The 121,896-nt window shown below is 37.4% G+C and overlaps 1 protein-coding gene across 1 annotated transcript; it reads right to left on the bottom strand.

Annotated features, from left to right (window-relative positions):
- Positions 1–6,846: 6,846 nt before the first annotated feature.
- LOC105392990 (protein O-mannosyl-transferase TMTC1) lies at positions 6,847–108,852 on the bottom strand. Its single transcript, XM_038112032.2, has 15 exons — positions 108,546–108,852; positions 76,971–77,338; positions 26,230–26,407; positions 24,642–24,715; positions 24,210–24,347; positions 22,780–22,956; positions 21,717–21,906; positions 21,263–21,384; positions 19,594–19,758; positions 13,068–13,181; positions 11,355–11,498; positions 10,723–10,922; positions 9,719–9,884; positions 8,508–8,634; positions 6,847–8,248 (listed from the first exon to the last, which is right to left on the bottom strand). Exons 2-15 carry the CDS (start codon positions 77,306–77,308, stop codon positions 7,862–7,864), a joined length of 2,520 nt encoding a protein of 839 aa, XP_037967960.2. The 5' UTR covers positions 77,309–77,338; positions 108,546–108,852; the 3' UTR covers positions 6,847–7,861.
- Positions 108,853–121,896: the final 13,044 nt, after the last annotated feature.

The raw sequence follows: 121,896 nt of genomic DNA, 5'->3' as shown, positions 1-121,896 counted from the left end.
AAGATGAGAGCGCAATGATTGGTCTCTGCTCATAATTTTTAATTCAATTCGTAACTGTTCAGCTTATTTAGCTAGTATATCTTAACCGCACCAAATATCGTCATAAAAACTGCAAAAATAACCCAGTACGAGTCAACGTACAATCGCATAAAACACAATATCCAGTTGCCATTCATAGAAGACTGGATAAAGGAGAAGCTGGCTACGCTAGACCTGTCTCAGCCGTTCTACACTACAGCCCGTCTCTTAGCATTTGGAAGCGTATTTTTTATTCAACTACTCGCTACGGGAGATCAAAGCACCACGGTGCAACCCCCCCTTTCAGGTATCCCTCTGGTACCCCCCTGCATCCGAAAAATGCACGAGCTTCTTTATTATATATACGAAAAGATGATGCCTTTCTGCCGCATGTAAGGAATTCAAAACAAATGAGGGCAGGTTCTTTGGCATACTAAAATAATGCGGACGGTTCCGAGGCAGCAAAATTTAAATTTAGTGCATCCGTGAGAGTTGCTTTTGAAAAAATATATACTTTTGCTGTGTTGATAAGTTGTTGCCGGACGCGACAAGCGACTAATCTGTGCAACAATAATGAACACAAGGAAAAAATCTTCAAGTGATTTTTCTTAATATTTTTCATTTTATGTACAGTCTTACTAAAAAGTCGTGAAAACGGAAGTGGATCCTAACTACTTAATTGTTTAAGATCGTATTTAATCGATCTGTTATATTTATTAAAGGACAAATCCGTTAAAAATCCATAGTCAATCGGTATTTTATTTTTAAAATGTATGTAAAAGTAAGTAAAAAATTGATGATCATAAAAAGTATTAGCAAAATCGCACTCTTTGATGTCAGGACTTTATAGGTTGACTGTAAGTACTTACATTTTTTTTTAAAGTAATGTCGATATTCCCTAAGGGATTTACACAACAGTTCATATTGACTTAGTTCTTTTTTAGCGTTTATTTTTGGCTATTTCAAGTCTCAAACTAACTTTTATAATTTATGAGTTTTATTTAATTACCATAGCGAAAGAGGATTCCACTAAAAACAATTTGGGTAGGTAAAGGTACTTATCTACCTACTTTCTTCGAATTATTTCCAATCTATTTATTTTTTGTGGCGGTGGGCGTAGCAAAGGTATAAATTTAACTTTTGCATTTGAAAAACATTACTTACTTAGTCAATTTGTCAGTAGGTTTAAAACATTATTTAAGTGATTGTTGGAGTCATAGTGAGGTAACAGGCAAGTCCTTCCTCAGCTATACTTATCCAGCCAGGAGTACTTATGCAGTTAGTGTGCGGATGAGAGAGAGTTAATTAGGTTTAGGTATAATTCAGCACTATAGTTATATATACATTAAGTACAATATATTTCCAAGCAACATTGCAGAAAGACAACCCAGCGGGAATACAGGATCAAGAGCATTCGTACCTGCATTAGCCAAACTGGCCGCGCAATACCATAATTGTGTCAGAACTCAGAAGAAGAGAGTTCAGTAAGTGCATCCAGAGCTCCATTTTCCCGCCTTTTCTTTCAAAGATGGCGGCTAACAGCGTCTGTCTGGAGATGGCCGCTAGTGGCTGCCTCTCGGCTTGCTAATTTACACTGCAACTCTGCAAGTTGATGGAGTATACAGCTATGCTCTTCCTAACAGTTTTATATTGCGTCGTACTTACGCTTTGTATAGCTGAATGAATTGTTTATGAATAGTAAACGATTGACGCTTGCTTGCTTTAACTATTCCAGTATGGTATTTAGTACCGGCTTTAGATCACAAATAAAAAAAACGTCAAGTTATTAGAAGATTCAAGACAGTTTAGCCTACAGGTGCAAGATGAATAATACCATAGTACATAGGTACAAAAACACACATTACTCAACTCAAATTATTAAATACTTACGTGTAGAGTGAATGTAGTTTTTAGTAAGTATACATTACATTTAAAAGAAAGAAATATGTATGTTTTAACAAGCCATAATTCTTAACCAAAGTCAAAATAATAAACTACCGGAAACATCTAATATTCGAAAAAGGCTAGTAATAAACAGCGCAGTAAATTGGTAAAGCAAGGAAAGACGCCTCCACGACGGCACTGGCGGCGCAATCAGCCTTACTTCGCGCCTTTTGTTCCAGGCGCCAAGTCGCTTTCAGACGCTGAAAACTGAAGAATCAAGCGACCGCTGTCGACGATAAAAATTGAGGTTTTTATTGTTATTGGGTATTTTGTTGGTTTGTATCGAAGTCACCGAGTCACATACAAGTTTATTGAGAGAATTAAAGATACGACGCGATGAACGCAATTTGAGATGTTGCAAAGTGATGTTACAACGGCAACACATAATTTTATCTCTGTCTACATAATAAAGTATTGTTTTATATATTAACTGCGATGGAAATAGAAGTACCTATCTTTCTCACAGTCAGTTAGGTAATTTTTAAACTGCAAAAATATGGTCAGATTCTGCAAAAATTACAGTTGTTTATTCTGTTGAAATCACACAGTTGGTATTCGCGTGTTTTTCAGACGAAGTACGCTCAGCGAGTATGAAGTCACAAAACGAATAGGATAACCCAACTTTTTTTTATCAGACATGGCGGAATGGAAACATCGGACAGACGTATTTGATGAATACCATGTGGGTGAATTTCCCGCGGCCAAAATTTGCGTGGCATCAATGAAATCGGTACTAAAAAACAAAGTTATAATTTTCTAATATTTTTTTCCGGTTATGTGGAATAGTAATCTATATGAAGCACTAAATATTTTATCAATAGGATTAATGGATACTTTACAAAAAAATATTAAACCTCCAAATCTTTCATTGCCGTGTTTGTCCCCAGGTCATCTCGTTTTGTATTATTCTTCATAGATGAAAAAATATTGAGTGTTTAGATTTAAACTTAGTTTCATTTTATACATTAATAGTTAAAGTATTGTTACGAAATACATTTATTCAAATAAATAAAGAATATAACGAATGGTAAGTGAAAATTCATGTGTCCCAGAACTACATTTCATCGCCGTGACCTAAACATGATCAAGGATATTGTTTTATCTATGAACTTGAGTCCCCCCCTCGGTGCGCTAATCGTTTTTTACAAGTTTTGCCTAACTACTCGACGTGGAAAGAGGTACACAGGTGCCCACGTTTTCGCGCTATAGTGAAAGTTATATTTGTTTTTGGTCACTGGACATTTTTTCTTTCATCGCCGTGGATAGATATAACTTCTATAAAATTAAGTTTTTCTTCTTGAGTAAGCATTCAAAAGAAAGCATTTTGAAATTATTCGTCTTATAAAGTGTTTGTTTCTCCGAATAGTTAAAACTTTTTTTGTTATTTATATTTAATGGCTTGATTTTCATCGCCATGCTTTCATTTCCGTGGTTTCCGTGGCCAAAATTTGCTATGGAAATGAAAAAAAAGTCACGGCAATGAAAAAAATTTCATCGCCATGTCTTGTAAAATAATGTGTATTCATTGCCGTGGCCTGGTTATTAATTTCCGTGGCCAGGTTATTCATTTCCGTGGCCAGTTTATTCATTTCCGTGACATATGTTTTCATCGCCATGGTGTGTATGATTAGGCAAATAAAAATATATTTACCATCTTTTGTAATACAGGTAATACCGATCATTGAAATTACCTACAGGACTTGATAAATTACCTCTTTTTGCAGTTCGATAAACCAGGCGCGTATCGCGATGTATAAAAACGAAGTAATTTATCAATAAAAATAACAAATTAAGTATTATAATTAATGTAATGTATAAATAAGATCTGTTTTAGCTCATGTGCCCGCTTCTCATACCAGAGATGCGGGTGCAAATCTCGGCGCTGACATGTACCAATGAGTTCTTTGAATTTAAGTACAATGTATACCATCGCTCTTACGGCGAAGGAAAACATCGTGAGGAAATCTGCATACCTAGATTTAGCACATGTAGATATGTGAATCCACCGACCCTCAGTGGACCAGCGTGGTCGGAAATGGTCCAAGATTAAAAAGGCAGTTTAGACCTTGAGTATATGCACAAAGGTTCCATTCGAGAGAGCCAGGTGCAGGTACTTACACCCCCAGCAGATAATAGAATAGCATAGAATATACATCTCAGCAGGAACTCAGTTGGATGCTAAGTGGCCTAAATGCTGCTTGCCAACGTGTAGGCCTCGGTATGAACTTGGGCAAGACGAAAGTCATGTAGAATGTTCACATCAAACGGGAGCCGGTGATCGTTGGTGAGACAATTATATGTCTACCTCAAGCAGACTATTCGGCTAGGCAGAAGCAATTTCGAAGGAGGCTGAAAAGCGCATCTAACTGGGTTGGGCTGCATTCGGGAATCATCGTCACATACATATGCTCCTCGGCCATTCCTCAGAGCCTGAAGACAAAGGTCTTCAACCAGTGCACCCTGCCAGTGATGACGTATGGTGCAGAGACGTAGACACTGAGAGTGGGACTGGTCCACCGATTTAAAGTCACTCAGCGTGCTATGAAGAGAGCTTCGCTTGGGGTTTCTCTAATGGATCGTATCAGAAAAGAGATTATACGTCACAGGACTAAGATTACCGACATAGCTGTCAAAATGTGCAAGCTTAGGCAGGTAGTCGGTAGTAGCTGGATTAGGAAGGCAGAGGTCCGAGTGTTGTGGCGCTCCTTAGGACAGGGCCTATGTCCAGCAGTGGATGATTATAGGCTGATGATGATAAAATACATTCCATATTATTATATCAATTAAAATATACTTTCATTTAGCATGGAGCTCATAAAATATTCCATCATATCACGTAATCTATGTAAAATTACACAACACCATCAAAACCCCTAGCACCAAAACCTTAAGATAGGTGTGATGACGAGGAAAGCGAGAAGGAGCGGTTAAGTGCACATGCTGCGCCCCACTTCGCTGTTGACGAACATGTGCACCTAACTGCACCTATCTTTAGGTTTTGGTGCTTTTGGTGGTTTGTTCGGTGATTTGTAATTCAGCACAGATCATGTCATATCATAATATATTTTATGAACTTTACATAAAATTAACAGTTCGTATACTGTATAATATTATTATCATCATCATCATCATCATCTCAGCCATAGGACGTCCACTACTGAACATAGGCCTCCTCCAATGATTTCCACCTTGTCCGATCGAAGGCGGCCCGCATCCAGTGCTTCCCCGCGGACTTGACTATATCGTCCGTCCATCTCGCGGGGCTTGCCGCTACGTGGTCTCCACTCGAGGACTCTTCTGCTCCACCGACCATCAGTCCTTCGAGCAATGTGTCCGCCCACTGCCATTTCAGCTTACTGACTCGATTGGCTATTCTTCTACGGATCCCTTCATTTCTGATTCGATCACGTAGAGATACGCCGAGCATAGCCCTTTCCATAGCTTGCTGGGTGACTCCGAGCCTATTTAAGAGACCTAAAGACCACGTCTCGGCACCGTAGGTCATCACTGGCATCATTTATAATATTATAATTTATGAATGAAAATATAGATGTTATAATAGATAAGGTTAATTATATGTTGTGAACGGTATTAATGTGAAATTAAACATTTCGTTTTTATAAGTCGCAATACGAACCCAATAATACTACTTAAAGAATTCCATACTACATTCTTTATTATTTTATACATACTGTCGTTCTTTCTTTTGTTCCAATATCCGTATCCAAATATTTCTACCATACATAATCTGTCTAAGTTTGCGTTTCCCTCACAGTTTTTTTTTATTGCAGTGGATTGATTCTTTCATATCCATAGCACAGTTCTTTCATTGCCGTGGACGTTAGTTTCATTGCCGTGGATGTTTTTTTCATTGCCGTGGACGCTTATTTCATTTCCGTGAACGCATGTGTCATCGCCGTGGCACGAAATTTTTGATCATCTGTATCTCGTTAAGTTTTTAACTTATCTGATAGCCATTAAGTAAGAACACTAACATTAACAAAAACTTTAATAAAAGCGCTTTTTCAATATAAAAAACCTAAAGATAAAAAAGTCCACGGAAATGAAGATTTTTTAGGACTTGTTGAAATCCACCCATGTACATGCATAAAATAGTAGGCTTCAGTATCTCGAGATATAAATAAATGTTTATGCCTCAGCCCGTTATGGTAATGTCGTCTAATATTTCATCGCCTGCACATAAATAATATTGTCGTTCCAGCAATACGATGACCGTAAAACACGTGATATCGCCACTGGAATTTCACTACGACTCTTCATTCGGATACTCTTACGAAGATATGTTTTGTTTTACAATACTTTAGAGAAAATGAAAAAAAAACTTACCGAATTCTTGGTTTTATTTCTGTGGTTGAAATATTTCAGTGGTCCATGAGTACGTAATAGTTGTTTTCTCTTCGAAGCCGGTACCCTCCATCCATTCTCCAGCGAGCATCTCTAACTAATACATTGTCGCAGGTTTACGTCATAGATTTAGTATATACTAGCGTATACTAAGTCTATGGTTTACGTAAACTATTCCTCACAATAAAGTCAGTTTTTTAATCTCAGATACTAAATTGTCAGATTCTTCTTCGGACAGTTCAGACTCTGTCAATTTAGTATCTGAGATTAAAAAAACAGACTTTAGTTAGTTATTGGGCTTGTGTACTTTAAATGGGTACTTAAACTTTACATGGAATATCATGAAAGTCGCTGCCTACCCCTACAGAATTTGATGGAATATTTTTCAGTTGATTGTGAGATTGGGTCAAGGATGGTTCATATACCTATTTATAGTATGCATTTTTACATATAATATAAAGAATTCAGTCTAAAAGGTTGGTTGGAAAAATATTACATGGAAAAAACAAACAAGGTAACTAAAGTTATTTCGTTTCACTTTTATTTCTAAAACGCATACATTATAAACAGCCACAAACCTTGGCAAATACTGATCGAGCAATTAAATTTAAAACAATGAAGATGTAAGTTTTGATACAAAATATTTTTGTTAAACACTGAGTTAAGGCGAAGCAATAATTATCGTGTCGCCGTCTTCAAACTCTCGGCATCGACGCTTAACTACAGTTTATACAACTACTTACATCTAGCTCTACAGCAAACATTGTGATTAGGTACATTCAAATTACACAATTGCGCTCTCTGACAAAAATATATACTTCTCATCTTTATTCTACCACAAATGGTTTATTTAAATTAGTTATTTCTATCTAATTCCTGACAGGCTTAGAAAATTATTCAGTAAAATGTACACTTTGATTATTGAAAATGATTATACACACAAGCTATGTTCGTGGATTCAATTTATGTACATAACTTTATTGTCGCTTCATCAATCCCAATCAGATTTTTTACATGATATTTACATAAAACGCGTTAAAATATTGCACCTAAGACGTCAGATTTTAAATGCTCTGCTTTCTTCATAAAAAATAATTCAATGCAAAGTTTCAAAGCATTTGAAAAGCATAATGTACTTATGTTTGCCTAAATATATTTCTAACGATATAATAATATGATTAATTTTCCAAGCCTGGCCTTACATAAGTAATTTAACTTTGACAACGTAAAAGGTAGGTAGGTCATCATGAAATATTGTCATGGTACATAGATTACACACTAAATTCATCAATAACCTAAATAACAATATAGGTATAATGAGAATCATATAAGCAAATTGAATGTTGCCATTCGGATCCAATTATACACATGAAAGGTAAGTTGATGTCAGCTTCATAAACATTGATAAACAAAACAATACAGTGTTAACAAGAATAAAATTAAATATATGGCACAACGACGGTCAAATCCATTACAATAGGCAAAACGAAGGCCGCACTTACCGTTAAATCTAACCTCAAAACTGCATTTAAATTCAGAACGTTTTCAACAAAATGTGTTCGGCCAATGGCGCGGCGATGCTGGGCATGCCGTCTCTGTCCTTCACCGCACTGTCCTTGTCACTACCGCCACTGCACTTCTTATCTTTATGTCTATCTCTACCTATTTCCGATTTGTTATGTGTGGTTTTGATTTGCGTTGGTATCGAAACAGTTCGTTTTTTGGTCCCACACGTTTGCTTACAATTGCTATTCTTATTATCAATGGCGTTTTTAACACTAGTTTCTTCGTTATTTACAAGTATTGAATGTAGGATTGGGATTGTTTTGAGGGTGGCGTCCTTGAGGTCGCCGACGGTCTCGACCTTCAGGTCGGCGGCCTCCACCGCCAGCTGCGAGTGGTCGTAGCATCGCGTCGACTTCTGTAACAACACCTTCTTACTTAACATCGGCATCATCAGGTTCTAGGATCTCTTATGAGGTATATTATGTATAACTAGGGTTTATGGATGCCTAGGAAGACATATTGGTCTCAACTCTAACCAAGACCATCCTAAAGTGGCCTCTAAACCGTATAACAGAGTTCTCAGGCTAGACCCGGGTCTACGGAACCTGGGAGTACAACTGGGTCTCGAAAGACCAACTTAACATGACCTCTAAAACATACAACACAGTACTCACGCTAGGGTTCATGGACGCCTGCGAGTAGAGCTGGGCGCGGTCCCGCAGCTCCATCTTGAGCCTCCACTCGCGCAGGTTGAGGTGCACCGCCGCTGCGCTGGGCCCGCCGCGCCGCCACGTGTGCCATCTGGTGACGAGATACTGGAGCTAATCTTCTTCTTATCGAACCAACTAAGTCGCTAAATAATACATGCCCAGAACTGGGTGACTGATACTGCACCGCTGGTAGCGGTCATGAGCTCTTCCCGTGTACAGGTGTAAGGACACGCGGGGCCTAATATAGAGCATAAGTATAAGGTCAGTTGAATCTACTGAAGTTAATGGCCTTCCAGCAGAGATGGATTAAAGAGGTTAATGTAGAGTGTAGAACGGTGGATGGTGAACTGACGACTTTGAACAGATATGTAGCTGATGGTGACAGCAGAAAGCCGACGGCAAAATGTTGTGGCGCTCTGTGAGAGAGAGAGGTCTATGGAAGTGGATGATTATGATGCAGTGAAAATGTGTGAAATAGTCAAAATGGACCAAAGCCTGCCTGGCAAGGCAACATTGACCATTTATGTTTTTGTTGTGACAAAGACTCTTAGGAATAAGTCCAAAAGTAGCAGTAAATAAAGTGAGACTATGACCAACACAATAACTTTGTATGCAAAGTAGCAATGATTGTCCATAGAAACTTGTTTTAAAAGAATGCTAGCATCTGTCACCATTCCCATCCAACACTTGCTACGGCGTCAAACAGACCGCAGTCTAATTTCCCCCTCTGATTTACACCAACTTCGTTGTTAATTGTTGAGTGTTCTTGTTCCGTCGTGTTGGTGTTGTGCCTATTACTTTGTATTTGCGTTATTAATTGCACTTCGTTAGCATCGATTCCTCCATGTTACTTACTTTACAAATGATATAAGTTTAAAATGTTCTTGCATCCAGGATACATACAGACGTATTATTAATTAAAATATTACTTTACTTACTTAAGTATTTTGATGCAAGAAAAATAAGAGTTACAAAAATTAGTCAGTTAGTAAACACATAAGTACATGTATCTTTAATCAGCCCACCGATAACCCAATCTAGATCGAGGCAATCAATAACAAGCATCCAAACCAAAGAAGAACTAATTCATTACAAAGTCGGCGAAACAGCGAACTTTTTCCCTAATAAGTAAGTACGGCGCTCCTTGGCTCCCGAGCTATAATTAATGGAGTTACCTTGTTAAAAGTTGCAGGGTCCGGGAGCGGTGTCCCAGAGTGCGGTACATGAGGGCCGTGGACCTCAGGGAGATGAGGTCCTCCCGGACCGGGCGGCCGAGGTCCCGGTTGCGCAGGCTGAGCCGGAACGCCTCCAGGAAATATCGGGATGCAGGACCGGGGAAATCTGCGGAACGCGAATGGTTCAATGTTTGTTGGTCGTGTGTGTGAGAGGTTTAGCGATAATAGTCATAGTTTTCGCCAAAATTGGACTACGGCGGCTTAAATCAAGATCTAAAACGAGTTTGAAAAAACTGCACCATAACTATCTAGTGTACCTTCTACACTTTTCGGAAATATAAAAGTTTTCTTGAGGTAAGACCACTTTGTGTTGGGTCTATTTGTTTGGTAATTGTTATTACACAAACCGTATTTAATATAAGTGATTTAAGGCCCATCAAGTTTCTCCATTCTATTGATAATAATTTATTTCTTAACTTAGTACAAAGACGACAAAGGGAATATCATTACGGGTTTACTCGGCATGCGAAGCCCCAAAAAGTTCATAATAAATATTCCATTGGCAATTTATGTTTGTGTTTATCTCAAATGGCTGTGTTTGCAAATTTGTTCGGTAAATTAATTAGCTAATGAAGCAAATTACAGGTACATCAACTTAGGGTTCGTTTGGTTTGGAATCCAATTCCGAGAACTTTTCAAGTAGATTTACATATCCATAAAGAGTTTCCGAGAAATGTAATTATGACAACCTACAAAAGCAGTCTTTTCAGAACTTTTCGATACTTAGGTAGTAATCCAATCCCATTGAGTATATTTTTCCTACGAAAGGAGTGGCAGTGCAGAATTCAACTGCCGTAATATGGCTAGTTATTAAAATAAATGACGTTGACCAATACGATCGCCGTCAAACCAAAAACTATCGTATATTCGTATCCCGAAAATGAAAACAACGCCTGAGGTCCTTGAAGATTATTATTAATGCGACCAAATTAAAAAGCACATACCTTTACTCTTGAGCCAGTTCCCATAGAACAGGTAGTGCTCCCAGTTGCCGGGCTCGAGCTGCAGGATCCTCTTGAGGATGCTCCTCTTCTCCTTGTCGGGGTTAAGGCCCAGCAGCTCCACGTGCGCCTGCACGAAGCGCGGGTGCAGCGACACGCACTTCTCGAACATTCTCCGAGCCTGCTCCGTTTTACCGCTTTTCCTAGATCGAGATACAATGTTGCGGTATTGGGAAATGTGTGAAAATATCAAATATATTTGTGTGGAACGTGGAGTAGGTCAAGTATTTCTGTTGCGCGGATTAAGCCTAATCTCGATTTAGGTTGCGGAGCCATAATTTCATTAAAAAGGAATAATACGGTGCCAGAATTGTAGAAAATAATCCAGACGTGATTTATGCACACACAAGCTCGGGCTGTCTCACAGGCGGACATGCAAAGACTATGGATTCCCGCTTGATTTATACGCAGCCCTCTACGGCTTCGAACAACAACTAAACTTAAACTTTATATGAAAAATCCTGAAGCACACTTCACAGACACGATTAGGAGCAATAAAAGTGTAGAATATCAGGTTAACTTCGCTATTCACAACAGAGTTGAGCGGCTTTGTGCGGGGCTGGTGGAGCACTTACTTGTAAAGTTTCCCCAAGTTGTAGTGTGCGTTGACGTGGTGCCGGTTGAACCGGATGGCCAGGAGGAAGTGGTGTTCTGCGTTCTCCACGCCGGACACCAGCGTGCCGATGTTGTTGTGCGCGCTCGCGTACGTCGGCCATAACCTATGAAAATATAATCGGTTATGATCATTTTGTTGTATGCAAATTTCTGATAGGTACTCATGTGGACCTTTTCAGCGTCACTCATCGTCATCGGTGCTAAAGTTGACTCATATACGAGTAATAGACCTTTAAATTTACCTTTGGCTTTGTTGCCAATGAAGATAAACTACCAGGATATCACAGAGTCTTCGACGTGCCACTTATAGACTCACAATTGGTACGTCGCGTCAGGTTCTATTTACGGTGACGGGAACCGCCACATATAGCCACCAGGGTTACAGGAAAACCAATCAATGATCTCAACTCTTTGAACCACTACAAAGGTCTAACCTCTGATTCTGATGTCAAAAGAAAGTCGGTCAGTGTATAATGAAGATGTGAAGTTGTATTCTCGTGCGCGCGGTTCGGGCGGCGGGTGTAGGTACATGCATTATTTATTCGGTATGTAGTTGACCGACTTTCCTTCCGATCGCGGTGAGCAAACATTTGATAAACAAAACGATACCGATACAGAAGTAAATAAAACATCCTCACTCGCTTCCATTATATTTAAGGACTATTCTTTAATATTAAAAGCAGACATTTTTGCAAAGCTTTTTTATACAATAGGGATTATTAAGTCCCAGAGATATATTTTAAACAAAGGGCTCGAGCGACTGAAAGAAAATATATGTTATGAAATTCACAGAGAGGGTTCTCTCGAACGTCTTAAACCATTTTTTTGTTTTCTTTTTCTTTCAGCTTCCTGAAAACGCTTTTATATTTTGACTCCTAGTCTGGGTGCCTGGTTTATGCCTTCGTCTCCTGAATATGGTTCCCGCGGGATCCTCGCGACAGATAAAAGCCCGAGCTATTACATCTAGTAGAGAAGGGGACTCCTAAAATATTTACGAACCCCGAAAGTAATACGAAGCGGTGTAACGGAAACTTTTATAAATAAATTCTTATTATTTTCATTTATTTACACTATATTACGCCATTTGCGAACACTACTGACGTGAAATGCTTTTAATAAAGTACATGGTGCATTTAATTACAGTACAATATGATATGTGTAGCATTACGGATGCAGCGGCCACGCACCTGACTGCGGGCCTTTGTCTTTCCTGTTCAGTGGCCAACTTGATTGGTTAATTACAGATTATTATATAACAATGGCGATTAATCTCATAATCTGGTACTTAGTTTGACCGACTATGATATTGTAATGCATAAAATAATACCTACAGTTCGGTTGTTGGAATCAATACGCTAGTAAATCTCTACCTAATTAGGTATATCCATAATTTTATACTAACCACATTGACTTGCATGTGAACCCAATCCTTAACGTAACAATCGAACGAGAGCTGGAATGTTTAGGCCTAGTTTCGCCATGTCCATCTTAAATTCTTGACAGACGTGTCAAAAGTCACCAACTAATCCCTTGTTTGATGTAACAGAAAGAAAAGAAAGAAAGAAAGAAAAGAGCTAGAGCGTGCTAAGAGCTCCGAGCCATTTTTCGTAAGTCCTCCCAGCAGTGGACAATTACTCGCCCATGATCCAAAGACCCTCGGCCCTGATCCTCACCTGAGTGCCTCCTTGTAGTGCCTCACAGCAGCTTCAGGCTGGTCGGCCTCGCGCAGGTAGTTGCCATAGTTGTAGTGGAGCTTCGCATTCTGCGGCAACGTCACCAGATCCGCCCTGGAACAAAACACATTTGGGCTGATTTAAGGCGCCACGCGGCAGTAAAGCGAATATTGTGCCGTCCACATAAATATTCGCGGTAAGGTGTAGCGCGCATTGCTCTGCAAATTGAAATTGCCAGTATTTTGTTGTGTTTAATAGTTTTTTTGGTGGATAACGTTTGCGCGTTAGCGCGCTGTCTATTGATAGTGTTTGAATGGAAATATTTGTAGTAACAATTTCGTTTTTGTTTACGGTGTGATGCTAGATATAAACAGGATGAAAATATTGAGCCTAGTAACAGCAATAAATAAAACTATAGATGTAATTTAAAAATTCCGCGAGAATAGCATGATCCTCTTATTTATATTTCCAGCCTGTGCTATGCATCTATTTAGGTGTATTGCGGTCAGGGAAATGAAGTACTTCAAACTTCACCAGTGCGCTAAACAACGAACAGATGATACAGAAAAATAAAGAACTGTAATGATACTAAGTTGAAGTTTTCAAATAAAGCCCTCGTTTTTAAATGTATTTTATAAGCTTTCAATTTAAATTCTCATAAAACTTTCACGTCATAAAAGATCGCCTAAGTAGTAGGTAAGTAACTTAGGATTTAAATTGATAAAACCCATGTTCTAGGAGTTTTTATTCAGTATAACTTTAAAACAGTTCATCAACGTTTTCATATAACTTTGAAAGAATAAATAATAGGGTTAGCGTTTGCTTAACAGAGTGCGACGTAGCGGAAACACTTGAAAATCTTAGCTGCTATAATTACTAAAAATATAACGAAGTTATAAACTTCTGATATTCCATTGTTATTTTTCATACATTTAATAACATTTTGAGCGAAAGTTTTTCACAAGTTATGAGCAAATTTCTCAGTATCGTCGCTTTTATTTGTCTGAGGATCTGTTATATTCCGAATTGAAAAGATAATTCTACTAGATATAAAAAAAATACGTAAAAAGAGAAAAAAAAAAATGTACAGAAACCATATAGGTAGGTAAGAAAATGTACATACTCAATAATGGATCTTATATTTATAATAGGAAAAGAGAATAAACATTTATATGTACGCAGAAAATCAGCAATATTAAAATTATATTCATTACTAAAGTCCATATCAAAGTCCTGGAATAGAAAATAAGTTTTATTTCCAATACCATCTAGCCAGTTAATACAGTCAAGAGATGTATCTATTTATAATGTATGCTCTACGCGTAGATATAAACATTTAAAAAGAAAATCCACACAAAAGACGACCGTATAGTGTAGTGGTTAGTAACCTTGACTGCTACTCTGAACTTTCCGAGTTTGATGTCCGGTCGTGGCCTATATGTGTTTATTACATAAATGTTTGCTGTCACGTATTGGGTGTTCATGTTCAATCTTACGGTCTTATTCATAAAAAGTTACGGGAGACCTATAGGCCTGCTATAAGCAAATGTCAAAAAAACTTTATTCATAAACGATCAATAGCGCTAAAGAAGCTCTCCAACTGATTCGTAAAACCTTGATATGCTAAAGTTGGCTGGACCCTACTAGACACCTTCCGTAAACCTCCTCTTGTACAAAAACATGGCGGCCGGTCAACAGCTGTTCTGCTTTATTTACGATTTGACATTTGTTGTGAGTTAATATTTGCTGAAAATAAGTTGCCATGGTAACGTAAAAATGTAATATTTTTTTTTTGTGGGTTTTGGCTTGGCCAACTGCGCCTTTAAGCCAACGTAAACTTTTTTAAGTGCCGCGCCGTGGCTAACATAGATAATAGAGATTGATAAATGAATGAAAGTTTTCGCTATTTTTGTTTATGGTTTCGTCGGACCGGCAACTTAATAGGGTAAATGTCAAAATGTTTGGTCTGTGAAATCTATTAGCATCACTATAGTTATTGAAGGTCTACGGAACTATTATGAATAGAGATTTTTACGAAACCTCAAATAGGCTTAAGGGTCTGCAAGGGGTAATCGAGGGTTGGCATTGTCATAGAATTATGTAGTAAACGATGCTCTACAACCTTGAAAAAAATCACACAGGTAGCCGAAGAGTCTAGCTAGGTGCTGAATGATTCGAATTCAAGTAAATGATTATGGATAACTGTAAATAAAATTCAGAATATGACGAAAAACCAGAAAATCACACTCCCGTATTGTAACAACTTTGTCGTAATTATTAAGAATTTTCATATGATTTTTATCATATTATAAAGTTAAAGGCTTGGACTAGGCGCTAAATACCTTGTTTTTTAATAAACACACACTTATTTTGTGTAAATTAATCCCAAACTTGAGCAATTTTTTTCCCTCAAATCTTCATACAAATATCTATGGCGGCTTTCTGTGTTATAAAATCATAAACACAAGTGACGTTTGACTCAGTCGGCCGCTGGCCTCCAAAGAAGGGTCACGTCGGTTTAGGCAGCACTGACAGCTCGCGATCTTATCGTGTACAGATACAAAATCACTGCACATTGGTTGTCATTGCACTTTTTCAACTTTTATGACACCAACATAATTTGATTTGAAATTGAGGAAGCATAATTCTTCCAGTATATTCAATACATTAAATTAAATTAGATAGTGTGCAATATTCTCGTGACATTACAGTCTCGTAAAGGTCTGATGGCAGGAATATAGCGAATGGATCTAAGTGATGACAATACGCACGAACATTAGGTTAGGGATCAAAAATACAGTCTCTTGGTGCTGGTTGAGGTATGGTCTCGTGAGGATCTGATGAGGGCAGTAACACGGTGGTGGCTCAATTTTATTTCAAAGATGTTAATAGCTAAAAGCATCGAGTTTAGGCTATTAAGTATGTTTTTCAGAGAGAGAGAAAGAGATTTTATTTTTCCTCTGGATGTGTTAGGTTTACTGGGTTTACTAAGTTCATTCTGTTAATGGCATCAAGTTGTTATGTGTTCATAATTAATTATTATTTATTAACAAAATGATGTTGGTTCTCCACGAAAATGTAAAAATAAAAATAAAATAAATAAAAATAAATTCGTAACGTAAAATTGTCAATGACGGAATTTCTTCTATAGACAGTAGCCTAGACAGTAGATTTGAAGATAAAGATACATTTATTCGACACATAGACAGCAACAACAAAAAAAATACAGATTTAAAGAAAAGAAACACATACTTATACAAAACAACAAAGAAAAAAAAGGAGTCCTTCGTCAAGTCGCGCGCCTTAGAGTCGCGCGCCACGCGAGTTGGCATCTTCTGTTTTTTTATATCGTCAACTCGCGAGCCCATGTAAAGTACGGTCAGATGCAAACGAATTGAAACTAAAAAATATAGTTAAATATTGTCTCCCTGGCTGATTAGCATAAGAAGGTACCGACTAGACAGTCGCCATTAAAGAAGATGCTTTGATTTCGGGATAAAGATACAATAAAGCCTCTGTTGGAAGTGCGGAATAAGGCAAAAGGGGATGTGACCTATGACGCATGATACCCAAGTTTGCTATCTCTCTCATGCCGTGCGCAAATTTTACCTGCCATAGCTATGTCCTTGTTTTTGTTGCAAAAACCGTCATTAAAACTACATTGTTTTAGTGATGTCGTTTTAGTGTTACTCCTAATTCGAAGCAGAGATGTACAGTGCATTACTTACAGCGCAAAAATATTAAAAAGTGGCAGTTTTTACTGTTTTTTATGTATTGTGGGGGTAAGCCTATAATAAATTAACTTTACTATATTACCAAGTCTACTTTGCCGTAATATAAACACAATGTTACGTTTTCGTTGTGTTACCGTTACATTAAATATCGAATTAGCACTAAAATTTAAAACAAATTTCGTTTATTTCATTGGTCAAAGAGACAGACCTAACTGTAAGAATTACTTCCAGGAAGTTCATCGCAAGCAGGTCCATTTAGTAATAAAATTGCACATGAAATCATAACATCCCAGCAAGGAAAGTCGGTACTGCTTCGTGCAGGTTATAAATATAACAAAGACCGAACAAATAAAAATGGTTGGTGTTCGCAGAGAACAGTTTGCCAAGCGAGATTAATTACTGATTTTATTTTAAAGTAAAGTCCTATAAAATACCCTATACATTTTAAGTAGTTACCTTAAGCATAATAAATTATTACTTTTGTGGTTGACTCTACATATTTTCACAGTCGAGCGAGTTGACGACAAAAAAAGTAGGTTAATACGGGAGGGGCAACTTGCGCGTGGCGCGCGAGTCTAAGGCGCGCGACTTGACGAATGACTCAAAAAAAAAAAGGATACACATCAAAATAACTGGAAAAAATATATAAGCCCCAATTTACTTGTGTGGGACAGGGAGTACCATAATATTTTTTTTGGGGTACTCCCCATCTATGCGAAATATTAGCTTGATATCTTTACCCGTTTCTGAGAAAAAGGGCGGTGACAGACAGTCAGTCAGACAGACGGACAAAGTTCAAATCCTATAACGGTTGCTTTTTTTTTTTTGACGTTCGAAACCCTAAAATTAAGTAAAAATATTATGCTGCTACCAAAAAATGTACTTAAAGGTATTGAAAAAGCGGTATACAGGGTTATTGGTAAGTAGACCTGATCCTTTCAGGAGGTGATAGAGGAAGACATTTCCAGTCGATTATACCCTATAATGCATTATCCGAAACTTAACCATTTCTAAGATATTTAATATTTAAAGATTTTTTGAATTTTTGCCAAAATTTCATGTTTAAAACCGAAAATAAAAAAAACTAGCCATATTTCAATACTTTTTTTGTTTGTTTTGAATTAGTAACATCTTAATAAACTTATTAAAATGATCAAATGTGCATTATTTGACTTAAATTAGACACAATACCTCAAAATAGATAAACATTTTTTAAAAATATTCAAAACCTAAAAAGAAATAAGTTAAATTAAAAAAGAATTTCATACAACAATTTTTTGTGCACTTCAGCTTAAAAACATTGTCAACTTATAAGCTTTCAAATGAGATATTTCAATATCAAATCGATTTAGGTATCACCAAGATATGGCCAAAACAATCAGAAAAGGTGGACAAAATTCAACAGAAAAACTAACAAAATTAGCGCAATTTAAAGGTAAAAAGTGTGATGGTTTTCAGTCCTGTTCACTTTAGTATGGAAACCCCTGTTGAGTTTTCTTGACAAGTCCCAATGTTAATGGAAAGTATCGTAGGCGGGGACCAGCAGAGGGTTCACCATTTAGCTGAATGTTACTTAGAAAACGGCCTTGAGTGGCGGTCAAGTTGTTCCCCGCCTGCGATACTTTCCATAAACATTGGGACTTGTTTTCATGTTTTTAGCGTACAGTCGGGTTTTTCGTTTGTTTATAATTGTATTTTTTTATTTGTAACTTTTTAGTTGTTTTTATTTTATGAAATTTTACGTCAGTAGTTCATGATCATTTTTTATTTCAATAATTTTGGTGTTGTTATTTAAATACCTTCAATATGCATATTTTTGTAATGTGAAAATCAAGCCCTTTCATTTGATACCTTACACGGCAAAGTTGAATTATTATTTTTTCGATCATCACGTTATGTCCTCTAGAGGGCGCTATGTACATTTTAATGGAACGTCACATAGCCTATAACCATCGCGCCATCAATACGCTTCTAACAATACCTCATACATCAAAATAGAAACTTTGTTGGACATGTGACTTTTTACCATGGAAAACGAATATTTTTTTTCGCGAATTTGCCAATCTCGTAGAACAAAAGTTGTCCAGAATGACTCCTTGAGTCATCCCCTTTTGGCTTAGTATAGCCCTTTTGCGACACTATGTTTGCTTTGTCGTCGGGGTTCAGTTGGCTGGAGGATGCCCGAAACTTATTATCTACACTTTAATACTTGTAGTTACCTTTCTACAAGTAAATACCACATTTGTTTGAGAAAGCTAATCGGGTTCCGAGTATAGAGTAAAGTGGCACCCCTATTAATTTCTTCTCTTTCCTGGTGCCTACCAGTGTAAGTAAGAATTATACTTACTTACCCTAAAATCACCCAAAATGTACTTGAACATAATTGTCAATAACGTTGGCGAGTAAAAGTTTATCGACCCACTGTGCAAACTTACATGTGTGCGTGTCACTGCGTGTGCTGTGTGAAGAGCATTGAAAACCCAAAATTGGCGCGACACGTCACCCTGTACGGGCCCTTAATGTGTTCCGTAACTATTGAGCTCAGTAAACCTACTTTAAGGTTTTTTTATGAATAAGACCGTTAGACTTGACATATCTCTGTGTTCAATGTGTGCTCTTGACGTTCGGTCCCCACATTGATAAAAACTTATTTGCATAGTTGCACAAAGGAACTTTAAGCTAATTTCGGCATTAAATCAGTCTTTATTTATAAGCAAGGCAGCAATACAAATAAAGTCGGCATTAATTTAAAGTTCTCATCCGCATCTCAGCTCAGCGATAGAGTGTCATACCTGAGCAGCGTCGGCCGGTCCCTCCAGTCGTAGTTCCGGCGGTGCGTCCTGGCCACTCCGCTGGCGGCCAGGATCGCCAGCCCCAGCACCAGCGCCCCCCGCGCGCCCGGCCGGGACATCCACATCAGCTGCACGCCGTATGCCGTGATGATCACGCTGCCCACGCTATGGGAGAAGGAGGGGTGTCGGTAAAGATTGGCCGCTTTAAGGGTGTAAGCCAAAATTGCAATGTCTCTGCATTTGATACGTTACTGACAGGGTTTTTATATATCGTGCAGATTTGTGTGATATTCATAATTAATATGTATCTATTTATGTATTTGTGTAGATATATCAGCTGTCCGATACCTATATTGCAGACTCTGCCTAGTTTCGGTTCGGATGGCCGTGTGTGAGATGTCCCCACATACATAGTTATTATTATTTGATCACGCACGCGAGACGCGAGAAAATGGCGTGCAATCCTGCATGCTTGATGAAATCCGCATCATGATAAAAACACCCTTAGTATTTTCAATTAGTGACTCCAGCATTTAGAATGTCTATATATAAGCTTTTTTTGTCCCCATTCAACATTATAATTTTATTAAAAGTATTTATCTTTTATTCGTGGAAAATTCTCACAAAAAGACACACATTACTAAATGATTTAATTATAGTACCTACTAACTACGATATAATAAACTATAGGTTATAGGTAACTTTTAATTTTTATAGACTGTTAGATAATTGCTGAGAAACCCTTCGTATTACGAGATTACGCAGGATAATAATAGAATGAATGAATGATCAATTACAATTGATGAGGTTTATTCAGAGGCATATAATTTATGAAGCATGTTTCTATTTCCACGAATTTTATATTTGCCTGTATACTTAGTAAAAAAAAGAGTTACAATGTCGTTACTCCAGCGATCCTATAGCTAAAAATGTTTATTTATATTCACTTTTATTCATTCACGATAAGAACAAAGGGCTTGTAAAGAATTTAACATTTGCGCGAGATGGATTGATTACAGAATGAAATTTTTGCAGCCGTACTTGTGAAATAATTCTCATTCGGGCGCTTCCATGCGTTGGAGGTTTAACGATTAATTAAAGTGATTAATTTTATTCACAGTATTGCAACACCCGAGGCACGAGCTAGTTGAAATAATCCAAATGGATTTTACGTAACATTTCCATTCCCCATCTTATTACTTTCAGTAACATAACATAATTGGTAATTCCGCCTCGGAATATATAATGAGTCTGAACTTGCGCACATCAAAACGATTTAGCGTTCCGTACGCACCACAGCCCCCTTGCAAGTGTAACCGGATAAAAAGAAAATGAGCATTTTCCATGTCATAATCCGGTGATAGGGTATCTTTGCTTAATGGTATGGAAACTCAATCGTAACCACATCGTAACGATGTCCGGCCGAACGGTCGCGGAAACCAACCTTTTTCCTTTGTATGGAATCAGCAGAGATAATCCGATTAAAAGTGTGCCGTACCTGGGTATTCTATTCTATTCTGAGAGGGGGTGAAGCTCCTGTACGTGGCTCTCTCGAGTGGTACCTTTGTACATCTCCTTGATTTCTGCTCAGCCAGCCTAGCTCCTGAGTAATCTGGAGCAGCAAGCCTAGGTGTTGTGGATGTGTACAGTGGGTAGAGTCTCTATGTACCTGGGTATGTATAGGACTCGTTCTGCGATGACGAAGCCGACGGTCACGAACAGGTTGCTGGCTGGCACGAAGGGGATGACGAGCAGCAGGAGCCCCAGTACGGCCGGTGTGTGCCTCTGCACCTGGAGGGGATAAGTGGAGTTTAGTCCGATAGAGCATGTGGAAATTTTTTCGCTGCAGCTAAAAACAAGAGTTGTTTTGAAGAATATAGCTCTATAACGTTCTTGGATGTAATTCGTGATAATATCAGAATGTTTAAGGACGTTTATTATAGTTTTCAAATGTATTATTTATAAAATAGTAGCTTTGATAAGAATAATAGGCAATAATGTCATAGTCCATGCTCAATAAAGTTGCCACTTAAAAAACGAAGCCGTCGTATCCAGCCATCCTTCCCTAAATTTACAGTAGGTATTGTGTTAAATTCTGACATAGAAATAAAATAATAACTTACGTCCAAGTCAGCAATACACCTGTAGCACAGCAGCACGAGAGCTCCGAAGGCTGCGCACGTGAGCAGGTTGCGGGGGTCCCAGCCGCTCGTCACCAGCGGTACTGAACCCATCTGCCAGTCGTGGCTCAGCGTCCACGGACAGAGGAGGAGCCACCAGTTGAACGCCGCCAGGTAGCAGAATGTCATCAATCTGGAGGAGACATCTTTCATAAAGAGAAATGCAAGTAATAATCGAAGATGTTTAGAGAATAAGATCTGGCTGAAAGAATAAGGCGGCACATGGAAGCTGAGAGACCAATGACGCAACGGAGCCGACACTACGGTCAGCCAATCAGGAACCGCGCTGATTTGCATAAACGAATAGCGTGGCGTCACGGTTGTGTGAAGGTCACAGTTCGCGCCACGCTTGGGGTGGAATGCGGGCGCTATGGTGTAATTAACTAAGGCTGTTTAGAAACACGAATTGTTCTAACATGTTTCAGTGGAATTGAAGGGTAATTAAAACGTAAGGCACAAGGGAAGTTAATTAACTTTGACAAAACTGTGAAACGTCCGACTTTTACCTCGGAATTTTAGTTGCTTGATTCATTACACGCGTTTCCTTTGTAATTCGTGTAATTTCCCGTGACGTTAAGCGGACTTTTATTTTAATAAAACCGTGACAAGTTTTTTGTTATGACGTTCGTATGACGGGGTCAACTCAGCTTTTTACCTTTGTCCTTTTTTCAGAGAGTTAAAAATAGACTATTCACGGAAAATATGAAACACCGTGTTAAAATAATAATTAAGTACTCGTTCCGGAAATCTTCCACTCTTACACCATAACGCTGTTTTTAACAGCGTGTGGGATTCATCACGCATGCGGGATTGCCCCGCACGCGGTCATACGTATGACAGAATACGAATTACAAATATGCACGCGAGATGCGAGAAAATGGCGGACGTCCCGCGTGCGAAATGAAATCCGCATGCTGTTATATCTATCTATTTAGCCTCTAAGGTGGGCCATTATGCCGCATGCTGTTAAAAGCATCAATTTCCACCTATCACCGTCTGCTCTCACCTGACTACGAAGCTCGGGTGGAAGGCGGGCGGGTTGTCCTGCGCGGAGAAGGAGGGCAGCGAGCCCTGCAGCAGCGCCAGGCGCAGACAGACGAGCAGCGCGAGCGACACCAGCACCTTGAGCGAGCGCAGTGAGAGGCCTGAGTGCTTTCGCTCGAACTTCATGGGGCAGAGGGATCTGTGGGGAGAATTTGAACGTTCAACAAGTTTTGTTAATACATTTTTATAGGAAGGCTGTGCCCGCACAGCGCTATTTCACCGCGTGATATTAATTCACGCGAATTATATTCTGACGCCTGTACCCACCGATACGCGTGCGCCAGTGCGGATACTCGTATATATAGCTATAATATTCAATATGTTACAGAATTGCGAGAAAAAAACCACGCGTTTGGGATTGTGAAATATAGTTGTGCGGCCACAGCCTTATACTAATAAATAAAAAAATTTGACTTTGACTTTAAAGTTTTCGCTTCCCTCGTGGTATGATGGTCATTAATTTTCTGACTTATTAGTTATTATATAATTATGGTTTCGGTTTTAATTATTGAAAGTGTCTCACTTTATGGCTGAATGAGGAAGGCGGGTAAAGTGATGACGTGTTAAATAGGAAATCGTATTGGAAATATTTAAATGATATTAAATTTTATTTGAGAGAATATCCATAATTTAAATACTGAAGCACCACTTCTCTGGAAATTCTCTAATGAGGAATCAGGATTCAGAGATAATTAAAAGCGAGATCCAATTGCAGTGAAAAACGTATAAAATATATTATGAAACTCTTGTTATATATTTTTTGTTACTTACTTACACATCTATCATCAGCACACTTTTCAATTTTTTTATTCAGATTTGTTTGTCATATTTTAATTCATTAAACTCCCAACTATCGAATACAAACATTTGACGATATCATATAGATAGGAACGTATAATAATTATATGTAGGTATTCTGTAAAACAGCTATAAAACGGCAATTGTACAAAGTGGAGAGCTGAAACAAAATGCAAAATGCTTGATTTAACTGCACAAATGGTCTGAACTAAGCCATTTTGTCCACACAGACTGTCAAGGACCTGTCGGACCCACGCTAGTGCCTCGAGTGCTTAATAAATAGACAAAGGTGCTTAATATTTGGATTCCGCTGGTATTTTAGCGTGACCCCTGCCGTACCTTATGCAAATAACTGCATTGTTAGGTGGTAAAGTGGGTGGTTGAAATCTGAGCAGTATGCTTTGCTCAAAACTTTTTCTTTATATACGTGACACCCTGCAGGGTTACATTTACTAGGCACTTACCTACGTTTAATGCAACTAGATTAACTCGTAGTTAGCACAGATTCGGTTCGAAACTTCGGTTTCCGTAAGCTTCCTTTCTTTCTGTTTCCTTCCCCCTTTATCGCGTAAAAAGCGTAACATCTTGTCTTACCTCCGGACCATGGGCCAGCATCGGTAGAAGTCGAAGGCGAGGTTCAGCAGCAGTATGGTGACCCCGGTCTCCTTGGCCAGCATACTGAGAGCCCCGAGCACGATGCTCAGCCACATGCACTTCTTGTCACTCGTGGGTCTAGGAACATTGGTTGTGTGATTACGGGGACAAGAAAAAAATATGATAGTGTTAGTTTAATGTACCTACAATAGGCATAAACGAAGTCGGTTAAAAACGTTATCTAAGGGGACTTCAGCCATCCAAGGATTCGGGTTCAAATATTTGAATATAGGTACCTATGGATGTTTTTATTTTTCTTGTTTTTAAGATTATAGATGTACTTATAAAAATGTACTTGCAGGTACTGCAGTCTGTATGTATACAGCTACATAATGTATATTAGTATCCCAATAATAACTAAAGCATACTAACCGGTGGTACACAAGCAGCGACGACAGATAGAATATACACGCCAGTACATCGGCGCGGCCGACCACCCCCGCCACCTGCCGGCAAATTGAATCAATTAAACAATTATTTTCAAATAAAACACAATAACGCTTTCAGCGCGACTGTACCTACGTACTCGGGCGTGCAATGCTGCGGTTCCACAGTTTAGCTGTTAGTTTTAGATACAAATGTACCTACTATGTTTTACCGCAACTGCGGGGTTTAGTGGAAGCATTGTTATTATTATTATTACAGTTATGGCCGCGGCACATTGAGGCATAAACTGCGAGATTGAGTCAATCGCCCGATTAGACCTTCATTATGGTTTAGAAGTTAGTTCACCTTCACCACATTAACAATCTACAATCCTTAACAGCATCACTTATCTATCCAAAATCTGTCAGTATCAGAAAAAAAAGCTGCATAAAGATTGTGTGCTCAAAGAGTATGACACAACTGTGTGTTCCAAGGTAATGAAATTACATGTGAATCAAAACGAATAGGACAGGTCTTAAGGATAAAAAAACCTATCAATTTAATAAAATATAGTATAAATTTAATAAAATAAACAATAAAACTACCACACTATAACCACTGTACCCATTTTGCGGAATATTCATAGCTTTTTCCGCAAATACTGCCTTGTCCGGGCGGACGCGCTCGTTATCAATGCGCCAGTACGTATGACAGTAATTGCATCGAACACTGCTTTTATGCCAAAAGGATGTTTAGTTTTGCACGAAGTGCTCGTGTGATTGGTTTAGGCTTTTACTTTGCGTGCACCTTCGTATGTATTATGTTATGTATGGTACCTAAAAGGGGCAAAGTAATATTTCATTTTTTGTTATAAGTTGATAAATAAATTTTTCTTCAATAAAATGTAGGGCATCAAAATTACCACCTATAACTATCAATCACATTCTAAATATAACTGACTTCTCAAGTATCCAGGCAGAAGTGGGTAGTTCGATCTCAAGGCACTTCGTGAACTAATGAGTTCTTTGGAATTTATGTAGATACCAAAGCATTTTGTTGCCGACAGTAACATCGTGAGGAAACATGCACATCTGGTCTAGATTCTACCCTGAGTACCTACATAGCATTAGTAGGTATACGCATATTCCTTACGTTCAGCACATGACCTAAAATCAGGCAAGTATCCGCAGAATCAAATATCTGGATTATGTCAGATTCTATCAGACTCCAAATCGTCCGAGAAAAGTTAAGGCCTATTCAATCCACAGAGTCATCCCCAGCCGTCGTGGGTAGCGTTAATACGTAAATATGGCATTGGTGGGACCGAAGTTTACCATTACTGGTAGCCATAATTCTGCGACACTCTGCAACTTGAACAGGCCTTTAGATTTATGTAGGTATAGATTCTTAATTTGTGCACAAAAAACGTTTCTCCCTGACAACATTATTTGTGTGGAAGGCTGAATATACTTCTTTTTCTTTGGATACCATCTCCTATCAAAGATCGGCAATCATCTAGCGTATTCTTTCCTTCGAGACTGCTGCTGCTATCACCACAACCAAATTAGAACAAAAAAGATTCAGTTGCACGTACCGCCTCAGTATGTACAGGGTGGACCGCAAACAGCAGCGCGGCCAACGCAGCGAAGGGGCGCTGCAGCCGCGCCACCGTGACGCAAGCACGCGCCACTAGGGAGCAGCAGGCGGCGTGCAGCACCACGTTGCAGCCGTGCCACCACCACGGCCGGAGCCCCGCCAAAGCGTAGTTCAACCTGGAATTAGAGGGTTACATGAGTGCTGGAGGGTTGAGTAGTGTGAGTTAGGTTAGGTTAGAGTAGAGAATGGAGGGTTGAGTGTTGGATTGAGGATTGAAGGGTTGAATACTGAAGTGAGGGTTAAATTGTACTGCTATACAGCCTTAGTCCTGCTAGCGCGTAGTTCAACCTGGGGAACAGGTTTAGGTGAGAGTTGGAGGGTTGAGTACTGCGAGGAGTTCCACCTGTACAGGAGGGTTACATGAGTGCCGGATTGAGGGTTAAGCATTGGTTAGCGCGTAGAGAATGAAGGGTTGAGTGCTGAATGGTGGTTCAGCCGTAAAAAATTAAGGGTTGAATACTGAACTGAGGGTTATTGTACTGTTTTTAACCGACTTCGAAAAAAGGAGGAGGTTCTCAATTCGTCTGTATGTTTTTTTTTATGTATGTTCACCGATTACTCCGCCATTTATGGACCGATTTTGAAAATTCTTTTTTTGTTGCATTGGGTTGAGCTCAGGGGTGGTCCCATTTTTTTCAGAATTTTATTCCACCCCCAAGGTTGGGTAAAGGGGTAAAAACAGGGTATGAATTTCCATTTTCGGCACCTGTTAACCGATTCTAATGAAATGTAGAACATAAACATACTTCTTATAACAAAAAAATATGATGGTGACCTTGAGCTAATCTGATGATGGAAACGGAAGGCAGTTAAGGGAACTCCTCAACGGTATATAGCAACTACCTCGTGTTTAGGCTTGAATGATTCGTATTGACTAGTAGGACTTATTGGTATCATTTGCATCTTACTTTTGATTGAAAATAAACTAAAAAGAATAAAATAAAATAAATAAATATAAATATAAATAAATAAATATGTGGGGACATCTCACACACGGCCATCCGACCCCAAGCTAGGCAGAACCTGTGTTATGGGTGTCGGACAGCTGATATATCTACACAAATACATAGATAGATAGATACTAAATATAAATATCAACACCCAAGACCCGAGTACAAATATCTGTCTTCAAACAAATATCTGCCCCAGCCGGGAATCGAACCCGGGACCTTCGGCATAGCAGTCAGGGCCACTAACCACTACGCCATTCGACCGTCCGAAAAAATAAAAAAACCGACTTCAAAAAACCATTATTTCTTACTTTTTAGTGGTTTTTTGAAGTCGGTTTTTAATAATTTTTTTAAGTTAATAAGTATATATTTTTTGTCAACAAATGTCTACTTTATACGTTTCATATTAGATTGTACTTATAGTTGGTTTTTCTAGTTGTAAAAATCATATTCCTCCTTTTTGCTTCGCCGTAGTCGGGTCATAAATAGTTTTCTTTCTTCTTGTTTTGTCAAAAGAAACTCGAAATGGCACACATACATGTGTGTGCGTGAACCGTCACTAATTTAATTAAGCCGGTTGCCCGCTGATGGACCACGTCATTTGCGTTGTTCTTATGATAATTAGGTAGGTAGGTACTAATCTCATCTCAGTAAGTAGGACAAACAATATTATTACCTACATTTCATAGTATAGAAGTCGCTTAGCAATTCCTATGCGTTTAATACCTATTTGGTGCAAGCCAGCTTTAGTAATAGCTGCTAAGTACCTACCTATATTAAAACCAGACTGGATTCCAATACCTAATGTTATATTTTTATTTGGGATTCAGTTATGCTATACATGTGATCGAACAAAGTAAAGTTGGTAATTCCTATTTAATTTATTTTAATGGTTCGTAAGGTACGGAGAAACATTAAAACTTTTCCAATATAAAACTTGATCGCGCTACATTTCCAATGTACACCTTTTAGTACCTAAAATATAAATTAGTCTCTACGACTTACTCCGCACAAAGTTATATTAAAGTAAAAAGTATCTTCATATTTTTTATTTTGCGCAAATTGTTTTGTAAAAAAAATTACAAGTGTCTGTTGTCAGTTAGTTTAACTTTTACAAGCTGAAATTTGAATTTTATCATTTATACCTACTGTTGTAAAATATACCTACATAGAACACATTTATTTATAGGAAGAAAATGAATGACGGGGAGTAGGTAGGTATTTGGACAAAACTAAACACGGTGTTTAACCCATTTCACAATAATTCAGATCTTTCCAACCCCATCAATATCAATATAAACACAAACCGCAATACAGTCCAAGACCAGATTTTATCCCTGGCCATCTATTATATTATAACACTATTCATTGTTTGTACTATTATGACAATTATGGCCCGAATAACGTGGCAGGTATTTATATTGGCTCCGGAGACACCCTTCGTAATATCGGAACAAATATGCCGTGAATGCCGTATATTGTAGTAGATTTCGTGGCACTGGCTCTTGTTCCTTGGAGCACTGTACCGGGAGACTCAGGGTACGAGTGCGAATTGATTCGTCTGAACAAAGTCATGGTAGGTCCACTCCACTACGAGTCCAGTTCCCGTGAAGAATAACAGAAGTTTATGAATAGTCTGTTTATTTTTCAATCTTAATGACTTGGAAAGATGTTGCAGCTCACTTTTTTGTTTTGAGAAACAGAGCAGGACTTTTAATTATTTCCTCATTGTGAAAGGTCTTTTGAGAGTGTCGTTTGAATTAATATTTACATTGTACTTTTTTTTCTTTGAATTACTCGTTTTTTGCTCGGGAAAGGGTTATTGCGCGAATAGTGAAATCTTTTCAATCTGCGTCGACCTACTCGTACAAGTTATTCGTCGAAGTAATTCACCAGAGAACTAAGGTAGTTATGCGGTAGGATTCGGCAGAACAATACAAAAAACAACCAATAACTGTAGCGGGGGGCTTACAATTTGAAGAAATCAAAGATTAACGTCTAAGCAATCGAATCTGAAACCTCCCGAGAACCTCAGCACTCGATTACTGATTACCTCTGAAGTACCTAAATCAAAAAACATAGGAACTGCTCCCATTTTAAGTCGGTTTAAAATTGTCGCTAACTGTTGCTTCACTAGCCGCATACCCCCCGCCTGCCCCTCTCCTCACGACCCCTGTGTCTCAAGTGCGCACTTAAAGAAATTGACATGTCGTAAACTCGCCTAAGTATATTTATACCCCTGTGAGGATAAATAATATACATAGTGTTAATTTTGTTATTGGATGTCGATTTTGTACGCGTACGCTATACCTATGTGAAAATAATTACCACACGAAAAAAAATACTATGACCATCAACTCTATTAATTTTAATATAGATTTATTTTAAGGTAGAAAAATTGTGATACAAAGATTGCTCGTATGCTTTTTGCGATGTAAGTCTTCTCACTATTTATCTGACACACATATAGTAGGAACCCAGATCACAAGTAGAGACGTGGCGTAGACCGTAAGTGTGGGATTACACAGTGCTGTGGATGGATCACAGCCAACACTGCTCCAATTCCGCTCACCTTCTCTACTCCGAAGCGGTAGTGAATTCACAGTGTATTGCTGCGCGATTCCAGAACCTGTTGTCAGTTTGCTATCGAAATGATTCACTTTTTGAACCGCTGCTTTATACAGAATAGGGCAGCAGTACCCTCGACAGATCTCAGGGGCTATTGATGGCCCGGCGTACTCCGAGTGGCAGCCATTCTATTACAGCCGCGAAATAAAGAATCGGTAGTGGATCCGAAGATTTGTAGACGAACTTTCCAGAAAAACAAGAGCATACTGAGGGGTGTGAGTAAAAAGTTTTGATGTTTGTAAGTAACGTGCCAAGAGAACCGTCTTCGGACAGTGATCGGTTTGTTGTTCTTTATTTTATTCCTAGGTAAGTATATCGATATTGCAAATTACAATATCATTTTCGTTGTGGTGTTACCAAGTTTGAAACTCAATTGAACACTTTTAATTTGTGTTCTAAAACATACTTTAACGGAATGGGTACTTTACTATACAAAATATACGTGTATTTAAATTTCAAAACCCATTATGATAGAGAATACAATAACAAACTTTCCCTTTCAAAATTTATTACCTCAAAATAATTTCTAAAGAAAATATAATTAATAAGAGGCAAGTTCAGAAGCTGGTCAGAATGTATCTGAATTTACACGACTTCAAAGTTGCCACTTAGCGCTCAACAACTCACTTAAACAAATGGAGAAGGTATTTGCGTAAGTTGTCTAGCTGTGAAGTGCTTGGGTACTATAGAGTCGTTTAATTTCACTAGCAGAGAACTGAAATAAATATGATATCTCCTGGAAATGCTTTCAAGAGTCGGCTTAGCTTACTCGTAGCGTTAAATGTGGCTTCACGGCGAATTGCGGTTGAAATCCAAGTCTTACGAGGTTTTACCACCATAATGTCGGCTCTCACTACTCCGACAATGAAGGGAGCGGGAACAAGTCATCCCGCGCAGCCTCTCAATGCTGCGGCCACTTTCATAAATCAAAGACCTTTTGTTACTCCCCATCTGGCCCCGATGGCCATCCACAGAATTATTAAAACTGAGTCTGGACAAAGGAGCTCCCTTTCACTCGAGTATCTTCCTAGACGGACGACGTGCTCCGAAAACAAGCATAACTGATACAACTCGAGCAAAAAAGCTTGTCCGACATCTAATAACAGGAGTGGACGAGTTCAAAGGAAAATGTACCTTTTTAAAATGATATTTTTATTGACTCGAAGACTCAATAAAGGCTGTTTTACGAGGTCTGCGCCACAATACGGCGGTCACGGCGCGCCTGCCACAGTAAATAGCCGCTGCCTCAGAGTTACTGTCATTTTAGAAGGTGCACTATATTTTTAAGATAAACTCGCCGTTATAATGGACGGAAGAAATTGTGAGGCGTGCGCTTTTGTGCGGGGAAAATATGTTGTCGCTTGTAGCTGAGCGACGCGCCGCCGTAAACCGTGTTTATGTCGCCGCGCAGTTCCCGAGACACTTTGTTGTAACATATTGTTATTAGTGGCATTTTTTCTCCTCTCGCCTGTAGCTAATAATTTTCCACTTAACCTTTTACTCATTCATTATTAAATTTTCTAGCGCTTCATTATTCCGCTCTTATTTCCAGGGAACCATTTTCATTAGAGTTCAGTAAAATATTAGCTTTGGCGAACTACTGCGTGGAATCACAACGATTAAGTTTCAACTCTTTGAATCCAACATTGTCTGTAATAACAAAGACAACAGAACTTAACCCCGGCAGTTGGAGGCAAACTTTCTTTTTAATTGTTTAAAATGACGCGTCGGTCGGCCCACACACCCTAGACTCGAACAACACGTAAACTCTAAACTTAGTTAACGACTCCTGAAAGGCGGTTTTCGGGCTCGAAAAGCAAATAAACTATTCTGCGTCCATTAATCATCTGTAAGTCGGCTTTGTTTACTATTAAGGGTTCATTGTGTGCGTTGTGAATAGTTACTCTTTGTCCCAACTTTGAATCTCGGTAAGTACAATATGCTGGTTTATAACTGCTTGTCGTGATATTTTCCGGTGAGTGCTGTAATTGGAGATAAATGGCACCGCTGACATATACAGGATGTTGCAAAAGTGATATAGTAAACCCAAAGGGGTTGGACTCAGGGGTCATGATAAACAACTTTTGTTATGGGTTCCCTACGCAATTTCGAAACCCTATTTCTAGAAATTCGTTTCCAAAATGACGGTTTACCGATAGATTAATATAGCGAATACTTGTTTCCCTGATTGCTTGGTTACTCGACGACCTTTTTACCGATGGTTCGTTTTACCGAATTTTATTATCTCGATAGTCAATTGAGCCGTGCTTTATATTCTCGAAATACTATTAGAATCGGTCAGAATTACTATTATTACCCGACTGCCGAAGGAGGAGGGTAATGTTTTTCGATTGTATGTATGTATGTATGTATGTTTGTCTGTTTCTTTGTTCCCTCCTGTAGCCTAAACGGCTTGATAGATTTTGATGTATGAGGTATCGTTAGAAGCGTATTAATAGCGTGATGATTATAGGCTATGTGAAGTTACATTAAAATGTACATAGCGCCGCCCTCTACAGGACATAATGTGATAATCGAAAAAATATTTTCCAACTATGCCGTGTGGGGTATCAAATGAAAGGGCTTGATTTTCTCAATAAGACTTTTAGAAATTTGCAAAAAATCCTGTGCTATGCTATATCTACTGAAGTAAGATAGGTAGAAGACAGAGCTAGTTAGAATTCCAGCGTAGGATCGATCGCGCCGCCCCGGCGTAATGCAGCTGTGTAAATATTCATACTTCTAAAACAGGGAAAAGGTCAGAATTATATGAAGTGACTTGTATAAAGAGAAGTCTCGTATGGAAATAGCTCACTACATCAAAGGATTCTTTGATAAATGAAGTAAGAAAACAGAATGAAGGGATTGTTATAATAGTAACAATGGTATTTATATTTGTTTTTTCATTGATAGTTACACAATGGGATAGATCTGGGAGGTTCAAATGGATTCATCTTATTGTTTATGCGACTATTCATGTGAAAGGTTAGTATTTCACAAAATGTTCTAGAATCTAGATGGTTAAATAATGGCGCAATGTATTGTTTTGGCGCAATGTACATTTCACACCAGAAATCGAGCGTCATAAAAAGTTTCAAAGATGCATTTAAATAAATATATGTACTCCAAAATTTTGTTGGAGATCGAATGTGACTAAAACAATACATTGCGCCATTAAACAGTACATTTAGAGCTGAGAGAGACCAGGTCCCCACTAGAAGTTATCTTTGTTTAAGAGCTCATAACTGGGCGCCTAAGCCATTAGCGCCCCATTTTTCACCCTCTTAAAATTTTACATTTTCATCCCTTGACAAGATTCTCAAATATGGCGGCGATACAGCCAGCGTCGGCGGGGAGCATTATGAATGCTGATGAGGTCATCGCTTTTAAAATTCAGTTCGGTAAATGCAAATATTTGCAACCTTGGAATGGATATCGGGATACATACCTAATGATATTACGAACGAAGTGGGAGACCGTGGGCGTAGTGTCCCATTGGATAGGCCTTTCATATACTATTCTATATGTATGTATATGAAAAGCCTATACTATTGTATTCAATATTATGAAAGTTATTAAATTTTAATATATTTTTTAAAATATATATATAATTATATATATATATATATTATGGAAGTTGTTAAAATCCTACTAACATTATAAATGTGAATGTTTTTTAGTAATATAGATGTTTGTTTGTTACTCTTACCCGTAAAAAGAACTGATCGGCTTTACATTAAATTTAGTACGTAATAAGATTACCCTGGATTAACGCCTAAGTTAAACTGGGATAACTTTTTAGGCAAACAGTGGGTAGGATAGTACACATCGAAAAATAATCAGCTCACCAAAGTGGCCAATCCTAGCCTAGGTCTAGTAACGTGATAGTCATTGACCCTAAATACCAAGGTATTTAATCGTTTTTGTACCGAATGCCTATATTTAATTAATTTTAATTAAGCCTTCCCTTATGAAAGCAAAAACATAAACTGGGCTGTTAGATTAATCTAGTCAGTGCGTAAAACAAATAGGTTAGCGGCCGGCACCCGATAATGTATGTATGTATTCGGGTTCACCGAAACCGCTATAATGTATGTAAATGTACTAAACTCGCCGGGGGTTTTTTTCAGACGAAATCAATCTAGTGGGTTCCGTTCGTTCCGCAGAATACTGATTTCACAGTTTTGAATCGGCCAGCGCCATCTGTTGATGGACGGGGGAGGCGCGCCCGCACTTCGTCACGCATGCATTTTTTATGACAGCGGCGCCCGAAGATTTAGTACGATTGTGCTGAATATGCACCGTGACCGTACCCTAATACCCTGGGTGTGTACTGAAAACTAACTAAACTTTATGGTTCGAATATCTTATATCTATTTTGGCAATATCCCTGCCAATATCTGCTCTCTGACCGAGACTTGAAGCCGAGACTGTACCTACTTACACATAGTATGCTTAAAATATTTTTATTTGCGTGTAATTATCAATTAGGTCAATTAGTATGAAACACTCGTAGATCAGTAGATGAGAATATGACCAATGAGTTCATGAAAAATGGTAACTTATAATCTAGGTAGGTACTAGGTACTATACTATGTAGGTAGGTATACTACAGATATCATACTCTCGTGTCGTCATAATGAAACGCGCTCCGCATTCATCTCTACATTACTTTTACACGCTTTCTTTCTTTCTTATTTCCCGCATGCAGTACAATCACACACACAAGTAGCGTCGGCACAAAATTGCACAATTATCCGCCGCACAAAAGCGATGAAACAAATAACAAAGCCGTAATGAGCGTGCACACCGTACCCTTTGTTCCGCTCCACCAGCCACGCCAAATTGTATACAGATCGATGTTTTTTTTTAATTAACAATTTAACCTCTGCGCTTTGACTGCGGTAAAGGAGCCGCAGGAAATACAAATTCAATTATTATAGTCCTATGTCTCCTATTTTTACATGTACATTGACAAAAGTGGAAGTTACGATGACGAGCATGGTCGGCGCTCGACATCGCACCTACAATTAAGAAGTCCAAGTTGCGTTGCGACTGTTGCGAGTCACACGGAGAATTTTCCGAGTAATCGAGATTCACTAGTTACGTTCCGTTCACCCGAGAGCAATAACCGTAAATCAAAAAAGGAGCGAAAGCGAGCACTCGGTAGATCGAAACGTGGGAGTCGATGTAGCGAGGGCTCGTATTTCCTAATTTTTCCGTAATTCGCTCGCAAGAGTTGCCGGCGGGCGCGGCGGGTGCAATAGGAAATGGATTCTCAGTTTTTTCTCTTTTGTAATTAGAAACTATTGAGCGGTGTTTGGCGCGGCCGCCGCGGACAAACATCGCGCGAAGTGTTTCACTTGCACGCTGAAAGAACAGCTCGTTATTTTCAGCTGTAATTTATCACGTGCCGTTATTAATTGGCTCGCGAAGATAAATACTCTATTTGAACGGTGTTGTAGCCATCCATCTGCGACTATGTTAGCGTGAAATTTGGTTTATTGCCTCTATTACTTCCCCTCTGCGTTTATTTTTGGCATGATGAGTTATTCTGGCATCGAATTAGCGGTAATTCGGGGCCGTGGTACGCGTGGTACGAGCCCGAATGGAAACGACGACTCACCGCCATATTGTCCAATTCCAGAGTTCTGTATCACATTAATATTTTATTACACACAAAACGTGCAAACGTGCATAAATCGTGCGTACCGTTTTTTATGCATTTTTTTTCAGTTCGTTTGACTTTACACGGAATCGCCTGCAGTGTCGACGGTTATTTTGAACTAAAAAAAGTAGTAACTCGAACACAGCGTTTAAATTCTCCGAAATTAACAAGCAGCGAGTAGAGAGTAACATAAAATTCATACATTTGCTTCGGGTCGAGCAATAGAAAAGAATTTCAAAATTAAACGATAAAAAATGCTCGGTGATTTAAATAATATTTTATTACATGCATGAACACACGTACAAGGCGCGCCGTGTCGAACAAAATTTATAGTCGAGAGACGAGGCGGCCAGGCGCGCATTTACTAAAAACTCGCTGATAAAAAACAAACACTAGCGTTGCTTAAAAAAATATCCTTTTCTACATTACCTCTTTGTTTCTCGCAGTAATGTTTTGCAAAATTAGCGCTTAATCACTGCGGCGCAGGGAACAAAGACTCTCAGTACACAAGGCTATATCTATCTACGTACTGAATCTAAGAGACACTGTACACTATACACACTTTTTTACTTTTATGCTAAACACACTTGGTGACACAATCCTAAAGAGACGTTTATGATTTGATATGAATCTCCACTTTATATGATAATAATAATCTCTCATGCTTCACTAGCTACAAAAATTAAAAACCTTTTAAAACGCGCTCGCTCTTAGTATGAAAGGAATAATGGCAACGGTAGGAGACGTTGAAAAATTACCTTTGTGAGCTCTACCTATGATACAAAATAGTCTGAATATTTTCTACTATAATTTTCAGCTAGCAATAGATTATCTAGTTTACTTCGAATATTATTCATAAAGGTGCTTCCACTGTAACATTATATGAAGATTGCAATTTTCCCATCAAAAGGAAACACTATTTGTACAGCACTATCTTTGTGTTGAGATACCTACCTATAAAAATGATGTAAGTACATAGGTATATTTATAAAACATAGTGTACGGTTTTATTAATAGTAACTATTTATTTATTTATTTATTTATTGTTTAGAAAAACCAACAGCGTTTCACAAAATATAGTCTTAATTAGGTAAGTATTCTTAAATAAGGCCAATAACAGGTTTCTACGAAAAATAAGTGATCTTAATTACATGATAGCAAGCAAACAAACATATTTTTTAAAGGTAAAAAAAAAAAAAGTTAAATTACTCAGTTATTGTGCGCCGCCTCGCTGGTGCGACGCGTGCGGGCCAGCCCCAACAGCCTCCTGACCACCATTGCGGCCAGGCTCGACTGTCCCTATGTGGGTCGCTGTTCCCTGCTGCATGCTAGCGTCCCCACCTGGCAGAGGCCACCCGCATAGGACTAGTTTTTATAAATTATTAATTTATGTTGTTGTGTATTCTGTCTACTAACATAGAAATAAGGGCTATTGTTACTAACAACAACTATGGGTTATTTTTGTAATTATGAAAAATTACCTGAAATAAATGAATTTATTATTATTATTATTATTATTATTGTAGTAGTTACATGGATGGGGAAAACATATTATATAAGTATTTAAAAATTTAAAAATAGCTAACTGATAACTGTTACAAATAAATTATATACTTAATTAGTCTATATATTAAATCCACATATAATATAATATTTTATACATATTATTACACAATCCTATTAAATAAAGCCACAAACATAATCAATTTATTACAATTTAGATATTTATTTATTACTTCACTGAAAGGGAGTTGTTGAGCATACTTATCATGCATCTACCCACCTATTTATCTAGCAGTGTAAATACAAATTTAACTTCTTACGATACAGTTTTTGAATGAGTTCCTTGTGTTGCGGAATGGGTCGATGTGTGAGTATTGTTTATTGTAGGTCCGGAGTAAGCGTGTCATAACAGAGTTTTGGCCATAATTCGTGCGATGAAAAGGAACATGAAACAGGGCCGTGTGTCTCGTACGACGAGTTGGGACACACAAACCAATTTGGTTCGTAAGATAAGGACAATCTAGGCGACTATTCAATAAATCGTATAGAAGTGTCACGTCGGATATCATGCGACGGTTCTGTAGGGTCTTCAGTCTGTGGTATCTACAACCTTCCTCGTATGAAACTATACCAACTTTCGACTTGTAATTGAGGTATTTAACAATCTTTTGTTGAACACGCTCAATTCGTAACATTTACTTTTGACCAAAAAAGAAGTTTAAGAAAAATATAATGAGCTTTACCACAAAAACTTGGACAGTATTTAACAGATGTTTGCTGCTGTCAATCGCCTACAAAATCTGTCAAATTTCGCTTTGAGCACTTGTTAAACAGTGTTTAAAGTTTTTTTGTGGTACCACAGAATATGTCTAAAATTTACTTCATAGTGAACAGTTTTATTAACCTTTTCAGGTCCGTATAAATATGCTGTACTTTACTCGTATCTAACGTGGAGCGCGCAGGAAACTTATGTATTTACTGACCCAGGGCCTCCGTTGTACAGAACTATCAGGCAAGAATCAGACGGTCTAAGGACGGATGAATTCTGCAGTTTCATAGTTATGTTCTAAGGCACAGAAAATCTCATGGTCAATTTCAGGCCGGGATTTTTTTATGAGATTAGCTGACACATTTAGAATTTTCCTGAACACTGGGTCAAAAAATATATACTGAACATCGCTAAGTATTTTAATCTTGGGAACAATTCTGCGCCGCGGACTACAGCTACGTAGAACACTCTAATAACGCAATTGAAACGTAAATTTTTGATGAAGGCTCAACTCATTTTTATGCTTCAGCGGAATGGCGGTTGAACTTTTTATGGCCCATCCAATATGTATTGATAAAAAACAGGAACATCAATGTAGCATTTGTGTTAATATCCATGAGACATTTATATTTAACTTTGCTTGCTTGAGGGCATCTTTCAACGTCAAGACACCGATAGAGGTAGTATAGTACGATTAAAAAAGATAACTAAATGATCTACTTGTCTACAAGTTATAACTATATGCGTCCGTATCTTTTGACGCAAGGTCGGTTTGCTACACGATACTTTTTAAATGTAAGCAAGTACCTTTATTTATAATAAACAAACCTTCAGACGACAGAAAACTCCCAAGTGTTTTTTTCCCTAACGAAAGTTACACAAAAACGCCTTTTATTTTGTATAGGGCTTGTGCGAAAGTAAATAAAAAGCTTGCGTTTCGTGAACGAGTTTAGATAATAGGGTTATGAATAATGGCCGGTCGGGCGGGCGGCGCCGCAACAATCAGGAGGCAGGTGGGCGCAGCTGTGGCAGCCCTCGGCCTTCCCGCAGAATAACAACTAAATAAAAAAACCCTAGAGGTTTTTGCCTTCTAGTAATCTGAGGCCGGTTGGCGCCGGCTACAGGCGCCTTTGCCTCACTTTTCTTTTGAGCAATCATATTCCCGTGACGTGATTGATGTCGCTCTGCTGATATCTCTTTACTTTTCCGTCTGATTTGCGTCCTGATTGTATCTCGAGGTCGCTTTGAGCGTCTCCAGAGCTCTATTTGCGCTTGACTCAGACGTCAATCGTGCATATTTCAAAGGTATACATTTACTGAGCAATCGTGCTAGTATAAACGTGATTCGGGCTGCTTAGTAGTCGGCGCAGTGCGGGCGGAGGCCACGTGATAGTAGTGGCCAGATCAGTTCACATTCATAGGACACTCTAGCATTTTTTTCCACCTAGTATTTTATATAAATAGGTCTTCATGACTTGTCAATCGAATACTTTTTAAGTATTGAACTTGGAGAATACTTACGTGAATTGCTTATTTCTATTTGTTCAGGTCCTCTGAACTGCATCACCACAAAACGTCGTGCGACAAATAAAGGTATTAAAGTTAATGAACGCTGCACTGGCCCGGAACGCGTAACAGTCGGAATGTTCGACTCATGGCATGTTCGGCTTATGGCATATTCGGCTTATGGCATGTTCGGCTTATGGCATGTTCGGGGATGTTCGATACAATTTCCCGCTTCATTGCTCTAAGTGTCGCTGTTTAAAGCTTAGCACAACGGCGCTCGCAGCACCGCACATTCGCAATCGACTTTTACGACTTATAACGTTTTGATGTTATATTAGGTTTCGGCGCGGAATGCTCTTTTTTAACTTTTGCTGGTGTGGTTGTGTTTTTATATCATAGCTCTTGTATTTGTGTATATGAGTCTGTCTAAGCTCCCGTTACGAATAGTCCGATACGAAGGGTTTTTTCATTTGTTTGAGAAGAGACTGAATCAAGATTTTCAAAATTTATTGAGCATTTTCAGCAATTTTGTTAATTGTATGTAATTATTATTTTCCAAACGTCTACAAAATAACAAAAGCTACAAACAATAAGTATAAAGGAATCTAAATTGCAAAAATATTCATTTGAAATCGAAACAAAAAAGAACAAACGGAAAATGATTTGAATGAAAAGATTATTGAACCTCTGAGCGGATTGTTTCCATATCATTATGTCGGACATGGGTTCATGTCGGACTAAACTAACATACATATATCGGATATCGAGTATGAAAAAACAAATCCACAACCTTCGAAATAATATGTTAAATCAAAATTAAATACCGAATATAGAGAATATTGTATAGATTAGATTATGTGTATGCGTTAAGCGTATAATACATAATATATTATTTATCGTGTACACGCTTTGTGTGGTGTGATCCGTGTGATCGATGCCTTCCATTACTATTATGATTATTAGAGTAAACTATTCAAAGTACAAAATAATAGCTTGTGATACGACATTTTATAAAAATAACAAGGAAAAGCGTTCCCAACTAAACTAACATGGACATGAAAAAGCAATCCTACAGCGATCACTTCGTTTTAACGTTCAATGAAAATTATAGTGTTTATTGCACCGTTAGTTTTGAATAAAGTAGGAAGTTGAAACTAGTGTACTGTATTCTATTCTTTTTGCTGTTTTGTATGTAAACAGGGGTCAGGATTAACCGGACTAGCTCAGAGTAGGTTGTTGCGCTCTGTGGATATAGAATATATGAGTTTAATAGGTAAATTGATTGTTTTCTTTTGTTTTTAACGAAGTAATAAATATTGTATGAATTATGATTTTTTTAACTTTTTGCCGTGAAATTGAGATTTATATACATACAATGTGGACTTATTGACATAGGAAATTCCTTGCAGCTAACATTTGATTAGCGTTAAGGCACATTAGTCTGTCTTGTTTCCTGTGTTCAAGCGAGATAGTATTCGAATGGCTTTGTTATCGCAACAGGGCCGATTTACACTCGCGCTATCCATTTTATTGCTGCTGAAATCGTTTATGGACGTTTTATAGCTCGTTTCAGTGTAATAATAATGTTTTCGGCACTAATAGAACAAAAAACGAAAATATTTAGGCTGAACATGTGAAATAAAAGTGATCTAACCACAAAAACTTTATACAGTATTTATTCATTACATTCACATTGTTGCAGTAAAAAAATAAAACATTGAATTTGCATACAAAAACAAACAATTTTATAGCTTTGCACATAATATTTCGAGAATACAATTTGTTTTGCCTTAAATATCCATTAACTATCCATTACAGCAACAGATAAACAAGTAAAGTTATAAAACTCCAACAGCAGAATCCAGTATTATAAAACTACCATTATACTACGTTACTTTGAATATCAAACTCATGCCAACGAGCGTGTGTGTGTGTGTGTGTGTGTGTGTTTGTGTGTGTGTGTGTGATGTATGTACGTATGTGTGTGTGATGTACCACCACGTCTTTGAAACAAGGAGCTACACGCAAAGCGAATTCAAAACTTTCCAAAGGATATTTATTTAAATGTAGAGCCGAGCACGAGAACCTCCCGTTAGTCATCTATTACCTATGTTTAAAGTTGTCACGAACGAACAGACTAGAGCAGTTGTATTTTTGTGCTAACAACATGTCATGAATGTTTACTCTTAAGGGCTCCCACACATAAACACGACACGATGTCGCATCGTGCCACGACGCGGCGTCGTTTCACGATACGACGTCGCGTCGCGGAAATTTACGACTACCATCGTAAAAAAAACACGACATCGTAACGTAAAGTTCCGCGGCACGATGCCGTCGATACAACATTCATTCCCTAAAAATGGACCGCAGTAGACGCGTACTGCTTCTGCTGTTAATAAGAAGACGAAGAAAGAAAAGACAGATACTCAGAAGATACTGGATCTACCCATTTCTTTCAACAATGAATAATGGGAGTCACTTTTTAAAGAAGTACAATGCCTTGAAAATAGACCACAACAAGTTCGTGTATCGACACGTAACGACGTCGCGTCGTGAATTTCCGCGACGCGACGTCGTATCGTGAAACGACGCCGCGTCGTGGCACGATGCGACATCGTGTCGTGTTTATGTGTGGGAGCCCTAACACAGAATTACATACATGATAATAATGCTTCTCTACTGAAAAATATTACTTTTTGACTTCAGTTCCTGAATTTCCTAAAGTTGTTTAGAATGTCCTCCGGAGTCATCCCATTTTGGCTCACATAGACTTTTCCTAATATCCTCTACAAGTTAACAGGAAGGATTTGTTTGGTCCAAAGGCCTATCGTTTAATCTTACACTTTTTCAAAATAGTCTTTGCTACGCCATTACTACGCCATTGCTACGCTGCTACGTTACTACGTCATAGCTAGTGCTACGCCACTGCTACGGTGACTATATAAAAAAAAAAAAAATTACTACTTGTCATAGAAATTGTAAAGAAAATATGGAGGTTTGAGGTGTGGATTATAAAAATGTAATTGATTGGATTAATGCTGAAAACCATGGAAATAAACCCATGCCTTGTACGTTTGGTGGTTTTACTACTGGTGGTATATTTGCATAGAAATGACAATTCAGCTAGATTGTACGAGCACACTTATTTTAAGCTACTCTATTACGCACTTATTTAGAAATGACTACATGACTTCTCTTACTTGACTCTTATAGCCATCGTTGCGTAGCTATTAGACATTATCAGGCTTTTTTAGCTGTTGTTTCTTGGTTACTTACACAACTTCGACGTTGTCGTTGCTATTTTGTTCTATTTCTACGGAACTACGGCTATACGTCATAGCGATCAGTACGCAGCGATTAGTGCAGATTAGGGCGTAGTAATCACTATACAGGGTGTTCATACTTTAAATTTAATTCGTTTTAATAAATGACATTATTTTATACAGTCATAAATTGAACTATGGTTATAATATACCCTCAGTTTAATGGTTTTAAATGAAATAAGTTAATTTATGGCTTTTTGAGAATATCATAGAGCTGTGGAATCAACAATATTTAGTCCTTACTTGGGCCTCTAGCATCCTCGCAGGTATAAGATTATCAAATATTTGTCGGAATTGTAGAACCTTTACATACCTGTAACAAAAAACATATTTTCTAAGTGAATCGTCAAAAAGTGCATCTCACAAGATAAAATTCATATTCCGAATCCGATAAAGTTATTAATACGTGAAAAAAGCTCTTATCTCTCAAAAATCTATTTCACATGTTCTAAAAGCGTATTAAGTCCGTGAAATTAAAAACGCTTTTAATGTTTTTAGCAAATTGACAAAACAACTGAAGCGACCAAAGCCACGGACAGGAGTTAGGGCTTTAATAAAGGCGCTGGCAACATTTCTGCCCAGTCATAAGGCTGAAGACACACCAGGCGCTCGGCAACATAAGGCTGTGCGCACACTCGCGCTATGTATTTCAAATGTTCACCAAATATTATCCGCCATGGGAGACACCATGTGTTTGCAATCGTCGTGGAATTCTGGCGTTCGAATTATGAAATATTTTTGTTTTGCTTTATCGTTTGATTTTGCTGTTACCATAAAAATAGGAAGGAATATATTTATACAAAGTAAACAATGCGTAGCGCCGAAATAAATGCACGGAATTAACGGTTTTTTTTATTTACATTGATCACGATATCAAAAACAAATAGTAGTGAATAGACATGAAGGTTTACCTTTAAAAATATGAATGTAAATCGTTATCCTCCCGGATGGTTTGATTTCTTGTTCGTGGTTTGTTACTCTTTCTTGGGAAAATGGCTTTACAATTTTTGATAAAAATTGTAATTGTAGAGAGCGGGTACTACGATTTATTCCTCGATTACTTTCTGTTCATGAATTCTATCGTAAAAACTTTTTGAGGCGAAGCAATACAAGTATACAGCTTTTCAGATTATTGAATCAACCATTTGGTGCAAGACAGCAGTTGTAGGGGTTTGGTATGTTGGTCCCGCGTTCAATCCGCGCATCTCCGGCCAGGGCAGTTTTTTTATAAATTACTTATATTTTTATCTATTTTTAAATGACAATCAATGTTTCTTGTTGAGTCTTGACTTATGTCGTATAACTACAAAGTGTCTAAAGCATTTTATTTTAGTAACATTAAGTCCGTGGGTCAATGCTTTACTGCTTGAGGATGCTATAAAAATAATGTCGTTTATTTTTACTTTACTTAGTTTGTACCAAATGAACTAATTATAGCGCCAGCGCCGTTCGTTTCATTATTAACTGGGCTTGTGACCTTCTTGGATCAAAACTAGATATACTAAATAATAGGATTAGTATATATTGTCGTTTTTACAGTTTGTTTACCTTTGAATAATAAGTTAATTAGGCAAACAACTGGTATAATAATGTACATAAATTGTGGAAAAATGTTGCTAGCATAGTTTAATACTCGAGCATCTGAAACCTCAAATATTTGCATTAACTCTCCATATATTATTAGGTATCACACATGTGTAGATATATATTATTTATAAGACATTAAAAAAAAATATATTATAATATGAAGTCAAGTCTTCAGAACATATTGTATAGATAACAGCCATTCACACACGAGATATTGCAGACACTTTAATAGGGCAATAATCAGGCCACCCACGTATCTAATACCGTAAAAATCTAGATGCTAGATGCTGAGCCCAGATTGTTAATAGCCGAGGCGTTATTAAAAATCTAAAGCTCAGTCCACATCTGTGCCGTGCCCGGGGCGAGTGCGGACGAGCTTTGATACACGAGTGGAGATACGCCTTATATATTACGTGCCGCCCACGGGCCGCCAGTAGTTCTGCCCAGTCATACAGATATTTCACCCGATATTCCTTTTTGATTTAAAAACGTACGCAGGAATGAGAAGTTCGAATTCAATGTCTGTAAATATTACATTTCATTTATTTTTTACCAGTCCGTTTACTAATAATTAATTTACAACGGTTTCATTTTTTTCTGACGTCGTGACGCGGTGATTAAAATTGTTGGAAGGCTCGGATCCTAGACAACTTTTTTATTATGGACACCAAGCCCAGGTCTCGTTCTAGTATTTGTCACCGATACGCTAAGAAGGAGGCGTGTGACCAACGAGTTGGTGGTCTACCAACTAATTGCCATCTACTGGCTACACTGCCCTGGTCCATCTGTACCATCTCTACCCTATCCAGATTTTCTGACTCCTGCCTATCTCCACTTCATGACCTGTATCCCAACATCTTAATCTTTTACTCGACGTCGAATACCTACTACGACATGAATACTGTCCGCTAGTAACACGCCCAGCATATCTAGCTTCATGACACTGTGTGCTACTTTAATTTTGTGCATGTTTGCCTTTGTGAGCGTCCATGTTTACTTTCATAATAATCTGCGGCGTACATAACTCACGTTACGTTTTTAGTCGACCAAGGTTCAAAGGTTGTTTTTGTTGGTTTAATATTTTAAAGTAATAAATACCCGACCGCACTCTGAGCGGTATAAAACTGGCGGGTCAAAGCGGGAGACGTTTTTACTAGAGTGCTCGGTTCGCGGCTCCGAAATTTCGGTAATTTTCGATATCATTAATTATAAAAGGGGAGTGTAAACAAAGGCTGAAGGGAACCGACAAACTTGCACTTGACCCAATTATTCGAGGGATAATTAATTGAAAACACTGTTTGTGCATAAAATACATAACCGCTTATTGAGCCGATTCAAGTAATGGAATTTATGGGAAAATTATAAAAGGTCTACAACGTCAGATGAATTTCAGTCAGGTAAATTTATCGGAACGACAACGCATCGGCTCTTATTTTATCTTTTATAGGAATATTATTGAAAAAATATACGTGTACTTATATTTGTATCGGTATAACATTTCTACCCAATTATATCTTATACTATTATGTTACGAATTGTATGTATCCCCAATTACCCTCGTTAAAAATATAGGTAATTGTAAATAACATATCTTGCAAAGTAAACATCGCTAGCGAAGCTACTCTACGATAGCTAATTATTCTGCCAGTACACAGTAAGACTGACAACGGCCGCGTTGCGTCGGAGCGTGCTCTAACGAGGTAAACTCCGTCAATGGTAAATTAAATGTAAATTTCCAAAATCTGCATATAAAACAGATGGTTCAATGCGAACATCGAATACTCGTAATGGAAGCCGTCACGGCGCGGCAGCAAGGTATGTCGCGCGCGAGGCACGGCCCGGCACCGAGACACATCTACCACGTAAAAGTAATTACTTATTTTAAAAGGAACGCTTCTTCATAATCAACTCCCCCGTAATGCGTGCCATGATTTCGAAGAGGAGAATAAATGAAAGCATATAATTCACGGACATACAAATTGAATTACAAATAAGATGGGGCGCGTTATTTTCGCGTTCACTTCTCTGGCTACTGTTTTTTTTGTCATTTATTACTTTTACGGTCAATTAAGCTCGTGCCGTTTATTTACTTTGGCCGATTCTAATAAAGCGAAGCGGAGATGTCTTATTACTCATAATTTGTATCTGGATTCATATTTATTATTCACGTAATTCGGAGAATAACGCAAGAAAGCGTGTAATACGGAGCGTATATCTCCGTCTCGCGCTCGTATTGAGAAACTGCGGCATATTCAAAATATCAGTACGCCTGAGACGTTTCCGCAGTAGAATGATAAGCAGAACGAAATCCGTCTTTGCAATAACGCAAAATGTAACATGGTTCCCCTGCTGATGCGGCGATAGCGACTAACCGACGAGCCGATTGAATATTGTATTTATATCTGAGGCGAACTACTTACTCGTATACTGTAGATAAAAACTTAGCCGGTGTTCCTCCGACGCACCGAGGGAAAACTAAATATGCTGGCCGAGAAGGAGGTCAAGATATTGGCGCAGGAAATAACAGATTGCTTTGGCGTCAGCTACAGGACTTCCTTACAGGGAGCTGAAGATTCACTCACTTTTATTACTCTACCTTCAGTAGAAATTGGATCTTAGATCGACATTTTATAAGAACGATTTTTCAAATCAAAAAGTACTAGGTGGTTGGTACTAATAAGTTTAGTTTCATTGCGTGATAGCAAGACAATAGATGCGAGTTGGATTTCCGTAAACGGAGCGCTCAAACAGAATCCGTTTAAACGGCAACGGTGAACGGAAAGTTTACGTTTCGATTTTAAATTGTCAATTTCCTGAAATGCTTGAATCAAGTATTTATACAGAAACATTGTCTAATTGTATGTGGTCACGCGAGCGATGAGCGCCGCCGCGATATTATCTCTGCGGTCACGAATCCGCTTTATTATAACCTAAAATATTGTTATCCTTGTCGCTAAATGGAAATAAAAGTACGTTTCTTGGAAACAAACAATGCGGTACAACCCTGCGTCCACATTACATAACATGCGACACAGACGTGAGATTAGTTCAGCGGATGACAGCTGCCGGTGTTCTATAGAAGTACGATTAAACAAAAAACTCTATTGTATTTGTACCCATATTTTTTATAGATTGACGCACTACGGTTAATCGAATCGTTTACACGTACCTAAGTAATAAAATATTTTTTACTCTATTTTTATTTGTATAAAACGCTTCTTGTACTCTCCCACACAAAACCTTCTTCATGTTTTTTACTGCAATAGGTAAATGCTTTAAATATTGGTGTTGAGTTTATACAGTTACATTTACATGTGTGAGTCGCGTAGGCACAGAGCGACACCACCACTGTGCCACAGCGACACCGCGGCTGTCACATTGACAGCTGCGAGTTAATCTGTGTCACGGCGGACCACAGACAGGAAATATGGACATTTTCACGGCTGTCACGACGTCGGTCTGAGCGCGAGCGGCAGCCAGTGGCGTATTCACACATTTTAGTTCATTTGTTTTTGCTTTCACCACCGTCCAGCCTGGGAGGGGGTGGACATACGATAATACACAGGGGTATAATCGTGACAGTTCTGACATTGCGAAAAAGAGACGCTTAGCTACATTAAGCATAAGAAAGAAACGTTAAGTTGTAAATGTTTTTTGTCCTTTTTGCTGAGGCGCCTGTTTACGTCAGTTCTCTGTGCCAAACAATGAAACAAATGAAAAATCTGTGCCAAACAAAGGCTGACAGTTACAACAAAATTTTCTAATTGCTATTTATTTTTGATTTGCTAGTGATTTGTGGGTGTTTATTAAGTTTATTAGACTATTATCATCACTTAACGAGTGTGTGACATGGGTGGGTGGATTTTGTTCGGTTGTATAGAGCATATTGAACGAAAACACGATGGAATGATGGATGAGATATATTTTCACATGTAAGTAGATACTATCAAGTTTAACAAGCTTACATTCATCATAGTACTATCTATTGGCTCGATTTTAATATAAAACGATACTAATTTTAATACTGTAAGGTCTTTTAGTATCAGTTTTAAGTAAAAATTACGAGGTACCATATCATAACAAATCAGATGGTGTTGCAAGTTATTGAAAATTTATTTTACCCACAAATATTATAGTATGCAAATTATTATAGTATGCAAAGAAAATACTAGAAATTGTAACGGACTCGGGTTGGGTTTACAAATGGGGCGCACGAATTCGGTTTTTGTGAAGATTGTATTTTGTAGAAGTCATTCTCCTCTTTCAAATGAGGTGCCTCTCATTGTGAGGAAACGTTCGTTTCGTTTTTTTCTTCTATATGTGATTTCTTCTGTATAATATAAAGTTTATTGTATTGATACGAAATACGTGTTTCCTTTAAAAAAAACCCCATCACATATTTGGCCCACGATTATAATGCTCATGCTCATCCATTTATCTCTGCTTCATAGGTTTCCGACAGAAAAAAAAATATCAAGAAAATGGATAGACATTACCGGTCGCACAAATTGGGAACCAAAGAAACATACAAAAATTGTGTTCGGCACATTTTGAAGAGGATCGTTTCGATTGGACGAAGACAATGAATCATACAATCAACTCAGTTTGTGTATATTAAACAATTATATTGAAATCAAATAAGTATGAGTAAAGTTTTTTTTCTTATATCGTCGGTTGACAGGAAAAACTCACTAAGGCAGATTTTTCAATATTCAGATAAATGTTATCTGGGTAATACAAACATTGAGAAACATTGAGACGCAACAGCATCAAAATTATTTCCCAGCAAAACTTTTATCTGGCTATTGAAAAATTAGCCTTTAGTGTCTTTTTCCTATCAACCGACGATATACTCAAGTTTTGTTTTTGTTATTATGATAAGTTAAATTTCCCCATATTTAGGTTTAATTTTTTTGTCGGCAACATCTATGGTTTGAGTGAGAAAGAGAATAGTGCACACGGCGATTGCCAGTCTAGAGGTAGTAGGTCTATGCGATAATATTATTCAGATATTCTGGTTCCGTTGACAGTTTCAGATGACTTCTGAAAAACTCTTTTATAAGTTAACGAACTTAGAATAAGTACCTATTAAATAAGTATATTGAGAGATATTTTCAATAAAACTAATGGGCTCCTACAAATGTAACGAAACCTTCAAATTGTTACAACAGACAAAGCCTTAATATAAAGCTCCGAGTCGAAACTAACTTTGAACTACAAAATTGGGGTGCCTAAGTATATAAGCTCACCCTTCGTCAAGGCTCTTTAAACACTACCATCTATTATTTAAGTTATTCAGAAACTTTCTCGACTTCTCATAACTAATTAATTTACGTAATTATTTGCGGACATTTGTCTCTGTCCCATCTCTTCAACTTGTTGTAGTCATAATGAATATGCCTGCGACAGAAATACTCAAAACTCAGATAAAATTTATACTTAGGTACACAAAACATAAGGAGTTTTACACACGCATAATGTCCTAAGCATAGTTTTTTAAGCTCAAATAAAAAAAAAACTTTAAGGCTTTAAACTTAAAACTTTAAAATTCGATTTCCATTGAGAACTCATCAAATATTTTTGGTGTTTTTATGTTTATTAGGGAGTAGGTATTCTGGTCCCAGGCAGTTTGAGCTATATTTTTTTATATTTATGATGATATATTATGTACTATAACACTGCATATGTGTAAAGTTGATAATATCGCAACACCTTCTCATCTAGGCCCACCAACCAACAAACGGGCTTTTACGTGGAGTATTTATAATTGTGTGTGAGTATGAGATCCGCTACGGTCCAAACGCATGCGTGCCGTATCTGTGTCGGCTTCACATTTCACTGGCGATCCGAGCTTAGGGCTAAATGTTTTAACTTATGTTACGAGACACCGCAAACAAATGTTTCTACATTATGTAAACAAGCAGAACAATGTGATCAGACCGTAACAACGATCTATCGATCTTTACAAAAAGTTGAATGTACACTTTGTAGAATTTCCCAAAAACGTTGATTGAAGCTGAATAAATAATTAATTAACAATCAATCAATGTAATGAGGGGATCATGGCGAGCCGAACATAATTAATTGGCCCAAGCTTAAATAAGCCGGCGTCAATTTATGTAGGTGTGGAGCGAAATTAATCTTTCGCTACAAAAAAAGAGTGCGCCCAGGCCGCGGCGGGTGAAGCACCAATCTCCTTTGAATGAATAAAAAAAGTTTCGATCGTCTAAACGTCTTCGCGAAAACTTTCTTCTAAATTCGTTTAGAAACGCCTCAGTGAAAAACTTTATGTGCCATTTTTATGGTTCCGTCCCCAAAGGGGCCATTACTGTGTGGTGCGGTTTAGCCATCCGTCTATGTATTTTTATAAATCATTCAGTGAAGTCGGCTTGTCTACAAAATACAAAATTTCCGTTGACTTTTCCAACATGGGAAAAATAAAAGTTCAAATACTTCGGCGCTGAAATAACTGGGTTTGACCCAATTTGCTGTGTTCCGGCGGCGCACTTAAACGAGGCATGTAGTGCGCTGAATCTCAAAACTATTTAAGAGGGAACTTTAAAATGCTGTACAATCCGCGCGTATACAAAAAATACACTGAAGTACCCGGCTGAAGCCAGCTAGTATGTAATAAAACGAAAAGGTTTCATGTCTTCATAGGAAGGGTCGCAACATAAGCCGGCACTATGAAAAAAGTTTAACCATATTTTGTAATATTGCGGATTTATCTGTTCGCAATAAAACCGAAGAAAATCGTAAACAGAATACGTTGGCCCGACATGAGGGGATCAAACTGTATCCCGCGCCGCCGCCGCCGCCGCCCGCCCCGCTGCCACCGCCGCCGCCGCCACCGCCGCCCGCCCTGCTGCCGCCGCCGCCGCCGCCGCCGCCGCGCTGCCATCAATGTCACTTTATGGCGAATAGCGGAAACTATGAATTCCATGTAGTTTATATATTTGCCCACGAGCCACCAAAATGCATAATGTATCGACCACCGACCGTCCTAAAAACAAACACTCATCCGTTTGAGTTGATGTCGTTTTTATTTGCGTCGGTGCGATTATACGGTAGTAACTACCTAACCTAACTAAATAGTTTAGCTTACTATGTGCTATGCATAATTAGTTTTAAAACGGGTTGGATGCATTTAATTTATTACCCTATGTTCTTCAGACTACAGCATTAATCCTCAATTATAATGTGATAAGTAGGTACTATATAGAATCAGTGTTAATAAACTAGATAACTACTTATTTAAGTAAATCTCCCTAAAGTAGGCTGTAAAATGTAATAACCAATTTTATATTACAACAACTGTAGTACCTAATAGTGTATTTAGTTTGGTAAATGAATGTGTTGGTAACGAGCAGAGATCTGTTGCGGGTAGTTTCCACCCCGACCCTGGGGGTTACTCTATACTGACGAAAAGCAAACGAACGCGAGCTGTCGTGCAATCGGCACGTTTAACACAACGAGATAGAGTCGAGGCTCCCGCAGCAGCGCACCGAAACTTAGTTTTTCGTCATATAGCGTGACCCCCCCTGGCCCGGCATCGGCAGCCGGGTCCTACTTCTACACCGAATATAATTATAATCGGTGGTCGCTGACGATAAATAATAACGATCGAAAGGGTTTTAGAGCGTACAAAGTAATTAATTACTTAGATAGATAGATAGATAGAATACACTTTATTTGTACACCAAAACAGAATAATAAAATTAACAAAATGTAACTTAATTAGGGTACAAAAGGCGGTCTTATCACTAAAAGCGATCTCTGCCAGACAACCTTTGGATGGAGGGAAACAGAGATTAAGATTGGGTGCAGTGTACATGTTAAAAAGGAATGTAGATTATTTAATATACTATACACTAACTAAAATATTACAAATATACTTAAACAGAGGTAGGTACATACTATATTACATAATAATACATATATAATAATACATATATATTATATAACATACATACAATATATAAATATAATAAAAATACATACACAGTGTTAAATTGGATTCAATTACAGTTTTAGACTATGGATACTGTATTGTTCGACAAAAACTTATCTAAAGCACTTGTTATACAACAAACTTTTTGTCTTGTCGGTTTTGTACTTTTGTATTTTTGTTTGATGCAACGGAAATACTGTGAGTTTTCTATGGAGAATAGTTTGAAGGCCACAATGAGATCCGACACCTTGCTCTAAAGTGTCTGGTGACTGATATGAAATATAAATGATAAACTCCCGCTCTTTATTAATTCTTGTTCCAGGAAAACTTTTTATAAAATTTACACCACAAAAAGATAAAATAGTTAATTCTTATAATCATCCAGCGCGGCACGTGTAAGGTAAAACTGTACGTGTAATTTGATTGAGGTCATTTCTGGCCGCAGAAGCCTAAAAAGCCACAGAACTTTTCTCCTCATAATTTAAGTATGATTATAAAAAAATAAAAATATGGCTGCGGGTGTAATTTGGCCTCGGGTCGCACAATCAGCGCTCCTCAGCAAAAAGCCTCGTCCAGCCTCTCCTTCGTAATTGAGATTTAGATGGTTTTTGCTTCATTTGCACCCGAAAATGTCTACAGTGAGACGTTTCTCGGCAAGTATTAAGTCGGACCGGAGGCGAGAGTGGCGGGCAAGAGGTTAGTGAAATAAGAAAATTCGCGTCAAAACTTTACTTGCGAAGTTTTAAAATGTAATAACTGTAAGTAGGGACCCAGTTAGCAGTTAGTTACTTAAAATTGTAAGCCTCTCTTTGACAATTTATTTAAAGTACAAAAACATTAACCGTAGAATGAATAAAAAAATACTATATACTTACAAAAAGTTATTGTGTCAGAGCTAAGATATAATTTAAGTATAATGTATAGAAATAGCGAGTGTCTGTGAAGTGAGCGCCTTTCCTGACCTCAGCGGAATGCCGCTGTAGGTACGTCTTTTATATTATTTCCATTGACCACAAGCGTGTGGCCACCTCTGCGGTGCATACTTTAGTGGAGGCCCAACCCTCAACGTATTCGCTTACCGCTTACATTGTTACACATCTACAAAAGCTGAGCACTTTTACAAAGAGAACAAAATATTATCATGATAATTATGTCACTCAAGATGGCGGTATAATTAGCTTCTACCTCTAGTTAACAGTAAAAGTACTCACGTTGACCGAGATTTTCGGACTGTTTTCAACAATAACAAAGCGTAAAATAAGCTCCGTAAGCTTGGAATCTCACAATTCGCTCCGACCCCTAGCACCGCTATAGCTCATAGGAGCGTCCGCTTATAATATTTTTATTGTGATCCCAACCTGCCCGGATGCTCGTAGTATAAATAAACATATCCCGTCTGCGAATGCTCCAGAAGCTCCATCGTATAAGAAATACCTCGCAAAATATCTTCTGTCCAGAAAGTCCTGCCCACCGTTCTTACGGGGCCATACATTTTAAATTTTTTGAGGCCGTTACACTAGCACTTTTTGTGATAAACTTTAGTCAAATTGGGCTTACAAGGAATTGAGAAGTTTGCAGCAGCATACTTTAGACTTATTCGGTGCTAATTTCGTAATCTTAAAACAAAAAGTACCTACTCAATTAATTAGTTTCAATTCTTCTGGAGTATTTGGAGATGGCGGTGTGTGCATCGTTCTTGCGCTGTCACAGTTATTTTACGGTTTATGGCGCAACATAATGCGCTTTGTACAGCGGCGGCAGCGGTGGCGGCGATGCTCGAATGTTTTCATTGTTCATTTCGTCTCGGCGAGACTTAAATTGGATGGAGCAGTTATGAAACTCGGCTGTCTTCTCGTTTGACCGATGGACTCGAGTGGATTTAAATGTCGAGCAATTTCGCCCGTTCTTAACTTGCCGCGTCTGTTCCAAGAGTTTTAGACGAATTGCTCTGTTTGTTCGGGACATAGCATAGTCACTTGGAGTCCTGCTTGTTCATTCGTAACATATTTATGCACAAGTTTTATGTTTACCTATGATACACAAAGGTGTTAACATAGAAAATACACAACAATTATGTGATTTATGAGCAATTAATTGAAACTAGTACAGCCTTGTTTAAGATACTTAGACGCCATAAAAGTACCTATGAGACCATTTATTGTACTGTTTACTTACGAGTTCAAATTCAAACCGGGCAAGTAATTATTTTTGTATAAACATACACTCTTGTTAGCACATGTAAGTTATTATTTTTGTGGAAAAGAGTTTTTGAAGTGCGCTAAGCAAATACAATCTAAAATCTGCCTTCTGAATGTATTTTTAATGTAAAAACTATAAATGGACGTATTCGTACTTGTCTGAAAAAGGATACAGATAGCGTATGTATTCTCGGCATAAGTCACGGGCAGCGCTGGTATTAAATAAGTGTCCGCCAAAGTAGATTAAGCCAGGACCAGCGGAAAGGTCCGTGGATTCTTAAGAGCAAATAATAAAATAAAATTTTCATTCTCCGCACGTTCTCGGCATAACATAACTGGCAATGGCGCGGTTTTGAGACATCGCGCGCGCTGTGTTCTACAAAATAGTGTAATACGTAGACGCTCCGGGTATTTTCTTTGTCGGGGTTACCTGAAAAGGTAGCGTATGGCCCGAATGTCTGAATGAATGTACAATATGTAGGCAGTACATGTATGAGGAAGAACAAACATAATATGCTGATATGAAATGTGTGTAGGAAATTTCAATTTGATGAATATTCTACATTATGTATTGTAACGGAAATACTTTGGTCTTAGTAGTAGTAAGTAGATAAATATAAGTCGAGTAATAGTAATAGTTAGTTGTGGGGTGGCAACAACTATACTGTCCTAGAGTGTAATACCTACTCGAAGGTATTTTACCGACACTTGACTCTGTATAAGTGTCATATCGATTATAATAATTATATACATGGGTACATGTTCAAGAATGTTCTGTTCCCACTCATTACAAGTCTAGACTAGACCCACGCTTCTAGCGCAATTACGTACTTACGTCTTTACAGTTCAATTATGCTATTTAAAAATGGCGTTCGAACACTCACTATGAATCCTAAGCACTTGCAGCTGTGTTACTCCCACAATGTTACAATTCTAAATCCTTCGTATCGTGTCGGTGACCAACACAAGAGCTGGAATAGGGTTTGACACCATGGCGAAATGATTGGTCTGACATCACCATCAGGATCACTATGAGTCGCTGCTTAGGATGCGCCGAAAGTTTTTAATATAGGTAATAATAGGTAGGATATTTCACCCGAGGAGGTTCCAGTACAATGCAATGAATGAAATACAATGCATTTCCAGTGCAATGAATGAAATTACTTACTTAAAAATTAACAAAGGCCATCACATCAGAGGGAAATAATAAAAATTATTTTTAAAAGCCTGCTTAAATCCATAAGCTCTGCAACAATATTTCATTATACTCGTGCAGCTTTCGTCAGTCCCTAATTAATATTGGAATAAATTTTAATACCGTTTTATTCTAACCCGAAATAATCCTGTAAAAATGAAATTCGGTTAATGCCCGTGCTGCCACCTGGTGAGCGTCGGAGTAATCTCTCATTTCACAGTTTCGGCGGGAAGGGGGGCCAGCTCGGTAGTGGGAGGTGAGGGGAGGAGGGGGGGGGGGGGGGGAGAAATGGCTGGTTAAATTCCCCCGGATAGTGGGCCGTCATCGGTAAGCCATTTCCGCCCCTTCGGCCGGCTTGACCAGCGTTTAGGGGTCGCTGTTTGAACGCGCTCTGAACGCTCTCGAAAGCACTTTGACTGTGAATATTTTGATTAAAAATCTTTGATAATGAGCTCGACAGTATCTGCTGTTGTTGAATGCTCAATCTCTGTGATCTGAAAAAGATCCTTGTCTTTACTCCTGAAAGGGCGAGGCAGCGACGCCGCTCTGTTGTTTGTTTGGGCTAAGTTACGACGCGATTGTCTCGAAATCGTTCGCGCAAAAGCCAATAAACAATATAGTTACAGGCACCCTTTCAACTCTTCCTTTCATCTCGAGTCCTCCAATACCGTCAAATAGCAGAAAAACAAGCCGCCCTCTCGTAGAACGCTATCAATATATTTTCAAGTCGGAATACCATTTCTTATAACAACAGTCCCGGCCCTAATAGAGATACAATATGTTCAAATATCCAGAAACGAGACTATAAAAACAAGATTACACTGAGACGGAGCCTTTCCGCCGGGCGGCTTACTCCTGAAAGCTATTTCCGGTCCCGGCGACGCTGCATGCGCTGGACATATCACTACAATCACCAGATTACGGTACATTTGAAACGAGCTTTGAGAAAATGAAACATAAAATGACGAAATGGCATGTTATAAAGATCAAATTAACAACTTGGATGAAGATTACACATAAACTAGAAATATGTAGTTATTTCTTCCTGTTAGATTTTGTAAGATACAAATACCTGTTACATATTGCCATTATGTTAATAATGATGGATATTTGGTCAAATGTATTATGATCTCATTATATTGATGTAATAATCACAGTATCCGCAAATTTGTCACGTGTGTTCAAAACTTTAATCGTTTCTTGATTCCTAATATCCCTAACAGTGCAATGAAAAAGTTCGAATGGTAATAGCACCAAATTACTCTTAAACGGAAAAAGATTAGTGACGCTTGAAGTACATTACGCACGAATGATAACCATCTCAATACGTAAATATTTTGTTCAGTTTTTATGTAATTTTTATTAAAAAATAAGGTTATTTGGTGTCGGAATTTTGTAAGTGGAACTTTTTCATTGCTCGTGAGTGTATGATTATTAAAAAAGTTTGAAGAGTAACACGGCTGATCTATAACCCGGTGCCGCGACAAATCACATTTCACTTTGAACAGACCTTGCTGATGCCGACTTTTGCAATATTTTAATGAACGAGCTTCTATTTCTCTTTTTGTACGTTAATTCGCTGAGATCAGAGATCCAATTAACCTGCAAGTGACTTTTCAATAATAGACTTGATTAGTTTCAACGGTAACCTTGGGACGTGATTTTCAAGGATTATGTTCAATTGATATAAATTACTGATAATAAGTTTATTAATACAATCATGAATTGACTTAAAGTAATTCGATATAACTACATAGGTACATAGGTATGTAGGTAAATTCATTCAGTATGAGGTACTCAGTACACTCACGCTTTAACAGGCATGTCATCATTAAATTGGCTACACTCATCACGAGTGAACAAATATTTGCCACGGCCTGGGATCGAACCCAGACCCACCGACGCTTGACTCTCAGAATACTAAACCATTCAGTCGTCTGCACCATAACTACAAAAATATTTTTGTATCAGTCTACCGCTCAGAAGCCAGTTGAACCTCAAAGGGCCCCAAAAATAAATCGTTTCGTATTTAGCGTGCTTTTAGTACTTTTGGGGAGGCTGTTATTATCGCCATGTATTGGTTCTCTGAACGGATTCTTCTTGTAATCCGATTACGTCTGTTCCGCTTCCCCTTTATTTTCCCGGCCATTCTGGCCTCACTCAATTTTAACCTCGAAAGACCTTTTGTGTAATCGCGATGTCGCGGATTCCGTATTTAAATCCGGGAGACTGTTTCAGACCCTGTGTACGTATCGCGAATCGTAAATGTTATTTCGTTTTGACTTCGCAATAGGGCTCTGGTCTTTGTACCATGATCTGGAATTTGACTTTAAAATTAACATACGTGAGAAACGTCAAAGATAACTTTTTTTATTCTAATGGTCACCGCACATATAACCGTAACGTAAAGGGATCGTGGGGATTGTGAACGTCTGGCGCGAAGGCGTTCGCGAGCTCACCTTCTACTGGTTGACAGGAGATAAAGAGGCGATTCGTTACCGTTATATGTGGGGTGACCATAAGAGTGAACGCTAGCGAAGACCAAACATTTAACTTTTTCTGTTGATAGAATTTGAACCGAACACTTTTATTTCATCCACCTTAGTATTCTTATGACTGTTTTAAATGTAATTAAATTCCACAGTTGGATCCAATACGTATTCATGTATATTTTAGTTCGGTGTGTTTGTATTCGTAGCAGCCTCGTGTCGCGCTCGCTGTTCCATTAGGGGTTATCTTGAAATATTTAGTTGGCTCTATATTAAATTGGTTTGCTATTTTTAACTTTAAGTGTGCAAGGTCCATCTTTTTTTATTGAATACCTATCTGTTTTTACGTGAAGACGATAGCTGAAATGGTAAAGAACCTTCGGAAAAGTGGTTCGCAGGTTCGAATCCCGCCTCGGGAATGTGATATAATAATATAAGGGGACATCTCACACACGGCCATCCGACCTCAAATTAGGCAGATCCTGTAATATGCGTATCAAATAGCTGATAAATATCTACACAAATACGATAGATAGATAACTAGCCATACCTGAAATATGGTTATATCTATTAAGAATATTTGATCTAATCTTATAGCGTGTCTGCAAAATTTAAGCCGTTTCGGTCAAGTTAACGTGAGTAAACTGGCTGACCAATTCCAATCGATATATAAAAACTCTACTAATAAAGTAGAACTTGAGTCTTCTTCGTACAGCGCACTGGTCCCGACCCAACTAAGTTACCAAGGTGCTATCTTTCTAAAAAAACCGCCTCTAGTTATACCTATACAAATCGTGAGCGTAAAGTTAATTTAGCAGAATGAGTCAGCAGCTTTTAACCAGCCGTGGAATAATGTTCACAATGCGGTGTGGGCGCCGCCCGCCCCCGCCGCCGCCACCGCCGCCGCCGCCCGCGGTCGTGGCGACACTAGATTTACGTTTGTCAACAAATATACAGAGTGATGCAAAAATTGAACAGTAAGCTGTAAGGGGGTGACTCAAGGACACAGTACTTTTGGAAATTGATAAAATAAAATAAAGTTATAAAAAAAAATAGGAAAATTTATCATATTTTTAACTGCCATAGAAAAGTAAATTGTTTCGATTGAATTCCTAGGTTACCTCTTTTTGCTTACTGCACTATTTTTCCAACACCCTGTATGTGTTTCATGATTTATATTATGTGTTCGTAACCAGTAGGTGTTCTTTGACTATTCAACCTTCTTCCACCCGCCACTAGGTGAGGACATTCAATGAATATTATTCATGCCTTGCATCGGTAAAGCGATACTGAGTGTGTACGAGTAGTGCATCGATGCCCGAGAGGGAACGCTGTAGTCGAAACGGCTTTATTGTGCAGCGATGAATGATGTGCTTTGTAGAAACACTGTCGGGAGAAATAAATTTATTTAGAGGTGATGCATTCAGCTAGGTGATACTGAAATTTACCGTAGGCTCATCGCTGGATCTCATCAATTTAAATGTCAAATGTTTATGAAAACGTCATGTTTTGACGTCGCAATCATCCAAGAGTCTACGATGATACTTAACAGATTCACCGGTCAATGTTGGGTCAGCGATGAAAACATCACATGTTGCTAGAGCCAAGACCTTTTACGCTTGGCATACGGGTCGGAGATCCGTGCACAAACACGGAACAATTACCACCCAATAGTCCGGTGATTGATAGTGTATCCCATACGTCTTTACTTGAATAGATATAATTACAATACTGCGAGGAATTAGCCACGATCCGCCCGAGGCTTGCCAGTGGAACGCGGACAGTTGCAGAGCTCAACAGAAGTGTAGGTACTCCATAAATACATACATATACTCACGCCTGTCTCCCAGAGGGGTAGGCAGAGACTATGGATCTCTACATGCCACGATCCTGACATACTTCTTTCGCTTCCTCATGTAGGTACTCCAGTGAAAGATAAACAAGATAAATAAAGAGTAGTGAGGGCTGCTTAGGTAAAGCTCTGATTAGGGATTTTCCAAAAAAGGAGATCGTTTTTTAATAGAGCAGTGGACCCTGGATGTCTTCAGGCCATTACGATTCCAACTATGTATAAAATTTTAGTCCTTGCACAAAAATGTGAGCATGAATTCATTGTTAACGAATCGCCGCACAGTGCAGTTTGTCCCGAATTATCGGGAGTTGTACCGATTTCGACTCACAGAATAATCAAGATAATTATTCTGAGTGTAGACGAGCCTTAATATTAATATCGGCGAGTTGAGGGTAGACTAATTTTATCCACGTAAACGAGCAGCGCGGGAGCGCTTTTCACTTTTGGTGAGCAGCCGCGGTGAGCAGACGGAGAGTGAGGGAGTTATCAGTGTCGTGGGTGCGAGAGGACCCCGCGGAGCGGAGCCGAGGCGCCCAGGCTCGGGGAGCCGAGGCGGGCGTGATGGCCCGGTTCAGACAACAGCCAGTTACTGCAAGTGCGCAGCTAAGTGACCTTTCTACTTACCTTTTATATCTCGTTTATGATTGATAAGTTATACCTACACTTGATTTCTTGATGTACCAATTGTGTTTATAATGAGTAAGGAAACTAAGGAGGTAATGTAAGGTTTAAAGGAGGTACGAGTACATACCGTACCCGTACCGTGTGATAATAGATAGATTAGATATTCAGTGCGCCAGGGGAAACAATCCCATGTGATCAGTGTAAGAAGCTAGGGAAATAGTCCCATGTGATCAGTGTAAGAAGCTAGGGAAATAGTCCCATGTGATCAGTGTAAGAAGCTAGGGAAACAGTCCTATGTGATCAGTCCCAGGGAACAACCCTGCTAGCGAGGCACGGGGTGGCTATAGGGGAGGTTGGAGGCCACTGGGGTGAAACCCCTAAGAACATCAGGATTATCCTTGACATTCAGACGATCAGGTTATTAGACTGATCGGTCATCACGTGTGCGTGATACTAAGTAACTAATTTGTTTATGATATATCCCATATTCAGTTCGTCACCGTGATTAGTATGTTTGTACTAATCACGGTTATTAATTATTAACAGTTCAGATATTCGCGTTTACTCATATAAATAGTTAAATGAATTCGCGACATGGTGGAGATGCTGGGATCTGAGTGCAGTGTTACAGCTTTGTTGGACTTGCGTGTAATTTATTTTTCCCTGCAAAAGGGTTTAGCAAAATACAAGGAAAGGTATTTTGAAATATCATGATAAACGTTCACCAGTGAATACTTTAGTTGTTTGAGAGAAATTGGGGCCTATTCTTGAGACTCGTGCAAGGTTTTAATGAAAATATACACATAAAGATTAAGATACAAGTAAATTTGTTTGGTGTAGCTGTTATATTAGTAGTCAATAGTATTTGACTTATTTGAGCATCGCTTATTGAGTATTTGATGAAATTACAAGTATCTACCTATAAATTGAAGTAAACCTATGAGAGTTTAAATGATACATGCATTAGAGTCGCTTTTAGAGTAGCGTGACATTATATTGACAAGATACTTCCAGTAGTGGATGGCATACGATATCTGAGACGATTATGATTGGAATTTTGCAGTATGTCAGTTTGCAGTTAGCAATTGATCAAATTTAGACCTGCAAATGAGCAAAGTCAGATTTGAATTTATTAGTTATCATACTGAAATAATGTGATAGTACAGTCCGTTCACCGAAATATGACTTTTAGATAATGAGAATTGTAGACTACAATCTACCATTCTCATTACCTACCTAATGTACCAATACCTAGATATATTTAGTGATTTTTTGAGTAATTTATCATAGCGTGTGTGAGTAATTTACTCTTGGCACTTATTATGGTTCAGATTCAGATATTTAGTGATTGAATTAGACGCCATCGGGATAATCAAGTGGTTGCTTACAAGTTATTGGACTGCATAGATGTTACATAGTTAATGCTATTCTTGATAAATGAAGTACAAATTCAACAATTTCATAGTGAAATGAAACTTGTAAAGGAGCAAGTCAAAGTAAGCTAACTGTACGAGGCGTGTAGACAACAGGCGCCCGCGCTGGCGCCACCGCCCGTTTCTTTGTTATGTTGCATTGTTGCGGTCTAAATAATTTTCAAAGAAATTTGTTTTTTATTGCTTATTGAATATGGTTCAGTTTAATGAAGGATTTCCCAGAAATTATTTTTTGATTTGATGATAAGTAGTACAGACTCAGGTGATGCTCTTGCTTGTGGGTACCTAACCCTTGAAATTTAGAATAACCAGTTGAAAAGCTATGAGCTAAAGAATATACCTATACCAGATGTTCGAAAGGAACAGTTTGCCTATTACCAAACATTTTATAGTTCTCGTCGGATTAATAATTCGAGGATATTAGAATTCGATATCGTGAAAGTTGGTAGAACTTGTACTAAGTATATCAGTAGTCTGAGGTCGGCCGCCACGGCGCAGTCCACGCTGCTCGTGCACATACAGGAGTTCCACTGAACTTAGACGGTCAAGATTAATCTCTTGACATGGAGTCAAGTAATTCAATTAAAAAAAAAGTACCGAATATGAATAGTGAAGTTGTCAGCTAACGAAGATTATACCCATGTATATACTGTTCTCTGAAGTTATACTTTATAATATAAAGCTTCAAGTTATTTAGAAGTTAAATGTATGTCTTACTTTAGTGCAATGTGAACTTTAAAATGTTTAGATTTCAGTAAGCGTTAAACTTTAGTTACAAGTGAAGGGCCTTAACCAAGGAGCGACTCAGAAAAGGATCAGAATTTAAAGTACTTAGCTTATAAATCAAAGAACATTTTTGGTTATTAATACCCAAGCAGGGTGGCCAATATCGGAGAATGAATCTCCTCTTAAAAATGAATATGATTCACATTGTGCCCAGTACTGTTAAGAATGTTTGAACTGTCATTGTATTGAAACTCGTACTCTTACTGAGAAAACTTTCGTATACTTACATATATCGTAGCATTGTAAAAATTCAGATAAATTCTTGCGATTTTCTTCTCAAGCAGACCAGACGTAACATATGTCTGTATAGTTGCTTAAGTACTGTACCTTCAACCTAAAGTTTCTGAAGGTAAAGGAAAACAAACTGTAAAATTGATATACTCAGATGAAATTAGATATATGAATACTGGGTTAACTAAGACTATTCTTTTTCTTTGCATATAAGTACCAAGTTGGGGTACACAATCACGTGCCAACGTAAACAAGATATATACCTTATAGAATGTTTATAGTAATCGTACTTTCCCAACACCAACAAATTATGAACTTGCCAACCTACAGCCAGATGACAAGCCAAAGAGTATTTAGATTAGTTCCTATCACCGCTAGAACAGTCTTCGCTCAAAGATTCGCACCTTTCCTACATCCCTATATATACAACAAAATATATAAACAGTGCAACCTGAAAGACCTCAATAAGAAAGAAGTAAAAATAACTATTATTAACTGGCTACTTACTCTAGATTACGAAGAAACAGAAAACATTCTATGCATCCCTAAATAGTTACCTACATAAGAATATATTAAGTATTATATTTAAGTATTTGTACATTTTCAACTTATCTATTAATATTATATATACTGATATTTATGTATATTTTTCATTTTTCTTCTTAGTATATATTTCAACACTACACTATTATACAAAGAACTTTATATTCTACCTATTTCATAGGATCTACATACTTATAGGTATTTTATACTATTTTATAAAATTACATTGTTTTTGTTAACCATTGACGGATTTTATGTTATGTTTAAATTTTATTTAACTTAGTTATTTAAGTTATTTTAGTTTGGTTTTTACTTACTATTCATTTTCTACCGTATGATTTGTATCTTAAATGCTAACCAAATATACTACTTTCACCCTAATCTTACTCAAAATGTTGACAACAAGCCACCTGTTCTCAAATGTTACTGTCTGCCTACTGGTTACTCACGGCACAGGCTTAGCCTAGTGTGAGAACCCCAGCTACCATAGTTTTTTTAATCTGGTCCAAATAATTTATAACTGTTTTATATTCATAATATTTATTAAGATAACCTGTGTAAATTTTTTGGTTAAATAAACATTTTTCATTTTTTTTTTTTTTTTTTTTCATATAATTTAAAGGATCACGAGTGATCTCAGAAGTTAGTCAATGAGTCCGAGACGAAAATAAGTAGTTTCAGTTTCATCAAAGTTGAAACAGTATGTGAGATGAAGTTGATTAGTGTCGTTACAGCTGTTAGAATTATATCACATTAGAATTATAAAACAAGTAATAAAGTAGCGCGACAACACTTGCATTGTTGCATGTTATGACCTATCAGTAACAGTAAGTTGCCTATACAGAGAGATCAAGTTAAGTCAGTCATTCAGAACGTTGCATTGTGGTATGTGGTATTCACCTTATTTTTAAAATGAGTTATTTAGCTAATATTCAAATCTGTCGTAAAATTGGCCATTTTTATGAAAGTTCTGCTATGATTAATGTTATAACATTCTAGTAATAGCACGTAAAATAGCCCAGTTGCAGCAAAAGCAATGCTATTAAGAAATAAGAATCAGATCTAGTTAAGAAGTTAATCTAGACTACTCATTGACAATGTGGAATACCTACAAAGTAACTAAAATCTTAGTGATAAATATCATGATGGTACAGTAGATCGATTATTAATTTAGAGTTTTACTTTACGAAACGTGGTCTTAAATCCATGGTTATAAACTTATAACAGTACGATAGAGGAACGTTAGATATAAGACATAGACCACCACAGACTTAAATCAGTCATCAAAGATAAAATTCAGATTCACGTTATTTTGAATCCAAAATAGTTATAAAAACAAGTTTGCCATAGGTAAATAGTATGGATAACTAAGTAGTATATAAACACATCCCTTTCATTGAGATCTGCAATATTCTTAGATTTTGTATCATTTTTAGAATCCAATTATGTGTGGTATACAATGTATAATTGTATACATATAATGCACATGACCTTAACTAGCATGTGGTATTGGTACTCATAAAGTAAAGTACCTACGTAAGAACAGAATTATATGTAGATATACATGGGTACGTACGTACGTCACCAATGTAAGAAGAATTCAATAGACAGATAGACGGTAATCCTCTTTATGTTTCCTTAACATACAGATGTTATATCAGAAGAATATTGTATAAGTCAGAAGTTTAAGTAGTGTGAGTGTTGAGTGTTGAAGCAAAAGTGTACCTAAGTCTCAATTAAAATTAAAGATTAACAATTTTCATGTTAAATGTTGAGTACTTACTTACCTAACTAGAGAACGGATGTGCAAACTGGTGCTTACGTACTATGTATTAGGCTTGAAGAAGGATAGATAGAATATGTGCAACACATGTAGGTACATGTGATGCACATGATGTTGGCTGTGTTTTAGTGTGAATAAATGAAATGAATATTTGAGGCCCAATGGGGATGTAACTGAAATATTATGTAATTATAAGATAAGATAAGAACACCTTAGTGCAAGGTAAGCAGATTGGGGCATATACAATACCGGATAAATTATCAATGCCGGTATTGAGTTCCGGTTTACAACTCAATACCGGGATTCCGGTATTAGTGCCGGTATTAGACTTCATTGTAATAAATGGCATATATTGTGTTTAAAGGTCGTATAGGACCAAATTAAACAAGAAAAACAATAATTTAGTTTTTCTTACAATAATTGAGTATTAGAGTTTATATTTTATAATATATATTTTTTAACATTGATTTTCGTTTACGCATGGACAACAGTAGATTTCCAACGTTCGAAAACTGCATAAAACGGTTGGAAACAAGAGGGCTTTCATGGTATATAGGAACACAAGGCTAACTATATCTTAATCGCTTTATTTATAAATAAAGCGATTAAGATATAGTTAGCCTTGTGTTGCTATAGCCTAAAAGAGTCCTATTCCGGTGTTACTTCAAAGCGTAAAGTTTGTCCGAGATCCCAGCATTACGGGATCCCGGTATTGCGGACATTGCGGTGCTGCATGCCCTAATGCAGATAAACAGATATGCAAATGATGACCTGTGTGCATTTTATAGTGAATGGGTACTACTATACTTGTTCATTGAGTCAGAGTCAGAGTCAGAGTCAGAGTCAGAGTCAGAGTCAGAGTCAGAGTCAGAGTCAGAGTCAGAGTCAGAGTCAGAGTCAGAGTCAGAGTCAGAGTCAGAGTCATTGAGTCAGAGTCAGAGTCAGAGTGAGATTCAGAATCAGAGTCACAGTCAGAGTCACAGTCAGAGTCACAGTCAGAGTCACAGTCAGAGTCACAGTCAGAGTCACAGTCAGAGTCACAGTCAGAGCCAGTGGCAAAGTCAGTGCCCGTTGTAATTGGAAAGGTTGAGCTAATTTATAAGTAATGAACCTACCCATACATCTGAACTTTCATAGAACGTTGAACAGAACTATAGACAGAATATAGAATTGCATATCAGTATCAGTACCAGTACCAGTATCAGCATCAGTATCGGTGTATCACTAACCGTGTCATCAAACACTGTATAATAACCAAGTCCAGTGTCAGACCAAGAGAGAGTTAGCCTCAGTTTAGGTATACTAAAGTATCTTATTCAAGATCAGGATCAGGACTTCTCTTGACTTTTATGTGGGTTTACTATCACATAATATTCCCAGCAACATGTCCAAATATTACAAATACTTGTTGCAATGAATGTTTCCAAACTTATATCATAATCTGTTAATGATAAAGAGACAGATTCTTTAATGGTATCCTAATATGAAGGGATGAAAAGACAGGATAGCACTCCTTAAGTTCAGGCATACAATAAAATGAGTCTGATGACTACTAAGCTAATGTTTTATGGCAGACAGACGTACATAAGTATACCTGCTTTCACTATGCCTTCAGTAACAAAATGGATTTTGTTGTTTTGCTAGCATTTATTGTCATTACCAATCTATAATAACTAGCACTGTTTTATACGAATACTCGTATGGATAACAAACTTGCCATAGGGCAACGACGTAATAAGTCGAATACCAAATCACAATTGTTAACTTTGAACTGCTGTTAACTTCCTATATTTGCCCTTGAACCATGGTGTTGGTTCAACATTTTAACTGTCAAAGGCAATATGAAAGCATAACAATAATGATGGAGGTAACAGAATATTAAATATTACAATACACAGAAATTTACTCTAATGCTTGTTATATAATAAAAGCTAAGGCTTAGATGTTCAAATTAAAAGTTTTTCTGTGCTGGGGAGGGTCTTCGAACGTAGTTCAAGATAATAGCTTGTAGTAGCTAACACTCCACTTATACCAAAACATAAATACATAACAATAAAATTGAGCTAGAGTATGGTTATAGATGAAGAGATTAATATAGTTGTTGTAGATTGAACATTCATTTGGGATACTAATATTTATATCCTTAGAATAGCAAACAATAAATACAATATAATATAGATAAATTATAAGAATATGACATGATTATATTGCTTAGTGTGAAGCGTTAATTTAGCTTTATGGGGGACGTGTCGACACCGAATACATTATTGTGTGTTGAAATAGATGTATTCTATTCTATTCTGTTCAGAGAGGGGGCGAGGTTTCTGTGCGTGGCTCTCTCGAGTGGAACCTTTGACCATTACCTCTTGGTTTCGGCTAGGCCAGCTACAGCTCCCGAGTAAACTGTCACAATAGTTTGTTTGCTAATTCTTATTTGATTTAAAATTATCGTTTGATTGAGTATTAAGATTTAGGGTGCTCAAGTGTCAACAGGACAAATATCTAAAAGCAGAAAATTACGGTACAGTCGTGTGTGTTATGTGACAGATATCAGTAATAAATGTAAATGCAAGAAGATGTGTAGTAAGAATAAAAAATAATAGAAAAATAGGATGAACTATTATTTGTAATAGAAGCCACATAGTAAAAGTATCAAATAGAACTTGCAATAGAAAATTGCTTGAATTACTGGAATGTTGTTATGGTACGAAAGGAGAAGTGCAATTGAGGAACTTGTAGCAAAGGAGCCAAAACTAGAGATTGCTACTGATGTATGCTTTATTGCTTATTAATGAAACAGGCATTAATATAGACTTAAAATCAAAACACGAAAAATTTTAGAAGGGTCTAATTTGTCGGTGGCTGATCTATACATATACTTATGACCTATATTAGAATAGGTAAAAAGCGTCTCACTTATAGAAACTTTTCTCTCGGCGGGAGTGTCCCGAATTATCGGGAGTTGTACCGATTTCGACTCACAGAATAATCAAGATAATTATTCTGAGTGTAGACGAGCCTTAATATTAATATCGGCGAGTTGAGGGTAGACTAATTTTATCCACGTAAACGAGCAGCGCGGGAGCGCTTTTCACTTTTGGTGAGCAGCCGCGGTGAGCAGACGGAGAGTGAGGGAGTTATCAGTGTCGTGGGTGCGAGAGGACCCCGCGGAGCGGAGCCGAGGCGCCCAGGCTCGGGGAGCCGAGGCGGGCGTGATGGCCCGGTTCAGACAACAGCCAGTTACTGCAAGTGCGCAGCTAAGTGACATTTCTACTTACCTTTTATATCTCGTTTATGATTGATAAGTTATACCTACACTTGATTTCTTGATGTACCAATTGTGTTTATAATGAGTAAGGAAACTAAGGAGGTAATGTAAGGTTTAAAGGAGGTACGAGTACATACCGTACCCGTACCGTGTGATAATAGATAGATTAGATATTCAGTGCGCCAGGGGAAACAATCCCATGTGATCAGTGTAAGAAGCTAGGGAAATAGTCCCATGTGATCAGTGTAAGAAGCTAGGGAAATAGTCCCATGTGATCAGTGTAAGAAGCTAGGGAAACAGTCCTATGTGATCAGTCCCAGGGAACAACCCTGCTAGCGAGGCACGGGGTGGCTATAGGGGAGGTTGGAGGCCACTGGGGTGAAACCCCTAAGAACATCAGGATTATCCTTGACATTCAGACGATCAGGTTATTAGACTGATCGGTCATCACGTGTGCGTGATACTAAGTAACTAATTTGTTTATGATATATCCCATATTCAGTTCGTCACCGTGATTAGTATGTTTGTACTAATCACGGTTATTAATTATTAACAGTTCAGATATTCGCGTTTACTCATATAAATAGTTAAATGAATACGCGACACAGTTTACTGTGAAAGTCACAGTCCCTACAATACAATGTTTGGCTCGTTTTCATATCATATCACATTTCATGGAATAGAATACGTTTTTATTAGTCGTAAAATTTTACAATGATTTGTCCATTGACATAATAATTGTAAAATAATTGTTCACTGGTTTACCATAGAACGTAAGATACGAAGACGCACTACTACTCGCCCTGTACCGGCCCGGCGATGGCTTGCTTCGCATTAATAGGGTCGAACACACACCGAGTATTTAGTACAACATGTGTCGGTGATCAATACATCCAGTTAATTCTATCTAAGGAATACTTCCAGAAAGTTCCGCTAAATGATTAATAGGCATGTTCGAACTTTGGCGAAAATAAGAGATCAGTTACGGACTGTGGTTAGCTTTCTTCGGTGGATTAGCGTAATTTGATAAGACATGTGTGTACAGTAGTAGTATACAATTATACATACGATAATTGTTTACTTGAACACTAGTATTCACAAAGGTAATATTACAAGCATGGTATTCTATAGATGTTTGTAGATCCTTCTTACGAAGCGGTTTGAATTTACCAAACAGCATGATAAAGTTGATGAATTAAAGGTTAACTAGTGTCCAATTCATTGTATCGCTTAAGTATAAATTGAATAAGACACGTATTTTAGCTAGATATCTAGCTAAATGCAAGCCTAACGAGTAAGAATCATTATTAAACACTTCCCGTAGCCCATCCACATAGTTGGATATTGGAACTAAAATAAAACGAATATGTTACTTATGATAATGTGGATAGTGTGCAGTGACCGCTTCATTCAAAAGCCAACTTCGAACTAACGCGGTGGAAAGAGAAGCGACACGTTTAAAACGACACTTTACGGTATAAGTAGACGTACTAACCATCCAGTGAACTTTAGGGCATCAATAACAAAGAGGATTTTACTCCAAAAAGGATTGCGCCTTGTTTATACCCCCGCGCAGCATTACCTTGGACGCATTCCAAAATGTAAAAAAATATTTCAAGACCCAAAAACAGTATCACTAAATTGAATATGGGCTGATTGTTTTTTCGAGCGTCATTAAATACGCTTTTTTGCTTCGGAAATTCCGCGTTGCATTTTTGCTGAATATTTACGGGCGCATGATGCTATTAATTTTTATTTTAAAGTTACATCGATCCCTACCTGCTTCTTTACGCTGAAAACTATTTTTATCCTTTCCATCGTAATTTCCATTTTTAGATTTCATTTATTGAGTACAGTTTTCGACTTGGTAAACCAAGCCGGTTTAAGTCTCTGTTTGGAGTTAAAGCCATTACAAATCAGGTTAAAATTGACAAAGACCGCCACAAATGTAATCAGGAGAACAAAGAACGAAATTTCAGTCAATGTCACGTTTCAATGGCGTCACTTCAGCAAATTCTGTTTCCGAAATTGTACACAGCTTATCACCTCCATCAGACGCTCGACCTGACCTGAGTCCTCACCTTATGATGACGAAGCCTCTTCACTGCATCGCCGAGATACTGCAGGATCCTTCACCTCGAGATGTATTTAATAAGGCCTCCCCGATACAAGGTGCTTGTGGATGTAAAAAGTGCCAATATCGAATCTCTTAAAGGCCTTCGCCGTTTCCTCTTCTTTCACTTTGTTAATTAGTTTCTTTGTTAGGTACAAAGGTAAAAAGTATACCCGAAAGACCTACCTAGTTTGAAATGTATTTGTAACCAGGATGGAAAATGAGTAGATATTTTTCTTACAACTGTCTATGTTCACGGGACACTCAACACGATTACTCACCTCATGCACACAAATCTAACCCTACTCTTTGCTCCATACGTAAAAATAGAGGCGTACTGAAAACATTGCAAGCCAGCAGGTTTTTCGTATGTAAGTGTGAAAGAGACTATGAAAGTGTAAAAGAGACAATGGCAACACTCTCGTGAGTTAAACATCACAATAGTCTTTACAAGAACTGAAGACTCGGAAAATGAGATCTCGGCAGTGGGACACCACAATCTAGGCTTTAATTCTCTAGGTGAAGGTATTTTTCGTACAATGTCTGGAGACGTTAGGAAAGATCTTTCATTTTGTTTAAGAGATTTAGGATGTTTGATGTACTTTTGACTCCTAAATATTCTGGGATTACTCTAGCTTTTCATCGTAATCATAGTTTATTTGTTAAAATGTTACCCAGTTTTACCTACTTACTGACAGGAGCTAGTACAAAAGTTGAGCTTGATTAATATAAAAGCAGTGCTAACTCCTGGGGCCGCTAATTTCGTGAAACTTTAAGCAGCAAGAACGGTAAAAAGGGACCAAGTTTCATCATTATTTGGTTATAAAAAGTACACTTCCGTACAAGTTACGGACTGGTTAATTTGATTTATGGCTCTCTGTGAAAGTCCTTGCCTTTTATAGATTTAGTTTTGCCCAAGTCTTTCGGGACAATCTTTCCAGTATGTTTTTCATTTTGTAAAGGATATTTTCGGTAAAGGGTATTGAAAATAAATTAGTAAGTTTCATCATCGGACGGAACTATCTTGTTCTTATTTTTTTATAAATTCTATGTATTTTTCCTAGTCAACTAATAAAAAATACTATAAAAATATACTCTAACATGTGGAAATCGTATAAAGTACGATGTTACGTTCTTATGTGTCACATCAGAATTCCACCCAGTTTTCCGCAGAGATATAGCTCAATCTTTGGTAATGAATTGAATGTTTCACTTGTCATTTTGCGCATTATCTCTCTTTCTCCCATTTACTTATCATCGTATGATTTCCAGGAGGCAAACTTTTTGCCTCTCACAGAGTTAATATCGGTTTAGTTTAGTACTCTAGTTTTGCGCTCACTACAACGTTTTCCTAAAGCAGCCTTAGTTACGTAATCTCTTTATTCCACTTTTTACGCTTCTGCATTCGCCCTAGTAAATATTATATTGAAGACACTATTATATTGGACGGTCGAATGGCGCAGTGGTTAGTGACCCTGACTGCTGAGCTGAAGGTCCCGGGTTCGATTCCCGGCCGGGGCAGATATTTGTTTAAAGACAGATATTTGTACTCGGGTCTGGGGTGTTGATATTTATATTTAATATGTATCTATGTATTTGTGTAGATTTATCAGCTGTCCGATACCCATAACAAAGGCTCTGCCTAGCTTGGGGTCGGATGGCGGATAGTATTAAGTTATATTATATTATACTAAGCAATAATTTTATTATATAGTCTCTGCGTGAATTCGTTCGGGTTTCCGTAAACATTAATATACTTACAGAATATTTTCAAAGTTATTTTTGAACTCTGTATAAAATAGTGGTTACCGCATACCACGAGTAGCACCGTCGCTGCCGAACAATCTAAATTCCACCGCTGCATTCTAGAAGACCTACAGTATAAATACAGCTGAGCCAATGTTAGAATCTGGAATGCTGAAAGCATTTTCATCCAGTTAACCTGCTGAAGTTCAAGATAAAAACGCAATCAAAGTAGATAGTAAAACAAGACGAACAACATTAAAGCTCCGTCCACACTGGTGCGGCTTAAACGAGTGCGAAGCTGGACGGGAAACGGTTCGTGTTAACTGATGTCCCGTATACCTAGTAAAAACTTGGACCTACTTATGATTCATAAATTATAACTGGAAAATTTAAGAAATTGCATATATTTTATAAAATTTATAACTTTAATGACCCTACGTTGATGGGTCAGTGTGTAGTTTTTCACAATAGTTTTCATTATGTACATGCACATATTTATTGTAATTAGTAACATAATAGTGATCGATTGAGCTGTATTAGAATTTATTACAATCAAAACTTATACTTGTGTTGGTCAATGATAACTAAGTTTCTCTCTCAGTTGTAGCGGCCCGACGACGCGACGTCGCGGACGCGTAGGTGTGTCCGCAGCTTAAGGAATGCCAGCGCCGTACGTCTCGCGAGCGCCGACTTAAGTTATAGCTCCCGGTATTAAGTTACTTATGCCGTCGCCGCTGTAATTGTGTAATCAACTATCAAGTTTTTTCCCCTTATTTTTATGAGAAATGGCTCTTGAACGTGTTTACTTAACGCTCTTGTTTGCGAGAACATAATCTCTTAAGCCATTTCCATTTGATTCATATTTTCGCTCTGTTTTCGCAACTAAGGAGTGTTAGTAAGGATGAGCTGGGTGTTTACTTATCTTTGGGAGATTTACGGTGAGTTGAGGTAGTGATATATGAATAAGACTTGAGTCTTTAGATATCCCATTAATAGTGCATGTATTTATATTGTGGTCGCTCTATTATATCTCTATGTACAGTATCTAGACTACACATTAATATCCGGAAAATGAAGCATCCGACTGCACGAATGCAAGGACAGTTGCACGGATTTGGTTGCGGCCATCATTGTTCTCTGTACCCATTGTTCACTGGGACGATCTCAGATACAACTACGCAGATACACGTATAAAATAAAAGGTCCAGAAATTTAAATAAAGTGTTCTCGTTAATGTAAATAACATCAAGGACGCCATTAAGAAGACGCAACAATTTGGAACACATCTAAATTCTAAATAGCTGCGTAGGCAGCTGGTAACGATTTGTTAGCATTTGTTTTTACAGGTCCCCGGGGCGGGTTGTGATTACTCCGAGCCAGATCCTTGCCGCTTCTCGTCGCGTCTCGTCTCCGCCGACACTGCAAATAGCCTATTATTTCTCAGACACTCGCGACAGTCTCTTTAAACCCTACACTAGAGTCTCACACGTATCGCATCCGACACATAAAACGTAAAGACGAATAAATAAAGATGTCTAAGGCCTCCGTTTGATCGCCAATAAACTTGCCTTTTCATTTTGCATGCCTGGAATAGCGTTCACGGTAATGTCGTGGCTATTAAAGTTCTCATATGAAATTAATCATAATAATTTATCGTTAATGCTTAAAGTAAATACGTGGAATTAATGCTGCAACGGAATGAGAATGAATGTAGGTTGAAATAGCCCTTTCGGCGTTTAAATTTATGCAAAGTACAGCGGGCATGTTGGTAAGGAGCAAGCTCGAGCGGCGGCACTAAGCCGAAGAACTAACAGCCGCCTGCAGAGACCGCCGGCCTCACAACGAACATTTTAGGGCTACATAAAACACTCCACTGGGTTGTTTCCTATCGCTTAAGTGCAAAAGGAGCCACCCATAAAATATTGATACGATGACATAATACTCTCAGGCAACTTTTTACATAAAAGCTTTGAATTTTTCAGCCGCTCCGATGGTGCGACAGCCAGCGTATAGTTTTTTAGACATGACACAAAAAACTAAACGATAAACCGTGTATTGGATGTGCCAATATTTGCATAGAGATGTAGGCCTTTAATTCTATCGTTTTTGCACATGACCGCGCTATGCACTGCAAGTCTAGGCCAGACAGAAGTATGCACTGAGCTGAGCGGTATTTGGAGTTTATCCAATATGAATAAACAAGAGGTTTAAACAACAGCACTTTAGATCCGATGCGTAGATAATAATGAAAGATTAACTACGGTGGGGAAACCCACACAGTGAAGCCCTTATGATTACATGACACTATGTGGCTGGGAGATAATATATCAAACTCAAATCTCCCCTTCAACCTTCCCTTTATCTATTAGACAAAGATTTTTATGAGTCAACATTTGCATGAAATATCTGCCTGTACTATGTTATATGTATATTTTTTATAAACTATTTAGTTATGAAGGCACCTAAATTGTACAACTTTAATACCATTTAACTGTATTAATAAATACTTTGATATTATTACTACTAATATACGTAAAATATAACTAGGCAATATTTATAATGAACCGACATTTCATTGCGGATACTTCAAACGTGAAACTATATAGTTGTTTATGGATAGACACAGGGCGACCCTTCCTGTGCCCTGTAGCTAATAAAGCAAAGAGATTAAATTCCGAAAACTTTCCAAAATAAAATATCTAATTAATTTTATATCTATTCAACAAGGTCTTTGGACTTGGAGAAGTATGCCATACATTTTGAGTGTTCTGGAATGTTCCGAAGCTGCGGGAATTCGGGTCGGGAATATTTCCGGGGCCGGATATTTTCCGGGAAAATTTCCCAAAGTCACCTCAGAGCTGGATTTATACCGACCGCCCCTCAGGCTGAGCTATGAACATGCTTACCACAAACATTAGTCCGCTTTTTCGGGTAATATTTTTGTACGATGACATTTTATCTCGTTTATTTTATGCTCTATCAACCCGATAAAGTCCGTGACTAGAGTTACATGTGAGGATTGGACTTTTTAACTATGCTATTTATCATACGAGAGCACATTATCACCCGGCTATAGTGAAGCAAAAAGGAGGGTTCACATTTTCATCGCTATAAATTTTTGAACCGTATGAAAATTACATCGTTTCTTAAAGGGTAAGAGGCATAGCTACGTTATATGAACTTTCTAGTCTTTACTGTTGACTTAAAATATTCGTATTTTAAAGTTTAAATCAATGAGTTCTTCTACATATCCGTAGATCGGGATCGGTTTAACAAAATACCCGGGACGTTTAATCTTATTAGTCAGTCGACGTATCTTTTTATTCAAAGGGGCCGCGCACCCTCTTATCCAGCTTTATTGAGTGCAAAAAACGCTTCCTAAAACAAATAGCATCACATGAATAAAGAAAGGATGCAAGGATCCTCGCCTAAACGCCGTGAAGTATACGCTATTTACATACACACATATAAAATATATACATGCCTAAACGAAATACCTACATGTTGTTTTCTTCTAACACACATGGTGTTTTAAGCATTGAATAAAAATATGTGTATTATACGTAAAGTACTGATCTTACACTATACACGTAAGTCTAAGAATAGCAAAAAACCATGGCTCAAATAATTCTTTGAAATGTATCGAGTACGTGTATGAATCAAGTTGTACCTACTTATACGATTAGTATCAAGATAAGCAAATAATGTGATTATGCTCAGAGTCTAAGCTAGACTTAACCTAAACTAAACCCTTTTAGCTCAGCTAAATGAAGACCAATGTAATCTAGGACAAAGGGACCTCTAGGAAGCAGACATTTTGTAGTTGAGATAACATTACTCATAATGATAAGGGAAATAGCTACATTCCCAGCATTTTCTACGAAACATATTAATGTTAAATAGTATTTGGCGTCTGCAATGTTTTCTGTCTGAAGGCTGATACCTTGCTTCCTGAGATAATTACATACCTACATTTACCTGTGTTAAGACACCATAATCACCTTATAGAACGTTCGTTTGTGCGTTCGTATAAAATTGAGGTTTGAGCTTCTTTTGAGTTAATTATATCGTGGAACACATTCCTTCTTATAATATGTTTTATTGTAATCATAGCTTCAATAAATTCTTTAAATCAAATAATACATAATGCGTACATGCATACATGTATACTCGTATTGTGATTCTAAGAGTTCTGCTTCTTCTTGCACCTAATAATAGAAACATTAACTCTCTCGATGGAAACTGAGTAGATACTTATCAAGCTATAATACACACCTATATACCTAATACGTCATGCAATAAATCAAGTGCATATTTCTCCATTCTCAGTTAGAGTTAGAGCATAACCAGGGAGTAGTGGTTAACTTTTGACACATCTGTCATGAATTTTATATGGAGATGTCGTTTAATTTATAAATCAATGCCTGTCGGTTAGATAACCGACAATGGAGAAATTGGCACTAAATTAAACAACACAAATACGTCTGAATTAAGAACCGCCACCTTTTTCGATGTCGGTTAAAAACTCACCTGAAAGACAGCGTAGTAAGCGGCCTGTAAGACTTATGGCTGGTGACGTCAGCCATCGGCGTGCCCCAGAAGTCGTTCAGAAACAGCTCCTTGAGCGAGCTGGCGCCCGTGACGTCACCGTTGGTCAAGATGGCGGGGATGTCGTCGTGCACGAACTGCCCGCCCAGGCTGTTCACGTAGCTCAGCACCGCTGTTGCCGTCACCATCGCGTAGATAGCGGCGTCACTGTTGCACACGCTGCCCCGGCTGCTCTCCTCCCGGATCGTCGCGAGAGAGCGACGCTTCATTTTCCCGCTCGTTTTCAAAGTTTTGAGCGTCACATGTTTACATCTGCACATTGGCGCGGCGCGCGCTCGACGCTCATTGGCCTGCAACAAAAAAAAAGTTGAGTGTCGGCGTAAAGTTTTAATTTATCTACTCTGTTGACACAGTAGCTGCTTTGAGAATTAATTTGGCAACGTCATCCAATCAGCGGGGCGCGGCGGGGCTGCGGGGACGGTGTAGCTATTCGGGCCGCAAAAGGGTTTAAAAAAATGTTGTTTGCCAATTATTTCCTTTTGTGAGCGGCATTCTGAGTAAAAAGTTGGCATTGTTTTTAGAATATATGTATCTAAGCTTTAGGGTGGGAGCGGTACGCGGAAGCTAATGGATGTTTGCTTTACATGTTTGTGGTATGTTTTAAACATTAACAATGGGAGTTTTCAATGTGGGTGTAATGCAAGAAGCGAGAGACGAATCGAAGCGTACAGATCCATATGCCTTGCCAGTGCTGTTCAATATTTATACATAATAACATGTACATTACAATTTATAATATTCCATTTCTAGGAATCTGTTGTTCATACCTTGCACTGTGTAGGTATGTGCTGCTTGCATGTTTGTGTGAGGTGTATTTTTTTTTTAATTTTTTTTAGTGCCAGTGCAGACTTAAAAGCTTCTCGAAAAAAGTTTATACATTTAATACCTGTGACCGCTACCCATTTTGACCACTTACTATAATAGTCGGTAACGCAGGTGGTCAAATATGAAATATCTTATAAACCATTCGACCTTGTATCGACCACTTAAAATGTATAATACTATTGATTCAGTACGTTGTGCTTGTGCGCCATGGACTAAGCATTTATGTTTATGACTGGAAAGCGGAGTGTTTTCGTTATTCTACCTCCTCGTACGTGCCCTCACTACAATAATACCTATTATTTTTTCTTTCCAAAAAGGTTACCCTCGGGTTTCTATAACAGGTTCGTATAAATACTGTTCATAAAGTAGCAACGCCCCAAGCGAGACCCGTACAGTTCGAAACAAAATGGCCAGTTTTTTACTCCTCGTCCAACAAACGTAGAATTTGGAATAGTTCGGCTCCAAAGTTGCATTGTATGCAGCTGTCTGTGTGCATGTGAGGTGTTGCGTGGTGAGAATGATAACGGACGGTGAATTGTATATTTATTTATTTATTTATCGTATGGCTTCAATGATTACATAAAATAATATTAAAATAAGAATTTATACTAGTTATAGGTATAGTTAGGTACTTTTATGTTTTTCATTTTAGGGAAATTTCAATGCTTAGTTAGTTAAAATCTAAATAAAGAAATCATACCCAGTTTCTTTTCAATAGATAATGATAAATATTTGTGATTACGAAATAAGTAAATTATGAAATATTTTAAATTTCATTGTATTTTAAAATTGTTTGACTTAAAAGAATTTTAAATTATAATAGAAATATAATTATGCAGTAAACAATTTGTACTAACTAACTAAACAAGTACGGTATACGATAAGCAACACAAAGCCACCCAACCGTAGCTGTGTGAATACTATGAAATTTCATCTCTTTTACTAATATCTTAAAGTGCAAATTCCATTGCAATCGGCTAATAACTATCATTTTGCGCAATAACAATTTCGTGTGAATATTAGATTGTTTACCTAACAACACTATTTAGTTGAATAACTAATTTTACCTTTACAAGCCATGATATTATGTGAATTTTGTGTAGACAACCAGTTTCTACCTTGTTCATCGGATACTAAGAGCTATAATCCTTTAACTAAATAGAATGTGAAACAGCTACCTACTTATTAAATACTTAATTGTGTTCGTACACACTAATTAAGTACTTGGTGCAAAATTTCAGTCAAATCACAGTCGGTACTTTCGCCTTTGATATTTAAATTGTATTGATTTTAACTTATTATTAGCACATCTAGATGTGTGAACCCACCAACCCGCAGTGGACCAGCATGGTGGGGAAATGGTCCAAGCTTAGGAAGGCAGTTTAGACCTTGGGGATATGCACAAAGATTCCATTCGAGAGAGCCAGGTGCAGGTACTTACACCCCCACAGATAATAGAATAGAATAGAACTTATTATTATTACTCGCTGTATCGAAAGTGCGTACTACACTATGATTCCGACATACCATTTAGAATATTAAATAAGTAACTATACTTATATAATTATGAAGAATCAATATCAAATGCTGATGGTTCCGATATAATACAAACTTACTGGAAAACAATTCAGCAGAAAGCGGTTCTGCTTATCGCTTTCTATAGAATTGTTTCCCACTAAATTACGTAAATATTGACACTAATTTCGACGATGTCGGGTGTCGGGCTTATCAAATTGGCATTACTGGGGGAGGCCGGATCTAAACAGATTAAATATTGACCTGCAAGTGGATAATACGGCCAGGACCCCCGGATTAATTAGGAAAACATTACTAGTTGGAGCGGAAATTATTTTCATAACTATGGCCAAAGTTGTGGTGGTGGTCGATAGGCGGTCAATTGATTACTTTTCAGTGTAGCTCGCGTGAATCACTATTGCTTGTCCGCTATCAACACAGACCGTATTTTATCACCTTTTCTATTAGCTGGCTATGTCAATTGGCATACATATATATGCTCACGACTGTAATCCCTGAAGGGGTAGTCAGGGAGTCACTTTTCGCTGTACATTTTTACTCACGTGAGACTCGCGAGCCGTATCGCCGTTTTTGAATGGGTACAATGCACTTGGGTCAATTTGGAAGGATATACATATTTTTATTTAAATAAATTTAATAGTTTTATGGAGCATCTCTTAATTACAGTGCCACAAACTTATCTGTTCCGGTGAGAGCTCACGTAAATGTCTAAAATTTCTTAATTCTATAAGATTTTAAGTTTGCCTGTAGTGGTAATTCGCTTTTCCGGTTTTAATAAACCCATCTAATCTAAATGAATGTATAATTCATTGGTAAGTTATGAGATATGGATCGATTTAGTTCGCTCTCACCGGAACAGATAAGTTTGTCGCACTATAACCATATCGAGTCTGAAACTTGTAGCCGGTAGTGTGGATGTGGATGGATGAGGAAGGCTGAGGACAGAGTGTTGTGGCGCCCCTCTGGAGAAACCTAACTCTAGCAGTGGACAATTACGGGCTGATGATGATTAGGATACGAGATTGCAAATGAAGTGTTGATGAACCACCAAAAGTACGCCAAACCCATTTATTTGTAGGGTATGATTATCAACAAGCTACACAAGTACGTATAAGGCTATCCTTGATGGTTACGTATAAAACATTAGTTTAAACATTTACCTGAGTTAAAACATAATTCACTGATTGGATCCGAAATAACACGTATACACGTGTACCTGATGCTAATTATACAATTTCCACATGTTATGTTTTTTCGTAATTTAAATTAATTAACATCGGGATTACATTGCCGACGCTACGTAAATTTTTAGGCCCGTAATTAAAGTTAAAACGTTACGACTCAAATGTCTAAATAACGAATTCGTAATTTTCAAAACACGTCAAATTTTAAGTGCTTCTTGACTATGTATAAATAACCCTATAGCGAGTATAAAAATATGTGTCCTGTAAACTTTGACTAGCACCATTTTCCTGAGTACATTAGGGATTCTCGAAAAAAACCTACATTACTCCATTATACGAGCTCAAAGGGAACGCGAAATTAATATGCCAGGGCATATAAATTTCGGCTTTGAAGCCTTAAATAAATAGCAAGGTATTATTATGTCAGTAGAATTAACATAACACTCCTTCTAACGCTACGCCGCCACCGACGCCGCGTAGCGCCAAAACGTATAATGAATTACTGAATGCATAATTACAAAATAAGTTCATTGTAAGCCGAGACTTCAAGTGTTAAAGCCGACGTATTGTGTCGGTTTCCTGACAGACAGTGTTGCCGAGATGTCGACTACGATTAACACGTTTAATCTTGTCACAACAACTTATCTTTGGTTTCTGCATACAATATTTATGTTTTAATTGAGTTTAGCTTGAATGTATTTAATGACTTTAAGATTTCATTTAAACAAAGATTTGGTTTTCAAGCTAATTCGATCTTCCATACAAAGTTTGATACCAGCTGTTGTGGAAATTAGACAGCGGAGGAGAAACAAAAATCGGTATGACTGCGAAATGGCTTTTTATACTACTCGTATTTAGACTTGTAATATTTTGTTGTGTTTATGGATAAAATAATAATTGAATTGAAAGTTTTGTATAATTAACGAAAAAGGAAATTAGAAAATTTATAGGTATCAACTCAAAATATCATTCAACATTAATGGTTAACAATTTAAATTAAAGTAACAAACAAATTTTCTCATCGGGCGTCCGAAGGAAGGAAATAACGCAAAACTTTCCTTGAATAGACACAAAAGGAGAGTCTGAGTGGAACGTGGGGCGCCCTTCGTCCTGCCCCGGGGCCGTTATCTGTAAACTCTCTTAATTTAGATGCATCAATTTCTTTTGTGGCACTTTATTCTCTCTTCCTAATCGCTTCCCCAATTACTAAGGGTCGCTATCGTCACGGTAAAACAAAGTAGAAAAGGAAATAGAGTCCACATCTTTTCCATTCATTCCTTTAAGTATGATCAAAAAAAGATACAATCCGATAACGTTCATGAAATTTTTAAGCTAATTAGCTATTGAAAGGAACGAGGCCACGCGATAATAGACCCTATTTCCATGACAAACAACCTATTATAGTGGGACGATATTTAATTCCACTCGATGAAAGAAATCCATTAGGACTTAATGACGTTTGATTTGTGATAACAATGTCATTGTGCTAGTCCTTTGTGCCTCTAACCGAATCTAAAATTGACGTCGGCACCAAAAATTGTAAGTAGAGTGTACCGTATACAATACAATACCAAAAACCTTTTATTTCTATGCATGCAGTTTGAAAAGAAAGTAGGCATTGTTGGAAAGCACTTTATTTATTTTAAATATTAATATCAATCTACTAGGTTGTAATCGTTATAGTACTTACATAAAATTAAATGAACATAAAGGACAAAATTCAGACAGGAAGACACTTTAAATTATTATTAAAAGTGACTAGATCTTATTTTACCTTAACACATTTGTGCATCAATAGTATTTATCGATACCCTGTACCTAAGCGTATAGAGTCTGTACACGCAAAGTTATGCGTGTAAATTACCATAGCACACAGATGTAGCAGGTAATCCAGGTAGATTTAATATTGACAGTAGGTTCGCAGCTCCATTGGCGGTGGGTAATATAGAATTTGGATCACTTCTATTAGGTATGCGGGAGGCGTGCCACCGACTACGGCCGAAGGGAGGTTATAGATTCACCCTTCGCCGCGCGCAACGAGCGAATATCTCAACTATCAAACGTGTTTCACACTTGGGGTGGGGAAACTAATTCTAGGCGCTTCATTTTATATCAACTGTCCGATACCCATATCACAGGCTCTGCCTAGTTTGGGGTCGGATGGCCGTGTGTGAGATGTCCCCACATGTTTATATTTATTTATTTTAGATTTTTTTATTGTTTTGCAACTTTCTGTGTAGCTGTCTATATGATTGTATTGCTTCGAAGTAAGTCTACACGCTTTATGTATGCAAACGCAACTATACCTATAAACATCTATGGCGTCGAAGACGCGCGTTCCTGATACGCGTTAGCTTGTTTCAAATTCATCTTGTGCTATGGCTCTAAAGTGTCATTACCAACTTTTCAGGCGTATTCAACTTCGAACACGTTAAATATTATTATGAAGGATAGAGGTGAACGCCAGTGCGGCCGCGTGACACGATGCGGGGAATAGGGGCTGACGGCAGACACCACCAGATTATATACTGGATAAAACAACGTCATTCAAACGTCCCACCTCATTATTGAGGATTAAAACGTTACGCAGACCATAAAATGTTACATTGACGACATAATCACAGTGCCAGTTGGTTAGCCAAATATACAGGTGATGTATACAGTCATAATCTGATCACAAATCCAGGATTATGTAGCACTTTTATGTACAGTTACTAAAAATATAGTGAAAGCTGGTAGACTTCTTCTAGATGCCCAGATTGTCCAGGATTCCTCACGATGTTTTCCTTCACCGAACTGGCACAATTCACATATAGGTGCATTACACACAAATACCAAAGATCTCATTGGCAATTAATATCAGCGCTGGGAATAGAACCCGTATCTCAGTTATGAGCTACCAGAATAAACACATAAAGCTATCAAATTTTCACCACATAGGGCGACAAGAATTAAACTCGTATATTTTAGTAAATCTAAGTTCTGTAATTAATTCAATAAACTGTGACCTTTTTGATACAGTCTAATCAATCACATACCAATTTAATATATTCTACTATTAAATTAAACCTAGAAAGCTTTTAATTAACTAAAAACAAAGTAGGTAGCTGGATTTAATTAATATCTAAGCATGATTATATTTAAATTAACCAATATTTCTCGAAACATTATATTCGTTTAGTTGAATAATTAACCGTATTTAACTTTTTCATAGGTACCGCTACATTGCGAAAACCTTTTAGCCTCTAACGAGAAGAGATTTCTTCTTCCTCGTTCTACTGAAAATTTCAGTTAAAAGCTTCGTTCGATTTAATTTCAACAAATACTTATTTGAAAATTGTGTTTGTTATAATAATGTTGAAATAATTTTTTGGTGTTGCATGCATTCAATAATGTTTTTTTTACTATCACCTAGATACAATAGTGTCCTACATGTACCTACCCAGAATTATTACAATAAATTAAATCGTAAGTAACTAAAAATATAGCTTTGTTCTATGCTGGAAAAGTTTAGTAATAATGAACCTTATTATTAGTCCCTACGATCTGCAACTGACACGATCTGACATCGCCATTACATTAACAAAACGGCGGCAATCCCCTGCGAACTATAAAAAGGTCTTACAAGATTCCGAAGCAGTAAAATGCCTTAGAATTACTTTTATTCAGGCAAAGGGACAGGCCGCGAGATGTGCTTGACATTTCACATAGAGCTATTGTGAGCAAGCAAATGGCACGGCCTTAGCAGAATATGTGTGTGAGCTTGTAAGTTTAAATAAAAAAGTGTTATATGACGACGCCATATTTTTTTAGAAAACTATTTATGACATAATTATTTATAAGGTATTTGACAGCGGCTTAGTTTTAGTAGTAGAACTGTCAAGTCCTGTACTTAAAGCAGAAGTTGAGTATGAAATGCAACACTCGAGCTGTGACGGCGCAAATGGTTTGTTAGATTTGCTCATGTCAGAAACTGGGCCTCGGCACTTTTTGCCGTCATTTCTTTTGTGTACTAATTAAGAAATGTCCTGCTGCTTACTCGTTTATTAGTGTTGTTTGAGCGGGTTTCTGCGGCGTTTTCATTACGTGTTTAGGGCGCTGTGGCTCTCGTTATCCTCCGACGATCGCATCGGGTGGTCGTTTTATTGATCTTAGCTTGGTCCAGCTGGTCATCTATTAGATTGGCAGAATTAACACTAGGCTACAATTAAACATGACACACTTGGGGAATACTGAAGGTTTTGCACTTTTGGCTTATCCATGAATTTCTTTTTGAATACAGCTATGAAATATTATCTTTTCTTTAAACAAAAAAAGTGTATTCGTGGTAAGTAGGTACGTTCAGGCTTAAGCCACAAAAATGCAAAACGAATTGGAAACGCTTTAGAAACGCTTACTTTCCTTGAATAAAAGGGGGGAAGGTAGTTTACTACACCACAAACCTATCATACGAAGGCTGGCGTGGGTCGTTATTATAACATTGCTTCAAATATACTCGCTGAGGGTAAATGTTCTGCTAAATCTTATGGTCCCGTAACTTTAATCATTCCACAGAGTGTGGTTTGACCCGTAAACGGCCAAATACCCAACTTACGTACAGCTTACATACTTGGTTAATTTGATACAGGTGAATGGGGTGGGGTTTTATCAGTAAACTAGAAAGAAAGAAAGAAAGAAACATTTATTTGACACACTGAACAATAAAAACAGAAACAAAAAGAACAAAAGAATACTACAAAAAATATATATGAAAAAACAGAAAATAATACAATATAAACAAACAAGGTTGCTGTCCAGAGCGTCAAAAAGGCACCAGCTCAGCGTGTGCTGTGGCCACAGCGCTGGTTTTCAGCTGGCCCTTAGTGTTGTGACCTCAGTCACGAACGCGAGGTATATTAATTAGGATGGGTTGTGTTGTGTTGTGTGTATGTGTGTATGTGTGGAATGTGTGTATATTTGAGTAAGCTAGGTAGGTGTATAAGTAGATATAAGTAAGTAGGTACATTAAGTAAAATATATATATTTATAAATAATAAGACGCATAATACTAAGTTTATTAATAAACGATAAATAATACAATAGGTACAATATAAATGCATAACATAATATGATAAGAGTTTAAATAAAAGTACGTCAGTATAGTAAGTAGGTAGCCGGTCCGGATATCGCGAATACATTATATACCTATATTATGTAGGTGGGTATAAGCCATTATGAAACGGCACCCACAGCCTGCAGCGGCGTAAAATATATTTTTTCAGTATCCGGGCGCGACCCGTTCAGTGCGCCCGCGTCATCCCGCCAGCCATGCGTAAGCCATGCGTAGCCAAGCCAACTAGGTGAAAGTCTATGTAGGTACCCGGTATACTAAACTATAGTTAATACGATTTTACTTTGTCCCTAATGAATGAGTGAGGTTACTGAAATATCTGACACTTAATAAAAACTATGACTTTTGCGTCAAGAATTGATATGTTTGAGTAAGTATATAACAATATATTTTAAGTACTAATGTGTATTAAAATACCATTCGCCCGATCACAGATAAATGTTTACCCGGCTTAACTATATAGCTACTTACAACAACCACCAGATTATTGACAAAGTTCTTTATTAATTTTGCTTCTACAGTGGATAAAAAATTATGCGCAAAGGCGAACTCCGCCCAACATCCTCCAACTTTTGATTTTATATTTTTCACCTTAATTTTTCACAGAATAAGCGACAACTTTTTACTTAGAAGATAATATTAATTCTTCTACACTTTGAAACAAATTAACTTTATTATATTATACAAGTTTCTGTTTGGAATACCAATTACTTTGTTAGAGGTAGAATGAAAAATAAGGCTAATTAAATCGAATACAAAACACTCAACAAGGATAGTATTTTTTACGAAATTAAAATTAAATACTTTTGACCAAGCAACGTCACTGATAACTATACGCAAGTCATAAATATATCCTATAGGTATCTATGTATTAACATTCATACCCATACAAATAAATACAGTAGAACCTCGGTAACTGGTACTTCAATAGACATAAAAAACAGTGTGTTTCTGAACACATATTCTTCAACGATGGTGAATTTACAGAGCTTCATAAATCAAAACCGAGACATACATATACCTAACAACTAAAATACAAGTAAATAATGATAAAAACAGCGACGGAAGGCCAGCCGAAAGGAGCAGTCCCTGAAATTGCGGGAAGTAGGCAAGTTATAATAGGTATCATCTTAAAGGACTTATCCCCGAGTTATGACTCTTCGGGACCAGATGGGAACCATCGGCCAAATTTCACTTGGACTTCAATAATTGAATTCGACCTGACTTAGTTCTGTAACAAGGTTCTGCAGTGCCCTTAAAACTTCTGCCAGGAGACCCGCGGCAGCCCCGGCCACTCTGCAGGCCACTGGGGTTGAATACTGTCACCGGGGTTCAATACCGCCACCGGGGTTCAGATGCCACTGGCTCTTTAGCTAGTACAGCTGTCCGGACTTAGGAAAAACAAAACTAGAGCGCTTACCAAATTGGTTCGACAATTCTGGTTCGTTCGTTCGTCGATTTAGAGAGTGACCTCCCTATTTTTACTGCAACGGTAAAAATAACTCCCACTAGGCCCTTTGAACGACAGTCTTCAGACGAACGGCTGTAATGAAATTCGATTCGCGAGTCGGTCTCCGCACAGACGTAGGAATCCGTCGAACTTTCTGTCCTTTCTAGTTGCGATTACATTGATTTAAAGTTGTACGAGTAGCTTTGTACGAGGACAAATTGGTAAATTACATCAGGGATATAGTTGCCGACGACTTGTAGACTGCCTGAGCTTAGATTCTCATGTCGTAAACACAGTTGTGCGACCATTATGCAACCGTAAAACTGGATTTATTCCCTTAAAGGTCTCAGAAACTTTTTTTTTTTAATGCGACGCTCACCCCATTTCATAGCAAATAAATTCATAATATCCAGTTCTCAACATCGAAAACTGAACAAAGATTAATAAACTGGCATATTGTATTAAACGTGTTGACTTCCAAATAATCAACTATTAAATGCATTAACACAATATTAATAAAAAAATTGTCGGACACTCGAAAAAGTCGCGTACCTGTAGAGCGATCCGGAAAAAACGCAGCACATTCTATTCGATAGTCTATTCGAAAGTGCTGTCAACCTGTCAACAACAAAATGGCGGTGTATAGATTTGCGAAAGTTTGACAGCTATCATTCCATAGGTCATTGTCAGAATAATATTATGTACTCAGTGGTCATTCTTTTCGAAACTCATTCGAAAGGTAAAAAGTGTACGAAAGTGCTGTCAAGTTGACAATAGTCGCACTCGCATTCGATTCTATTCGTTAGCTCGAATTTTCGTGATACGGGTACTGGTCTAAATGGAAAATGACAAAAAAAATAAAATGAGTTTGCGATTTGTATGCGACTGTCTTTCAAGGAGGAGAATAGATTCACTGTCTGTGAGTAGGGTAATCAGATAAATTTATGCTGAACGTATAATTGTATAATCAACATGAAATGTATTTAGAATATAACTAACTGAGTAGATTCATGTATTGTATATGACACGTATCAGCAATGTTCACCAATTATATTGGAGAAATTTATATTTATGTATCCTTTATTAGGTGCATAAGAGCATTTGCCTAGATATAAATCAGTCGGTTTGTATTTTAAGGTATGATTATGATAATATAGTTAGTACCTAAGGGTGGTAAAGTAAGGCTAAAAGAATATTTGCCTATAATTTATGTTCTAATGCACTTTTCACTAAGAAAATGCATGTAATCTAGGTACATTGTAGAGAAAATATAAATGTTGAACGTGGTGTTAATGAAGTCGCGGGCATTAGCTAGTGCATGACATGTTGAATCATTCCAAACATAATAGGTACATATTGCAATTGGAGAGTTGAGTAACTATTAGTTGTTAATGATTGTAAATTAATATTACCTACTGGCTGCCGTGTGAAGTGGATCGATATATTGGATCTCGTTAAGTCAATGAACAATTTTAGCGGAACTACGGTCAGTGTTTGATATTCCAACGTGGATAGAAATACAGTGATAATTAAACAAACTCTTGTTTAATCAAAAGCAATATTTGCACAAATGGCACCGGGTCTGCTCAAAATAATATTAAATTGATAACCTTATTTACTTAACGCTCACCAATTAATATTGAAAATTACTGTTCCTCGAACCACCACACTTGCACAGATACAAAATTAATTGTATTGACTTTGCCCTAAGTATTATAAATTTATGAGAATTATCCTCAAAGCGTCGAATAGACTAGGAGTTTGGCGGAGGTTTTCAGTTATTTCCAAAGCAACTTTTCCTTTACCTTCCATTTGACACTCAACAAAAAGCTGATTAGGTTTTCAAAGGCGCCCGGCCTCCGGCGCACTTTTAATAAAGAGAAAATCAATTAAGGGCTAATGCAAAACTGTACGGAGATAGATTTAGGAGCGCGCGAGCACAATGCCCCGCCGACAAAGCCTCGCCTCGCTTCTTCTATTGAAAGGATATTTCGCAAATTTTTCACCTCAAACAATGAATTGTTTACATTTAATAAGGTAGCTTTTAGATGCAAATTTGTCGGTGATTTTGTTTGCTCTTTTATTACGGAGTTTAATTGGTTATTTTGCGTTGGCGGTGGTTTTTAATAACAAACCATTTTAAGTTTATTGTTTATGTTTCAAACAACTTTACGGTTATGTTCGTGGCTTGAAGACTTGTTTTATTATGTGCTTTTTGGCGTAATTCAGTTGGGAATTTAGATGAAGCACTCGTGAATTCCGGAGTTTGTACGGATAATAGTTCCGACCGACGCGTGTGGAATCAAAGTGAATAAGTAAGTCGAGGAATGCCTCCACGAGCGCATTAACATACCGAGAGAGCGGTGGCTTGGCTTGAGACAATAACATATTTTACTCTCACGTCGTCGTCGTCGTCGCGGTAACCGCATGAGTGTCAAATATCATTCGTTACCAACATGTCGGCCTCGTGCTCCTGACAGCTGACGACCCTTCAGCCCAACAATAATTACATAAACAATGACGTCCTAACAATACAAGCGCTCGATTTGATCCCTTCCCTTTGATAGCAGGAAAACACGGGCTCGGCTCGAACAAATAAATGTACAATCTCGTCCCCTCCGGGAATCGAACCGCAAGCGAGGTTTCGCTGCGAAGCGTTTATTACCGCTGGACTAATAGCGGAGCGGAACTAATCTGCGCTTTTCACTCACACCACAGGCGCGATAATATTGTATTGATAAAGAAGATTTTAGAAATTGAATTTCTTTCATCGATCCTGTTTCAGAAGGATAATCTACATTATATGTATAACACTGATAAATTCCGTTGAAAAATAGTTTCAGGATCATTTTGAAGCCGAAACCGAAAACTACGCGACAAACGAAGTGACATAAAGAAGAAATCTTCGTTGTAAATGGCGACCCGAAACACATGTAGGTCGGCTTCTCAAACCTATTACGGAGGGCCTTACAATTTTTCCTGTCTCTCGTATATCCATTCACGGTTGGAAACAAAGAAGGGGGGGTCTATCTGGCGGGTCCATCCATCAAGGGCGGGTCGTCTGTCTCGAGCCGCGCTGCTCCTCGACTCCACACCCTCATCCATTTGCGGCTTTCACCTTCGGCATCAGAAGTGTAATTAGATTCACTTGTTTTTGAGGAAAGGCGGCCGGCTATTTATCTGCCTGTTGATTTTCAAACGATCCTAATGGGGTAAGTTTGATTTTTTAAGAATTCTTCAGAGGTAAAAATACTCATGAATTTAAAACATACAAGTGAACGAGTTTGATAGATAGCCTAAAACACTGGAAATAATTGTATAAAGTTCATTCGATTTATTTCGTAACACAGTAAGCCTTTTTGACGAGTGAACAGAATTAAATCAACATTTCACAGTCGACTGAAAACGGTGGTTGGGTATAATCTAACTCACCACATTTCACATAGTATGAATAGTAATATTTTCAATCGTTCTATGAAGCTTTATACCGAGTAATGGCACAAACAAACGACTCTCCCTTCACACGAGCCGGCTCTAATCGGATGAAAACATAGCCCGTGTTAGGCAGCTAATACACTCTGACTTATTTGCGTACATAGTGTACGCGCGGCATACACCGTAGCTAAGCACATTACCGCCACAGCAGGTACATAAGTCGGTATATAATGAAGTTAGATGAGTTACCACTAAAATAGATAAGTTAAACATCAACTCATACGTGATAAATTCCCAACTAGGGTAAACTTATAACTCGGCGCCCCTGTTGAGCAACTTTTTGTAAACATAAAGTGTGTACAACGAGCGTATTAGGGGTGTATGGAAATCTGAGAGGTAACTTGTTTTTTTGCGTTATTTCTTTTACCATTATATGGCATGAAGTTAGCGATAAATCTGTTCGTTAAATTTTATTGTATGTCTACATAGCTTTGAAGGATATGACAGCAGTCCGGTAAATTGTGTGTCATTGAGTAAGAATTGAATAGAGTAATGATATGCAATAATTATAATTCATTGTACCATTATTGTTATGTAATTAAATCCTCAACATCATTATTAAAATTTCAAAAGGTTAAACTGAATAAATAATTATGAAATGAATTTCATATTAATTCATTGCAATTATCCATTCTATTTACTAATAGTACAATTGATTGGTCCGGGATTATTCCGCTCAATAAAAATAACATAGTCTCAATTTTTTTAATGCACTTTTTATTTATATTACTACACTGTATTTTTTATAACTGATATATTTTATACCTGTACCAACGAATAATTAAAAAGGGATTTGTAGGTCATTAATGACAAAAACCGCGCACAGAGTGTTCCAGAAGGTTTTTTTCTTTAATAGTAGTCTAACTTCCTCCTAACCTACCATGTTTAATTGACTCGCCTTTAAATTCGTGAAGCAAAGGTGCCAGTCAGACGAACACATCAACTCGACTACGGGACTCAAAACAACAATTTGCTCGTAAATTATTGATGATACTTTACAGTAGTCCCGTATAAGTAAAAGACCTGACACATGTTTATGACGAGAACGTTTAATCATAAGATTTGAACAGTTATTAACATTTTCACACAGTTCACACTCGCTCCGCTCCGGCGCTATCGAGTTATTAAACGAAGTCTACGAAGTTGCTACGCGCTACGAGATTTGCTACGAAACTTGGTGCTACGAGATTTGCTACGCGGCACATCTTGCATCTTGTTATCTTTGTGCAGTCAATTATGAACCGCTATTATTGCATGTTTTTCTTACGAATTCACTTTAAATTATTGTGTAATTTAGGAATTTTCATGAAAAAGAACTCAGGTAAACAAACTTGAAATTTCGGAGTCGACGCTTGATTTACACAAAATATAAACTATAGATATAAAACAGATAAGTGGCCTGGAAATATTCTACCCTTAATAAACAGGAGTTTATCAAAGGTAGAATATTTCTTTTAGTTCGCTGCCGTCGCCCGGGATGGTTCCGAGGAGGCTGGCAGCGTTCCCTCTCTGTATAGCCAGGCTGATGCGCTTGCTGAGATAGCTGCCAGCCCTCTGGTCCCTTGATACCTCGACCAGTATTTTATATTATTATCATTTTTATTTGTAAAATATATAGATAGTTTAGTTAAATAATAAACAGATAAACTTGTTTTATTATTATAATTTTTACTAAATAATTTATTGTACAATAATATATTTGGACATAGGCGAACTTAATGCTAATAGAATTCTCTTCCAGTTAACTTTTAACTTTACCCGCTTCATAAAACATAATATCTAAACTTAAGACACTCTGCAAGGAGGCTAAGCCGGTAACCTTGCAATTGACTTAGAGCACTTGAGTAAGTTATAATTAATTGTGTATATGAACACAGCTGTGCAGCGCTCGGGGACCCTGTCGCACCAACAATCGGATGTGCAGTGGATATGCGCCGCGGGTGTATCATTAGAAATTACTCTTAGTAATAAGGCCGCCAATTATACCGTTTAAATTGTGGTTTTCTTTTTGTAATTATTGTGATTTTGTGCAAGAATGTATTATCTATTCTATATGTGTTATAAGCTTGATAAAATTGGTGGATTCCGAGATTTTCTTTCAATGATGCGCGAGTATAATGGGCGACGATATTTCATGATTTTCCTGAAGTAAAACTATAAATTTTGTCACCAGACAATGGTATTTACGGTAGCACTCAAACGGTAGATAATTTAGTGGCTTCAGAATTGCTACCAATGGACATACATAGTCATAAAGTCACTACCAAAGCATTTTTAGACGATGCAAATTTCCGCAGGAATTCTTAAAGCTGACTACACAAGGAAGCTTTCACATACTTCGCTGTCCTCTACACGTTATGCATCTCAGAAACACCCGTTTGTAATCCTTAGCGTTCCATTTCACACAGTTTTTAATCTATCAAGCCGCGGAGTGTTCCACAAAGAACGCGTTTTACGGCATTCGTCTTGCTTTAAACCCCGTGACGGCATCGCCACGCCGCCGCCACACCGCCGCCACACATACTTGATGCTTCATACATAAAATATTTTGTCGGTAAAGCAAACTAAGCTAGTTCGTATGAAGCTACGAGTTCGAATGTGGTTATCTCAAAATAATGTTGCTGGTCTTATAATAATTTTGGATCGGGATGGGTAGAAACTAAAAGAGTCTAAATCGTTGCCCAGCAGGAGAAAAATATATAGACTATTTAAAAAACTTCTTTTTACGTTTACTATGAAAATTCCACGCTAAATTTTTAATGTTAGTTACACTGAAACATTAGTCGACTGCTTCTGGCCACAGTGGTGGTAAGTCAAGATACAGGGTGAACAAGTTTATTAACTCGGGCCGGCCGTCTTTCTGTCACGACCCTGCGTTTTGGCACTGATGCATATCTCGCCGCGCGGTCTAAAGCCTTTTGTAGCGGCACAATGGCTCCTGGTCCTCTGCCAGATGTTTTTCAGCCATGCATCTCGAAGACTCCCGCCATTACTTAAAACGGATTTATTTGCGAAATCTAGAGATTCACCTTTAATTTATTCGTCTAATTACGTGATTTTGTTGTGTTTGTGCGATGTTTCTTGGGATGTTTTTAATCCCTGAAGCTGATAGGGCTCAAGAGCTAACTGAAGCGCGTACTGTGTCGGCACACCGGCGTTTTCTGAGTCACATACGATGATCCTGTGCACACTACGCTTGACATCCTGTATATAGATACTTTAGAGTTATAATTAGCGTAACGCGGTTAAGGAAATCCCTTTAATCATTTTTTGAGTGTTTGTTTTTAGAACATGAGTTGGTTACCAGTTTACGTTTTAGTACATAAGCCAAAATGTGGTAGTCAAATTTATTTGTACAATCGATCATCCATCAGTTGTGTGTTTCCATACCGGAGCGGACCTGTGGCTGGCACCCGCGGGACAACTTGCTCCACTCTGTGTTATTTCACAGAATAGACCGTAACTTATACTGTAACGTTTATCGGAAAACTTTTGATAGAAAAACCGGAAAGCGGTAAGTTCGGATTGCAATAAAATCATTTTTATGATCGCATTCGTTCAGTAACGGTTAACGCTTATTGTTGCAGTGAATAATTGAGTTTTTTTTATTAAATTGGCTTTCAAACCGACGCGATTTGAATTCACTCTGGAGAGTGGATTTTTATGAGTGACGTTTCCTATGCTATCTGGCCAATCTTTTTCTTATTGTATCGGTGACAAACACAAGCGCTAGACTTGTCACCGTAGCGAACGGAATGACTAGTAAGAATTGAAGAGGCTCATTTCGAGTAATGTAATGACTGAGCTACTTTCAAGGGCCTACTCTTAAATTCTCATAAAATATTCCCTCGCAGTAAAATAACAGCGAATACCATACGTAATATTATTTTTTTACTTAAAGTACCTTCTTTAAATACAGTTAAATTGACGACGAAAATTTTGCAGCCACTATACCCATTTATTTTGTCTATTATGAATTGTAAGTAAGTTTCTTCAACAAGCTATTTAACCCCACTTCATTCTACTAATTTGCTTTTCAAACTACAATGAACGCCTGAAATTTTCATATTATATTTGAAAATTTGCATTTCTTATTGCATGAATAATATGAACGCTTTTAAACAAATTCTACATTTGTTCAGAGATCTGAAATGAGGTTTCTTCTCTATGAATATAATATTAGTTTACGAAGTTGATTGATACTATGTAAAACTGTTATTTCCGACTTTTTTAATATTGTTTATTATATTTGCATACACCAACCACTTACGAAAATTGGCAAGAGATAATTCCTATCGAAACGAAACAAAAGCACGACGCAATTAGCAGAAAACCAATCATATATCACGGCGCCTTTTGCGCACAAGTTATCGCTCGATCGCCGTGCCACAGTCGGTTACAGGCCACACTTAGCGCGTATATCTGCGCCGTGCCCAGAGCGGAACACAAAGGATGCACTAGACATTAGATAAAAGCGCCACAAAGACCCACGTCCTCTCCACTCCAGAGCAGACGCCAAACGAAACTCAAAGACATATGTAAACGAGTGGCCAGATTAAATTGCCTGAGAGGTCACGTGAGCTCGGCGCAATCACGCTGCCAAGAGCTCCCGGAATTGGCTGACAAAATCTGGCCAATTTCGGCCACGCCATTGCCACTGGAACAATCCCGAGTTAAAAGGTAAGCGGCCGCGGCGCCGCGTCATCCATCAATCAGTGAAGGATCCCGCTCCGGAATTTATGGAGATGTCACGGCGTTGTCGAGCGCATCACGATATCAATATGTTAAAAACTGTTTTTATGCCAAATAAGGTTGTGTTGTGTGTTTATTTTTGCCGCTCTCGTGACGAATGTTTTTAGCAGTTTACTGATTGCTAGCAATCTAGAGATTTAGTACAGATAAAAATAACGCGCACGAGCTATGTTTGCCCGTGTTATGAGGCTAAACGCCTATTGCATTATTATTTATTTACGCGTTCGTCGCCGGTAAAACTGTAACAATGGAAAGTTTACTGTTATTACGCCCGTCGTAGGTGTCGTCCGCGCCGTAATCACCGTGTTTTGACAATGTTTGCGTTGTTTCAAAAATAAGCGGCGTAAATTTCCAGAATTTATTTGACTTGTTATTAAACTGTCGCCGATTCAAAAGATTTCAGCTTTGATTTCAACAAAGACGTGTAACTTTATGGCTATTTTTGTTGACTATTTATATCGTGATGTTAATAATACCTACAGATATCAAAGTAATTTTGGTATTTCTATTATTTCCTCAGTGACTCGAAGCAGGTACGAGATCGAACCGTTTTCTCCGTAACTGCTCGGATCGTGCCTAAAATAGTTTTTCGTTTTCTGCCGCTAAGTGTATCCATCAATGGAAGCGATCGTAGCTCTTATCGATGTTTGTAGTAAGTTGAGATGTTTGAGGAATCGGGAATCACTCGCAGTCACGTTCTTTAATACCGCCAGGGGGTGCACCGCGGATTCGCGATTTACATAATGTTTTAGATGCCTATATACGAAGAAATGAAAAAGTTTCAGTGAAAATAGCACCCATTACTCCTAATTGAAGTACGTTTAACAGCGCACCAGAATATTTCCAACTAAAAACGTATTGTGATCTATTTTTTATTAAAAGTATTAAATACATTTTGGTCATTTGGTGTCGGCATTTTTCAAGTGGGATGGTTTCATTGCTTGTGAGTGCAGAGAAAAGGGGCTGGCTTGCTTGCTTCGCCTCCAACTACCCCTTCGGGGATTACAGTCATGAGTATATTATTATGCCATGTATCTGTATGTATGTACGAGTATGTATGTAAGTAATCTCCCACAGTAGTCGCGTCCCCGATCTCCCACAGTAGTCGCGTCCCGGGAGTGCGGCCCCGGATCAGTATGCGGCGCGCGGCGGCGGCGCGTGCGGCAGCTCTACCTTCACGGATTTTTCTCATATTTTACTTCTATTAGTTTTACTTCTGGCTGTTAGCAAAATGGACGTCAAGGAGTGTTGCATGTTTGCATTGTCTGAGAAGAGATGCGCTTAATTATAAACAGACTTCATTGTCTGCTTAAATGCTTGCGGTTTAAGTTTGCGGAGCTAATAATAATAATATAGTATGTGGGTACAAATATCTGCCTTTAAACAAATATCTGCCCGGCCGGCGATCAAACCCGGGGTCGGCAGTTAGGGCCACTAACTACTACACCATTCGGTCATCAATAGCCCCGAAGCTATGTACCTCGGAAATGGTTTATTAAATAAACACGATTTGAATATTATATTAGTGAAATTACAAATTCATTCGTTACTTTAATTTAGTGAAGCTTAAAATTTAATTTTAGTTGTATATTTTCTACTTGTGCTTTGTATTCATTTGTTTTGAAATGACATAATTATTGTATAACACAAAGTAAGTGATTTAAAAGGTCTAAATTAATTATCATTTAAATTAAACAGACGTTATTTCTACATTATATGATCATTCTACGCGATGCGTTTCGAAAATATCGTCCTTAATATCCATCACTGTAATTTTCGCCAATAATCTGTTTCCCCGAATGCATTTCCCCACAAAATACTTACTTATGTTATTCACAGCAATCACAGCTCCCGTTCGTAGAACACCAAATCCCATCACTCGGACAGGAGGTCACACGACGCCTTATTCTGAGGAGCGTGAGTCACTACACTCACTAATTGCAATTAAATTAAATATGAATAAAATCGAAAGGTATGGAGCGAATATTGTTTCTTCAAATTATCTGTTTGACGTGCGATGTGTATGTACCTAATACATACAATCCTAACTAATATTATAAATGCGAAAGTAACTGTGTCTGTCTGTCTGTCTGTCTGTCTGTTACTCTTTCACGCCAAAACTACTGAACGGATTTGAATGAAATTTGGTATACATACGTTATAGACCCTAGGAAAGAACATAGGCTACTTTTTATCCCGGAATTCCCACGGGAAAACTTTTTAAAGCGGAGCGAAGCGCGCGGGAACAGCTAGTACACTATAATTTATTGCGAGACTCAGCCAGTGGAAACATTTTGCGAACAATATTAAGTATGTCAGTATTTTGTATATATCATTCTGTACTGGATCTGCAGTTGGCATGACTTCATTTTTAAATACGTATTTAGGTATATCATTCTCCTAATATTCCTAATTTGTATGCATTTAACAATTACATGGCATTATTTCACCGAATTCCGTGGTGATCTGCTATCGGAACAGACTAATAATAAATATGTGGGGACATCTCACACACGGCCATCCGACCCCAAGCTAGGCAGAGCCTGTGTTATGGGTGTCGGACAGCTGCTATATCTACATTAATATATAGATAGATACATACTAAATATAAATATCAACACCCAAGACCCGAGTACAAATATCTGTCTTTAAACAAATCTGCCCCAGCCGGGAATCGAACCCGGGACCTTCGGCATAGCAGTCAGGGTCACTAACCACTACGCCATTCAGCCACCAGACAATGGAAATATCGTAAGCTATTATGAAAATTGCATGCTTAAAGGTAGCACAAGTACCTAGAAACCTAGAAGCTAACACATGACATTTACACACATGAAACTTTCGCAATTCTGTGTAATAGCAAAGTGAAGTATAAAAAATTCACGGTTCCCTGAAGACATCGCTCCGCAAGACTCGAGTGGTTTTTAAACTATTACTTAGAAGAAATGGATATCAAGAAAATTATATTGTACTTATGCTAAAGTTTTAGTATGTATATGTTCAAAAAATAACTTTCGGCTCAGTAAATCAGTCCCACTTACATACTGTACTGTACATACTCTCACACACGTAACCCTTTTTTCTTCGCGGTAGTCGGGTAAAAAACCTCACTGTTCTCGTGAATACTGTGATTTTTTTAGCAAACTTATATGTAAAGCGCTTCCAATATCATGCAAAAACGTAGGCACGTGTTTCTAAGTAAAACATAACATAAAAATGATTCTTAAAATATTAATATTTGAATGGACAAAAAAAAATACAAATTTTGGCGTATTCACCCATTAAAAACGCGAAAGTTTGTAAGTATGGATATGATTGTAATGTTACTATCACGGAAAACTTAACTATCTAGATGAACAATTTGGTAGGATGTAAGTAGTATACTGACCCGGGATTAACACATAGGCTACTTTTTATCCCGGAATTCCGACACGAAAACCCTTTAAAAAGCAAAGCGAATCTCACGGGAAAGGCTAGTGAGTCATAAAAGGCAAAATGTAGAGCTATGTGTTATACGTACGTTTAATATATATATATATATATATGTAGTATAAGTATATATAAATGTATTATTATATATTATTAGAATGTTAGGTATAGATTTATATATATATATATTTTTTATATATTATGTAGGTATAATTATGGTAGATTTCATGTAGATATATTTTTTTGTGAGATTCATTGATTGATTTTTGTTATTTTTTTGCACTTCCCTACTTTCTGCTCCTGAACCTCCTGCAGGTTGACTGGTAGAGAATGCTCTTAGCATTAAGTCCACCTCATTGTACATCTACGTTTGTAAATTGTGCAATAAAAGCATAAATAAATAAATAAATACGTAGTAAGTGAGCTTAATACCTCGGAGTAAGATGACCCTCCCGCATGGCTTGCGATTGAGAGGATCTGGCGACTGCGAACCCTCACAAAGAGGAAAGGAAGATAATTTAATAAGCTGTTATTAAGAATTACTAATATGGCATGAGGGGGACTAATATAAGATACAAAGGCTGATGTTTTGACATCGTAGCGTACCGTCGTAGCGGGTGCTTTGGAAATTAATTCAGTTGTATTCTATGCTCTACGTTTACTAGTAAAATAGTTTCATTAATAGTGAAAGAATTTTATTTCACTATTTCTATGTAATTCTGAACTTTTTAACCATAAGAACATTCACTATTATAATTAACTTCTTAATGCCTTTCCATACATGAATTTTGATAAGATACTCTTTAATTTGCATTGCAATTTGCATTAATTATCATACATTTTGAGTACTTATTTCATACAGCTGCATTTTGAGAGCTGAAATGTAAAACTATGTTCAATTCGCGCTGAGTCACCGTATTCGCGAGGTCGTTAAGACCCCTTTAATACTTTCACTTAAATGAAAATGCTATTAGCTCCTTGGAGTATCCCTACAATAATACCTATTATCTTTACTGTTACGAGACGATTCGGTTCTCAAATTATAATACGTTTAACTTTTATTTGCACTTAGTCTGAATGTGCTGATATTGCTGTGGAAAGTTATTTGTTCTCTTCAAAGTTATGCTTATTATTATTATTATTATTTAATTCTTTATTGCACAAATATATAATAAATGCACAAAAGGTGGGCTTATGCCGCTTTCTGATTGCGCGCGTTTCGGGGTGCCAAGATGCGGGTTTTATTCTTAAATTAGGGTGTCTAGATGTTGTATTAAAGGCACTCAAAATGATCTTTCTTTGCATTGCGTAGCTCTTTGATAAAAAATTTCATCCCATGGAATTTACAGGTTAAAAAAGTATTAACGCTATTGATATTTTACCATTTTTAATTTAAGGTTTGATGTATATTTACATGTACCTACTTGCACCTATACTACTCAAGCCAAACTCAAACTCAAACTCAAACTCAAATCTTTTATTCGTGTACACAGGTAAATTCAGATCTAATACAATTATCAGTAGGTACATTCCATGTACTGCTTATTCATTAAGCATACGAACATATTGAATTGCTCAATGGCTCATGCTAAATAACAAAAATGCATGCAAATACACAAATCAATTAATTACATATTTTATAAGTACATTGAAATTTAAATTAGTCAGGTAGGTATACAAATACATACAAGATAATATTAATTATGTTAGAAATGTCATTTATTATAGTGTTCTGTCGTCAAATAAAAAAATTAAAAACCGACTTCAAAAAACCACTAAAACGTAAGAAATAATTTAAGGTTTAGACCAATCCTAGGTCACAGTATAAATATACCTAAGCAGGTACTGTTCTTTTTTGATGTTGGTGCAGTGACAAAGTAGTTAATCTGAAGAAATATGGCACCAACTTCAAAAAAGAACAGTACCTGCTTAGGTATATTTATACTGTGACCTAGGATTGGTCTAAACCTTAAATTATTTCTTACGTTTTAGTGGTTTTTTGAAGTCGGTTTTTAATTTTTTTAAAATTATTATTTTATTTTGTTATTTTTAGTTTATTTGCAATAATTATCAATCAAAAGTAAGATGCAAATGATACCAATATGTCCTACTCGTTAATACGAATCATTCGAGCCCAAACACGAGGTAGTTGCTATATACCGTTGAGGAGTTCCCTTGACTGCCTTCCGTTTCCATCATCAGATCAGCTCAAGGTCACCATCATATCTTTTTGTTATAATAACAATATTTACGTTATAAATTTCATAAGAATCGGTTGATAAGTGCCCAAAATGGAAATTTATACCCCTGTTTTTACCCCTTTACCCACCCTTGGGGGTGGAATAAAATTCTGAAAAAAAAATGGGACCACCCCTGAGCTCAACCCAATACATCAAAAAAAGAATTTTCAAAATCGGTCCATAAATGGCTGAGTAATCGATGAACATACATAAAAAAAAAAAAAAAACATACATACAGACGAATTGAGAACCTCCTCCTTTTTCGAAGTCGGTTAAAAAGTCGGTTATTGTGTAATAGCACTTAGCAATTAATAATTCACATAATCTTTTCTTAAATATTTTTATGTCTAGGTCTCTAATACAATTTGGTATTTTATTGTAGATAAGCGGTGACATGCAAAAAACACTTTTATTCATTAAGGCTGTCTTTGAGGTTTGAGTGCATAGCCTGTTCCTATGTAGCGAACGTATCCGACTGCAGTGATGTACTTCTGATGCCTTCAAGAAGAGCTTTGGATTTGATTTTACAAATACACCTACTTCGTAAATATAGAGACATGGCAAAGTTAAAATTTTGAATTTCTTAAAATAGGGCTTACAGCTGTCTGTGGTTTTAAGGCCACACATAGATCTAATTATTCTTTTCTGAGCCTTGAATACTGATTCTTTCTGACTACAGTTACCCCAGAAAATGATCCCATAGCGAAGTGTGGATGCCACATATGCATGATAAGCTATCACAAGTGTATCCATGCTAACAATGCCCCTAAGTCTGTAAAGCATATATGAGTGCTTACTGAGCCTTGCGCAAAGATCTATTGTATGATCATTCCACGTAAGTTGGTTGTCAATATTAAGACCTAGAAATTTTGTTACACGTGTTTCAGTTACTGGTTGATTGTTATAATTAACTCTGACTTCAGGAGTGTTTTTCCTCTGATGGAACATCATCAATTTAGTTTTGCTGAGATTAGCTACCAAGCAGTTGTCATCAAGCCAGTTGATTATTTCTGTCAGGTTATTATTAATTGTTTCCTCATATTTGAGCTCATCGGTGCATTTTATTATGACAGTGCTATCATCGGCAAAAAGGATCATTGGATTTGAAACATGTCTCGGCAAATCGTTAATGTATGTCAAAAATAAAAGCGGGCCAAGTACACTGCCTTGTGGAACTCCATGAAGTATTGGTCTATTATCTGAAAGATATCTAATTTCCATATTAGTTTTAGGGCACATTTTTGTTATTTGTGTACATTGGTTCCTATTACTTAAGTAAGACTTGATAAGTTCAATAACATTACCTCTGATACCATATGATTTTAATTTACTTATTAATATATTATGATTAACATAGTCGAATGCTTTTGTAAGGTCCATATATATGGCACATACAGGAGTTTTCTCATCGACACATATCATAACTTTTTTTAAAAAGTCAAAAATTGCTAAATTTATTGTCATATTTTTACGGAATCCCTTTTGTTCGTCAATAAGGATATTATGCTTGTCAAAAAATGATGTCAAGGAATTATAAAGAAATTTTTCAAATATCTTGGAGACAATTGATATTAAAGCTATAGGTCTGTAAAACTGCAGTTCTTCTCTGTTTTCTTTTTTGAATATTGGGATTACAATCGCTGATTTTAGTTTATCAGGATATACTCCACTACTAACACATATGTTGATTATGTAGGCTATGTGGGGGGCTACAGATTCAGCTACATATTTCAGTACATGAGTAGGTATCTCGTCATATCCAACACTGTTCGTGTTTTTGAGATTTTTGATTATCTTAATTATTTCATCAGGGCTTACAGGATTCACAAAAATAGATTCGGTACTGGATGCCGTGTGTTTATTAAGTGATGCTGTCTTTACTTGAGAATATTCAACTTGGTCTATAAAGTAATTATTAAAGGCATTAGCTATTGCATTAGGGTCAGTTAGTAAGTTGTTACCTATTTTGATCTGTTTAATTTCCTCTTTAGGGAGATTTGAGGTACTGTTTATTACTTTCCATGTCGCTTTTGACTTATTTAATGAGTTTTTTATAAAGTGGTTGTTTTGTGCTTTTTGTGTGAGTTTGATAATTCGTTTAAATCTCTGTGAATATGTTTTTAATTGTAATTTATTATTTTCTGTTGGTTGTGCTCTGTAGTTCCAGAGTAGTTCTCTTTGTCTTCTACTGCACTTCCGTATGCCCTTTGATATCCACCTTTGCTTCTTTTTAGTATGAATTCTAATGATCTTAAATGGAAAGCAGAGATTAAAAATTAATAGAAATGTCTCTAAGAATGAATTGTATACAGCTTCTGGTTCATTTAGACTATACATATCTGCAAATGTTAGGTTTTTTAAGTGTTTATGAAAAAGTTTAAGATTTTCCTCACAAAAATCTCGTTTTTTTACCAACCAGTATTTCATTTTAGTATATTTTTTTACAGGAATCGATAGCAATTGTGCTGTATGGTCCGATAACCCGTAATCAAGTACCTGTGCTGTACAACCTCTTCTTATGTTATGTGCATAGTTGTCTAGACATGTTCCGCTAGATAGACGGGTAGGTTCATTGATCTCCAGTTTTAGATTGTATTCTAGTAGTGTGTCATGGAAAAATCTAGACTCACTGTTATTCTTTAATCTGTCAATGTTAAAATCTCCACAGAGGATAATTTTTTTATTAGATTTTTTACATAATCTACTCAATACGCTGTCTAATCTTTCATAAAAAATCGCTAGATACTTCTTCTTTTGTTTGGATTTAGGTATTCTATAGGCACACACTATAATCATGTTATGATCAGTAAGCTCTACTGCGCAAAACTCAACAACACTTGTCACAGATAATTTGGCTATATCTTTGATTTCTTTGCATTGGTGATCGTTTTTTACTAAAATACAGACGCCTCCTCTTTTCTCATCAGTACGTGAAAAGTTCGCCACTAACTGAAAATTTGGAATGTTTACCATCTTTTCTTGGCCTGATCGTAAGAATGATTCACTAGTACATAAGACATCTACCTCAATTTCCTCGGACTTAAGATTTTCTATGTGAACTGCTAGTAGGTCAGACTTATTAATAATTCCAGCAATATTTTGATGCAATATATATATATTATTATGTACATATGTGGTTTTGGATTCTAGTTTATTTGATTTACTAACGAAAAAATTTTGATTGTGGTTCCTTTTTACCGTTTACAGGTGAATCATTGTCAAAATTATTAGCAATGTCCATGATTTTATTTAATGAATATACAATGTCATCAAAAACTACGTTCATTCCTACGTTATTTACATATCCTTGTTGAGAAAACATGTCAAAACTATATTTTATATTTTCATTAGAGTCCATTAAGAAAACATGCTCATGTGTTGACACATCCAAATACAATAGATTATTGAATGTCTCTACTCTCCAATTGTACATAGTCTTATATCCATTGTATTTATAGGTCGGCATGCATATCAGAATGTTTGTGTTTTCAATATTCCTTGTAGCATTTCTAATCAAAAGGACCAGTTCAAAGTAGTCGCTTGTTTTTTTAAAGTCTTCTTCTCCTATCATTACAATGCAGACGTCTTTTCTAGTAAGGTTTTTTGTATTTTCCGCAAGATCTTTAAATAGTTCTCGGATTCCTGCATTTGTATTCAAGTTGTGGCAAATTTTGTAGTTTGGTACTAATTTTTCTTCACCAATTTGCAATATATTGTTAATCTTGTTGGCGGATATAATCAAAACCTTATTTTTATTGTTTTGCTTCACAGGCTTCGGTGGTTGTCGGGTTGTCGATTTTGCGTTTTTATGTGTTTTCAGACTTTGCTCCGTTCCAGGGTTAGTCTCAGCTGTTACAGGACTCGAGATACTAGTTTGTGTCTGGGCATCGAGTTTTTTAAGATGCGAAGTTCTTGGTGTTTCCATGCCGCATGACATAGGTGATGTCATATTGTCACAATTTTTTTTCCCCTTCTTCCTAGATACATTTGAACTATTTGACTTCTTCAGTGAGCCATCAGTGTTATTATTTTTTCTTTTGTTGGGGGTTGTTATGTCATTTTTCAGACTGTTGGTGACCTTTTTCATTATGTCGTTGTCTTTTTTGAGTTTTTCAATATTACCTTTCAGTTCTGTATTTTCTAAATTTAATGTGGATATCTCTTCGTGAGCCGTTCTCAGCTCTATGGTAAGAGATTCTATTTGATCCTTAAGGGTCTTTATTTGGTCATCTTCATCATCGGATATTAAAGGCATGCTGTTCGTGGTGCCATTTAGTGATAATTTTGAATCCTCAGCATTTTCGATAGTGTCGTTACTTACTGTTCGAGTGCGCCGTCGTCTTCTAAGAGTGATAGTGTCCAAAAACGTTTCCATTTTTTAGATTGGTATATCACTCTAGAACAATAATATAGTTCATAAAAATTAAAAAATGATAATATGTTATGTTGGGAATTGAACCCGCGCTCCCACGTAGTAATTATAAAATGAAAAAAGAAATGTGCGATGTTGGGGATTGAACCAGCACTCTGCCAATCATTGAGACGACGTCTTGACCAGTACACCAGTAATGCCGATGCCAGAGTAGTTGAAAATAGGTGATATAATCTCGGACATATGATCTCGGACTAAAAAGACGTTAGTGGACTTTGAACTTGTTTACTTTAGTGAATTGCACTATTGTTAATTTCACTTTGTAATAATGCAGTTTTATCAGTATTTCACTTCACAATTTCACTTGTTTTAGGATGTTACAGTTGCGAGTCACTGGGTTTTGTCAAGTAGCACTATTGTTTACATTCAGTTTAAGTGATAGTCATTGTTATTGTCACAGCTTTAAATTTCACTTTATACAGCAATTTATTGGAAATTTTATTATTATAGGTCAAAAAAATCACTTATTTTACAAGATCACTTTGTTTTTTTTACGATTTGTCCACTGTTAATATTTTTTTATTGTAACTAATACGGAGCTTATGTTATCGTGGCTCAGTAGCGCCATCTCAATCTCTTATCTCTTATAATGAGAAATATTCTCGATCTACCTACCACAAAACTGATAAACTGATTTTAGAGCTTTCAAGCCAAGTAGCAAAACATTTTCAGACGACACACAAACCTCTAAATTTACCAAAAAAATACAAAGTCTTTGTGAACCTCGTGACATAGAACGTAAAGTTTTGTTCCCACATTCCGCGCGGTCGTGAGGCGGGCGCGGCCACAGAACGTAACTCATTTCATTACAAATCTCTTCCTCGCTGCTAAGAGGTTGTGTGCAGCGAAAGCTTTACAACGCATTTCTGTAGTAATGACTGCGAGCTGCTTAAAAATTCCATTTACTAACCTCCCCCTGCTTCGGTAACTGCCGGCAGTTGTCATTCTTTGTCCCCTTCACCTCTCCCTTCCCCTACTTCTGACGTTTCATCAAATTGTCATTTTAATGGAGAGCAATTACTATTGAATGCCGCTGCTCATTTTCATTATTTTTGCGCTTATTTGTATTCATGCGCCTGTTAACTTTATTCAGTAATCTGTGCTTATGTTTTCTTTTTGCTACTTAAAATAGCTTTTTCAGTGATAAGACCGCTTTTTTAGCTATCAGAATAATAATTGATGTACCTAATTCTAACCTGTTTTGCGACCAAATAAAGAATACTCAATTGAGTCATAATACCAACTTCATTAATATTTACAGCTATACTGCTTGTATTTACATAACAATGTGAGAAATTTGGTAATAAAAGCTTCTTTACTATAATATAATTTAATATGGCTCCATCTGGAACTCTTGAAATATGAATATTGTTCAATTTCAATATTCAATGCTCAAACAAACAATGTTTATTAAATGTCTACAACCTACCTACTTATTTGATTTAGTTCTGCATATGAGCACAGTTTTATTTCATGAATAATAATATTCTTCGTCACGTCTCCACACTACAAATAGTTGTCTGGAAGAGATATGGATTGGCGATAAGGATACTCTTGTCCAGTTCTATGTGGCAAAGATACTTATTACATTTATAGAAAAATAGATTTATAAATTTTTATACAAAAATACAATGTTAGAAATTGTAAATGTAAATGTATTTTGAACCCAACTTAAAAATAATATTGATATTCCTATCTAGAGTCGTGTTTCACTATGATTTATGTAGTACATTTTGAAATATTATTTGTTTTTGAAGTTGAAACTACATATTCGATGAATTGTTTTATTCATTATAATTTAACATTATAAAATATACGTGCCAATGACATAACCCTCTGATGGAGAGCAGAAAAGATAACATAAAGTTGAATTATGTTATTTACTATCTAGCTATGAGCCGACGAGGCGGGGGTGGGCGCGGGACGGGGGCGGGCGGGCGGCATCCATCACGGCCTAGCGACATTTATGCGATACCGGCCTCCTCACTCAACACATGAACACCACAAATTACATTCAAAGCCTGACCTTTTCCCCGACTCTGGATGTTTCACCGAACAATTCTTGTTAAAAGCTCTCTCGACCGATCGCTAAACTAGTCTGTAAACTTCCCAACGACCAATAGCTGTCATTACCGAGCTGTTAGCACCCCGCAGAGTTCATAATACGACCAAGAAAAGGTATTCAGCAGCTGCAAGTTCAAGGAGTCAAGTGTGCTCTTTATGTCAGCTGCTAGCCACAATGCGGAAACCACCTATAGAAAGGTCAGTTGATATTTGATACTTGGCTTTACAAAAATATAAACAGTCTCACTTGCGTCGTACAAGGCGCTATTAAGGATGTAGGCACATTTGTTACCTTCCTGCAAATGTTTAGCAAAATTCCAGCGCATACTGTCACATTAATTTGTCTTTGAATTCATTCCATAATGTAGGCAATTAGCTGTTAAGACAGGTGTAATGTTTACTCTTGAGCAGGAGATTCGCGTGCGAGATAGGGCGCGGGCACAATGAGCCGCTTTACGCTTTCATTCCGGCCGACCGCGGCCGCCGCCAAACACATCGCTTTATCGCTCTAATGAACCGCCTGTCTCATATTAATTCTGCGATATCGCATCCCTTCGTGTTTTCAACAAAATTATATCTTTCAGTATTCTTTATTCGCCCGTTTGTAGACGCACTTCTTTGAACTCGTTTATCCTCGTTTAGACGTTATATCGTTCGCGGAAAAAGGGAAATGTAAACTATGTACTTAGAAATTATAGAATCGCAATATCAAACAACTCGGATTCCGCACAAAGCTCGGAAATATTTCCAGCTGTCTTCTATCCGCCCGGGATCAGATTAACGAACCGTTTCGAAAATTAAATAAAATTCTTAAATCAAAGTCAAAGGCAGTCGCGATCTCGCAGACCCTCGCGTCCCGAGCCGTCCCGGAGGATTTGTATCCGACTGATAAATATTACATTACCCCTGAAAGAGCAGCGTGCCTATCAGTCGCGGCCTACGACACGGAAGGAAAAAGACGGATCTTAAATAACACTTACCTTTTTATTTTCTCCTTAAGAGCCCATCTTTGGGAGAAAACTCGTTATTTTATGAATTTCGTGCCACCTCACTTAACGTCACGGTTGTTGTTAATATTTAAATTCTAAATTAGGGAGAGTGAGTCCTTGTCTTTGTTTAGGTAAATTACAGCACTTGTTAATGTGTTGAGAGGCTGGGTAGGCCAGGAGTAGCGAGTAGGTCGGTCGGTCGCGGGAGCGGCGAGTGTGGCGCGCGGCGGCGGCGTGCGGGCGCCCGCCTCACAGCTCTGTATCGACTGACAGCCGACAAGCGTGTTTTGGCCGAGCTGCCAAGCTGCAGTGAGCGGCACGCATGCGTTGTGCACCCAGCCTTACATTCCGACCACCCTACGACACCGCCGTGTTACATTTTCACTTGAAACATGCAAAATATAACCTTGAGTTTCCGTAATAGGGGCGGGCAGTTTGTGAATTTGATTTGGCGAGTAAATAAAGCGTTATTAGTGTATCAGTGTGAGGAAAGTGTTGAGGAAAGTTCCCGTGACCCCGTGGTCCCGCTGGATGCGTGGAGAGGCTCGCGATGGATGCTAGTTGTAATAGTTTTATCATGTTCACGACTTATTTAATATTTACGAGCCGCAGCCGGCAGCCGCCGCCGCCGAGGCAGGAGTCGGCATCGGCATTGCTTGCTGACGATAGCGATCGTGCCGCTTTTACAAAAACGATTCAAAAGTACGCTGCGATGCGACTCAATTAAAGACTACTCCTAAATTGTAATCTCGATTAAATCTAGAGTAGCAAACGGAGTCTAAATCATTTTTAAAGCTGTGTAAAGCTACCATTTTAAATCTGATAAGCGTCTCTGGCCCATTAACGAACATAAAACGGCGCTTCGTTTTATGTTAATGATAATGATAATAGACGGCTAACAATATGTTGTCTGGGATTCTCTGATTCTGTGGCGCGATTGCGATCTAACTTGATTACTTTTGGAATAAAATTCGCGCTATAAAATAGACATTTCATTGAAGTAAAGTAACTAAACTTCCTTAAGTTTCCTAGATATTTATATTTTAAAGAAATTTAACATATTCAGAATGTGCGGAGCGCCAGTACATACGGAATACAGAAGCAAACTTCAGCCGGCGCCGCGAGCGCGAGGTGAAATCTTGCAGGCAAATTTAAAACCACACATACCTACATACATAGGCAATGAGGCACTCGTTTTGCATAACCGCGTAACTGCGATGTTCGACCCTACAGGACTACTCCAGGAAGCTGAATTTATTTTTGATAACTGAGGCATTCAAGACTCTTTCTTAATACTCTTACCATAGTAACTAGCGCTGGTCTCCATGTAGTGTTTGAAACCGACATACAAAGAAGAAGAATATTTTATTTAAGAAAAAGTGAGTTTTTCATTATGAGTTTTTATATGACATAATTTTATTCATATAAGTGAATTCTATCGATCTTCGAAGATAAAAACAATATTGTAGAAACTCTATTTATGAGAAATACGTCGTATTAGAAGATCGTACATCAACTGAAGTCTCGTTAGAAGTTTCCACTGACTCGAGACATATGTGAGAACACGTGATAAACTGCGTTATTAAATCCTTGTGGGGAAAGTACTTATGCCGTATGTAGTGTTATTTTTTTATCTCATAACTTTATTTATGCATTTTGTAGCTAATAAAGTCACATTTTTTTAACGTTAACGGGGTGGAAAATACAAGATCATTATCATCAACCAATAAATATATTATTTAGACCTCTAGCTATACTCTGTTTTCCATTTTAATTTAGTGACTATGTATCGGTGATATAAGGCTATCTGTCTAAAATCGCCGATCCATTGAACTGAAGGGCTTCCCACGTTCGATGGGTATTGCTCGTGGACTCCAACTCTCCACTCAATAACATATTATACACTCACGGGCAATGAAAAGGTTCCACTTAGCAAAGTACCAAATTATTCCTAAACGGAAATAGCTAGCTTAATGACGCCTTCTGCAACATTGAAGTACATTTAATATTTTGTTCAAAATTTAAATGAAATGTTTGGGGTGTTTTGTTGTCGGAATTTTGTGAATGTAACTATTTCATTGCCCGTGAGTTTATGTGCTCTTATTATCATTTAATCTATTTTCAGCCGCAATAAAAAAAAAGTTAATTTATATTGGTTTGAAACCTCAGGGTAGCTGCGATATTGTTATACTCATAAGTTCTTCTGCTTCTTAGGTAAGTTAATATTTTTAAAATATTTTATTAGGTACACTTAATTATTACACTTTCTTCATCGTGTTGCAAATATATTTCTAGGGTACCCCGCCACTGACCCGCGTGAAACGTGACAAACTGAAAAGTGGGCAAATGTATGGAGGCCGTGACGCTGACGCCGCTAGTTAATTAAACAGAAGGGTCCGCCGATTAATCCTCAGTAATTGTGTGCATCAAGACGAATGTATCTAATTAATTCCGCCCAAAACGTTATTTAATGAGTGCGGTCGCGAATCGCGGATTTTGTCATGTAATTAAAATGCTCATAATTAGTACGGTCTAGTCGCCCGGCCTTTGATTATTGTGCCGTGTGTGTTTTGTAGTTGCTATTTATAATTCGCATTGACTAATGAAAGGGTGGAACACATCTTGCGCAAAGCCATGGATTTAATTTTTTATTTATTTTTTTATGTACCTACCTAGTTAAGAATAGAATATAACTTTATTGGTCATCACAAATACAAAAAAAATACTTATAAACTAGGAATAATGAACAATAGGTGGCCTTATCGCCAGGAGCGATCTCTTACAGACAACCTTATAGTATATTTAATTTTAGTGCAATTGTATCGATACCTCTATTACTAGGTATTATGTGCATACAATCAGGTTCTGGCTCACAGCTAGGACCAGCCGACCGCAGAGCAAGGTATATTACATGCATCAATTTGATATCATATATCACGCTTACCCGAGATAATAATATGTCTCGACAGACAAACAGACGGACGATCAGATAATATGAGGGTTCCGTTGCTTGTCTTTTTGGTGTGCGGAACTCTAGAAGATAAAAAATATTAAACTGAAAACATATTTTCATGAACGTTTCATTCAAACGTGTTATTCAAAGCGACGACGACGTGTGCTCATAGGTAACCTTTTTGATCTTTAGTAAGTAAAATGTCAGCGCAATAGTAAAACGTTTCAAATTATACACATTATACTCGTATATTATTATAAGTATAGTGGTCTGAATCTGCCTGTTTCAGCAATAGTCATAGCATTCATCACGCAATTCATTTCAACAAAATTTCACACAAACTGCCGCAGTAACTACATAAATTTATACTATATAGTGCAATATTTGATAAACCAGTGTCATATAAACAAAACTGGTTATATACCTAGTCGGTTTGCAAGAGATCTACAAAATTATACCGTGATACATCGCCAAATTTCACCAAAAATAAATCATTACCATTCTTTTTTCTAAACCTAATAGCAAAATGATTAAAATTCCTCAAGTACAATTCGTAAACACATAAAAATTTACCCTTATCGCCATGAGTAATCTATTCAAAGCAACGCTGAACTGGATACGGCCGAATTTCACTCGGCAGATCCAAGATAGCATGATTTAGCAAGTGCATACAGCCCGTGGTCGGAGCCCGCAGTGGAGTCTCTGTGAGGCTCTAATGGGCTCTAGGTTATCAGTTAGGCCGGCTCTAAACGCTTAAGTAGGTTTTCTAGCGATAGCGACTAATTCTTAAGGAACAAACGCAAGATGGCGTGGGTGGGTTTTTCAGACCGGTATGTTTCGTCATGTTATTTTTTTTTCGGTACAGAGATAGATTTAGCGATTTAATTCATTTAGTCAGTAAAACACTTGGTAAGTATAATCTTTTCGTTCATAAAAAAATGCTTTAATATTGTAGGTAACTTAATTCCTTTTAAAATTAGTACCTATGTATAAAGATGTTATTTAAGATTTGATATGTTGAATCATTCCGATTAGTTAGATTCTATTGCCACATGCTAATTAATAAATAACAAACCATTACCAGAGAATGTACAGTAAATAAGCCCGTACTCGTATTTAGAATTAAATACCGTCATTTATAAAACAAACATCAAAATAAGGGTAGACTTGCTACAGATGCGCTATTTGTTAATTAAAATATGGAAGAGAGCGGACCCCTCGTTTACACTGCAAGCTTCCCTCTAGCCGTCAAAACATAACAACTCGTAAAACACAACATTATAAAGATAACTCATTAAGAATTCTTATCACCACTTTAATTGCCTCTAAAATGCTGGCATAAACCATCGCACAACAGTGCTTGTATTAACTATGTGGCGCGAAGTTCGTAAACTTCATTTTGTGCCTTAGCACCAAATAAATAAGGCTTATGAAGTAAGCTGGTCCATTTTGGATGCGACACGCGTAGTTGCGAAGATGTTTGAGAAGTTCGTCCTACTTTTACCACATGGAGGCTTCGCGGGAGACGCGCTGGGAGTCTTATTTATTCATAATTATAATTTTTTTTTGAGGATTGAGATACGTATTTTATTATAATGTGTTATGTACTATTTATATAATAGGGGGCATCAGCGAGAGATGAGGACCAATCGCTGATTTAGAACAAAAATGAGTTCATCCATTTTTCAAACATTGAAGTAAGTTTGATTCCGTGTTTTTCAAATATATTGAAGTAATGTTTGAATCCGTTTTTTTTAGATTAGGTACCTACCTAGGTCAACCTACCTTTTTTTCTGAATGAGCTGAATATCACAGAGAATTGAACCCGGGTCCTCCTAAACTCAATTCAGTCCATGTCCAAACCGCTACACTATTTAGATACATAAACATGTTGTATAGTGTGTGTTGTAGGCGCATTCCGCATTAGTGCAAACGGCTCCCGCGGGGCGCCACCGTCGCCGACGCCGTTAACTTTGTTAAACATACATAAAGTCACAGCTTCCTACGCTATTCAGGATGTTGTGACGTTCTTATAAATTTTGGTTTACGAGCTCTTGAATGAAGACCATGAACAGGTAAGCGTGGCGTGGGACACCCTCTGGCCCGCTGGACCGACGCGCCGGACAGACGACGCTAAATAGGGGAGGCCGAGGACAGAGTGCTTTGGTACTCCTTTTTAGAGCCCTATGCCCAACAGTGGACGATAAGGGCTGATGATGAGGTATTTAACTTTAAAAAGGTACAGATTTTTGCTAGTTCAGAGTTAATCCAGTAATGAAAGTCAAAATAACCCTCGAATATTGTATATTTGGAACTGTTTCACTAACCTGAATACGGAGTACCAGTCGGAGTCGTGTAATGCACAAGATATCTTGATCCTATTTATTACGTTTCCGGAAAATAAAATACCTATTAGTACAACAAAACTTTATTGAACACCTAATAAAAGTTACATCAAATAGATACAATAATGCACCGGCACCGTAAATTTTTAAATAGGTTTAGGCCGCGTCTATGACTGCAGCGGGCGGAGCGAGTGGTGTAAGCGAAGAATACGGTTTTCATAAAAAAAACTACGCCGCCCGCACCGCTGTCGTCGCGTTGTGAACAAACCTATGTATATGGCACCACCCGCTGGCATCATGGCCGCAGCCTTAGGATTTTGGTCAAAATAAGAAAATATATATATAAATGCTTCTATCTACTTACATAACTTTTAATTATATACGTCGGTGACTAAGGTATTTGGCTACGAGACGCATGCACCGATATGTCTTCAAACTCATCAATCATCAGTGTCATTTAACTTCGCACAGGATAACTATCTTGTGGTGTAACTGCATTTTGCATTAAAAGATAGACGGAAGGGCTGACGATTTATAGATTTAATAACAGCCTATCGTAACTTGACACGATACTTTATGAAACAAAACAATATACTAACCCATCTGTATTCAGGTATACTTACATAGATTCAAAGCAATATTTGATTTTGCCCCAGTGAATAAACTTATATGACCATTCGAAAGAACAATAAAAGAACTATAAAACTAGAACTCGCATGCTTTATTTCAACAGTAAACGCATTATTTATGCAAATGTAAAACCGTTCAAATAGTAGCAGAGTAATTACGTCCATGTATTCAATTTCGTATGGTTATTCGATTCATTCCCTTATGAAAAATACAAATATTTAAATGAAATACTTAGTTACTTTAAATGTAATTATTGGAATGTGCTGGAAAACTATTTATAATTAATTAACCTCTACAAAAGGGCAATTTTCAGCAAATAAATTTTGCGGCCAAGGCAATCAAATTATTATTTATTTGACAGTAAGTAGTTAAATGTATAAATAAAAAAATACAACTCAATAAAAAAAAAAACAGACATACCTACCCACTTAAAATACTTTTCTTTCATCTAACCAAACTTTATTTAATTTTAATCAACCAATTTTCTTTGCTTACAAGAGATTTTCTCCTACCGTCCGTAAACCGTCATGAAAAATTTTGCGGCTTTGCACAAAAGTCATGACTAATTTATCATTTTATTATTCAAATTCTCTCCGCCATATTTCAGCTCTTCGCATATAATTTGTCTTGCTGCAGCCAGCCGGCGGGGCAACCACCGCCTCAGACTATGTTTCACCTTGACTTTGACACGGCATACAAATGCACCTAATTTTGCAATAGCCCATTCGTGCGGAAAGCGCCCGTACCTACATTTCTAACAACAATAAAGCGATGTCGTAAAAACTCGGCTACAACTACTTATGTCGTAAAAGACAACGAAACGTAGCAATGCTTTTACATTGCCTAATAGTAATGAAGTCTAAACTTTACAGTCGGTGGCATAGATATGATAATGGGTTCGCCTGCGCCGCGACGGAACTGCAAGCGGCAACCACGAAATGCGATATTAACACGACAAACTTTTAAATGACTACACTGAAATTCGTTTTTCCGACCGAATTATACTTGTACAGAATTTCATACAGAAACAAATTCTTTCCGCAATAGCTACACACAACGGAGTGAAATGGAATATGTAATAGGTTTTTTTTGTTACCCTAAATGAAAGCGCAGCCTAAATAAAGAAACCCGTATAATTAAACAAAATGACCCTTAAATCCAGCCGAGCGGTTATAATTTGAGCGAATCGTTTTAACGGTGAAGTAAAAAAGCGAATCATTAAAATGTAAAACTTATTGCGCGAATGTAAATAAAGGGAGCTTTTTTCTTACAAGTTCACACCGCAGTTGTTAAGGGGACGTTTCTTTTAATGTAACCACAAACAAACTTTACTTTTACTTTTCTTTCTCAGGTTGCTCTCAATTCCAAGGTCTGCTTTTTGTATTTGCACTAAGTATCGCAGTTAAAGTGACAATAATAATATGTTAGGGACACGGATTTTGCTTTCAACCTACTCTCTCTTAAATCGATCGGTATCCATACTGTCTAGTTAATTAAATATGGACACCGAGCTTTAACCAAAAGCATCGTAATTTCCCTTAAAAGAAAATGGGTAAAGTACTTTGAGAATTCCGGGATATAAATTTTATTAGCCATATAATTATCTGATATTTCATATTACTGTATATTCTTATTCGAACTAAAAGTTTCGCATGATTAAAAGAAAATAAGTAAATGTGATGTCCATAAAACCTTAGTAGAGTAAAAGAGTCAGTTGTAAATAGACATATTGCGCTTTTAATTAACGTAACCGTATTTCAGACCAACTTTTATATATTGAGTAGGTTGTGTTGATTAAATAAACGGAAAGTCTAAAAACAGAGAAAAATATTTTAATCATATATATATGTCGCAGGCATCTGGTTGAATCTCCTTTTTGATTGAACCACTAGCCCGTTCATTGGATGTCGCTATTCAGTTGTATGACTAGGCCGAACGTTGATTCTACAAGCGTCACAAAACGTCCAACTAGTTAGCTGACTTAAAATCAGTCAGGTGGTGAATAAAACAAATATGGCGTCTAACAGCTAACAGCTGACACAAAAAGCACTTATATTGTTAGTTTTTTGCAAATAAATTGAAAATGCGTTATTTGTGTTAAAATGGTGTGGCAACATGGATTTACCTATTATTACGCCGCGGGCGGATAGTTTCAAAGAAAAAATTGTGGAGAAACTGGATAGTTATGAACAACAATATGAAGGTACGTTTATTGTTATTGTTTAGTTAATTTGTGAGATAAGAGCTTTGTAACATAGTCTTTTTGTTGACTCTTGTCTGGTCATGTTCACTCTAACCAGACATTACAAAGTTGCTATACTATATCCCATTCAACGACTTCGCTGAATGACGTTCAGTCAAGACGTCGAACGTTACAATCAACGACTTGACGAGTTGTCCTTTAGTCATACAACTGAATAGCGCCATCCAATGAACGGGCTAGCGGTTCAATCAAAAAGGAGATAAAACCAGATGCCTGCGACATATAGACATTCTTGAAACATGAATCGTTATTTATAAAGCGAAATAACGATCAAACTAATCAAGGAACACAACTAGGTAGGTACAGACCTACATTATACAAATTATACTTCATACATAATTTTATGCTCACGACTGTAATCCTGAAGGGGTAGTCAGAAGCAAGCCACCCGCTTTTCGCTGTATATTTTTGTACTTATGTGATAGGTCGTGAGCCGTATCGCCAATTTGAATGATTACAATGCACTTAGGGTACCCTTCTATCTTTCCTAATCAAATCTATTTATTTATTTATTTATTTATTTCTAGATCTAGATGTGCAGGTTTATTCACGATGTTTTCTTAAACGGTGCACTAAAAATATTGATAGTAGCCAGGATTTGAACCTATGGCCTCTAAAACGAAAGGCAAGATCTCATCCCTTACGCCTCCACGACAATAAAATAACAACTCATCCTACAAATCTACGAATCAAGTTGTTAAGTTGGGAGCACTACACGGGATCCAACATAAGCCGCGTAATAGCGTCTACAAACTGCTCCTGCCCTGCTCCCGCCCTGCTCCAGGCAGGATTAAACTTTATTTTCAAATTTGGAATGCGTCGCGCGTCGGCCCTTAACCAACCTCTTCGCCGCCAGACTATAGAGTTCCCCGAATTACGTTTAATAATGACTCTTGATTCTTCAATTATAAGATGCAAATTGGTGAAATCGTCGGCGGCGATCGTGGCGCCCTCAATGGCCTCAATGGAGGGAAAGTTCTCGAATGGAATCAAAGTCGAGCGATTGGAGTTGGAAAAAAAGATCAGCGGATTTGTTTGTTGGCACTAATGGAGAACGGATTTATACATGGCGACAAATGTGACCGCCATTTTAATAAAAACTCATTGAACGAAAATCATACTTAACTACTTTACCTATTAGAAAAATAAATGTATTAATATGACGGCTAAACTTATTTTCTTCAAGCTTTCGGCTTACTATACCGCTTTTGCAACATCATGTATGTTTTGTTTATCTATGTGTGCAATGTGTAACTGTTAACAGTTCTAGTAAGTTATGCCACAGACAGGAAAACAGAAATGGCGAACAAATTATAACTTTTGTATATTGCATTGAGGTTAGAAGAATGAGCATGGGAAAGGATATGAAAACATAATAATAATATCCTGTTTATCGTACTATCGCGTGATTTCCAGTAAAAGGCTGAAGTCACAGGAAAAGCTCGCGCACAATAAAAGCAAAAAACATTATATTTATATTTTTATAATTTTTATTTTTATTATATTTTATTATACATATATGTAAACAAACAGCAATATACAAAGAAATAACTGATGAACTTACATAATAATTATGTACCACAAAATTGCCAATGATTATGTTTCGGCTAGAATTACTCCAAAATTTAACATTTTAATTAATTAATTTTCAACATAAAACTATGAATGAATTTGAACAAAATAATAATTTAAATACATGTAAAAGACTGACTTTGATGAAATTGTGTTCAGTGAAGATTTTTTTTGAATAATAGTATGTACCTAGGTTCTTTTATACACTCACTAATTTGGTGATTTTTTAAGTGGAACTGTTTCATTGCCTGTGAGTGTATAACCAGTGTTAGAATTCCAAACTGGTCATAGTTTTATTTCATTACAAATTATATTATGCCACCGATAGGTGACTTCGAAGGCATAAGATGGTCAAAAATATCTACGAGTGGACTCCACGGTCCTGTGTGCGAGACGTACCCGCTAATAAACTTTGATTTGATTTACCGGGGCGCAGAAGAAAACCAATTTGCCCGGGAAATCAACACAGCCGGAAGTTCTCACCGGAATGCGATGTTTTGGCGCCTCCTGTCCGCCACTTCCGGTTCCTCCGGCGGCCTAAATTACCTGCGATTACTGAAACTTCACAATTGGCCGCAGATCGATTGAACGCTGTGAAACTTTTGGCACCTCTGGAATCTTTAAATACCTATCCGTCCTACTAATATTATAAACGTGAAAGAATGGATTTATACTCTTTCACGGGAAAACCGGCAGATAGTAAGTTGAAACCTTGGATTAAAAAATATCATTATCATCATCATCACGACCCATCACGTGTCTCCTTCCAATGAAGGAAGGGTTAAGGCACTGTACTTGTTGTTCTATACTTTAGGCCTAATCTAGTTTAACAAATATGCTTCGTTTTATTCGTGAATTCCCATGGCATTTTTTTAAAGCTAGTACTTACATAATAAGCATTGCAGAATATACTTCTCCGTTTAAGTAAGATTGCTTTGTGTATTGATTTATGGCATGCAAAGTGTATATTATACCCAATATCATCATAAACTGAAGTGTTTTTATAACTTGTTTCATTTCGATTTGAAAGAACTATTAAAAACTTGCATTTAAGTGTGTCTAGACCTCGTAAAACTACCGACAAACTATTGCGTTACTAACTGCTCTGAAATACCTACCTCCCCGTCGCAGCTGTCAATATTGACTTCTCTACGTTACGTAAGTAAATATTTTAAAATATTGCCGGCCATAACTGTATGCAATTTACAAGTGAACGTCACTCGCCTGCACTCGCCGGGCACTCAATGAATATTTAATCGCTTCCTATTTCAGTAATGGTTCCATTAAAATTGTGTCAATCGAGCGAGCTCAAGCAAGATACACTCGCCGGCTCTAAACGTGATTTATACACGACGGTCCTTGGAAAAAATGCACGCCAGTCGATTTGCACACAAACAATCAAGCCAATTGATTCGACAGATTACTGCGCAATCGTACAAAATTACGCAATTTCTTTTGCTATTCACTCGCTAGATTGTATAAGTATTGATGATATAATGGGAATAATACATACAAAGTTACCTTTTATAGATGTATTATGTATTAACACATGTGTAGTTGTGTACTAGTATAAGATCTGCCCTTCTTCTTGGCGTGTTAGTGGCAAATACTGAAGCTGGACTAAGGTTTGTTACCATGTTTAATTTGCGCCGGACGTATAAAATATAATAAGACAGGTAACGTGTGTATAACGTGAAGATATACCGAACACATGAAAACATGCTAACCAGAGCATTCAATTTAATTATGATCTTCAGGTGGCTATAAGGAGCTATCAATGCCACGACAGTTCTGCGGCGCTACACCAATGCCATGTCCATACTACGATGGGCTACGTCGTGCTACGATGAACTACAGTTACGACGTGCTACAGCTACGACGTGCTACGATGAGCTACGGCGTGCTACGGCTACGACGTACTACGATAACGCTACAATATAATGAATTAAGGGCCCGTACAGGGTGACGTGCCGCGCCAATTTTGGGTTTTCAATGCTCTTCACACAGCACACGCAGTGACACGCACACATGTAAGTTTGCACAGTGGGTCGATAAACTTTTACTCGCCAACTTTATTGACAATTATGTTCAAGTACATTTTGGGTGATTTTTTAGGGTAAGTAAGTATAATTCTTACTTACACTGGTAGGCACCAGGAAAGAGTAGAAATTAATAGGGGTGCCACTTTACTCTATACTCGGAACCCGATTAGCTTTCTCAAACAAATGTGGTATTTACAAGTATTAAAGTGTAGATAATAAGTTTCGGGCATCCTCCAGCCAACTGAACCCCGACGACAAAGCAAACATAGTGTCGCAAAAGGGCTATACTAAGCCAAAAGGGGATGACTCAAGGAGTCATTCTGGACAACTTTTGTTTTACGAGATTGGCAAATTCGCGAAAAAAATATTCGTTTTCCATGGTAAAAAGTCACATGTCCAACAAAGTTTCTATTTTGATGTATGAGGTATTGTTAGAAGCGTATTGATGGCGCGATGGTTATAGGCTATGTGACGTTCCATTAAAATGTACATAGCGCCCTCTAGAGGACATAAGTAACGTGATGATCGAAAAAATAATAATTCAACTTTGCCGTGTAAGGTATCAAATGAAAGGGCTTGATTTTCACATTACAAAAATATGCATATTGAAGGTATTTAAATAACAACACCAAAATTATTGAAATAAAAAATGATCATGAACTACTGACGTAAAATTTCATAAAATAAAAACAACTAAAAAGTTACAAATAAAAAAATACAATTATAAACAAACGAAAAACCCGACTGTACGCTAAAAACATGAAAACAAGTCCCAATGTTTATGGAAAGTATCGCAGGCGGGGAACAACTTGACCGCCACTCAAGGCCGTTTTCTAAGTAACATTCAGCTAAATGGTGAACCCTCTGCTGGTCCCCGCCTACGATACTTTCCATTAACATTGGGACTTGTCAAGAAAACTCAACAGGGGTTTCCATACTAAAGTGAACAGGACTGAAAACCATCACACTTTTTACCTTTAAATTGCGCTAATTTTGTTAGTTTTTCTGTTGAATTTTGTCCACCTTTTCTGATTGTTTTGGCCATATCTTGGTGATACCTAAATCGATTTGATAATGAAATATCTCATTTGAAAGCTTATAAGTTGACAATGTTTTTAAGCTGAAGTGCACAAAAAATTGTTGTATGAAATTCTTTTTTAATTTAACTTATTTCTTTTTAGGTTTTGAATATTTTAAAAAAATGTTTATCTATTTTGAGGTATTGTGTCTAATTTAAGTCAAATAATGCACATTTGATCATTTTAATAAGTTTAGTAAGATGTTACTAATTCAAAACAAACAAAAAAAGTATTGAAATATGGCTAGTTTTTTTATTTTCGGTTTTAAACATGAAATTTTGGCAAAAATTCAAAAAATCTTTAAATATTAAATATCTTAGAAATGGTTAAGTTTCGGATAATGCATTATAGGGTATAATCGACTGAAAATGCCTTCCTCTATCACCTCCTGAAAGGATCAGGTCTACTTACCAATAACCCTGTATACCGCTTTTTTAATACCTTTAAGTACATTTTTT

This window comes from Plutella xylostella, chromosome 13 (genome assembly GCF_932276165.1).
Source record: "Plutella xylostella chromosome 13, ilPluXylo3.1, whole genome shotgun sequence".
Lineage (NCBI taxonomy): Eukaryota > Metazoa > Arthropoda > Insecta > Lepidoptera > Plutellidae > Plutella > Plutella xylostella.
This window is presented reverse-complemented; position numbering and strand designations above follow the sequence as displayed.

Bases quoted from the DNA above. Each gene is read 5' to 3' on its own strand.
- LOC105392990 (XM_038112032.2), bottom strand. From the start codon at position 77,308: ATGTGCAGATGTAAACATGTGACGCTCAAAACTTTGAAAACGAGCGGG. The intron at 22,957-24,209 runs GTAAGACAAGAT...TTCTCCCCACAG, and splicing joins TGCTGGCCCATGGTCCGGAG to ATCCCTCTGCCCCATGAAGT. The intron at 21,907-22,779 runs GTGAGAGCAGAC...TGTCTCCTCCAG, and splicing joins CACCCGAGCTTCGTAGTCAG to ATTGATGACATTCTGCTACC.